A 144,179-nucleotide genomic window follows, 5' to 3' on the forward strand; every position below is an offset into this window, starting at 1 on the left:
AAAGCCTGGGCATTTGGATATTCGTGCAGTGCATTTTAGCACAGAGGATGGCAATTTGAATGACGGAAGCAGTGAATGCACTGGCGAATTGTGAGGAACTTGAAAGTTGAATACGGAAGTCCAACCCTACGCCCTTATCATGGGAGATATGTTCCAAGACCCCCAGTGGATGCCTGCAGCTGCTGACTGTACCAAACCCTATATATATTATGAGGTTTTTTTTCTATACATACCTATGATAAAGTTTAATTTATAATTAGGCTCAGGACGAGATTAACTACAATAACTAATAATATGATAGAACAATTGTAACAATATGCTGTAATAAAAGTTACACAAATGTAGTCTCTCTCTGTCTGTCTCAAATATCTTATTGTCCTGCACTCACTCTTCTTTTTGTGATTATGTGAGATGATGAAATGACTACACGATGGAATTAAGTGAGGTTAAGGACACAGGCATTGTGACATGGCGTTAGACTATGGACACTCTTTGATCAAAAGGAGGAGCATCTGTCTTTGGACCATGGTTGATCACAGACACCTGAAACATGGAAAGTGAAACTGTGGATAAGGGGGTGTCTACTGGAGAGCAATTGCATTCCAAGCTCTTAAAAACCAACTCAAGAAGGTCCAAATTATTATGGGGGATTGATTCTCAAATCATTCATAGTCTCAAAGGTTTTATAGATTGAGATAGCTCAATATTTCTCACTACCTACATGCAATACATATAACATGTTTTATACAGTGTCTTATTATATAAATCTGTTTACATATGTAGTTTATTTGATTATTTTCCTCAAAAACAAAGTAAGAGTGCTTGTCCTATACTTCTGATCCTTCTAGGAGTGTTTACAAGAAATGGGGATACATAATTTGGTGAACTTACATAAAAATAATCACTTGAGGAAATTTATGAAAAACATTATAAGGTGCTACACTCATAAATCAAATATTTCTTTCCAAAAAGATTCCTGCTTGTAGCTTTGGTTACACAGCATAGACTTTTGAAATATTCTTTTTACTTACAACTTGATCTCAAAATATTTTACCAAGATAAAAGGATGATGTCACTGTTATAAAATTTGAAGTCATTTAAAAATTATTCATGGTTCTTGCATTAGATAGTGACAACTTCTCCTGGTAAGTGTATTACTTTCTGATCAATTAGGTCTGCATATACCTGCAAACTCTGGAGAGAATATTGGTCCCATTAAATCTGTCTTGCATCTATTTATGTTAAAGAAGTGGTACAAAAGTACATATTGAAAATTATACATTCACATACATGGAGATAAGACATTAGCTGAAGTTCTGATACATTAATATTATTGAACTAAATTACTGCCTTTTTGTACATGAAAATTCAAGTGAATAATTTCTATTGTTCTTATTGTTCAAGGCTTATTACCATATTACAGCAAAATGCAAAACAAAAGAAAAAATACATTGGCTTAATACATTTATGTGGAACATATGGGATAAAGTAATCTTTAAAAAGCACGGCCTGCATCATTAGATTAAGAATGAATATAAGGAAGGGGTTTGCTTTGAGATTTGACTACTGCTGTGTTGACGAAGATTATTGTGGCTCCTACAATTGTGTGCTTGGTAGTTGATAGAAACACTAATGCCTTTAAGGGTTGAAACACAATTAATAAATCTGTGATTGATTTTCAAATCGCTCAGTATCAGAACCACATGGAGTTGATTTTGTATGTTTTTTTTAATAGAAACCATAAGATTATTCTTTTGTGCCTTGGCTAGTTATATTTTAGTTGTGCAGAAATTATAGTGCTTCCTACTACGTTGAATTCATCCCAAGATTAATTACACATGTATTAAATGTTGTTATATATGTGGTTATATGTTATGTTATAAACTGGCTTCTATAATGTTTCTTTTGCAAAACTGGAATATCAGTGTTTTTTAAATCTTTGAGTTCTTTACTGAAAAGTTCTTTACACTTGCCTGTTATCTCCACAGTAAGCATAGTTATTTTACAAGCCACATCTATTAATTCTACTCTCTGGAGAACCAGGACACCTATTTTTGCTTAATATGTTTGTGTTGGTCTCCAATCAGATGTCATGTCTTCTCACGTCCCTAGGTATCTTTGATTGTGGGTTGAGCATTTTAGTGGAAACATTATTATTTTAGAAATAAATGTCAAGGTGCTGGATGATGGAATATTCTTCCAGAGAACTGGAAGAATATTTTTAACCTCCTTTAGGGACCTCAGGATATTAGAAATATACGATTAACCTAATCCAATACCAGGGCATGAGAATTTTCTGGACCACTGCTGTTCTCAGAGTGGTGCTATAGTCTACGTAAAGGCTTGTTTACTTCCATTTGTCTCTACGCTTAAGATACAGGCCTTTAATGGCTCAGTTTTAAGTACAGGTCATTTGAAGTGCTGCAGAGTTAGACGCTCTGTGCCCCAACTCCTGCCCTTCTACTTCCACACGTGTGAACATTTCCTGCTCATTCTCTCGGCTCTTTGTCTACTTGTAATACTGTGCAGTATGGTCATGAATGCTTGGCTCATCTCACTGATATCCAATGTATGTCACATCTTAGCCTTGTAGTTTTTTTACTGCGTAATTGCCTATTTGATTCTTGTAGGAACCTACATCTACTTGACTTCCTGCATTCCCTATTTTCTTTGTTTTGAATCAAGATTTCTTTCAATTACTTTATTCACTATTACTGTAATCTAACCGGGAGTCTCCCACTCTGCCATCTTCTCTAGGGCATTTACTTATTTTTTGCCAGTAGGAAAGGCTGTTGGGACTGTGAATCTCTTGAACTTAAAACCATTTCTACAATTTTATTATAAAAGTTCTTAAAAGTTCTTATCACAAGAAAAAAAAAACGTAAAAAATCAGTTCCCTGATTCATTCACGATGCTGTGTGAAATTTCATGATGATGAATAAGGTATTTAATAAATATACGGATGGTGGTGTTGGCAGAATGAAGGCAGGTAGAGAATGCAGTCATAAATTAAGAATAAGTGTCTATTTTACTGTGGAAAAATTACTACTGCTGCCATGATGGAAGAATTCCAATGTAATCAATCTTAATTTGCTATCAGTTGGCTGTGCTTTCCCTCCAGAAAATGATGCCATATCAAGGAATCAACTGTATTCTCTGTGGTTAACATAGTGGGTATGTGGTAGTAATGTTAGCCAAATCAACCTTGGTAAGACAAACACTGTGCAACCATTTTATCCCTGCTGCCCTGGCCCCTCAGTGAGAACCAGGCCAGTTGGGAAAGGAGGCAGACTGACCTCTATTGAATGGGTCGTTTTTGTCTACCTGATCCCTGAGAGCCTGATCTGTAGAAGATGCATCTTGAGGGTCAATCTCACGGTAGCTACAGTTTTGACACACAGTTCTTATACTGGGCATCAGCCGTGTATCCTGTACTCATTCCTCCCTTGTTGCTCCTTCCAAGTCTGTGACCTTAAGCTAAGCCATTAGCCAAAATGTCCATGCAGCTCCAAAATTTTAGTTCTCTTGTCTTCCAGGCAAAGAAGACAAACAGATTTGTTGTTCAGGTCTCTCCACTAGGAGTATTTCTTTACTCATTGTGATTCAGGGACAACCCTTTGAGGGGCTGTGTGAGCAACCAGTGTCATTTTAGGCTGAGTGAGCATATTATTATTATTATTGTATGTATGTATGTATTTACTTATTTAATTTATTTATTTTTTAAATTTACATCCAAGTTAGTTAGCATATAGTGCAACAATGATTTCAGAAGTAGATTCCTTAATGCCCTTACCCATTTAGCCCATTCCCCCTCCCACAACCCTTCTAGTAACCCTCTATTTGTTCTCCATATTTAAAAGTCTCTTATGTTTTGTCCCCCTCCCTGTTTTTATATTATTTTTGCTTCCCTTCCCTTATGCTCATCACTTTAGTCTCTTAAAGTCCTCATATGAGTGAAGTCATATGATATTTATCCTTTTCTGACTAATTACACCTAGCATAAAACCCTCTAGTTCCATCCACATAGTTGCAAATGGTAAGATTTCATTCTTTTTGATTACCGAGTAATGCTCCACTGTATATATATCCCACGTCTTCTTTATCCATTCATCCATCGATGGACATTTGAGCTCTTTCCATACTTTGGCTATTGTCGATAGTGCTACAATAAACATTTGGATGCATGTGTTTCTTCAAAAGAGCATACCTGTACCCCTTGGATAATACCTAGTAGTGCAATTCCTGGGTCATAGGGTAGTTCTATTTTTATGTTTTGAGGAACCTCCATACTGTTTTACAGAGTGGCTGCATCAGTTTGCATTCCCACCCACAGTGCAAAAGAGATCCTCTTTCTCCACATCCTCGCCAACATCTGTTGTTGCTTGAGGTGTTAATGTTAGCCATTATTACAGATGTAAGGTGATATCTCATTGTGGTTTTGGTTTGTATTTCTCTGATGACAAGTGATGTTGAGCATTTTTTCATGTGTCTATTCACCATCTGGATGTCTTCCTTGGAGAAGTGTCTCTTCATGTCTTTTGTCCATTTCTTCACTGGATTATTTGTTTTTTGAGTGTTGAGTTTGATAAGTTCTTTATAGATTTTGGATACTAACTCTTTACCTAATATGTCATTTGTGAATATCTTCTCCCATTTTGTCAGTTGTCTTTTAGTTTTGCTGATTGTTTCCTTCTCTGTGCAGAAGCTTTTTATTTTGATGAGGTTCCAGTAATTAGTTTTGCTTTTGTTTCCCTTGCCTCTGGAGATGTGTTGAGTAAGAGATTGCTGTGGCCAAGGTCAAAGAGGTTTGTGTCTGCTTTCTCCTTGAGGATTTTGATGGCTTCCTGTCTTACATTTAGATCTTTCATCCATCTTGAGTTTATTTTTGTGTATGGTGTAAGAAAGTGGTCCAGGTTCATTCTTCTGCATGTTGCTGTCCAGTGTTCCCAGCACCACGTGCTGAAGAGACTGTCTTTGTTCCATTGGATATTCTTTCCTGCTTTGTCAAAGATTAGTTGGCCCTACGTTTGTGGGTCCCTTTCTGGGTTCTCTATTCTGTTCCACTGATCTGAGTGTCTGTTCTTATGGCAGTACCATACTGTCTGGATGATTACAGCTTTGTAGTATAGCTTGAAGTCTGGGATTGTGATGCCTCCTGCTTTGGTTTTCTTTTTCAAGATCTCTTTGGCTATTCGGGGTCTTTTCTGGTTCCATACAAATTTTAGGATTATTTGTTCTAGCTCTGTGAAGAATGCTGGTGTTACATTGATAGGGATTGCATTGAATATGTAGATTGCTTTGGGTAGTATCAACATTTTAACAATATTTGTTCTTCCTATCTAAGAGCATGGAATCTTTTTCCATTTTTTTGAGACTTCTTCAATTTCTTTCATAAGCTTTCTATAGGTTTCAGTGTAAAGATATTTTACCTCTTTGGTTACATTTATTCCTAGGTATTTTATCTTTTTTTGTGGAACTGTGAATGAAAGCATTTCTTTGATTTCTCTTTCTGTTGCTTCATTGTTGGTGTATAGGAATGCAACCGATTTCTGTGCATTGATTTTGTATCCTGCAACTTTGCTGAATTCATGAATCAATTCTAGCAGTTTTTTTTTGGTGGAATATTTTGGGTTTTCAATATGGAGTATCATGTCATCTGTGAAGAGTGAAAGTTTGACCTCCTCCTGGCCGATTTGGATGCCTTTTATTTCTTTGTGTTGTCTGATTGCAGAGGCTAAGACTTCCAATACTATGTTGAATAAGAGTGGCCAGAATGGCCATCCCTGTCTTGTTCCTGACCTTAGGGGGAAAGCTCTCAGTTTTTCCCCATTGAAGATGATATTAGCGTTGGGTCGTTCATATATGGCTTTTATGATCTGGAGGTATGCTCTTTCTATCCCTACTTTCTTGAGGGTTTTTATCAAGAAAGGATACTGTGTTTTGTCATATGTTTTCTCTGCATCTATTGAGAGGATCATGTGGTTCTTGTCCTTTCTTTTATTGATGTGATGAATCACGTTAATTGTTTTGCGGACATTGAACCAGCCCTGCATCTCAGGTATAAATCCCGCTTAGTCATGGTGAATAATTGTTTTTAATGTATTGTTGGATCTGGTTGACTAATAATCTTGTTGAGGATTTTTGCATCCATGTTCATCAGGGAAATTGGTCTATAGTTCTCCTTTTTAGTGTGGTCTCTGTTTGGTTTTGGAATCAAGGTAATGCTGGCTTCATAGAAAGGATTTGGAAGTTTTCCTTCCATTTCTGGTTTTTGGAACAGTTTCAAGAGAATAAGTGTTAACTCTTCTTTAAATGTTTGGTAGAATTCCGCTGGAAAGCCATCTGGCCCTGGACTCTTGTTTTTTGGCAGATTTTTGATTACTAATTTGATTTCCTTACTGGTTATGGGTCTATTCAAATTTTCTATTTCCTCCTATTTCAGTTTTGGTTGTGTATATGTTTCTAGGAATTTGTCCATTTCTTCCAGATTACCCATTTTATTGGCATATAATTGCTCATAATATTCTCTTATTATTGTTTTTATTTCTGTTGTGTTGGTTGTGATCTCTCCTCTTTCATTCTTGATTTTATTGATCTGGGTCCTTTGCTTTTTCTTTTTGATCAAACTGGCTAGTGGTTTATCAATTTTGTTAATTCTTTCAAAGAACCAGCTTCTGGTTTCATTGATCTGTTCTACTGTTTTTTTTGGTTTTGATAGCATTAATTTCTGCTCTAATCTTTGTTATTTCTTGTCTTCAGCTGGTTTGGGGTTCTATTTGCTGTTCTTTTTCTACATCCTTAAGGCATAAGGTCAGGTTGTGTATCTGAGATCTTTTTTCCTTCTTTAGGAAGGCCTGGATTACTATATACTTTCCCGTTATGACCGCCTTTGCTGTGTCCCAGAGGTTTTGGATTGTGGTGTTATCATGTTCATTGACTTCCATATACTTTTTAATTTCCTCTTTAACTGCTTGGTTAGCCCATTCATTCTTTAATAGGATGTTCTTCAGTCTCCAAGTTTTTGTTACCTTTCCAAATTTTTCCTTGTGGTTAATTTCGAGTTTTCTAGCGTTGCGATCTGAAAATATGCATGGTATGATCTCGATCTTTTTATACTTACTTAGGGCTGATTTGTGTCCCAGTATATGGTTTATTCTGGAGAACGTTCCATGTGCACTGGGGAAGAATGTATATTCTTCTGCTTTAGAATGAGATGTTCTGAATGTATCTGTTAAGTCCATCTGGTCCAGTGTGTCATTCAAAGCCATTGTTTCCTTGTTGATTTTTGATTAGATGATCTGTCCATTGCTGTGAGTGGAGTGTTGAAGTCTCCTACTATTATGGTATTGCTATCAATGAGTTTCTTTATGATTGTGATGAATTGACTTATATATTTGGGTGCTCTCATGCCGAAGTCCAGCTCCAGCAGGTCCAGGGGTTCCCAAAGGATGAACGGTGTTGGCGAAAAAGTGAAAATAAAATAAAACAAAAATAAAAATGGACGCAAACAACAGCAGTGTGTTGAGCTGGCCGCTTTACTGTGGCAAACGTGGCATTATATTTGCTAGCGATTTCCTTATAGCGTGCGTCATCTAAGTTTTCTGGCATTACCCAATTCTAAAATTGTTCTGTTGTGTAATCACCCATTAAAGAATAACATGATTGTTTCCTTGTAACGTTCCCCCCTGCCCTTTGCTTATTGATTAATTTCTTTCATTGTTTTTATTATGTATCTACCTTTATCTATAATCTATAAAGCATTTGCTTTGCTGTTTTCATGAAAGGTCACTTATCTCTCAACACCTTAAGTGGAACAGTTACAGGGACATGACCTCTTAGTTGTTTCCCTGAACCATTCATGGTTTTGAAGAACAGAAGTGTTCACCTTGGTCTGAGGTTCTAGGAGGGGGCCAAGAGGGCCTTAGAAACCCACACCTTGTATATTCTCAGAGAGACAATGCACCTAGGAACTAATGAACCATTCTGTCCCTTAACCGACTAGGTTCAATCATCATCTGGAATGCCTCCTGGGGGCCAAGTGGGCCTAGGAGTTGGAGTAACCTGTGCCCATAGATACACTCCTTAGTTACCTGAGTGGGGCTTTCAAATCCATTTGTTCCTTCCTTGACTGGGAAATGTATGAGGCTATCCTTCCTTTAGGTAGAAGAGTCTTTATAGGGGGTGGCAAGGGCTAAATCTAGGGCCGCACAGTTTCCTTGCGGAACCTTATTTCTTTTCCCAATGGTTCTTTTCGTAGGGGGCCTGTCGAGGGCAATTCCCCAACAGACAATTCCCCAGGTACTTTTGTTAAGGCCAAATTACATAAAAGCGGCAGTACAAGAAGCTTCACTGTCGGGGGGCCACCCTGCAGTCCCGATCCGTCCACTGTCTGGGCCCTGCCATCAGGCTGGTTGGATAGCTCGGCTTCCGGCACTCTCATGTTTGGCACGTAAATGTTTACAACTGTTAGGTCTTCTTGGTCTATAGACCCCTTGATGACGATATAACGCCCTTCTGCCTCTCTTGATACAGTCTTTATTTTAAAGTCTAGATTGTCTGATATAAGTATGGCTACTCTGGCCTTCTTTTATTGATCATTAGCATGATAGATGGTTCTCCATCCCCTGATTTTCAATCTGAAGGTGTCTTTAGGTCTAAAGTGGGTCTCTTGTAACCAGCATATAGATGGATCTTTTTTTCTTATCCATTCTGTTACCCTATGTGTTTTGATTGTTGCATTTAGTCCATTGACGTTTAGAGTGAGTACTGAAAGATATGAATTTATTGCCATTATGATGCTTGTAGAGTTGGAGTTTCTGGCGATGTTCTCTGGTCCTTTTTAGTCTTTGTTGCTTTTGGTATTATCTATCTATCTATCTATCTATCTATCCATATTTTTTCATCTTTTCTCCTCTCAGAGAGTCCCCTTTAAAATTTCTTGCAGGGCTCGTTTAGTGGTCACAAACTCCTTTAATTTTTGTTTGTCTGGGAAACTTTTTTATCTCTCCTTCTATTTTGAATGACAGCCTTGCTGGATAAAGAATTCTTGGCTGCGTATTTTTCTGATTCAGCACACTGAATATATCCCACCATTCCTTTCTGGCCTGCCAGGTTTCTGTGGATAGGTCTGCTGCCAACCTGATCTGTCTTTGCTTGTATGTTAGGGACTTTTTTTTCCCTTGCTGCTTTCATGATTCTCTCCTTGTCTGAGTATTTTGTGAATTTGACTGTGATATGCCTTTTTGATGGCCGGTTTTTGTTGAATCTAATGGGGGTCCTCTGCGCTTCCTGGATTTTGATGTCTGTGTCTTTACCCAGGTTAGGAAAGTTTTTTGCTATGATTTGCTCACATAAGCCTTCTACCCCAATTTCTCTTTCTTCCTCTTCCGGGACCTGTATGATTCTGATGTTGTTCCTTTATGAGTCACTGATTTCTCTAATTCTTAAATCGTGCTCTTTTGCCTCAATCTCCCTCTTTTTTGTTGCTTCATTATTCTCTATAAGTTTGTCCACTATATCACTGATTCTCTGTTCTGCCTCATCCATCCTTTCCGCCGCTGTATCCCTCCATGATTGCAGCTCAGTTATAGCATTTTTTATTTCATTCTGGCTATTTTTTTACTTCTTTTATCTCTGCAGAAAGGGATTCTAATCTATTTTTGACTCCAGCTAGTATTCTTATTATCATGATTCTAAATTCTGGTTCAGACATCTTGCTTGTATCTGTGTTGGTTACATCCCTGGCTGTCGTTTCTTCATGCTCTTTCTTTTGGGGTGAACTCCTTCATTTTTGTCATTTTGAAGGGAGAAAAGGAATTAATCAGGTAGAAAAATTGAAATTAAAAAAATTGAAATAAAAAAATAAAATTAAAAATTAAAAAAAAAACAAACACACAAATCGAATAGATGATGCTAGATCCTAGGTGTGTTTGGTCTGGGTGTTGAAAGTGGTTTGACAGATTAGAGAAAAAAAAGGGAGAGAAAAAAAAGGAAATCATTTGAGAATTTGAAAAAATGAATACACTGAAGTAGACTAAAGTGAGATGATGGGGGTAAAATAGAATTTGAAAAAATATACACAAAAGTAAAGAATATAGTAGAAAAAAATTAAAGGAAAATATTTTTAATAAAAATTAAAAATAAATATGAATTTTTTTCTTTCTGTATTCACGAAAAAAGAAAATAAACGAAAAAGAGAAAAAAGATTTAACAAAAGAAAAAGAAAGGAAATCGTTTGAAAATTTGAAAAAGTGAATACACTGTAGTAGACTAAAATAAAATGATGGAAGTAAAATAGAATTTGAAAAAATTTACATAAAAGCAAAAATATAGTAAAAAAAATTAAAGATATTTCTAATAGAAATTGAAAGTAAAAATGAAGTTTTTCTCTTTCTGCATTCAAGAAAAAGAAGAGAAACGAAAAAGAGAAAAAAGAAAAAAAAAGGAAATTGTTTGAAAATTTGAAAAGGTGAATACACTAAAGTAGACGAAAATAAAATGATGGAAGTAAAATAGAATTTGAAAAAATTTACACAAAAGTAAAAAATATAGTAAAAATTGAAGAAAAATATTTTTAATAAAAATTGAAAATAAAAATGAATTTTTTCTCTTTCTGTAATCAAGAAAAAGAAAAGGAGTGCAAAAGAGAAAAAGAAAAAAAAAGAAAGAAAATTGGATAGATGGACCTAACAGATTGAAGTAGGACTGAAATTACTTTGTTTTCCCCTAGAAGTCAGTCTATGTAGCGCTTTACAGTCCATAAACAGGCCAGCGGTGAGACTTGTGTTCTTGAAGAGCAAAGTTGGCCCAGTTGAGCGGGCTCAGTGTAATGGCTCTGCTCTCCACTAGATGGCGCTGCTAGCCTGCTGGGGTGGATTGTTGCAGAGCTTGTAGGTACTTATGCGCATGCGCGGGAGCAGTGCCCCTGCCTGCACGCAGCTACCCAGTCTGTTCTCCTGGGTCAGCAATCATGCACCCGTCCTCTTGTCTTCAGCTCTCGTCCACTCCCCGCTTTTCCACTCTCCGTGACCAGGCCCCAGGCAGTACCTCTCTTCCGAGATTTGTCTCAGATGTGGCTGTTTTCCCCGGCCCCTTACTTCCGAAGGACTGCGGCTTTGCCCTATTCCGCCCCTCTGCGAGAGGGTCTCACCGAGCAATGGCTGAATGAGCATTGGTCGAATGTCGGCTGCACCCAGGAACAAACACCCCCTGAACCCTGCTGCTGCTGGTGCCCCGAGACTGTGGCCAGGTGCCAGCCCATCCCAGAAAATGTTCGCGAGACAGTGTAGCAGCAGCATCTCAGGGATTATGGAAAATCCCAACACACACCTGGCACCAGGCTTCACCCTCTATGACCTTGTTCCAGCACCAGCGAATGTGGCCATTTTCTGGGGTCTGCTGGGACCAGGTGGCTTCAACAGTCTACCAAATGTCCTTCCAGAAGTAGAACCGCTTTTCCCCATGTGGTCCGAGAACCTCCCGGACCCCACTCTGTTCCTGGGGATTCGCCCTTCCCACCAGAGCACCTCCAGGTATGGAGCTGTGGAGTTGCAGCTTTGCACTCCCATTGTTCACAGTCTTAATGGAATTTAAACCCTCTCCTTTCTCCTTTTTCCCTTTTTAGTTTAGTCCCTGTGGCTGTTTCCAATTTTCCACTTTCTCTCCAGCTGCTTTTGGGGAAGAGTGCTTTTCCCATATTCTCCCTGCCTCCCCAGTCTCTGTCCTCTCTCTGCCCACAAAAGCCATTCCCTATCCTCCACGGCTTCTTGCTCCCCAAATTCACCTCTCTGCGTCAGTACCTGCTGAATTCTGTGGTTCAGGTTGTGCAGGTTGTTGTGCTAATCCTCCTAACAGTTTTCTAGGTGTGTAGGATGATTTAGTGTTGGTCTGACTGTATTTCATGTACTTGAGACACACAGAAACTTCCATGCTGTTCCGCCATCTTGACTCCTCCTCTATATGTCTTTTCTGATAGGCAGGTCAGATCACAAGGTCACTGAGTGACCCGGTCAAGCATTCTGCATCTTGTGTGCACCATTAAGCCAGAAACTGTCATCAAAGGTGAATCTTTATTGGTAGAAGAGAGCCTGCTTTCCTCAAATTGCAGTGTTTGTCATATCAGATCTTCCAGAGGCTCCACATGCCAACCATATTGGCACTTGGAGCATCACCAATCTGGTTCCTAGAGCTCAAGTGGCTTAGTTGTTTGCAGTGTCCTCAACTTGCTCTTGTTCTTGGCCAACAGATTCTTGGTAGCCTTATGGTTTCTTTGGTAAATGGGTCATATTAGTCCACTATGCTGTGTTAGATAACTTTCACAGTCCAGAAAGTTGTGTCTCTTTCTTAGAGCTGAAAATTGCAAAACACTCGTTTTTATCATTTGTTTCTGTCCTTGGAGAGACAATTTCAACCTACTGCAGATAAGGAGACTCAAAGAACCTTCACTAAGTTGGTTGTCCTTTGATTTCCATTTATTTTACCTCTCCGGTAAGAGCATTACTTGTTAAATAGCATAAGATAGTCATTACTTGCAGATCAGCAGACCTAATCAATCTGCGACCAATCTGACAAAATAGTGCCCTGTCCAAACTGATACCAAGATGGTCAAGGTTAGTCCATCACAGTGATGAGGATGACTTAATGCTCAGGCAAGACTGAGTACTTACTTCTATTCTAATCAAGTGAAAAGTAAGGTACATCTTTCTTGCTTGGTAGAAACAACACATTTTTCAAATAGATAGCTTTATCTCAGGTACCAGAGGTTGTGTTAGTTTGCACCTGCAAAGATAAAACATCGGAACAATTAGAGTCCTCACCTGGTTGCCTAATGACATTACACTGTCATTCTTGAAGATACATTTGCCTTAAACAAAGGCTAACAGGAAATTAAGTAGAGATACAATAAAAATCTTCACTGGTTTTTTGAGTCTTTGGTTGTTGCTTTTCATTTGAAATTCCCTGAGAAACGTGGTTTTGACATTCAGTTGACCCCTGATAGAGAGAGGACGTTCCACTGGTCCTACTGAGCCTCTGAACCATAGTCAAACGTTCTTTAGTTGGAGGATGATGTTGGGGTTCTGAAAGTTGTATAAGAAAAGTGTCTTTCCTCAGTGGTGGCAGGTCCTCTGTCCTGACTCCAGTCTTTTAAGTGAGCAAATGATGCAGGAGCATGAGGAAGAGATTTCAGGGAGTGTGAAATCCTTTTTGTGTGTGGGACTCCCAGGCAACCTTCTCAACTGATATGCTCACCACACTCAGCCTTTGCAGTTTTAGCTGATTTCTTCTTGCCCACCTCTATGGCAGCCACCTCTTCTCCTGCTGCTCTATCGAAGGGAGACTTTCTTCGAGTGCCTCTTCTTTTAGGGACTTATTACTCTTTGGTATTCAATTGCCTTAGTTACGTTATGACCTTCAACTATCCAATGAGTTAAAGGAAAGCTAAACTTTTGCAGATTATCTCCCCCCCCCCCTTTTAGATGTTAGGATGCCATGACTTTGCTGCCTTCTGCTAACAGTAACACTTTTCACGCAGGAAGTCAAAGGATAATAAAACCATTGGAAAAGTCTGAGAAGTGAAAAACATTAGGGGAGCCCACGGGTTGTAGGAAAGCCACTCTTCACTGGTCTTGAGTGTGATTGCACTACAGTAGAGCAGTCTCAACAGGGCATCCCAAATGCACAGGGTAATCCCAACTCAACACCTTGCGGACACCCATGCACCTGCCTGCAGCTGCAACTTGAGAATGATTGCTTCCACTTTCCTAAAGCCACAGATTCCTGGTGGTATCTGTCCACAACCTTCCTGGCAAGAGAGATTTGCAAGTCAAGTGTTCAGGATTGATGCCTCATACGCAGCAGAGTGTAGGATGGTGTGAAATATGCTGAGTATCAACAAATAATATCAGGCACATCTCAACCCATTAAATTGTCATTTCCAGCATAAGCAAATGATTAAATCTCTGAATATGTATGTATATAACTGATCTTTTGAATAAATGTTACAGGTTTTAATCCCTAAATTATATTTAGAGTGTACTGTAATGGCCCTGCAAATATCAGAGGATAAACTGTTTTTGTTTTATTTTAAAAGTGCCAAATGAAAATGCCAAAGGAAACTCACACTAAGCAATTTTTAAAACTACCCTTTGCTTGGCAGGAGTCATACTACTATATGGAATTCTATACCTTATTACGTGAGGAGATGATGTGTTTTCAATAAAATAATTATCTACACGACAAAATGCTTTATGCAAACCTGATAGTTTTTTTTTGCTAGATTCTGTGGGTACCATACTGTGAGTTTATAGCAAGCTTTCTCTTTTGTTCTTCACAGCCCATGCTATGAAGTCCAGTACCCTTCGTATCAATGTGCTCTAAATTCTTGAAAATGCAACTGTGGATGACCATGACTCAGCACTACAAATGAAGTAATTACTGAAGAATGCCATGACATGGATGTCAAAAAACATTAAACTGAGTGAAAGAAGCCAGGCCTAACAGGGTATGTACCGTATGATTTTATTCGCATTAAATTCAAGAAAAGCCTCATACAGTCTACCCTGACAGAAAACAGGTGAGCGCTGCCTGGGACTAGGGCTGGAGGAGGATCGACTGGGAAGGTGCAGGAAGGAATTTTTGAAGTGATGGAAATATTCTGTATCTTGATTTGGGTGGTGTTCCCATCAGTGTATACCTTTATCAAGACTTACTGAAATGCGCTCTTTCATGGAAGCCCTTTATATCAATTATATTTCAATGAAGTGTGTTAAAATAAACAAATAAAGGAAACCAACAGCCGAAAGAACTATCAGAGTCACATAGGGTGGCAAAGGCAGTTTCCTGGAGGAGGGGACTTAAAGACGCTAAAAGGTCAAAGTCATCAGTGATAGGAGACAAGGTTTTTCAGGAAAAACCTGTGGTAGGAAATGCTCCTAAGTGAAAAGTTGACCTGGATGATTGCTGTCCTCAAATCTTCTAGAAGAAGCAAACAGCTTTTTCCTTTGAGACTCAGAGCAATGAAGGAGGAAGAAGAGTCAGGTGGAAAGAGTTCTTTCCCCTTCTCGGTAACTATTTTCCCCACAGCCTGCGGGGCAGGTGGGCTGGAGCGGAGCACAGGTTTTCTGAGTCAAGTGCGGTGGGGCTCCTCCCAGGGTTCCTCCATCTCCTGCAGCATCGGGGGTGAGGCTTCGCGTGCAGCAGGGATGACACGTGGCTCTGGTCACTGAGGACACCCAGGGATGTGTCAAACGAGGTGGCATGTATCACGTGCCTACCGCAGTGGTTGGCATATGGAAAGCGTTACACAAACGTATGTATGGATTTCTGACTGTGACCATAAAAGCAAGCTCTTTAGTTCCATCCTTCTTAATCGCTGTTCTCTCTCACTCATGTTTTGTGAGAAGATACACAAATCAAATAGGCCCTGCTACGCCTCCATCTCAGCTACTGTTCGGAGTCACCAGAAGGTCTCCGTGTCCTGTCTTTCTTGTGTAAGCCCCCAGCTGATTTCAAGCAGACATGTCCCGCTAAGTGTAACTTCGAGATGGTAGGCTTAACAATGGCCCCTAAAGACGTCTGCTCCCCAATCCCAGAATCTGTGAATACACTGCACCCTAAAAAGAAGCTGGCCAGGGTGATCAAGTTAAGGATCTTCAGATGGGGAGATTAGCCTAGATTGTCCAGGTGGCTCAAATAACCCTGGGTACTTATAAAAGGGAGGGACTTACAAAAGGGCCCAGAGCACTAGTAGGTATCTTGGTGGTGGAATTAGGAGTTTCGGGTGCTTTAAAGGCAGGGTTATCAGCCAAGATGTGCAGGCAGCCTCTAGACACTGAGAAACACGGGAAGGGAATTCTTCCCTGCCATGCACCTTGACATGAGACTTTTGGCGGTAAGTTAACTCATTTTTGGTTGTCTTAAGAGACTGCGTTTGTGGAAGTTTGTGGCAGTAGCCATAGGAATCTGCTAGGGGGATGTTGGATGACTCTGGTGAAGATCTACAGATTCTCTGCAGGAGTCCCTAGAGTCGCCTTGAAACTAAGACTATGTTCCTGATCCGATTTCTCCGAGGTGGCTCACTATTAGGACCCTTTATTCTTAGGTTTCTTTGGGATTTGTGACTATTTTGTCCCCTCCGCCCCCCCCCCCCCCACCGTCATCCTAGCCGTAACTTCAGAGGGAAGGGTTTCTTTTTTCTCTATCAGACAACCAGTGGCATGATAACCATATTGCCTTTAGCTATTCATTTTTAAAATACGTGCTGTTGGGTACGAGGGGTCCAGCTGAACCAGGCAACGAATGACCCAGGGCAAACTCATAATTCCTAACAGGAAAAACATCAAGTCTGTGTTTTAAGCACAGCTAGAAACAGGGAACAGATTTTCTTTTTACAATCTCATAAGCGCATTTACAACTTTCAGGCCATCTAGGACTTAAGCAGGAAAAGGTGGGATGGTCTATGTTTAGAAGAGTGAAACTTAAGATTAACACATTCCACTTCATTTTAGAAAGCACAAGTTAATTATAGAAACAACTACCTTGTGGGAAGAACTATTCAGTGTATCTCAGTATACAGATTTTTTGCTGCCTTGCAAAGTACTTGAGAGCTGAATATTTTCCGACTAATGATTTTGAAATGGAAAACCATGCAGGTTCAATCACTTTGGTAATAAGTATTCAATTTGAAAAAGTGCTTTTGTAATGGGTATAATAATAGATGATTTATGGAGAAAAATGCTATATTTGAGAAACCTATTTTTAAGTTGTTTGTAACAATAAAGGGAAGTCTGGAGGAAATATTTTTTTTTTACTTTTTTTAAATTATTTTTTTTATTGGGGCACCTGGGGTGACTCAGTCGGTTAAGTGCCCAACATCAGCTCAGGTCGTGATTTGGTAGTTCACAGTTCGAGCCCCGCCTCAGGCTTTGTGCTGCCGGCTCAGAGCCTGGAGCCTGCTTTGGATTCTGTGTCTCCCTCTCTCTCTGCCCCTCCCCTGCATGTGCTCTGTCTCTCTCACTCTCAAAATAAATGATAAAATATTTAAAAAAATATCTATTTATATTATTTACGTTCAAGTTACTTAACATACAGTGTAATAATGATTTTAGGAATAGAATTTACTGATTCATCACTTATATATAACACCCAGTGCTCATCCCAGTAAGTGCCATCCTCAATGCCCATTAACTCTCTCCACGCCCCACCAGCAACCCTCAGTTTGTTCTGTGTTTAAGAGTTTCTTATGGTTTGTCTCACTGTTACCTTATTTTTGCATCCTTTCCCTATGTTCATCTGCTTTCAGTTCCACATATGAGTGAAATCATAGAATATCTTTCTCTAGCTAACTTATTTTGCTTAGCATAATACCCTCTAGTTCCATCCACATAGTTGCAAATGGCAAGATTTCATTCTTTTTGATTGCCAAGTAATACTCCATTGTGTGTATGTATGTGTGTGTGTATATATATCTGTATCCATTTACCCATTGATGGACATTTGGGCTCTTTCCATACTTGGGCTACTATTGATAGTGATGCTATATATATATATATATATATATATATATATATATATATATACACACATATGTATGTACACGTTATATGTATATGTATATGTATATACATATATATATTTTACTTTTATTTATTTTTGAGAGACAGTGAGACAAAGGGAGAGTAGGGGAGAGGCAAAGAGAGAAGAGGCACAGAAGCTGAAGCAGGCTCCAGGTTTTGAGCTGTCAGCACAGAGCCCAACATGGGACTCAAACTCACAAACCGTGAGATCATGACCTGAGCCGAAGTCGGATACTCAACAGACTGAGCCAACCAGGTGCCCCTCGATAGTGCTGCTATAAACATTTGGGTGCACGTGCCCCTTCAAAATAGTACTCCTGTATCCTTTGGATAAATACCTAGTAGTGTAATTGCTCGTTCATAGGGTACTTGTATTTTCATTTTTTTGAGAAACTTCCATACTGTTTTCCAGAATGGCTACACCAGTCGGCATTCCCACCAGCAGTGAAAAGTATTGCTCTTTCTCTGCATCCTCACTGTCTTTTGCTGCCAGGGTTGTTAATTTTAGCCCTTGTGACCTGTGTGAGGTGGGATCTCCTTGTGGTTTTGATTTGTATTTCCCTGATGATGAGTGGTGTTGAGCATTTTTTCATGTGTCGGCCATCTGGATGTCTTCTTTGGAGAAGTGTTTCTTCATGTCTTTTGCCCATTTCTTCACTGGATTATTTGTTTTTGGGGGGTTGAGTTTGATAAGTACTTCATAGATTTTTGGATACTAAACCTTTATCTGATAGGTTGTTTGCAAATATCTTCTCCCATTCTGTCAGTTGACTTTTTGTTTTGCTGATTGTTTCCTTGGCTGTGCAGAAGGTTTTTATTTTGACAAGGTCCCAGGAGTTCATTTCTGCTTTTGTTTCCCTTGCCTCCAGAGACGTGTTGAGTAAGAAATTGCTGGGGGCAAGATCAAAGAGGTTTTTGCGTGCTTTCTCCTCGAGGATTTTGATGGCTTCCTGTCTTACATGGAGGTCTTTCATCCGTTTTGAGTTTATTTTTGTTTGTGGTGTAAGAAAGTGGTCCAGGTTCGTTCTTGTGCATGTCACTGTCTAGTGTTCCCAACACCATTTGCTGAAGAGACTGCCTTTTTTTCTATTGGAAATGATTATCTGATTGGTCCAAGATTAGTTGGTTATATGTTTGTGTGTCCATTTTTGGGTTCTCTATTCTGTTCCATTGATCTGTGTGTCTGTTTCTGTGCCAGTACCACACTGTTTGGGTGATTACAGTTTTGTATAGAGCTTGAAGTCTGGAATTGTGATGCTTCCAGCTTTGGTTTTCTTTTTCAGGATTGCTGTGGCTATTCAGGGTCTTTTCTCATTCCATACAAACTTTAGGATTGTTTCTTCTAGCTCTGTGAAGAATGATGTTGTTACTTCAATAGGGGGTGCATTGAATATGTCGATTGCTTTGGGTAGTATCAATATCTTAAGATATTCTTCTAATCCATTAGCATAGAATGTTTTTCCAGTTTTTCGGTGTTGTCTTCAATTTCTTTCATAAGGTTTCTGTAGTTTTCAGTGTAATAGATTCTTCACCTCTTTGGTTAGATTTATTCCTAGGTGTTTTAGGGGATTTGGTGCAACTATAAATGGGACCGATTCCTTGATTTCTTTTTCTGTCACTTCATTATTGGTGTAAAGAAATGTAACCAATTTATGTACGTTGGTCTTTTTATACCCTGCAAACCTGGCTGAATTCATATATCCATTCTAGCAGTTTTCCGGTAGAGTTTTTGGGTTTTCCACCTACAGTATCCTTTCATCTGGGAAGAGTGAGAGTTGAATTCCTACTTAGTGATTTGGATGCCTTTTATTTCTCTGTGTTGTCTGGTTGCTGAGGTTAGGATTTCCAATGTAGGATATCCCTACTTTCTTGAGGGTTTTTATCAAGAAAGGATGCTGTATTTTGTCAAATGCTTTCTCTGCATGTATTGAGAGGATCATGTGATTCTTATTCTTTCTTGTATTAATGTGATGTATCACATTGATTTGCAGCAACTGAGCCAGTCCTGCTTCGCAGAAATAAATCTCACTTGATTGTGGTGAATAATTCTTTTAATATATTACTGCATCCAGTTGGCTAGTGTCTTGTTCTGAATTACTGCATCCAGGTTCATAAGGGAAATTAGTGTGTAGTTTTCCTTTTAATGGGGTCTTTGGTTTTAGAATCCAGGTAATGCTGGCCTCATAGAATGAGTTTGGAAGTTTTCCTTCCATTTCTATCTTTTTGGAACAGTTTTAGAATAGTAGGTGTTAACTCTTCTCTAAATGTTTGATAGAATTCCCTTGGAAAGCCTTCTGGCCCTGGACTCTCGGTTTTGGGGGATTTTTTTTTAATACTGATTCACTTTGTTTACTGGATATGAGTCTGTTCAAATTATCTATTTCTTCCTGTTCCAGTTTTGGTAGTCTCTATGTTTCTAGGAATTTGTCCATTTCTTCCAGATGGCCCAATTTGTTGGCATATAGTTGCTTATAATTTCTCATTGTTTATATTTGTGCAGGGCTGGTTGTGATTTTTCCTTTTCAATTCATGATTTTACTTATTTGTGTTCTTTACTTTTTTATAAGGCTATGGATTTATCAATTGTGGTAATTTTTTCAAAGAACCAGCTTCTAGTTTCGTTGATCTGGTCTGTGTGGCTCCTCCCCCTCCCCCATAGCATTGCTTTCTGCTATAATCTTTATTTCCAGTCTTCTGCTGGTATTGGATTTTATTTGCTGTTCTTTTTCCAGCTCTTAACCTTACACCTTAAAGTTATGTATCTGAGACCTTTCTTCCTTCTTTAGGAAGACCTGGATGGCTATATGCTTCGCTCTGAGGACTGCCTTTGCTGCATCCCAGAGGTTTTGGGTTGTGGTGTTATCACTGTTACCATTTTAATTGGCTTCCATGTACTTTTTAACTTCTTCATTAACTTCTTGGTTGGCCCATTCATTCTTGAGTAGGATGTTCTTTAGTCTCCAAGTATTTACCTTTCCACATTTTGTGTGTGTGTGTGGTTGATTTTGAGTTTCATAGTGTTTGGTCTGAAAATATGCATGGTATGATCTTGATCTTTTTGTACTTGTTGAGAGCTGATTTGTGTCCCAGAAAGTGATGTGTTCTGGAGAATGTTCCATGTGCACTCCAGAAGAATGTGTATTGTACTGCGTTAGGATGAAATGTTCTGAATATATTTAAGTCCATAGTGTGTCATTCCAAGTTACTGTTTCCTTGTTGATTTTCTGCTTAGATCATCTGTCCATTGCTGTAAATAGGATGTTGAAATCACCTACGATTATGGTATTAGTATCAATGAGTTTCTTTATGTTGTGATTGATTTATATATTTGGGTGATTTCACTTTTGGAGCATAAATGTTCACAATTGTGAGGTCTTCTTGGTGAATACACCCCTTAATTATGATATGATGACCTTCTTCATCTCTTATTAGTCTTTAAGGTCTAGATATAAGACCTGATATTGCCTGATACAAGTATGGCTACTCTGGCTTTCTTTTGGCCACCAATAGCATGATAGATGGTTCTCCATCCCCTTATTTTCAATCTAAAGGTGTCTTTAGGTCTAAAATGGGTCTCTTGTAAACATATTGATGGCTCTTGTTTCTGTATCCATTCTGGTACCTTATGTCTTTTGATTGGAGCATTTAGTCCATTGATCTTTAGAGTGAGTACTGAAGGATAGGAATTGATTGCCATTACATTGTAGAGTTGAAATTTCTGGTGGTGTTCTCTGGTCCTTTCTAGTTTTTGTTGCTTTTGGTCTTTTGTTTCTTGGTTTTGTTTTGTTTGTCTTTTTCCCATCAGGGGAGTCCCCCTTAAAATTTCTTGCAGGGCTGGTTTAGTGGTCACAAACTCCTTTAATTTTTGTTTGTCTGGGAAACTTTCTCTTTGTCCTTCTATTTTGAATGACAGCCTTGCTGGATAATGTTCTTGGCTGCATATTCTTCCAATTCAGCACTTTGAATATATCCTGCCACTCCTTTCTGGCCTGTCAAGTTTCTGTGGATAGGTCTGCTGCGAACCTGATCTGTCCTCCCTTCAAGGTTAAGGTCTTTTTTCCCCTTGATCCTTTCTTAAGGATCTGTGTGTTTTGTGAATTCTGTGTATTTTGTGAATTTGACTATGGTATGCCTTGGTAATGGTAAATTGTTGTTGAATCTATTGGAAGTTTTTTGTACTTCGTGGATTTTGATGTCTCTGCCCTTCCCCAGGATAGGAAAGTTTTCCACTGTAATTTGCTTAAATAACTCTTTGGCCTCTTTTATCTCCTACATCTTCTGGGACTCCTATGATTTGGATGCTACTCCTTTTTAATAAATCACTGAGTTCTTGAAGTCTTGTATCATGCTCTTGTGTCTTTTGCTTCCTTATTTTTCTGCTTTATTTTCTACAATTTTGTCTTCTGTCTTGCTGATTTGCTGCTCAGCTTTGTCTGTTTTTGCCCCCATGGCATCCATTCAAGATTCAATCTTGGTTATAGCCTTTTTAATTGGATTTTGACTAGATTTTACTTTTTTAATCTCGGCAGAAGGGATTTTGTGCTTTTTTCAAACTCCAGTATTCTCTTTATCATGGTTCTAAATTCTAGTTGAGACATCTTGATGTTATATGTGTTGATGAAGCCCCTGGGTGTAATTTCTTTCTGTTCTTTCTTTTGGGGTGAATTCCTTCTTTTTGTCCTTTTTGGAGGAGGAAAAAATAATAAAATAATTAAAATTAAAACATTCAAAACAAAACAAAAAATCAAATAAAGGAAGCTAGATCCTAGTTGTGTTTTGGTTTCTTTGTTGAGAGAAGCTTGATGGCATAGAGAAAATAGGGAAAGAAAGAGAAATCAAGGTAAGAAAAAATTTAAAAACTAAAAAAATGTATAGAATAAAATGAAATTGAAATAGGATAAAAATAAAAATAAAACACAGGATTTTTTTAATTTTTTAAATTAATTTTACTATTTAAAAAAATTAAACTTTATCTTTTTGCCGAGTTTTGTGGCTCAAGTTATGCAGATTGTTAATCCTCAGATCAATTTCCTAGGTGTGCGAAGTGTTCTGGTGCTGATCTAGCTACGTTTCAGGAATGAGACAAGCTGTGAGTTTCCATGCTGCTCCACCATCATGAACCCATCCCCTTGGGAAACAATAATTTGTAACATGGATCTGTTTTCAAGTACATGGAGACAGAAATTCTTTAAAGTACTTCTTTCCAGGCACTATGAATTTGGAACTGTTTCCTGAAGAAGATTCTTTAGGGTGAAGTAGCAGTGGAAGGATAGAAGGAATTGATTAACTTGTAGATGTATGTAAAATCACATAAGTTCTGTGTTTTTGGTGGATGGGGCTACGAGGCTTGAAAATACAGACTCAGTATCCATGTGGGATAGTTTCTCAACCTGGGGAGTTATAAATCTGACCCTGATATTACCAGAAACGGACTTAATTTTGGTATTTGGCCTGAGTATGTGTTTTTAAAGCTTCCTTTTATTTTTTTTTTCCCCTCTCTCCAGGTGGTTGTATACTCATCCTAGCTTGCCTACTGCCCTCTGTTTCTTACTGAGATCTGTATAAACTGCTAGCATCCATCCTTAGACTAGACTGTGTCCCCCTCAACTTAAAACACATGGTTTTGGCTGGCTGACCTTGGGATATGTGATTTTTCAATGTGAACTTACTTTCTCCATGAAAGAGGAGCAATGGCCTAGCCTAGGCCTGGCACATGGACTAGTTGCCTCCGTGTATGCTCAAAACATCCGAGATTCCTTCCACCGATTTTATTCTGCCTCCCCCACCCCCACATGGTTCCCTAAATATTTGAACAACTCCGATCCATTTAGTGGGTGGGTAGGAGTGTGGAAGGTTAGTAGCTCTTACTTAGAGAAATCTTTATCTCAAAATTCTTGTTACATATGTTTAGTTGGCCCTTTTTTACAGTGGTCTATAACTTGTACCAATATCAGCTGTTGAGAAAGCATCTTAACTCTATGAGCTGCGAAGGAAAAGAAAAGCAAAACACATAGTACAGATGTGTAGACATTAAAAGTTACTTACTTTCATTGAAAGTACTTTTTCCTTTTTAAATTTTACGACCTTATTTAAAGTGCCAATTCAGTAATCTAATGTAAGCATTGTTAATTTCTAAATGTTAATTTCTAATCTCTAATTCTAAGGAATTAATGAATTTGCAGTTATTTTATCTGTCTTACAGGGTATGGCCTGGGATTTACTAATCCAAAAGTTGATGGTGATACAAGGAAATACACTTGATGGTTTTGTCTGATCTTTTCCTGGATTAGCCCCTTTTCTTACAAAGCAAATAAAACGTGCCTGTGATTTCTTAGAGATTTCAGAAGCCAATGTTCCCTTGTAGTAAAACTGCTGAGGCTGTTTCTCCCCTCCAGGATATTCTGAAATGGTGAGGGCTAGGACCAACCAGTGTTTTCTAAGCTTGAAAGTTGGTTCTCCTACTTTCAAGTTTCTCCCAAACTATATAAATAACCTATGCAATGATAACACAAGTAGTTGTGATGGGGTGTAGGGGGGAAGAATTCTCAGAGGAGCAGAAAATGAGGAATTCTTGAAGAGTGAAAGCTGTAAGATGATACTGAAGAGTGAAATGGTAGCATGTTACAGATGCTGAGAGCTTACAGGGGAGAAATTGCCAAATGATGGCAGACACACAGAGGGAGATCTATGCCTGGAGGTCATAGATCCTAGAAGCAGAAGAGGCCTTAGGAGCACCTGACAGGGAGATGAACTCAGGCACTGCCGAGGGACCAGCCTGGCTGCTTGGTACTTGAGCATTCCCTTCATTGCTGTGAGCCAGGGCACAGAGCTGGGCATCTAAGAAAAAGGGGGAGGCATTTTTTTTTATTTTTTTAAAAAAATTTATTCATTTTTGAGAGACAGGGAGAAACTGAGTGGGGTAGGGGCAGACAGAGAGGGAGACACAAAATCTGAAGCAGGCTCCAGGTTCTGAGCTGTCAGTACAGAGCCTGACGTGGGGCTTGAACCCACAAACTGGGAGATCATGACCTGAGCTGAAGTTGGATGCTTAACCGACTGAGCCACCCAGGTGCCCCAAGGGGGAGCCATTTTGAACAGGGAGACAGAACAATTCCCTGAGCAGCAGACAATGTGAAGCTCAGGAGACTAGGACTTGAAGCACCTTGCTTGGCACTTAGTAGGTGTAGTCAAAGAAAGGGAAGCATATACATCTATGATATGATACAAATGTTTATTTTTGAGAAAGAGCATGTGATCCAGGGGCAGAGAGAGAGAAAGAGGGAGATGGCAAAAAGCCCACTATGGAGCTTGAATGCATGAATTATTAGATCATGACCTTAGCCAAAGTTGGATGCTCAAATGACTGAGCCACCCAGGGGCCTGCAGAGGGAAGCATATTTAAGGAGGCTGCTCCCTATCTTAAGGTTGATTGCATAAAGAGAAATAGTCTTTATGTGATCATTTTCTGGGAGAAAATAGGTAAATGGATAGAACAGGCAAAATGTGTGTGTGAACATAAAATTGATGCCAGTCAGTATGAAAAAAAAAAAAAAAGGAACCTTTCAAAGTTAGGTAAAGTATCTGCATAGGAATTTGTTGAGAGGGAAACAAAAATGGTCAGTATATATGGAATGGTCTTCAACCTAGCTGTATGTTTCGAAACTGCTATTTGCAGAAACTCAAGAAAACAATGAGATGGAGTTTATTGGCAAAAACCTAAGACTGACAGAAGTGGTGAGGGTGAGGGGAAAATGGACTGCCCTATTATGGGTGGAGATGAAAATTATTGTGGGCACTTTACAGGAAAAATGGGCAATATCTGATAAAATACATATAACAGGATTCAGCTACTTTAGTTCTATATGTAAATCTAACAAAATGACATGTAGAAGGATGTTTATTGCATCAATGTTGATAAATAGCAAATGAAGAAGAAAAATTGAGTAAGAAACACAGTAGAGACACCACACAATCCTAAATCAGAATACTGTTCAGATAAAAGAATTCATTAAATCTACTTTTATCAATATATATTGAACAAGATCTAAACTCTTAAAACAAGGAGCAGTTGAACATGCTATCATAATTAAGTAAAACAGGACAAGATAGGAATGGCTACAGGTATGTGCAAAAATATGCCTACATTGCCCCTAAATGTTGAGAAATTGCCTGTTTGCCTTAGTAACAAAACTTAGAAGTCACCTGTACTTCGGGTATTCATCTTTTTTGTTGGTGTTGTAGTCCATGCCGAAAGGCCTTATTCTCACCTCTGTTGAAAGCCTTCTGCCAGTGTCTGTGACCTTCATCTTGTCTGGTGCATGGACACTTTGAATCCTTGACTCTCCTGAGTTTTCACTAGCAGTTAACAGGAACCACGCCTCCTCTGAAGTTAATAATATTACTTGTTTTGCAAGATCCTGTATTTACTTTTACAGAAACCTCCATTTTCTTTCTTTGCTTTCTTAAAGTGCTTTAACAACTCCCTTTAAAATTAAATGCTCTAGCGGTCTACTGCAGGTTTCTAACTTACATGGATATAGCATATAACTTGGGGATAAACAGAAATCCCAAGTTGTGAGGCTCTTAACCTATATGTGAAGTGCTATATAATTGAAGATGATGTATATTCATTCTAAACTTAGAGAAAACAATGGTAACGAAACCAAATCTAGCTGATAAACCCACAGGGGAGACCAAATGAAATTTTAAACATACTTACTCTCACAGGAGGTGGAAAACAGCACTTCAGGAGGAGAAATGATAAGGAGGAACATTTTTTAAAGTATTCAGTTGCCAATAGGTTAAATACTAACTACACATGCTCAAAATATGCTTGAAAATAGATAATCTGGTAGAAATATAAAGGAGAACTAAAATCCCTGGTTAGAATTTGTATACTTTGCTTTATTAAAGACACAGATAGGAAGAACCCCATCAAACAACTCAACTTACATAACATTTATGGACTAATATGCCAAACAGAAAACCCTATTCTAAAATTCCCAGAGAATATCAAGATAGGTAATATTCTGAAGCATATGATAGGTCTTGAATTTTTAAAGGATTGAAGAAGGAAAAAGTTCCTTGACCATTTTGGAAGTAGAGATCAATAATAGGACACTTAATCCCCAAACATTAGATAATGACATGGTACACTTCTAAAGGATTCATTGGTCATAAATGTAATGAAAAACGGCCTTTAAAAATATTTGGAAGTTCATGGGGTGCCTGGGTGGCTCTGTCACTTGAGTGTCCGACTTCAGCTTAGGTCATGATCTCACGGTATGTGAGTTTGAGCCCCCTGTTGGGCTCTGTGCTGACAGTTCAGAGCCTGGAGCCTGCTTCAGATTCTGTGTCTCCCCTGCTCAAGCTCTGTCTCTCCCTCTCTCTCAAAAATAAATAAACAGAAAAAAAATTTTTTAAAATGTTTTGGAGTTCAAAACTCCAAATGTAGATTTATAATCTACACATTTTGGGACTCTCTGAAGAAAGACCTTGGACTTTGTATTTCACATCTTGCTGGAGAGGGGTTAAATATCCATCTCAAGTATATAGCAGTTGATCTTAGATTTCTACGTGAGTGGAAGTTTTCAAAGCTTGACTTACATATTTTAGTGGCACATTTCAGCAAGTGGCAGAATCTGATGGGGACATTTAAGAAGAAAGTATTGTTGCCAAAGGCTAGGTTAACCCTTTTATTTTTTTAAGTTTATTGATTTTGAAAGAGAGAGAACATGCCCATGTGTGAGCACAAGCAGGGGAGGGACAGAGCAAAGAGGGGAGAATCCGAACAGTCTCCATACCATCAGTGCAGAGCCTGACATGGGGATCAAGCTCGGGAATGGTGACGTCATGACTTGAGCCGAGATCAAGTGTCAAACACTTAACCGATTGAGCCACCCGAGTGCCTTGAACCTCTTTATTTTTTTAATGTGCAGGCTTCCTGTGAACTTGACCTGCTAAGTGCTTAAAGCAAGTAAAAAGATGAGTTCTGAAGACTTCCAGTACAATGGGTATAATCTTTGTTTTGAGGTGTCCTTGACATCTAAGGCAGAGATACCAGATTTATAGTAATAATTTATTCCCTGTGTGGTCACATCTCTTTTTAGCTTCTTGTTTGCTCTTGACTAAGTCTCATTATCCGTTTATTTTAGAGTAAGACACGTGCTGTATCATTGAGAACTTGCCATTTTGCCCTCTCTGAATTCAGCCATCACCAGTATCCGTTGATAGCTTTGTGTATGACTTATGGCGATTTTCTGACTTTACCATCATCCTATGTGTAACTGCTCCTAGCTCGATGCAATCGTTGCCTATAATAGACTTTTTCTATACATTTAGGTGTGTGATTGGACTTGCCATAATCTTCCTCCGCAGGAGGTTTAGTTGGGAACATCTGGCAGTGATGGCTCCCAAGTGGCAATATTACTTGCTGTGGACTGTGTAGTAGAAGGGGTGGAGATTATTAGCCTTCATTGAAAAAGAATGCGAGTGAGTCCGTTTCCCTTCACTTGTGGTGGTGAACGTGTTTCGAGGAGAGAGTAGATTCTACTTTCTCAGGAGGAGGCCTTTAGTGCCAACAGATCAATTTATCCTCGACTGATTAGTCAAGATGATTTATTTTGGCAATTGGAAAGGGAATCCCAGTATGTAGGGTGTCTTCTAGCATATTCAGAGAACTTCATTTTTAAAAAATTTTTATTTAGGGGCACCCGGTTGGCTCAGTCAGTTGAGGGTCCGACTTCAGCTCAGGTCATGATCTCGTGGTTCATGAGTTCGAGCCCCATGTCTGGCTCTCTGCTGACAGCTCAGAGCCTGGGGCCTGCTTCGGATTCTGTGTCTCCCTCTCTCTCTGCTCCTAACCCATTCACATTCTGTTTCTGTCTCTCTCAAAAACAAATAAGCATTAAAAAAATTAAAAATAAGTAAAATTTTTATTTAAGTCCAAGTTAGTTAACCTACAATGTAATAATGATTTCAGGAATAGAATTTAGTGATTCATCACTTACATATCACACCCAGTGCTCAACCCAACAAGTGCCTTCCTTAACGCTCATTGCCCATTTAGCCCCTCCCTTCTATCTAACACCCTTGCAGCAACCCTCAGTTTATTCTCTGTATTTAAGATTTTCTTAAGGTTTGAATCCCTGTTTTTATCTTATTTTTGCTTCCCTTCCTCCTATTCATCTGGTTTGTTTATTAAATTCTACATGTGAGTAAAATCATAAAATACTTGTCTTTCTCTGACTTACTTCACTTAGAATAATACACTCTAGTTCCATCCACATTGTTGCAGATGGCAAGATTTCCATTATTTTTGGTTGCTGAGTGCTATTTCATTGTTTATACATGCCACATCTTCTTTATCCATTCATCAGTCAATGGGCGTTAGGGCTCTTTTCATATTGTGACTATTGTCGATAGCACTGCTATAAACATTGGGGTGCATGTGCCCTTTCCATCAGCAATTTTGTGTTTTTAGGGTAAATACCTAGTAATACAATTGCTGGGTCATAGGGTAGTTCCATTTTTAACTTTTGAGGAACCTCTATATTGTTTTCCATAGTGGTTGCACCAGTTTGCATTCCCATCTGTAGTGCAAAAGGGAGAACTGTGCTTTTTTTTTTTTTATTGTATGATACTTGTTTATATCTAGACCTTATGGTTTATATTTTATTGAAGTGCATAAAATGATACAAGCATCATAACACATTTATAATCACCGGTATATATAATAACCCCTCTTTGGTCTTTGGACAGATTGTTTAACTTCTGCAAAGACACAATAAATTTCAGATGAAAATAGATTTGTAAATAGATTTGTAAATAGATTTGGATTTGGATTAAGGGATTGCAGTTTGATTTTGCTATAGGTATTACTAGTATAGCTTTGGATAGTAAGCTTGATTTCTTTAAAATTCAAAATTCTTACTTTCAAATTTCCATGTAAGATTCAGTCTTCTAGATTCTCTTAGATCCAAATAACGTTTTTTTTCAGATTCACTTAATTTAAATAATATATGTACATATTTGCAGGATTTATGACTTACGTGAAACTTTTGTAAAGTACTCATGTCTTATTTTCACATTAGTATAAAAACCATCACAAGTACATTATTCTCAGTAACCTCTTTTTTGCTCCAGATTATATTGCTTTCCCACTTTCTTCATGGTCATTTGATGAACACTTTAGAATACTTCCAAAGACAGTTTTATTTTACTTTGAATTTGAAGATCAAACACAGTAGTAATAAGTCTCAAACATTTACATAAACCCCTTCAAATGTAGAGATTTGCTTATTTCTGGTGTTTAGCACCAAATGAAACAGAAAATAATAGGTTTATTTTATTTAGTCTGACTTTATGTACTTAGTATGGCTATCCTCATTTCCACGTCTTCATACTGTTGATCTTTAATACGTGCAATATTTTAATTAACATCCTAGACAGTGGCCTATGAACCTTAGATTTTGTTAGGAGGTTTTGTCAGTTTTTACAAAAATAATGTTGGAATTGGGATTTCATCACATTTATAGATGAATTTTGGTAGGACTGACTGACATACTATCATTGAATCATCTGACTCATAAAAAATGGTATAAGTCTCCTTTGGGTATTCTTAAATTTTGGCAGTGTTTTATATTTCTCAGTGCACAGACCTTACACAACTGAGATTCATGCCTAAGAAATTCATATTTTTGAAGCTACTGTAAATACTACCTAATCTCAATTCCCAATTGTTCATTGCTATGATGTGCAAATTCAACTTTTTATTGATCACATTTCTTGCCACCTTACTAATCCACTCAGTACTTATGGTAGCTTTTTTGTAGATTGGGTCAGATCTTCAACTTTGACACATGTGACACGTGGCTTCTGACATGTATGAGAAATGTGTGAATAAACCTAGAAGTAGTAAAACTATCCCCTCTTCTCTGTTTTATTGTACTGGCTAAAATGCCCAGTTCGATATTATATTAAAGGGTAAGAGAAATTGGTCTTTTTCCTGATCTTAGAAAAATCTCACCATTAATTATATTAGTTGTAGATGTCCTTGGTTATGTAGAACAAGTTTTCTTTTATTTCCACCTTGACGAAAAGTTTTATCAGGAATTAATTTTAGGTTTGGTCAAATACTTTTTCTGAGTTCAGTAAGTTTATTCTATAATTTTGCTTAGTTTGTTAATAAGGTTAAGAGTATTGATGAAGGTTCAAATGTAAAACAAAATTTGTGTTCCTGTTGATGTCTATTTTAAATATACTTATCTTTTTGTGTGATAACTTTTCTTTCAGAATTGATATGTCTGTGCTCCACAAAGAGTACTAGTCTGCAGCTTTCTTTATATAATGTCTAGTTTTGACCTCATAGAATGTATTGAGAAGCATTCCATAACCCTTGATTTGTGGGAAAGTTTTTCAAATTGCAAACTCATTTTCTATAATAAATACAGAGCTGTTTGAGTTAAGTCTTTGTCTTAGAAGGAATTTGTCTTTATCCTATCACTGGAGTTGTTGAATATTTTTGGCAGAAAATTGATCATGATCTTCTCAAAATCCTCTTTGTATTTGTAGAATAAGACTAGTAGTTATGTACTCTTTTATTTGAAATATAGTTTAAGCCCTATCTACCCAGTTTTTTCCCCTGGCCATTCTGACTAGAGTCTAATTGGGTTTTTTTTTTCTCTAAGAGCCAGTTTTAGTAAACATGGATTTTTTTACTCTCCATTATCTCTTTCTCTATTTATGTGTGCTGAAATACTATTTTTCCTTATTTTGGGTTTAATTTGTTTTTTTCTAGTTGCTGAAAATGGAACATGAGGTCACAAATTGGACTTTTCTAATATAATTTCATGCTCTAAATTTCTGCCTTTCTATGGCTTAGTAGCAGTCTATTCATAAATTTTGTGCTTTTATTTATATTCAGTTTAAAATACTTTGTAATTTCCTTTTCGATGTTTGCATTGACCACATGTTATTTCAAAGTGTTGCTTAATTTCCAACTAAGGATTTTGCAGAGATCTTTGTTAATGATTTGTAATTCTTTTGTGGGCGGAGACTATAGTTTGTATGAATCGAATCCTTAGAAATTTCTTGAGACTTGTGGTATGGTCTATCTTAGTCAATGTTCCCATGTGCACTTGAAAAGAATGTGTATTCTGCTGAGGAGAGTGTTCTAAAATTGTCAGTTGGGTTGATTTGGTTGATAGTGTTATTGAAGTGTTCCATACAATTATGTTTGTTGATCAATTATTGGTTGAGTAAATCAGTCTTCAACTATAGTTATGGAAATGTCTATTTCTCCTTGTCATTTTATCAGTTTTTGCTTTGTGTGTTTTGAAGATTTGTTAATTATGTAAAGTTTAGGATTTTTATGTCTTTTATGAATTGATCTCTTTATGAAAAGTTGTATTCTTGAATCTACTTTGCCGACTATTATGGTTCCAGCAGATTTATCTTAATTCGTTTAAAATGGTCTGTCATGGCCATCTTTATGCTCCTTATCTACTTGGCTCTTAATACTGAAGGTGTATTTCTTTTAAGCAACCTAAAGACTTGCCTTTTTATCTAACAATCTCTATCTTTTAATTACATTTAATGTTATGTGGTTTGTTTTAAGTCACATTTGAAGTTAACGGTGTAGTTTAGGACCGGCCATCTTTAGCATGGATGAAGGCATATTTAAATTCCCATACATTGTTAAAAATTGAAAATGAGAATTTGTAACAAAACTGAACATAGAAATAAACATAGCTATCTTCCTATATTTGTCTTTATACAAGTAGAATATATAAGTAACTGTAAGTGACTAATATTTAATGAGAGGCTATAAATTTCAATCTTCCACTTTCAAGGAGGATGCTTAGTTTAAATATCTAAATACTTAAATATCTAAAACTTGAAGGGGGAAAATATCCAACTTTTAAAGATACTATTACGTGCCCTGCATGAGGCTAATTCAATAAATACTTATTAAATTGCACTGCTTGTGTTGTCTTGAATATCCAATCCAATACTTGTTGGCCTGTTTCCATATTCGTTTACTAGATTCCTCAGGTTATGCTTAAGCTTCTGGTCTCTTAGAAAGTTTTGTGCCCACAGCATAGTGTGATGTGGTCAGATAAGTCACATGCAGATACAGAAAATACTTTAGTCACATTCCCAATGTTGTCTAATCCCATGTGCCGCACTTTACATGGCTTGCACCCTTGAATTAAAGCAATATGACTTTCTCACTCTTTTCTGTTAACTCTGTGAGAAATCTCTTTGCCTGTTGTCAAAAGGACGTAAGAGATTTGATAAAGGTTAAATTGTAGTTAAAAAAAAAAACCTGATAATGAATCCAGTGAGAACTTTGGTATCTTGACCATTATTTGATACTTTATAACTAAGTGATTAATGCATATTATGCATAGGATATCTGAGAAATTGAAATGTTAAAATGATTAATACACAATATCAAATATAACAGCTGTGATTTTCATATACTTCACTCAATTATTAGTAATTAGAGAAGATAAATTTAACTTAGAAGGCTAGTATAATAGTTGCCTGCATTGTGTAGATAAGGTCCTGACAGGATCTATTTTGGTTCAACTGGCAGTTAAAACTATTTTGAATCACTTAAGTGATTCTTAGTGTCTCTTAGAATGACAGTTTTCTTAAAAACCTAAAATATTGGGTAACTTGTCTATAATATCCAGAGATGTATTAAGTTGTTAAAAAAATTAGATCATAGGACATTTTCAGAGGAAAGTGGTAATAGCTGTGAAGTCCTTGTTATTGAGACATATAATTATGTTTCTGACAAAAAGATGATAGTTTCTTAATAATTGTGTCAGTACACAGAAGTGTATTTAGTGAGGAATATAGAAGTGATTATCTGCCTGTGATGCCCTAATATGATGTTCTGACAACAATTATTAGAAACACTACTCTGGATAGAAGTGTCAGATACGACATTCACTAATCTGGAGAATGGCGACTTTAGCCATGGCAGGTGACCGTTTTACAGGGTGTGTGTTGATGACTAGTCATGTTCCAACAATAAGTAGCCCTGAAATCTCAGCACTTGGAACAGCAGCTTCTCACTTATTTTTTTATGAGTGATTATATGCTGAGAAACCATGTCCTAGGGTTGTTCGGGAATGCAGTTTGCAAAGATGAGAGAGTGCATGTCACAAACTCAAGCCACATTAAGGCTTCATCCACAACTCAATGCAACTGTGATAGGGGCAGGGTGAGAGATAGGCGTCTTGGAGAAGGAAAAATAGGACAACAGCCATAGGACTGTATTAAAGGAGAAATTCAAACTGTGCTCCTAAACTTTGCCAGTAAGTATGGAAAGCCAGAGATTTTGATAGAAACGCTATCAATAGCAGATGATTCCAAACAATCTCGGAGAAGCTTCTGGGCACCATATTGATATTGGCATATTTTAGATCTCATGCTTAGTACAGAGAACCAAATGGGGTTGAAATTAATGTGGTGATTTAATTTCCCAGGTATTTGGAAAAGCAGTTTCAAAATCACAATGCCATCAGCACAGTATCTTGTTTCTTCTAGTTTTTCTTACAGAAGAATGTACATGTATAGCCATCTTTAGAAAAATAGACCCACACGTGAACAATAGATATGGTATATACTGGTCATTTAATGCTGACATGCCTGCATCGAGAGGTGTGGTCTATGTTCCCTGCCCCCAAACCTGGATGGGCTTCTGTGATTCCTGTGACCAATGGAATGTAACAGAGTGACGATGTGTGGCTTCTGGGGCCTTGCATTAAGTGGCAGTATGGCTTCTACCTGGCTATGTTTTCCCTGGAAGGCTTGCCCTTGGAACAGAAAGACCGCTTCTAGTAATATTCTGGCTGAGAAACTCAGCTAGTCCCCCACCTGATCATCAGCATCTATGATAAGACATGTGAGTAAGCTTCCAGATGTTTCCAGACTTGGATTTGAGTTTCTACCTATGTTCCAGCACCATGCAACAGCAATTAAATAGTCTCATAGGTCTTTTGTGAAATCATGATGAAGGGAAATGGAGAGATAATAATTACTATTTATAGCCTCTAAGTTCTGGGGTAACTGGTTGCACAGCAGTGGACTGATGGTTCTCTGTGACTCTTGTGGTAAGTTTGGGTTGAAAATGGTGTCTGTCTCTTCATGCCACCACTGCCCTTGTCCCCCAGCCCACACAAATTCAGCCCTGAGTACAACAATTGCTACAAGTATGGTTCCTCCAACGGTGAAGGAGAAATGCTAGACTTTGGGTCCCATCCATCTGTAATTTCATAACAAAATTTGATATATTTTTTTTTTGCTTAGATTGCTCATGGTTAAAATAAAACGGATTAAATTCTCACATGATGTGAAGCTATCATTTTATTATTAGAATGCATTACAAAAGGTTAAACATTGAATTGTTAGTGCCATCTTGTTAAGATTCTGAAACCCCCACTTTTAATAGGTTAGTGCTTAGAGTAGATATTTGGACTTGTTGAAATATTTTTTTTTTCTCTAAAATGTTCTGGGCAATTGAAAGGAGTGTATTTCTAAAGAAAGACAGTGAACGGTTAAATGAAGCTGTGCTCATACTGTCGTTTAACAAGATCTAGATCTAGAATCTACAGGTAATTTTCATTTAAAAAGTTAACAACATAACCCTGTCCTCAGTCAACTGAATATAGTATTTCTGCTATTTTGTGCATTCTTTGCATCAGTCTCTAGAGAAAATGCCAAATCCCTTATACATAGGTAACAAATTGAGAAAAATTTTACATTAATGACATGGGATTCACAGGTAATGTCATATCAGTGACAGCGATTTATGATCTTACTTTCCAATCAGTTATGCTTCTAGAGATAATAAGTGTTGAAACTCCAGCATTATTTTTAAACCAGAGTTTGGAAGGAAATATTTAACCTCAAGAGTTTTTGTCAGGATCAATAGAGTAAAACCGTGGGAAGTGCTGTGTAAATGAAAAAATTCGGTGATACGGATTCGTTATCTTCTCCAGATGGTTATACTGTAAAGGTCTTTCAGCAGCATACCCTGCAATACCTATTCTAATACAGCATGGTCAAAATTAAAAAGAAACTACCCATGCTAAACTTTGGCACAACCTAACTTTTTAAATAGGGCTAACAATAAAGACCTTTCCAGTGATCTGGACAGGTGAGCTCTCCTCCGTTCTATCTCCTCTGATCCCTCTTTCCCCATTAGGATGCACCCTGGTGAACCAAAGTGTGAGTGTTTTGGTTTGAGACTCAACCTATCAATGGTGGTGGGGTGCAACCCATGTTGCAAACACTCTGCTCCACGTATTTTTATAACACTAAATATTTATAACTAGGATAGCCTGCCTAGGACCCTCAATACTGAAAATATTAAGCCAATTCTACCTTGTCTGTGAAGTCTTCTCTTGTTTTACCACCATCCAGTTCATTTCAATTTGAAGAAAGCTATGTCTAACTCAATTCCAATGTTACAGAATTGTGTGCCTAGGTCTTTTACAGCTGTGGGATGATTCCCTCTGTATTGGTTTCTGAATGTATCAAGGGCAGAGACGAGGTCTCCTGGTAATGACATTCCCTGTTACAGGACTTGGCAAATAGAAACTCAAACTCAGTTCGAATTGAACCTTGAGTAAGAAGGATATTGGCAGTTTTATGGCAACAAGAACAAAGATTCAAAAATACCTCAAGGCACCGTTTTATTTTTCTGATTTTTATGTAAATCCCAACTAGTTAACCTACAGTGCAATATTAATTTCAGATGTAGAATTTAGTGATTCATCACTTACATACAACACCTGGTACTCATCACAAGGGCACTGCCTTCCTTAATCCCCATCACCATTTCACCCATCACTTCTGTCCAATGCCCCTCTGGTAAGCATCAGTTTTTTCTATAGCGTTAAGAGTCTGTTTCCTGGTTTGCCCTCCCCCCCACCCACCATGTTCATTTTTTGTTTGTTAAATTCCAAATATGAGTGAAATTGTATACAGTATTTGTATTTCTCTGACTTATTTAAAAATTTTTTTTTTTCGGGGCGCCTGGGTGGCGCAGTCGGTTAAGCGTCCGACTTCAGCCAGGTCACCATCTCGCGGTCCGTGAGTTCGAGCCCCGCGTCGGGCTCTGGGCTGTTTCCGATTCTGTGTCTCTCTCTCTCTCTGCCCCTCCAGGCTCCAAGCCATCAGCCCAGAGCCCGACGCGGGGCTCGAACTCACGGACCGCGAGATCGTGACCTGGCTGAAGTCGGACGCTTAACCGACTGCGCCACCCAGGCGCCCGTCTCTGACTTATTTAATACTCCGTAACTCTGTGCACATCATTTCAAGTGGCAAGATTTCATTATTTTTGACAGCTGAGTGATACTCCATTGTATGTATATGTATACACACGTGTAATATGTGTATAAAAAATATATAATGTGTGTTATATTTCTTATTCATCAGTTGATGGACATTAGGGCTCTCTCCATAATTTGGCTATTGTTGATAATGCTGCCATAAACATAAGGGTGCAGGTATGCCTTCAAATTAGCATTTTTGTTGTATCTTTTGGGTAAATATATAGTAGGGCCATTGGTGGATCATAGCATAGTTTTACTTTTAGTTTTTTGAGAAACTCCATCCTGTTTTCCAGAGTGCAGCTGCACCAGTTTGCATTCTCACCAACAGTGTAAGAGGGTTCTTCTTTCTTAACATTCTGGCCAACACCGATTATTTGCTGTGTTGTTAATTTTAGCCTTTCTGACAGGTGTGAGGTGATAGCTCATTGTGGTTTTGATGTGTTTCTCCCTGATGATGAGTGATGTTGAGCATCTTTTCATGTGTCTGTTAGCCATCTGCATTTCCTCTTTGGAAAACTGTTTGTTCATGTCTTCTGCCCATTTTTTTTAACTGGATTGTTTTTTGGGTGTTGAGTTTGATAAGGTCTTCATATATTTTGAATATTATTCATTTATCAGATATGTCATTGGAAATTATCCTCTCCCATTCTGTAGGCTGCCTTTTAGTTTTGTTGGTTGGTTCCTTTGCTGTGCAGAAGCTTTTAATTTTGATGAAGTCCAAATAGTGTATTTTTGCTTTTTTCTTTTTGTCAAGGCATGATTTTGTAGTCATAAGCTTGGAGAGGAGGAGGGAGGAGGTAGATGGGTAACCAGTACATGATGCTAGAGAGGCAGAATGGGGTCTTTAAATTCAACTTAGAATTTAATTGCATCTAAGAGAATTTCCCTGAGCACAGTAGGCCTATCTCTGTCCTCTGAACTTTTCCTCCACTAGAAATTGCCTATCTAATCTGTTCTGTGAACTCTTAAGTTTTTCAAACTGTCCAATACAAATTTTCATAGATAACCTGGTATTATAATACAGCTCATTATCCCCGCTGAAAAGTTGATTGTTTAAGGTGCACTATGTATATTTCTCAGGTATCTGGTCCCAGAAATTCTTAGGATTCTGGTTTATCATAGGGGATACTCAACCACTAGCATATAAATGAAGACATAAGGCAAATGTTACTGGACAGACTTCTTCAAAACTGGCTTTATAAAGATCAGACACCAAGAGAAGACAATGGTATATATGTTACATGCTGAACATTTTTTTTCTCATTTCTCGGAATATTATTATAAGTGAGATTATTAATAGTTAACTGTGTGTGTAAAACTAACACTGGTAAGGAAATAATGCCCTATTTTTTGTACTGTGAAGACTAAAGTAACAGTCTTTAGATGTTTGCTTTTATGAGATTTTTTTTCTTTTCGATTTAGCCAGTTGCTTTCAAGTCCTAGACATTCTAAACTTCTGGATACAAAATTAGTGATGTTTTAAAATACAAGCTGTTAGACCATGACTTAGTACAGTCATTATTTTCCAAAACTACAAAACAGAATCACTAGACTTGAGAGTTGAGAGCATGGACATAGTCTACATCTTTCTGTCCCAGAGTCTAGCATGTTCACACAGAATATGCACTCTTTTGGAACATAACTGAGACATATATAAGAATTAATATGAAAAATACATGTCAACATGTGTATAGTTAGGCACACCATCTTAGATCTATTGAAGGATGTTCACATTATAGTAAAAAGAAAATACTTGCTGAAAGGAAATAAATGGAAAAAAACAAATTAGATTGCTATTATGTGAAAGATACTATGGAAGATAATGAGAAATAGAAAATTCTTCATAAATGTTGACTTTAAAGAGAAAATTACTTACATGTAGGAGAAGTTAAATAACTAAGGATACATATCAGTTCAACATATTAATGAGTTAGCTAGTATCATAATATATTTAGCCATCATCCTCTTGACCTCTGTAATACCACCCCTGTTTCCTGGGGAATGGGTATTTTCTTCTACATTGATCTCTTTTCTTCACCATCTACAGCTAAGTAACTGGCAGCTGATCTTGGCTAATCAAATGTTTCTACTGGGACCTGAGGCCTAACTGTTAGGAGATTACGATGCTCACAATTGATACATACTACTAAAGTGCCCACAGAAGATGGTGCGATGGCCCCAGCTACAGATAGCTGCATGTTCATATCGAGTCCAAGTATGGTCATTAAGCTGTGGTTCCTTTGAGTGATCTTCTATCCATCCAATAACTGCTGCAATCAAAGTTAGGCAAAGTTGTTCATTTTATCCTTTGCTTCCCTAGAGTGTTTTGTGGTCTTTCAAAAAAATCCCACTTACACCCATTTCGTTATTTGTAATAAGTGTTAAAGATCAGAGGAAAAGGACATTGCTCTTAGCTGGAGTGCTCTGGAGAAAACTTTCCCAAAGAAGAAATGTTTGATGTGGGGGTTGAAGGATGGATAGAAATGAATTACCCTCAATGAAGAATATTCAGTGATAGGGAAGCATGGTACCAAATATTGGAAGCTGATGAATGTACTATATTGGGGGGAAGTGAGTTGAAATGAATCATTTTATGTTGTAAATATAAGAGTGGTAAACTAGATTCAGAATATATTAAAATATGGATGCTGGTTTTAAGAATTTAGGCTTTCAAAAATAATATATACATTGTACATAAAACATTCATAGATGCTAAGTCCTGGTTAGACTGCAAAAGGAAGTAGAGTCCTACTTTAGAAAAAAAAAAACTGTTAGTCTAATTACAGATTAACAACAAGAATTACTCACTTTTGGCCTTTACCTTGCATCTGAGTTTAGTTTGAAATTAGGAATAATTAAACCCCAAAAATACTTAGAATGTAAAAAAAAATGGTATTACAAATCTATGAATCCTGAATATATACATCAGGAAACAAATCATGTATTTTTATTGTAAGATACAGAATAGCCAACAAGAGAACTAAGAATATTTTAACAGTAATTTGGGGGGACCCCTTAATAAGATTTTTAAAAAGTGAAAACTAAGGCAAAGTTACAAAGTGGCAGAATCTATGTAGAGATAGATTTTTGATAATTAAAAGAAATTAAAGTAGAATTTCTGATCATAAAAAAGCAGAAGGAAAATGTATCATTCACAATTAGATCTGTATTGACATATAATCCATATAATTCAGGAATCAAAGTTAGATTGGTTCTAAAACAACTACTGTGATTCCTATGTTAATTAAAATAACAAGTTAAATTACAGAGCAGCATTTTATTGTTACTGCTGATGAAAAGTAAACGTTGCAATCAATTGTCTAAATGTAATTTTGGCACTATGGTTTTGGTGAAACATCTGGAATTCGATAGATACTTTTTAAAAGTTTATTTATTTTGAGAGAGAGAGAGAATGTGGGGTAGGGGCAGAGATTGAAAATCCCAAGCAGTGTATGCACTCTCAGCAGGGAGCTCGATGTGAGGCTTCAACTCATAGGACCATGAGGTCATGACTTGAGCTGAAATCAAGAGTCCAACACTTAACTGACTGAGCCACCCAGGCATCCGACTAGAAACTTATTTTCATTATCTCTCCACAGTTTCACTCAGTAGATATTCACACTTTTCCTTTTATTTAGATAGTTTATTCCGTAGTTATTTCTTTATAACATTTCATCTACCAACTACTCTGGTTTCGCAGAATAAGAAAATAAAGAAGGGCACATCAGTGTAGGGGACCATAAATACTTGGGCTGTCCAAAAGGATAGCCATTAGCCATATGTTGCTACTGATCTCTTGCGATGTGGTTATTTTTTTAAGTTTATTTTTTGAGAGAGTAAGTGGGAGAGGGGCAGAGAGAGAGAGAGAAAGAATGACAGAAGATCTGAAGTGGGCTCCACACTGACAGCAGAGTCCACCCTGGGGCTCGAACTCAGGAACTGTGAGATCATGACCTGAGCCGAAGGCAGACTCTTAACTGACAGAGTCACCCAGGTGTTCCTAAGTGTGGTTAGCTTGAATTCATATGTGCTTTAAGTAAAAAATACCCATTGACTTTTGAAGACTTGGTAGGAAAAATACATTTTATATATGTTCACCATATAACCTATATGGCTGACAAAATAAATTAGAAAATTTCACTTCTTTTTACTATTTAATGTGGATACCAGAAATTTAAAACACTACTTGGGGCGTGCATTATGTATCTTAAAAGATTGATCTAGAGCTTGAAGTGGTGAAATTTGAACTAGGGAGAGAAAATCTCTCTTCCAGATTTTCTGATGAAACACCCTACAGACTAACTCTGTAAGCAAATTGGTTAATTGTAACCAATGATTGTGATAGCTTCTGGCAAACTTGTCTCTAATTGCTTTTGATGGCTGTTTAGCTAAGGCTTGGCAATGCATTGTGGGTGGCTCAGAGAAAATTGGGTAATGGCTACTGTACCAAGGACTTACAGGCTCCCCCTCCATCTTGACCCAATGGGGAGATTTGTTTGAATGGGCATTGGTACTCCATAGTGTCTGCCCGGCATCTGTGGAACCCACACAGAAAGGCAGACAAGAGCCTGCCTTCACTCCTGAGATCAAGCGAATAATGGATCCATGTACTTGCTCTCAGCATTTTCTGGCTTTTGATTAAAAATTCCGCTCTTAAGATAAAAACAGAGGGAGGTAAACCATAAGAGACTCTTAAATATGGAGAACAAATTGAGGATTGCTGGAAGGAGAGTGTAAGGGGGATGGGATAAATGGGTGATGGGCATTAAGAGGGCACTTGTTGGGATGAGCACTGGGTGTCATATGTAAGAGATGAATCACGGGGTTCTACTGAAGACAAGACTAACTTGTCTATCTAATTTGAATTTAAGTTAAACAAGTCTTTTTCAGTGACCAGTTTGTTTTAATTCAAACACCTCGATTGTGTTTTTTACTGCAGAGCATCAGTGTTTCTTGTTTGTTTGTTTTAAGCTATCTTAAGTATGTTTTCTCAAGGGAGGGCCTAAGATTTCCCATGTCACTGTATGTATAGAAAACACTGTTTTTTTTTTTTTTTTAAGGCGTTTGACTTCGCAAGTATCACTAATCAAATTTACTAGATTGTCTTCTAATATGCTGTGCCTGTCATCTTTCTTAGTAATTCTCTTACACCCCGCAGTGAAAATGACCCATTGTACAATCTGTTGATGGCATTCATTGAATTAGTTAGGCTTATAATCTTACATACTGGAAAGTATAATAATCAAGAAGATGTTATTTAACATGCAGGATTTCCATCTGCTGTAAATTGGTAATAATTGGGTACTTCAGTCCAGTATAAGAGCATGGGTCCTGTTGCCTGCACATCTAAAATCTAAGCAATGTATTTGTAAGCTCCTCAGTTGTTTTGCCTTACAATTAAACATTTTCCAAAAGACTATTTAAAGAACAAGCCTATATATCTTGACTGTTTTAACTTTGAGTCAGCTTTTGGTCACTTTGTTCAGCCTAAACAACCACATAATATAAAATCTGATAAGGTGGAGGTCCTTTCTTTGCATGGAGCCATTTTAATGGAAATTCGCCCATATTGGGATGAGTAACTTGGAGTCGCTCAACTGTTGAAGAAACCAAGCAGTGTGCATAAGTGAGAAACATGCAAGTTTTAGGAAGATCTAATGTGCCATTAAATATAAAATAAGAAATAAAGAAAAATACTTCAACAAATGATCGTGACATTTTGTGCCAAAGCTATGATATTCCTAAATCCATTGGAGACTCTTCCACTGTTACTGATTTTAGAAGAGAAAATGTCATCTTGTCAATTAACTTTATTGTTTCATCTTTCCCATTATTTCTTAGGTTACAAAAAAAGGATTATGGGTAGTCTACTTTGTTGCACAGCTGATTGAGAAAGGCAATACGATAAAATCATTTTGTAAAGCTCTTAATGAACTACAAGAAGTCAAACAATTGTTGTAATGCCAATGACAAGTCCCAGATGTACTTACTTGATAAGGTTTTTTTTTAAGCATTCTTTTTTTGTTTGTTTTTTAAATTTTTTTTTAACGTTTATTTATTTTTGAGATGGAGAGACAGAGCATAAACGGGGGAAGGTCAGAGAGAGGGAGACAGAATCTGAAACAGGCTCCAGGCTCTGAGCTGTCAGCACAGAGCCTGACGCGGGGCTCGAACTCACGGACCACGAGATCGTGACCTGAGCCGAAGTGGGCTGCTTAACCAACTGAGCCACCCAGGCGCCCCTTGATAAGGTTTTTTTTAATGTGGAAAATTAAAAATTTTTATCCTAAATCCTACATCTTCAATATTTATTTATTGATGGCAAAAACTTGAAGTACAAGATGAGAAATCTATGAAAACTTCCAATTTTAATTAGGTCTGGTCCAAAGACTCCAGAAATCCAATGTAATAATATCGGGCAACCTCAAGGTTTTTGTTCCTAGAACATGACCCCTTCTTTTCTGGCACATTCTTTTCCTTCATTTTGATTCCTCCTAGTAGAAGCAACCTATCAATGTAATACTGCAATGACAAATTGCCAAGACATGCTTTAGTGTATTTCCTGTGCTAGTTAATTCTCATAACAGCCTTATGAAATAGATGTGATATTTATCTCATCTTCTCAGATGAGGAAAACAGGCTGACTAAATTGTCCATATTACATAAGCAGCAAGTGGGGAGGTGAAACCTTGGGATCTGAACTGAGCCAACATAACTTTGTAGTTGGAACTGCCATCCAGTCTGGCTGCTCCCTTCCCTGCATTTTCATGGGTAACTCTTAAATTTCTTTCTCATGCCCCTCACCCCTTGCCCTCCAGAATTCTGCAGAAACTATATAACTTTCAAATTCCTATTTTTATTTTCATCGACTTAGCCTCATTTTTCTTGACTTCATTTTGACATCTGATACAGTGAGACCAGCCATAAAAATGCCTCCTCCTTGATTTTTGTAGCAACCTATTGTGCTAGTCTTTCCTTAATATTTCTTTTATTTCTCATTAACTGGTTTCAACTACAGTATTTCTTCAGTTTTATCTTTAATCCTCGTTCTTGGTCATCTTAGTGGCTACAACTCTTGTTGCTATGATAATGCGTATTATTACTATTTTTTTTTTAATTCTGAGTCTTGAATTCTCCCTCGGTAACTGTTGTAATATTGTGAATTGTCAAATGCTTACTTTCCCTGCAGCATTCATTCATCCACTCTATCCATGCCAAGGCTTACCTAAAATCACAGTCTGAAAATAAGTAAGGCAGTGGTTTCAGCACTTGGTTACTAGATGAGAAGGTCTCAAATGACATTTCATGTTATCGCTGCCTTCTAAAAATAAGAGCAACAAAAAGGGCAAACATATACCCTTTTGTCTATGTACTTGTCTAGATTTCTAGGCAATTTTACATTTTACATTTTACATTTTGCCTATCTTAATTTTACATTTTGCCTATCACTCCTTCTCCCCATTCCTCCCTCCCCCCCTTACGTTCTTGGGCCTCTCTCACCCACTCATGCTCTGTTTCCCTCCCTCCTCTGTATTTTGCTCTCACTGTAAGAGGTAGATCTACTGCCCATAATTTCATCCCCCTCTTGTTCATGGTTTGCAGCAAGCACTCCTGTTAACTGTCCAAGTGTTACTAAATTGTGATGCAAAAAGGAAAACCAATATCCTAGGCTAGGTGGACTCCATCCTATCCCCTACCCATTTACCTTCCTCTCCTTTTAATTATTGAGTTGTTGGGCACAGTTTTTTTTAACCCTTATTGTAACACTGCGTCTTATCGTACTAACTTGCATGGACACAATTATTTTTCTTCCCTATTCCCTGTATGATGCAACCATGCTAAGCACACAATAGACATTGAAATAAACACTTACTTTGATGGATTTTCTTGGTCATAGAATAAAGACTCAAACTTCTCAGACAATTAAATGGTGACTTAGCTCCTCTTGTATGTGACACAACAGAAATTCTTGTGTAAGGTACCTGTTACTACATTGTTACATGAAAAGTCCTAAAGGTACTTGAACTAATTCTAATGAAAGGGATAATTTTCTAAAAATTAACAATGAATGACTAGAAATGTGCACAGACTAGAGAACATGTCTATATACAATGTTTGTTTCTCCATACAGGTGAATTTGCCCATTGAACCAAGCTTTTACGAAGGTCACTACTTGAGATTTTTTGTTTGCTTGTGACTTTTACTACCCATTATTTACCATATAATAAACACGCTGCCTCATTGTATCAGGTCTCTTACCTTCATGTACTTTCGATTGGTACCAGGGGCTTATTCTTACATAGCTACGGTGACTTATTCATAATTCATGTAACTGTTATTTATGTCTTCTTAGACTAAGTTGTATTTCCTTTTGTCTTTAGGAAGATAATTTAAGACAAAGATGTAGCTTTACGTTTTTCTCCAAATGCCCTGTGCATATACCATGGTCCATCCAAAGATGGTTTTCATTGTACAAGTGCATTTACTGAATAAAACCATAGCCTGACAGTGAAAGAGTGTTTTTACCATGTGCAAGAGGCCATTTGTCAAAACTGACCTTTTATGTGAAACAGCTACAATTATTAGTTGATCCAAGTGTCAAAGCCCTGTCGTAAGATAACGGAGTCCGCTAGGAAATTTTTTCTCATTTGATAATAGGTTTCAGAAAGAGTTATAGATGGATCTGATGTTTCTGTCTAAAGTTGAAAACTTAGCCTGAAATGTGCCCAGAACAATTTAGAGGACCACCTTTTGCTGAACTGAGTTATGTATCACAATTTTGGTTTCCTTAGATTGTTCATAAAATCATAATAACTCTGAGCAGTATCTTATTGTCATTTAGCTTTTAATGCTAGCACAAGCAAGGAACAACAAAGGCTTTATAAAGTAAACGAAATTCCCTATAGGGTACATTATAGGATTTATATATATATATCAGTAGTAGATGACATTAGAAGCTTTTTATCAAAAAACGGAAGTTATCTAGCATAAATACTTTATTGATGACAATGTAAAATTGATTACAAAATGAAGTGTCATTGTTTTGTAGAGAAAATATAAAAGATCGAAATACAATCTAGGAAGCATGAGAAGTATAAAACCCGTTAGGAAAGCTGCACTAGGAAAACTTTGGGATTAACAGGATAAGTTTCTCAATGCAAAAGACTATAGACCTGCTTCTACATGTGAACACAATACTCAGGTTAAATGTAGAAGGTGTGCCAAAGTTGTTAGCGCTTGCGATTTTATGGAGCGATTTAAAACATAATCGTATTTTGTAAATAGAAATGTTAAAATACCACAGAAACGTTTTTGATTGAAAATAGCAAGTATAAAAATAACACACTCTCCTGCAACAGATAGGATGGTAGGAAAATGAGGAGCTGAAGAAAAGAGATTTTTAGAAGGCAAAGAAAGGTATTTAACATTAAAATCATGGAGTGTGCTACGCCTGAAGCCTGCTTGCATGATAAAAACATCCTGGCAAGGAACTAATGTGCCTTGTAATAGCTAGAGCAGCCTTAAGTTAACCATATGGAGAGCTAAAAATAAGCTTCTTGTTAAATCCATCTTTGGTGGTGGAGATGTCACCTTGAAGGATAGGAAAGCAGAGACATGAACTTTACAGAAGAAACCTATGTTAATCGTGGTTTGTCTACCACGTGCTATGGAAATTAACAAATTGGAACAAAACAGACACGAATATTTGTATATGTCAGAAATATCTTGATCTAGTCTTCCTTCAAGGTTTTCATTATTCTTGAGAATATGCTCCCACGCCCTTGCTCCCCACCTGGGCACGTGCATGCACAGATATGTGCGTTGTTCTGAATGGTACTCTAGAACCATGAAAGTTAGGCAAAGTGAGAACTGATCTTATTAATTAAGGGGAAAAGTTAAGATTTTCCCATGATCTTTATCAACTTTGATCTAAAGAAGAAATCCTCCAGTACTGTTACTTATAAATGGGCAAGAAAATGATGAGTAGCAAAACATCTTTTTAGTTCACTGTAACTTGACCCATTGAAAAAACGGAGCATTAATGGTTTTTGTTTCTGGTTCTGTTCTTATTTTAGCTACCAAACTAAAATGAAAACTGAATGTTACTCTGATGGTGACCTTCGTCTCTTCACACAGAGGAGTTGGTGAAATCTTAGGTGAGTGTGGGGCGGAGAAATCTCAGGTCCCAGTGCCTGCCTCCTTTTCTGGGTCCTACTTATGTTTCCTGTGTATCCTCCATCTGGCTGACTCAGAGTCAGCATTGCCATTGGAAGGGAATATTTGGTTGCTGCATTTAAGGTTGTATGGGACAGCTGACTCTTTGGCAAGGACCTTTCTGAAGGGTACTTGTGTTTTCTATGCCTACACTAACTGTCAGGCTTATTTCTCAGTTGGAATCAGTTTTCAACATTTCATCCTTTGTGCCTCCAATATTGTGGAACACTACTGAATTCCTCGAGTATGACTATTTTATCCACTTGTCTTCCTTGGGGACGTCATCATCTTTTCCTCATTTTTGTCCCTAAATTCACCTTCACTACATTTCTCTGGCTCTATATCAAGAGTCTCTGAACCAACAGCCATGACAATTTCCCACAGCCAACTTGTTCTGGATCTCCACTTAGATTTCATTCTAACTCGCAGCGTTCCTATGTGTTTCTTGACTGTACTTCCCTCTTTATCAGCCTCTTCCTCTTGGAATTGTCCACTTGTGTAGAACTGTTACTTAGGGTTATCACTGGGAGACAAAGAGAGAACACGACTACAAGATATCCTGTCTGAAAACTGAATAAAAGAAGCATGGTGATGGATTGCTAGCAAACGTTGAACTAGTTGGGATAGGGCACTGACCTTCATGAACATCTCTAATTTACATCAGGATTTGTAGATTGGAGGGCTAGCTGCTAAGTGGGTACTTAATGAAATTACTCATCATTACTATGGGAATGTGGGAACTGAAACTTGAAATGTTGTTAGGTGCTGGTGTTATTTAACCAAAACCCTTGGAAATGAAACCAAGCACGTGAGAGCCAAGCCAAGCAAAGACAGCCTGTGTGTATGTGTTTTGTGTATACAATTTTGAATGCTGTGTTGTACTGATTGGTGTTTTTGCTATTGTTGTAAGCCTGAAATGTGCTCTCTCAGGCTATGACCTAAAGGTGAGCGTAATTGTCCTAAGAGGTAACTAGAGTCACTGCTGAAGCAAATTTTGAAATCTCAACGCTGCCTAAGGTATTAGATGATTTTTAGGACTTGCTGTTTTATAGCAGCCTGAAAGTAATTTATGCTTTCATTCTGAAGAATACCTTTCAACGGAGGGGGCTGAATGTTAGGTTTTGGGTTTTGGGACATGAAAGAGATGTTTGAGCCTGATGTTAATGAAAGCCTCACAGTATTTATTTGAGACACAGTTGACATAGAACACTAGAGAAGTTTAAGGTGTACAATGTATTGTTTTGATATATTCATACACTGTGATATGATACTACCATAGCATTAGCTAATTCCTCTGTCACCTCACATAATAATTTCTTTGTTGTGGTGAAAAAAATGAAGTCTCTTAGCAACTTGGAGGTTTATAATACAGTGTTGTTGATGGCAAATACCATGCTGAGTGTTAAATCCCCAGAACTTCTTCATTTACTGGTTGGAAGCTGTACCTTTAAACATCTCCAGTCCCCCCCGAGCCCCTTGTCACCACCTTTGGACTCTGAGTTGGACCTAAAAAGCCTATAACTTTATATTTAAATGACCATATGAATACAGTATAAATGCACCCTGATAGGATTTAGGAACTGTTTTTTCTTAATACTTAAATTGTTTGAGCCATTCCTTCTCTTTTTAGAAACAAAAGGAAGAGATTGTAGGTTTCTTATTCCCTGAAAGTTTCTCTTCTCCAGCACATGCCACTTAATATCCTTGAACTTGAGAGCTACAGGAGAGGATGGACTTTGCTTTCCCCTCCCAGATGAGAAAATGAGGAATGAGCCAAAATGGAAACAAATAGAAGTGGAATCAAATTTTTCAGTGACCCAGTACAGTTCAAATATTTGCATGATGTTTACAATGAAGAAAATATGCTTCTATCTCTGTCGTTGGACTTAATCTCCTAACAATACCCCTCTGAAGTTGGATAATAGGAATTAAGTTGACTATACTAATAGAAAACAGACCGAGGGTTCCAGGGTCTTTATGAGTTGACACAGCTCCTGGTAAGAGCCCTCATCTCGTCATCATGGTGCCTGGGCTCTTTTACCTACGTGCTGCTGTTGTGTGGAAATGGAAACCACTTCCACACTTCTGTAGACCCTCATTTACGGAAACCAGTAAATTCATGTTTCGAGTGACTTTCCCTACAGGAGTCCCTGGCAATCTTGATGTCTTGTGATAGATTTGCAGGTATTACAAAATACTGCGTGCTAGAACTGTTAATTCGGGGCCAAGCAGAAAGCTTTCTATTGCCCCATACAGAAGGAAGTCTGGTGAAGTGATATACTCTGGGAGGGTGGACCGTGTTGCTGGTAAATCATTTGCATTGCTGGTAGACAAAGTCCACGGAGTCACAGAGCCTTGCTCTCCTGAGCTTCCCTTAAATTCTGCTGCTGTCTGTCCTGTATGAAGATGACTTCGTTTAGAGGGTTGCCTTTTCTAAAGGGAATCTAAACCTTTCACGCCAGCATGCATTATGTCACACAGACCTATTCTTAATTTCTTCTGCCAAAATGTTACATAGACGAAGTTAAAGACAGATTAATACAAATACATGAGTGTATAAAGGAGTTAAAGTGTTGAGAAACTTTTAAGGAAAATATCCCTTCTTATTTCAAGATGTTGAGTTCTCTGTCCGCGCTTGGTATGCAAAGCAGCCATCCTAAAATAGGATGCTTACTACAGAAATGATGGTGACATTTTCAAAACAGTCATAACTAGTATGTAACAATACACCTGTGATTTCTCTAGTGCATCTTTCATGCTCAACTTCGCTATATACAGGATTTAAAGATGACTAAAGTTTTCATGCAGGAAATTGTATGTCCACAGCAAATTTGACATGAAAGATGAATCAAACATGCCTTTGGAAAAAAAAAAACCTTTGAAACTTCTCTGTCAAAAAAAAACCCCCAGTAAATACAGTAAGAGTGGTAAATTTAATAAGTTTGGTAATTTTGAATTTAAGGCAAACACTTAAAGGTATATTTCTGGGATTGAAACACTGACATTGAGGATGCTACTGATGTAATGCCTTCGATAGATGTTTTTCTCCATAACATACAGTCAACAATCAACTTTCCCTTTGTTCTTCATGGTTATAAAAGGCCAAATAATTACTCCTGTAAATAGTAATCAATGTTGAATAATTCCATTAGAATTTGTATGTTTCAATGTTTGTCAAACATAATTTTATGAAACATTATGAATTGTCTGTTGAAATTCATTTAAATTTCTGAAATTTAAGCTCAGAGAATCCTAATTTATGAAATAGTCCAGTGGGATAATAGACATTTAACAGCCAGAGATTATACTTGGAGTTATCTGTATGTAACAAGCAATTCATTCAAGGTGAAGATTGTTAAACGCACGGGGTTCACATTTCCTAGAGGCTCACATTAAATCCATCCAACAGTCTAATAACCTTGCCACCACCTTCCTCCTAGAAAAGTGACACATACATTTGTAAGGTTAAATAAAAAATATAATGGGAAAACCAAAAAAGGAAGAATGGTTATGAATCAAAGGAACATATCATAGATCTTCCCTTCAGTGACAATTTAAACCTTTGTATAATGATCACATCAAGAACAGTATCTGTTCTTGTGAGTTGTCTATATATTGGGCCTGCCATTTAAGTTCAATGTGAAAAACTGAAGTAATGGTTTTACATATGAGAAAGGATTTAATAAATGAGAATGTTTTGAGTCATGATCTTTGGAAACGTTGCTTTTGACTATTCCTGCCACCATAGTCTCTTTGACATATGCAGACACGTGAAATATGCTGTGAGTAAAAGTTGGTAAGATATTTTTGGTAATCTACAGTCACAATTCAAACGAAAAATAGATATTTCTAATGTCTTCCTGTTGTTTCATTTCTTAAAAATTGGAGTTTACATACAGTGAATTACACAAATATCAATTTTCACATGTTTTCAAATCTAGAAATAATTGACACAGAGTGAAGTCTTCATATTTTAAGAACATAGTCAGATGAGTTTTGTCAAACGTGTATACACCTCCTTATTTCACATCCTGGTCAAAACACAGGCTATTTTCACATTGCTCATTCAGGACTGTCTTTGTTCCTCCAAGAAGCAACCATTGTTGGGCTTTATAGCACCATAGATGAGTTTTGTCTGTGAGAACATCCATATAAAATGACTCATACAGTAGGTGCTCTTTTGTGATTGGCTTCAGTTGCTCAGCATAAAGGTTTTGTGAATTAAATCTGTTTTACACCTATTAATACATGTATTAAACATGTATTACACATGTTCTCTTATACATATTCTTCTTCCACTGTATGAATACATACGATTTATGTATTCACATGTCTCTATTTAGTCATGTACAGTTTAATCACTGTGTAGGTTAGTATATGTACTCAGCAGTGCCAACATCACAGGCAAAGTTTTCTATCTCCTTTATTTTTGTAATTCTCTAAAATCAAAACTAGTTAAAATTCAACTTAGGACTTAAACAGATGTGTAAATACACTTATGCATGGTTACTAAATTAAAGATTAGAACACAAACAGATGAGTAATTATCCTTGGTGAGTTTTGAAAAAAAAATTCTGAAGGTAATTTTATTCTCTCCTAAAATTCCTTGACTCCCACAGACACCCCTCTGTTGTATCCTGGCTCTGTGCCTGGGCTTAAACATTTCTTGAGATTTCAGTAGAACTGTTCCTGTATCTCTTTGCATTGAACGTTTAAATAGGTCTTTGTTTTCTGTCCTTTCATAAATTGGTACATAATGATTCAATTTTTCTGTTTTGAATCATTGTTTACATTTGCAGAGGGATACAATTGGTTTCATCTTAGTTACCCCCTAGGGAAAACAATCGTTTATGGTAGTTTTGATTCTGTTGGTCTGTGTTCCGTGTGTTTGGTAGACGTGTCTGGATTTCCAGGTGTTTTATGTCGATACTGGCTTAGAGTCCCTGATACTTTCTGCAGTCTGTGTTTTTCACGTTCACTGCTGTCTGACCCCCCTGTCTGAGCCCTAATAGGGAGAGTTGACTTGGATGCACTGAAGTCTTCATTCTGAGAACTGGTTAAAAGTGGTGTCCCCCATTAGAATTAGCAGACGTATAAGTTGACTTACTTCCTACTATGTCAAGCGTTATGACTGAACTAGTTCTATGTAGATGGCAGTCAGTAGTAACAGTGATTCATAGAGAACCTGAAAAAGTTTAATGAGATGAAGTATATTCATGGGGAGTCGGTACCTATTACATAAGTAGCAAAGCTGTCCTATCAGGGGGTTACGTTTCCAGGGCAGCAGGATCTAGAACCACAGAAAGAGGGGAGAATGTTTTTGGCACTTAGCAGTATTGCACTCTTCCCACATGGAGTAAGAGAGCCAAGGATGACAAATAATTCTCTTCTTAATGGTGTTTAGAGCTTTTGCCTGTATTATTACTTTTATATCTCTTCACATATCAGCTTATTCAGCTTCTAAGACATTGCCTCATGCATCAATTCCTTCTTCAAGTAATTATTAAACTCCACAGATGATTTTGCTTAATTGTGTCTTGTAATTTCAGGAGAACCTTATTTCTTATTGGCATATTTCTCTAAATATATAGAAAAGACCTACAGTCTATTACGTGAGTACAGCCAAAAAGAGCATATCAAAAGAACTTAGTGAACACCGTGATAATATTTATGGTTTTAAATACAAACAGGTTTAATGGAATGTGAGTTGGCAGTTAAAATACAGTGTCAATAAAGGGAATTTTATTGAGCGGTGTAATGAGGATTGGTGTTTTGACCTAAGTGTTTAATGACTTTCTTAATTTAGAGGGAAAATGAAGTCTCTTCTTAATATTTGAGGTGTAAAGGTATGCAATGCTATTAGAGGAGTATAAGGGTGAAATTGCTTTTAAAACTAAAAGAAAAAAACCCTGCCAATATTAATCGTGAAGGTTCTAAAGTAGTTTGGCAAGGAGAAAGGGGAAAATAAAAAAAAAATTGCAGAGATGAAAACTATACTTCTATGAGCCTTGAGATGTGAAGAATCACCTACCTAAAATATTGGAATATTTTTTAGCCACAACTGTCTAGTTGTTAGGAATGAATAGTTAGGAGGTAGACTGCTGGGTGGTTTATCCTTGCTACCATTGGGCATGGTATTGGATACATTCATTTCCTATCCCTATATGATAATTTGCTCATTTAGAAAGTGGGGTGATAACTTTATTTCATAGAGGTCCTATGAAAATTACATAGGGGAACATAGGTGTGAAATATCAGCGATTACAATACTGTGCGCTCACAGAATGTTAGCCAGTATTCCCTTCGTCATTACTGTGTGTAAGTCACTGTGGGGAGTCTGAAATTGAAAACAGTATAACAAGAATGAAAAGCACCCCTCACTCCCAGAAAGGGAAATTAGCTTGTTTACAAGTGATACGAGGTAGTAGACGCAAGGAAATCAGTAGTGGTGGAGGTCTGACCCTCGTGCTTGACTGTTACACAAACTTAGAGGTGATTGAAAGCTCTCGGATTACAAGTTGATGCATTTATTTCCAGTCTGGATACTTGATATTGCCTGAAGCAGTTGTTTTTGTGAATCATAATTTTCATTAAATCAAACCTTAATTAAAAAGTTTCTGCCTGGAGACACTGCCTCCGAAACACTGCGCAAGGCTCAGTAGAACTGTTTGCCTGTTTGCGACAATATTAAATGTCAGGCTGAAAAATGTCAGCTCAGCAGATGGATAATTGTATACTTTAAGACTTTTAATGGACAGATGTATTTCAGTATAAAATTTAATCTGTTAATTAAACCCCAGCTCTTTCAGGAATAATCTTATTTACATATGCTAATGTGCGCACATAATACCCACGTATCCAGTATGAATTCAATAATACTAGTATTATAAATCAGTATATATGAATCATTTTTAATGTCTAGCAAGTTTATATAAAATGTAGGTCTCTGGGTTGCATCTCGGAGAGTGAGTCTGAGTTTGTGGCGGTGTGCTTGAGACTTCACTCCAAGTAGGAGTAATGAAACAGAAACATGATGGAAAGACAATATATTGTCCGTGTCATTGCTGCAGAGTTGAATTCTGCAGGGACATCGGAGAAATACACACAAGCCTTCCCAGATGGGTCTGTGGGCTGCAGCCTTAAACACCAGCTCCCATCCTTGGTTGGCTGTGGATTGCCTGGTACTTTGACCACCCCTCGCTTCTGTAATGCACTAGCTTAGGGCCAGAGGGACTTGGAAAGGCCATTGAGGTGGAATGCTGTCAGTGTAAGGGTCAATTTGCATGAAATTGCCTGATCTGGCATCTCTGAAATTAGAGCTGGGCCAAGGAAATAAGGGAGGGGCAACGGAAGCATCTTCTGTGTTGTGTTTGCCCTTTGTGCTGCTCAGATCCATCTTTTCGGTCACCAGCTCTGCATGGTGGTAATCAGCGAGAGGTTCATAAAAAGATTACTTAGATCTAGTAAGTGGAACAAATCTGAGTGCCCACTGCTGCCTCTGGTTCAGGGGCTATAGTTAATACTGACCTTCCTTTTCCATCATCCATGTTAGGTTTCCCTCATTCTTGGCCAACATTTCACCCTGCTAATGGCAGTGGAGGGGCAGGGTTTCATCTCTGGAGGGCTCAGTCTCTTATCAGGGCTGAGTGCTATCATCTCCCATTCACTTGGGTCAATAGGCACGGAGCTACCAAGAGATGCCCAGGAACTTACCACGTTTCAGATTACTTGCCCCAGTAGGTAGTAACAGTTCGAAACACTCACAACACTCCAGTCAATTACTACCACCAGTGAAATCGGTGCTGATGACAGGCAAATTGCTCAGTCAGGAGTGAGCATACGCACAGCCTTGGTGAGAAGGAGCCTGTGCTGTTGTGTGCCTGCATAGTCTCTGTCCTAGCCCATCATGTAAGTATTGGGGTGGCTGGGGACAGAAGGTGTCTCAAAGTGCCAAATGATCTTGTTAACTAGGATGCTGACTGAATACCTCCTCTGTGGAAGATCTTTTCTGGCAGACATTGACCTGAGACACAAATAACCTCACATTTCATAGTTCACCCCAAATGCCTATTTGCATAATTCCCCAAGTCTCCTTGTTTCCCATATTAATCTTGATCTCTTGAGAACCATGATCACAGAGCCAAGACCTTTGTCCCTGCCTAGGACTTCATGTACAAACTTATCTCAGACTAATTTACCCTCACTACAAAGAGCTTAGTGCATATAGCATTAAACCTTCACAACTACCTTTAACACCACCTCTAAATAGCTCTGTAGTAGCGACATATGAGCGACATGTGCTTACAGCACACTCAATCACATTAAGCTATGTTTGAAGCAGATCTGGGTTTTTCTTCCTTTTATGTGCTGTTTACAAGGAGCCTCTTCAATGCTAGAGGTTGAGAAAGAGGGGTTGCTCCAAGAGTTAGGAGGCCTGGAGGCTCTCTGAATCTGAGACCCAAAGCTTAGTTGAGACACTTGGATCCACTTGGGCTTGATTACCGGCATACCATTTCCATTACACGGAGGATTTGTGCTAACTGATCTTAAGGCTTGGAGATAATGAGGGTACTTACCTCGTGATGGACAGCTCTGACTTGGTTGGACTGAATGTTCCATGGTCAGATATCCACTGACCACGGGCCCAGTGGCCTATTGGGAACTACTTGCCACAGGTTTATTTCTCTGCTGCAAATTACACGGCATTTCTCCAGAATCTGAGGGGTCTATACAGTGACTCTCCTATGGTGGCTCACCAGGCACTTCTCAGTGCATCTTTGGCTACTACTAGTAGATAATTAAAGTTGCGTTGGCTTCCCCATGTCCTGCAGCTCGAATGCTAGGGATTTTGGAGCATAATCTAGACCTGACCACAACTCTTGCTCTGGGCCCCACTTGAAACCAAGTGTTTTGAGCATCCCTTTTGCACATCCAATAAATGAGTCCATAGTATTTGCAAGAGCGACATAGGCTGCTTTTAAAATCTTAAGGGGCCCATCACGTTCTGGAACTTTTATTTTGTAGTAAGGGATTCATGCTCTACCAACTTTTTATGTTGGGGTTGCTATCATAAAATGTCCTGGACTGCTGAGCCCCTGAAAACTTAAATATTTAAGGGCTCTGAGTATTTGTAGGTCTTCATTACCACTTTCTAGAGCATTTGACACTATACCCTGGTCTAATTACCATATACTGAGTCTGTGTTTTGTGTAATAAGATCTCAAGTCCTCAGACCGTATGTTTTGAACAGTTAACGTTAATACTGAGGCAAGACTGGATGTGTACTGCTTCCATTTCCATGGAGAAATGATCTGCTCTTTGAGGACTGAAGAGACTGTATACATCAGGTCAATAACCACATACTGAGTTCCAGAGCTTGTGTTAGTTGATTTCAGCAAATGTATCACTTGCAGTGTAACAGCTGGGATAAGGATTTCCACTTGGTTAAGTTTCTGTAGTTCTCTCTCATCCTCTACCTCCCATCTGGCTGATTAAGGGAACAGTAGAGTAAAATCAAAAACAATATATTGGAGGGTTTCTGGGTGGCTCAGTTGGTTAAGTGTCTGACTTCGGTTCAGGTCGTGATCTCACCGTTAGTGAATTTGAGCCACACATTGGGCTCTTTACTGACAGCTCAAAGCCTGGAGCCTGCTTTGGATTCTTTGACCCTTCTCTCTGTGCCCTCTCCCACTTGCACTCGTCTCTCTCTCTCAAAGATAAATAAACATTTAAAAAACACTAAACAGAACCCCAATATGTTGGTAATAACAATACATATATGATTTAAGTCTGAGGATGTTGTTAAGCTTTTCATAACCACCTAGGATGCAGTATTGCTCCTGGTTTACTAATCAGTCACTGAACAAGAGTGGCAGTTTCCAGGGCTTCTACTGGGTCCTTCTTGCCATGTTGACAATCATTCTTAACCATATTTGGTTGTGGGCCATTGTTTCTCCTTATTGCCTACAAGAATGCTGTGCAATTGTGCAGATTGCTACTAGCCTTCAAGGTTGGAGGGGTATCAATGGTTTTTCACAAGGTCAGTCTGGGGAATCAGCTTTTTGTTGAGTGAGAATGGATACTGGAAGGAACATGGAATCAGGAATAAAAGGGCTAGCTCTAATCTGGACTGAGTTATTTCTTGGCATATGGCACTGAGCAAGTTAGCTTCCTTTAGCTTGTTGTCTTGATAAAACGGACTACTGTCTACCTTGGTGGCTGTTAAGAAAATGGGAGGAGATTTTGTGCACTTACCAGATTGTGTACTGCCCACCATAGAGTAGGTACTTTGCAAATGATTGCTTTCCTTCCTTGTCCAATGCCATCCAGTCTTGGAAGACTTGGCCATTGATATGCCTGTAGGCTTAATCTGATATAGGAGGGTTCCACATGTAAATCTGAGCTCCCGTGGATACCAGTCCAAAGACACTACTTGCAAGTTTTATGTTAGTAAAGTTTCTTAACACCACCTTTTTGGACTCCATGACTATAACCTAAGGCTCTGTTGTATGTACATTTATGGCCTTCAGCTGTCCTCTCTCACTTTGTCTAGCTCAACTGTACAAAAAGTAAACTTTTTTCCAGGAGCAGAGTGTTCAGTGTACCTCTTTCCAAAAGTATTGGAGATGATAGTGTCTCACGAGAAGAATGTGAACTTGGCACCCTTTATAGATACTGCACCAGGGCACAAGTGTCACATAGGACTGCCAATGAGAGCTTGCACAAAAACAGTCAATAAACTTGCATATACTGGGAAGTTAGTCTGATTAGACTTAAATTATGCTTAAAGATGTCTCTGTTTTCAATCTAAGATGGACTTAGGAGCCATAGTGTGGATGGAAGCACAAGCTGTAAGATTTATTTTGTGCTGTGTTTGCAGACCAAGATCACCGTTACATTGAGGTTGTGTGTTTTTGTCTTATGAGGAGTATACAGTTAGAACTTCCCATACCAGGTCCCCTCTTGGTGTGACCACTTGTCTTGGCAGTTGGCTCTATATTGTGTAGATTTAGTTCTTAAAGTGAAGCGATTGAAGTATTCCTTATTTATTCATGTAGATCTTATTTAGTGGATCAAAGAGGACTTGGGGACGATTTATGTGTTGCTAGGCAGACAGAGAACCTTGGAAGTCAGCGCTGTTGCTTACATTTTGCTGTTTGGTAATTAAAATGACTGTCATTGCTTATCATGTTGCCTTTGAATTATGTTGCTTTAATCTCTACAACTACTTTTAGCTTTATTGTTAATTTCTTTGCTTCTCATTCTCATCTCTGGTCGTATCAACATTTAACATGGACATACTGTCCATGATTAAGCTGTGTGTTTTTCGTTTCGGTATAGAAAGTGACCTTATTATGAACACATTGTGTATCTACTTTTATTGTACATATAAATCCACATCTGTGAACATACTCTGCTTAACGCCTATGGCAGAACTTACAGCTTAATATTTTTTTTATTTTAAGCAAAGATTATCATTAACTCTTAGGTCTTTCTGCATTGATGATCATTTATTTTTTTCTTAAAATTGTGTTCATCTGTTTTCTTCATGCCTGTAGAATTACATACTGAGTTGAAATACTATATGCTATTCACCATACCCATATACCTCAAAGCTCCTTTCCTCTTTTTAAAAAATTTTTTTAAATGTATGTTTATTTTTGAGAGAGAGAGACAGAGCACAAGTGGGGGAGGGGCGGCAGACAGAGAGGGAGACAGAGAATCCAAAGCAGGCTCCAGGCTCTGAGCGGTCAGCACAGAGCCCAATGCGGGGCTCAAACCTACTAACCATGAGCTCATGACCTGAGCCGAAGTCAGATGCTTAACTGACTGAGCCACCCAAGCATCCATTTTTGGTTCTTCTTCTTCTTCTTTTTTTTTTTTTTTTTTTTTTTTAATTTTTTAAATCTTTATTTACTTTTGAGAGAGAGAAAGAGTGCGAGCGGGGTAGGAACAGAGAGAGAGAGAGAGAGAGAGAGAGAGGGAGGGAGGGAGGGAGGGAGGGAGGGAGGGAGGGGAGACACAGAATCTGAAGCAAGCCCCAGGCTCCGAGCTGTCAGCCCAGAGCCCAACTTGGGGCTTGGGCCCACTAAACTAGAGCTCATGACCAGAGGTGAAGTCAGATGCTTAACCTCCTAAGCCACCCAGGGGCGCCCCTCCTTTCCTCTTCTTAATGGACTCCAGTCAGTGTCTTGGTACTAAAAGCCTTTCATTACTTACTTGACTCTGGCCTTTTTATACTTTATTTGCTCAGTCAGTTTTATAGTCTAGTTGCTCTTTTTTTGTCAAGCGGCTTATAACATACTCTTCCAAGTACAATAGTTCACCAACTAAAATGTCTCTAACTTCAGTTCATAATGACTTTCCCCTATGATATATTTCTCATAAATTCCTTTTTGGAATAGCTAATAGAAATATGCATTGAACATAAATGCTTTTTTTTTTTTTTTTTTTTGCTAAATCAACAGGGACTGAAGCATGCCCCCTACCAATCTTACTATTGCCAGTTGAGCTATCCAAAAAGTGGTATTTGCGAACAATGGCTGTGACAGAAATTTGAGGAATAGAACATCTTTTTAAAACCATATTTGACAGCATGGATACCTTTTCTCTTTTCCCACAGCAGCTAGGGCACCGCTCATTAATACGTGTTCCAAAACCTATGGTGAGGTTTTAACACGAGGTGAAATGTAGATGCTCTGTCAGCGTGAGCCAGCCTAGAGGAGATAGATACGCCTTGACCTGGTGTCCTCCTTGCTGTGAAGACTTCTGGGGAATCAGCCAGTTGCGCAGTTTGTGTAGAAGTTAGCTTGGCTCAGTATTTGGCATAGCTCGAGAAAAAATTATTAATTCAGAATGTATATACTAAATGTATTCTCTGTGCTAGGTTCTAGGTCCATATGAGTAAAACCCATCAGGTGTTTATACCAACGATGTGCTGCATTCTAGGAGTTCGCGGACGCTCTTATCCAATGTAGTTTTAAAAGATGCTTATTGCTATCACTGTGCCTTACCTTGAAAATGACTCGCACGTGGCTGTCGACTACTTGATAGTACATGTGAAGGCTTTCTTTTTATCATATGGCTACTGGGAAAAGCTCAAGCATTCAAGAGGAATGTTGACTTACCGGTTAGGTTGAGCTTCCATCACGAAAGTGTCCCATGTCAATTATGGAACGCTTAGTTACCCTGCTAATTTGGCTTCACTTTAGCTCCTTCTAGGCTGCTTAGCTGTCCTGGAGTTACTCCCCTCCGTACAGTCATTACCTTACTGAGTTATGCCGCACAAAGCTCAATGTTATCAGTGGATTGGCTACACTACCCAAACTAAAGGGGTTCATTTTATTCCCTACGTTCTTATGCCATGTCTGGTTGTTGAGAAAAATTCCGATGAGTCAGCTCGGAAAGTATCATACATGGCATTGCTCAGTATACGTACTTTGAGAAAGCTTCTTGTATTGACCAAATTCTAACACTATTTGAATGTAAGTACTCCGAGGTTTTTGAATGTTGTCCAACGGGAGATTGGTAAGCTGCCTTTTGATGGTGCCTGGGTTGACATACGGAGACGGCAGTCTAAGGAAGACAGAGGCATGAAGCACAATCATCTCTTTATAGCCATCATTGTCTTCATGGCAAAAACGTTTGGACTAGATTTGTAAGTAGAATGCCAGAACAGTTACAGCTCTGGGATTTTCCAAATGCAAAAGGATTTTCTTCACAGGAGGTAGAGTAGGAAGGTAAAGGTGGAGAATGGAGGAGGTGAGAGACTTGATCTACATAGGTACCATCTGAACAAATCTGGTCCTCTCAGATTCAAATACTGTTAGGGAAATAGAACTGAATTGTCCATTTCTCTGCACTGATGATTCTAATGTGGATGAAATCCCTTATCTTCACAATTTAAACATGTGTATTTCATTGAAATGTTCCAATGTATTAATGTTCGTCTTTCTTCTTAGAAAGTGTACCTCTATGCTTGTAATTAACTAGCTGGCAAACACCTGCTGAACCACGTCACATCTTTTAAGATCGTGAGCGTTTTTTTTTTTCACCTACAAATTTTTTTTCCGTATAATGTAGTTCACATGCATCAAATTTGGGGGTTCTGTTCATTTAGATTTCAGACTTGCCTTAATGATAAAGAGCTAGAGCCGCCTACTGGGTGTTTAGGACTTTTTTGTGTGTCAAGGTCAATTTAAAAAGTTTCTGTTTCCTTCTTTGGAGCCGAAATACATTAGTCATTGCTAAATATTTTGTATAGCCATGAAAAAATTCAATGCCCCATCTGCAGGAGACTTAGAAAAATGAATAGTGTCAGTTGACTTAATGAAGAATTTAATAAAAACTTCCTACTTTCTCATGCAGGTTATTCCAGCTTTATTTTAAACATAGTCTTAAAAGCGAAATAATTTTGTAACAAATTCAAGTAGTTGCTTAATATAATCCATAGTCCGACCTTGACAATGATATTCAATATGTGAAACATTAGTAACTGTTGAGTGTTTATTTTGCTTCAGTGAATATTGTTTTCTCAAGCTTTTTCATCAGAAGATAAACTTTCTTGTTTATGTGAGACTTGAAACATTAACATTGTCCCAAATTTTTAAGTGCTTTATCTTTAGTCAATTTTATGGGACCAATGTTGCCCAGCACTACTGCTGAATGCTTCTTAAATGCACTGATAAAGTTCCATAATTCTTTGAGGCAGGAGACATGCTTGCCCTTGATAGCTTTACACAGAAATACTTGGAGGGCTTGACACTTGAAGTCAGAATCATTCCCAACCTTTTACATTTGACTAGAATCCGTCAAATGGACACAGACTCTTAAAATGAAAAATGCTTCCTCCTTTCTCCCATTCTGTGACAGATGCACATTTCCTTTTAAAATAAAGTTGAACAACTAACTGAACAGATCTTAGAAAAGCTGCATCAATTTCTTCCACTATTCTTCATTGTTGGCTCAATGGAGTGCAATAAATCAGAGGGAGGTTAAAAATCGTGAAAAACGTTCAGTCAGCAAGGACTTATTGAAAGCCTTCAATGTAAAGAATACTGTACTTGTCATCGTAGGGATAAAAGATAAAGGCGTGACTCTGGTCATAGAGACCTGGAGGATGGATGATTGAGTATTGCAGCAAGACATTTCTTGCTATATAAGCAATATTTAGTCTCTATACTTCCAAGTTGGGTTGCATAAAAATAAATTGAAGATCCTTTCCCTTTGGATAACATCACATATCTGATTCTCCGTTTGGGTTTCCAGAAGTACGATCAGTCTGTTAACAGGTTTTCTATCTTTCCATTCTGCCTATGATATTATATGCAAATTCCTCTTTCTAATTTGAAATTTCAATAGAATAAAACTTCAATTTATATTTTTAATGTTAAATTTTGTTATTCGAAATTACTACTAATGACTACTACTAGTGACTGAAGATTCCATTTATTCACTGTCTACTTTGTTCTAGATTGTATGGTAAGAGATGAAAGAAACCTACAGATAGCCCTTGGTCTGCATGGCACCGTGTTAGCTAAAACTCTGGCTTTAGGGAACTATGTTCTCCTTTTGCAATTTACACTTGATTTCAAGTGTTTGCTTTACAGAAGATTCACAAAGAGTACAGAATTCCCACATACCCCTCCTAGATTGTCCTATTAAAACTCCGAAGCTGAAACTCAGAGGATACTTTGAACAAGGCTGCTCGGTGTTACGGGGATACCACTGGTTTTTCCACAAACGTCCTTTTCCTGTTCTAAGATCCAATTCGAGATACTACACTGCCTTGAGTCTTCATGTCTCCTTAGTCTCTTCCAATCTATGAGAGTTTCTTGGCCTTTTCTTGTCTTGCATGACCTTGACACTTGTGAAGGCTGATGGTTCGTTACTTTGGTTTAGCATCTCTTGACGTGGGTTTGTCTGATGTTTCTTACGATTAACCTGGTGCTACAGATTTTGTAGAAGAATACCACTGAGGTATTCTTAACCCATTAATGTGATTTACTTTGGGTCATGCTCACCTTTCCTACTTGGTTAAGGAAGTGTCTGCTAGGATTCTCCTGTGTAAAGTTACCATTTTTTCCTTTATATACTGTCATCGCTAGAAGGAAGTAGATAAGTCCAGCCCATGCTTGAGAGGGTCGTGGTGGTTAAACTTCACCTCTCAAAGCAAGGAGCATCAAAGACTTGGGGACATATGTTAAAATTATCACAACAATATTTTAGTGATATGTGTGTTAAAATTTGACCATATTTTAGCATTTGTCTGTGTACTTTGCCTGCATAAGTTATAACTGTGTTGTTGATAGAAACAGTGATGCTCTCATAGTGACAAGAAAACAAGATCTTGGTTTTCAATACCATTCTACAATGAAAGGAACCATGTTCTTTGAAGGAATAACTGATTCTTATGTTGCAGCAGGAAATACACAAAAATGAACCTCAAGCATGATGATAATAATTGAGTAAATAGAAGAAAGGGGATAAACATTTCTTACAGAAGATTTCTAGCTACTAAATGTAGAAACACTGAGTGAAAATCAATGACTTACAGCTTAATAATTGTAATCAAATTTAATATCTGACAAAATGTTTCATATAATTTTATCCAATTTATGAATCATTTTGCATAATGCTTTTAGAAATTGATCCAAATGTTTTTATGCCATAATACTATATTTTATAATAAAATTAACATTGTTAAAAATTTGAAAGCCATCCATAATTTTTAAAAAAATTTTATTTAGTTTATTATTTTTTTTTAATTTCCATTCAAGTTAGTTAGTGCAACAATGATTTCAGGAGTAGATTCCTTAATGCCCCTTATCCATTTAGCCCATCCCCCCTCCCACAACCCTTCCAGTAACCCTCTGTTTGTTCTCCATATTTAAGAGTCTCTTCTGTTTTGTCCCCCTCCCTGTTTTTATATTATTTTCATTTCCCTTCCCTTATGTTCATCTGTTTTGTATCTTAAAGTCCTCATATGAGTGAGGTCATATGACATTTGTCTTTCTCTAATTTTGTTTGCATAATACCCTCTAGTTTCATCCACATAGTTGTCAAGATGTCATTCTTTGTGGTTGCTGAGTAATACTCCATTGTGTATATATACCACATCTTTATCCATTCATCCATCGATGGACATTGGGGCTCTTCCCATACTTGGGCTATTGTCGATAGTGCTGCTATAAACATTGGGGTGTGAGTCCCCCTTTGAAAGAGCATACCTGTATCCCTTGGATAAATACCTAGTAGTGCAATTGCTGGGTTGTAGGGTAGCTCGATTTTAAATTTTTTGAGAAGCCCCCATACTGTTTTCCAGAGTGGCTGCACCAGTTTGCATTCCCACCAGCAGTACAAAAGAGCTCCTTTCTATCCACATCCTCTCCTAGATCTGTTGTTGCCTTAGTTGTTAATGTTAGCCATTCTGACAGGTGTGAGGTGGTATCTCATTGTGGGAAAACCATACATAATTTTAAGAAAAGCAGTCAGGCTACAAATGTATCTCTTTTGCTTCTAGTAAGTATATTCAATATTTTTATTTGCACTTTTTTTTGGCGAGCATTCATGTACTTAGGCATCTTATATACAAGATTTGAATATTACTCGCAGATGCTGTTCTCCTTGATTTTTATCATTTTCTTACAAGCCCTATTTTTTCTAGTATTAAGTATTTTTGAAAGCAGGGTCTTAATGACAAGATTCTATATTATTTAGGAGGTCCACATACATTTATCTAAAGAATCACTTTTAGAAATTTTGCCTAATAGTAGAATATCCTTATATATAAGTCTTTGCCTACACATCATTATAGTTCAGGTAAGCTTTTAGCAGGATTAACAGTTCAAAAATATAAATGTTTAAAGCTTTTCCTATGCACAAACACATTAATTTTTTTCAATATATGAAGTTTATTGTCAGATTGGTTTCCATACAACCCCCAGTGCTCATCCCAAAAGGTGCCCTCCTCAATACCCATCACCCACCCTCCCCTCCCTCCCACCCCCCATCAACCCTCAGTTTGTTCTCAGTTTTTAAGAGTCTCTTATGCTTTGGCTCTCTTCCACTCTAACCTCTTTTTCTTTTTTTTTTTCCTTCCCCTCCCCCATGGGTTTCTGTGAAGTTTCTCAGGATCCACATAAGAGTGAAAACATATGGTATCTGTCTTTCTCTGTATGGCTTATTTCACTTAGCATAACACTCTCCATTTCCATCCACGGTGCTATGAAGGGCCATATTTCATTCTTTCTCATTGCCACCTAGTACTCCATTGTGTATATAAACCACAATTTCTTTATCCATTCATCAGTTGATGGACATTTAGGCTCTTTCCATAATTTGGCTATTGTTGAGAGTGCTGCTATAAACATTGGGGTACAAGTGCCCCTCTGCATCACTACTCCTGTATCCCTTGGGTAAATTCCTAGCAGTGCTATTGCTGGGTCATAGGGTAGGTCTATTTTTAATTTTCTGAGGAACCTCCACACTGTTTTCCAGAGTGGCTGCACCAATTTGCATTCCCACCAACAGTGCAAGAGGGTTCCCGTTTCTCCACATCCTCGCCAGCATCTATAGTCTCCTGATTTGTTCATTTTGGCCACTCTGACTGGGGTGAGGTGACATCTGAGTGTGGTTTTGATTTGTATTTCCCTGATGAGGAGCGACGTTGAGCATCTTGTCATGTGCCTGTCGTCCATCTGGATGTCTTCTTTAGAGAAGTGTCTATTCATGTTTTCTGCCCATTTCTTCACTGGGTTAGTTGTTTTTCGGGTGTGGAGTTTGGTGAGCTCTTTATAGATTTTGGATAGTAGCCCTTTGTCTGATATGTCATTTGCAAATATCTTTTCCCATTCCGTTGGTTGCCTTTAGTTTTGTTGATTGTTTGCTTTGCAGTGCAGACGCTTTTTATCTTCATGAAGTCCCAATAGTTCATTTTTGCTTTTAATTCCCTTGCCTTTGGGGATGTGTCAAGTAAGAAATTGCTACGGCTGAGGTCAGAGAGGTCTTTCCTGCTTTCTCCTCTAGGGTTTTGATGGTTTCCTGTCTCACATTCAGATCCTTTATCCATTTTGAGTTTATTTTTGTGAATGGTGTGAGAAAGTAGTCTAGTGTCAATCTTCTGCATGTTGCTGTCCAGTTCTCCCAGCACCATTTGTTAAAGAGACGGTCTTTTTTCCATTGGATATTCTTTCCTGCTTTGTCAAAGATTAGTTGGCCATATGTTTGTGGGTCTAGTTCTGGGGTTTCTATTCATAGACCATTCACAGACCATTGGTCTATGTGTCTGTTTTTGTGCCAATACCATGCTGTCTTGATGATGACAGCTTTGTAGTAGAGGCTAAAGTCTGGGATTGTGATGCCTCCTGCTTTGGTCTTCTTCTTCAAAATTACTTTGGCTATTTGGGGCCTTTTGTGGTTCCATATGAATTTTAGGATTGCTTGTTCTACAAACACATTAATTTTTAAAACTGTCATAAAATACAGTATAATGTAACTATTGTAATACTGGGGATGCTTAAATAATTCCAGGCATTTTACAATGTCACCAATGCTAAATGTGTCTTTACCCAAACTACTAAATCTCAAGTGTCTTAAACCACTAATAAATATTGCTAGGTTGATTTCCAGTGTAGATTGCACCTGAGCTAATTCCCACCATCAATGATTATTTGTTTTATGTATCATTGTTAATGCTAACTATAATCATTTTGTTTAAATCCTTGCCAATTTTATGTGTATAAAAGTATAATTTAAGACTTGTCTTTAATTTTTAGTAAGTTTTAACATGTAAGATTGAATAGAATAATGAAGATGAGGTTATATCCTGAATCCATATGAACCCTATCTCATAGTCGAGCACATATAATCCAATGGTGAATAGTTACTAGATACATTATTTCAACATCACATGAAAAAGGGGCCATTGAAAAATTTTTAATGGAAGTCGATTTTACTTATCCTCCTTTACTACGGTAAGGTAGACACAAATTGTTTATATTTAGTTCCTATGTGAAGAAATATGCTTATTCTGATGCCAGACCAAGGAAACTAGAAAAAACAAAATAGAATTATCTTGAAATCGACTGCAAAAACTAACCTGAAAAATAGATCCTACAAGAGATTTGAGAATGTTTAAAATCTTTGCATACACTGTAGTTCAAGATGTTCTGTTTTCATAAAATTCTAATTATTTTATGGACAAATACTAGAGAAGCATCAAGAATAGTATTCTTAAAGCAGATAATGAAAATTCAAACTAATTTTGTCATTTTAACCCAATCCCAATAGTAAATGTAATATGATTTCAATAAAGAGGTTTAAGTAGCTTTTGAAGTATGATCTATCTGTACATCAGTAATTTGTTGGTGGCTTATAGGTATTTAAGTTGAAATGTCAGTGCTATAATGTCACGGTCATTAACCTGTTTAAGTTAGCAGATCTCTATAATCTAATAAAATACATCCTTGGATATGTCCTATTACCTTGTTTGCCAAGAAAAAAAAAAACATTAAAATAAAATCTTTATTGTCGAAACACCTGAAGAGGCCAGAAGGGACTTGAACTTCTTTCACCGAAGTGCAAGAAAATGCAAAAATTGAGGCAGAATGCACATTTTCATTATGTTAATTTCTTTTATCAGCAAAAGTAGAAAAACTATCCATCTGTTGAATTAAAAAACATGTTTGCCAAGCACTTTATCCCTTTTAATTTTAATCCTTGTGTATTTTAAGAGAAATGAAACCCATATGTTGGCTATTTTTACTTTTAGATTCTACCAAGGTTAGGCAAGTTTACTGAAGTTGATTGTATATCCCCTTAATCTGTGTTTTATCAGTTTAAGATGAAATCTTTTAGGTAAAGAGGTGGGAAGATAGACCCTTGAATAGTTAAATGGATTCTGTCTTTTAATCACTTAGTCTTCTAATCCTTTATTCATTGAAAAATGAGTATAGCCAGACTACATCACAGAAATCTTGATAGAAGCTTCAGTCCTAGTGTCTGCCATCATGTTGCTCATACTCTGGTCAAGGAGCTAAAGTGACCACTGCCCTGCTAATCCCATTAAGAAAACAAACAACTGGGAAGGGTTGTCTTTCCTTAATGAAATGTAAATAAAAGGGTAGTCGAAATCCTCAGAATCAGCAAAGGCATCTTCTGAATTCTAGTTTAGAAGCTTGCCTGGGTAACAGTCCTGGAAGTCTCTCCTACCTGTGAAGAGAGACACGTCCAAGCAAAGTGAAGACTGAAACCCGTTCCATGTATCCTGAATGAATAATTGGATTGATTTGGGGGTATTTTTGTGAAATAGTCATGTCAGCTAACACTTCTGTGGATTTTCTCCATGGCAGGCACTACTGTTTTAATCTATAACATGACATTTTGTCCACACAGTACCTCACTGAAGTAGTCGGTCTTGTTTTACAAAGACTTGAGGCAGGTTTGACAGAGTCGACTTAAATCCTGCATCGTGACTCCAGAGTCCAGACTCAGAACCTCTGCGTTCCGTCACCGCTCAGGAGAGTGACAGACCGTTAATGAGGATAAACTGGAAACCCAAACTGGTAGGCATACACACTGGTTCACACTCCCTTTCTCCTGAAACAAAACTGCCATATCCTGGAAATAGGTGGGAAAAAATTTCAGTTTTAGTCACTATAGCTGTTGGCTGAGAGCTGCTACTTTGACCAAATAAAATATATGGTCACGGCCGTTAAATACAAGACCCACAAAGGGCCGCTCTTACCTCTACAATGTACAGCACTTGACCCGTGGTGTTAGCATACCATGTGTTGCCTACCGCTATGCTTTTCCACTGCTCATCAACATGGTTGACTGGGCTCTGCATTCTATGACAGGACGACAAAGAACATGACTGATGACCATGAAAAGGGCATGCAGACAGGAGTTAGGTTGTTTTAAAGCAAAAACGTAATAAACTAAAAGAAAAATCAAAATTTCTTGGGTTGACAAATGACATTCCTATGACATCATTGAATGTCTGCTTGGTTTCCTGTTGTGTAGACAGTGTGAGGAAATGAAAAATGTTGTAGTGGAATAAAAAGAAAGGTAGAATTGATACGGAAAATGAAGTCTTTCAGAGTGCGTACAGGTAGAGTATAATCATGCAAACTCTAACCTTCAAATAAAGAAATCCTAGGAAAAATTTAACACAGGCAGTATTGAGTATATTAACAAAATTATTAGAGAAACAAATGTTAGGGGCGCCTGTGTGGCTCAGTCGGTTAAGCATCCGACTTCAGCTCAGGTCATAATCTCTCGGTTCATGGATTTGAGCCCCGTGTAGGGCTCTGTGCTGACATTTCAGAGCCTGGAGCCTGCTTCAGATTCTGTGTCTCCCTCTCTCTCTCTCTCCCCCTCCCCCACTTGGGCTCGGTCTCTGTCTCTCAAAAAAAAAAAAAAAAGAAATGTCAGATTGGGTTACCTTTTTGGTAACTTAAAATTGCAGAAAACAATATCTATTTTAAAAGGGAAAAGAGAATGCGGCAAGAATTCTCCATAACTAAGCTATTACCCGTGTGCAAAAGCAGCCTGAAAATATTCTTGTAAGTGGAGGAGCTCAGAAAATATATCAGTTGCTAAGGAAAGAACTAAGACAATAGAAAATTTAATGATCAAAATATTTATTTTGAAACATAAATAGAACCTTATTTAAAACACATTTTGAATGGAATGGTTGAGCAGAGATGTAAAATGTGCCCATTTTTCATTTTAAAAGTAAAAATGATAAATATGTGAATATAACTATGCATGTTAAATTTACGCTTCTGTAAAACATTCTCATAAAATTAAAGGCATGATATGTACCCTGGAAATAACTGGAAATGATCAACACAAAACCAAGCACAGTTAATTGTGATCACAACATATAAAACAAAGGATGAGCCAAGTGAGAAAGCATAAAACACCATAAGCGTGAAACGAGGGAGCAGAAAACGGACTTCTCTTAGAAGAACACATTTTAATACTTCACATTAGTGTTCTGAAAGCTACGTTCAACTATAGTAAAAAATGAAACCCAGATACCTCAGAAGCAGAATCACTTAAAAAAAAAATTAGAGATTAGGCAACGATTTATTAAGGAATGAAAGTAAAGCCAGATAGTAGTTTCAGACAGCTGTGAATTCAAAGGAAAGGTATTACATGGTTAAGAGTGTTTTTCTGTGCTTGGAGTGAATCTCAAGCTAAAGTGGTCATGAATCTGAAAGTGTGCAGTAAACAGAATCACAATATGGACAAGGAAGTGTTAACTTTGTAATCTGAAAACAGAAGTTAAAAAAGACATAGAAGGGAAACAGAAAATCCACTTAATATATAGGAACAATCTGTTAAAAAACCACTGGAATGAGACCCTTTAGTGTATCTTTTTTTGACAGAAGAACCAAAAATGAGGAAAATTTGTTAGATTGCTAGTGTTGGCTGCCTGGTCAGTATGCCTTTTCCCTTTATTTTTGATAATGGACTTCATGCCATTATTTTGTTATGAATAAAGCCAACCAAAGTACTGTATTTTTCAACCTACCTTGCACTTGGGATGAACCGAGGACTAGGTTCTCACCAGTGAGGGTACCTGTGAAACTTATTCTGTATCCCTTCTGGATCTCTTTCAAGGTAGTGTTCTGAGAGGATGTGTCGAGGGAGCTGGCTCAGGCAGAAAGCTGGGCCTTTTTTGGGGTGCCTGGGTGGCTCAGTTGGTTGGGTGTCCGACTTCGACTCAGGTCATGATCTCACAATTTGTGAGTTCAAGCCCTGTGTGGGCTCTGTGCTGACAGCTCAGAGCCTGGAGCCTGCTTCAGATTCTGGATCTCCCTCTCTCTCTCTCTCTCTCTCTCTCTCTCTCTCTCTCTCTCTCTCTGCCCCTCCCCCACTCATGCTGTCTCTCTCTGCCTCTCAAAAATAAATAAACATTAAAAGAAAATTAAAAAAAAACAAGCTGTGCCTCTTCTGTCTTACCCTCTCAGCCATCAGGAACACAGATGTGCAGCTGGATTCTCTGTCCATCTTAGGTCAGGAAGAAATCTTGAGAAAGCCATGCACTAGAGTAACAGAAAAAATGAAGAAATTTGGGTTGCTGATGACCATGAACTTCCATTTTGGACTGGATTTCATACCTTCAGAATTTTTTTTTTTTTATGTGAGAGAACTCTCATTTGAAATCTGTATTTGGAATTTCCAGTTTAATGCAATAAAGTACAATTTCTAACTGAGACCCATAAGGAATTTTAGTTCATATAACTAATGTTGGATCCATTTTTTATTTTATTTTATTTTTGAGAGAGACCGTGCAAGTGGGGAAAGGACAGAGACAGAGGGAGACACAGAATCTCTGAGCTGTCAGTACAGAGCCCAACATGGGGCTCGAACTCAGGGATGGTGAGATCATGACCAGAGCCAAAGTCAGATGCCTAACCCACTAAGCCACCCCGGCGCCCCTTTTCTCTTTTTTCCATTTTCTTTTTTTTAATCCATTTTTTTTACCATACAAAAAGGCTACATTTTTGACAGCATGCATAGTTTTCTTATTGAGATGTAACTTATGTCTTATTAGTTTCAGTTGTATAGCATAATGATTTGATATATGTATGTATGGCAGAAACAATCACTACAATAAATTTGTTTAAAATCCATCACCCAGTTAAACATATTTTCTTGTGACAAGAACTTCTAAGATCTACTTTTAGCAACTCAAATATACAATTCAGTATTCCTAACTACAGTCACCATGCTTTAGTTAACATCCCCAGGATGTTCTTTAAAGCGGAAGTTGGTACATTTTGGTCACTTTTACTCATCATGCCAACCTCCCAGCCCTGCCTCTGACAACCACTAATCTGTTCTTGGTGTCTATGAGTTTTTTTTTTTTTTTTAATTCCACATATATGTGAGATCATTCAGTATTTGTTTTTCTTTGCTGGATTTCATTTATCATAATGTCCTCAAGATCCATCCATGTTGTCACAAAAGACAGGATTTCCTTTTTTTATGGCTAAATGATATTGATTGTATACAAACACAATTCATTTGGCCATTCATTCATCACGGGCCACTTTGTTTCCATACCTTGGCTACTATAAAAAATGCTGCAGACAACATGGTTCTGCCCATATCTCTTTGACTTAATGTTTTCATATTCTTCAGATAAACACCCAGAAGTGTGATTGCTGGGTCACATGCTAGTTCTATCTTTAATTTTTTGAGGAATCTCCATATTATTTTCCATAATGGCTGTACAAGTTTACATTCCCAACAGTGGACAAGGGTTCTCTTGTCTCCACATTCTCACCAACACTTTTTTTTTTTGTCTTTTTTGATGATAGAAATTCTAACAGATACATGTAGTGATGCTTCATCATGTTATATTTTCCTGATTAGTGATGTTGAGCATCTTTTGATGTACCTTTTGTTGATGTTCCAACATCTTTTGATGTTGGCCAATTGTATATGGTCTTTGGAGACATGCCTCCCTGCATCCTCTGCCCATTTTTGAATTGGATTGTCTTTTTTGCTGCTGAGTTGTACGGTTTATGTATTTTGGATGTTAACTCTTTATCAGACAGGATTTGCAAATACAGTCTTGCATTTGGCAGGCTGCCTTTTTGTGGACAGTTTCCTTTGCTGTGCAGACGTTTTTAGTTTGATACAGTTCCACTTGTTTGTTTTTGCTTTCCTTGCCTTTGCTTTTGGTGTCAGACCTAAAAAATCACCACTAAGACTGATGTCAAAGAGTTTACTCCCTATGTTTTCTTCTAAGGTTTTAGGACTTGCATTCAAGTTTTCAATCTGTTTTGAACTCATTTTTGTGTATGGTGTAAGAATGTGATTTACTTGGTTTCTTCGGCATATGGCTGTCCGATTTCCCCAACACCATTTATTGAAGGGACTGTTCTTTCCCCATTCTATGTTCTTGCCTCCTTTGTCGTAAATTGACTATGTATGGATTTGTTTCTGGACTGTCTGTTGTGCTCCATTGATCAGGTGTCCATTTTCATGCTAATACCATACTGTTCTGATAATTACAGCTTTGTAATATAGTTTGAAGTCAAGGGGTGTGATGGCTCCAGCTTTGTTCTTTCTTCTCAAGAGGGGTTTGGCAGTTTGAAGTCTTCTGAGGTTCCATACAAATTTTAAGATTATTTGTTTTACGAAAAATGCCATTGGAATTTGGTAGGGATTGCACTGAATCTGTAGATTGCCTTGGGTGGTGTGCACATTTTAACAACATGAATTCTTCTGATCTGTGAAAATGGACTATCTTTGCATACATCTGTGTCATCTTTATTGTTTTTCATCAGAGTCCTAGACTTTTCAGTGTACAGGTCTTTAGCTCCCTTGGTACAATTTCTTTCTAGGTATTTTGTTGTTTTTGATGCATTTGTAAATGGACTTTTTCAATTCTCTTCTGGATAGTTTGTTGTTAATGTATAGACACACAGCTGTTTTTTTGTGTATTGATTTTGTACACTGCAACTTTATTAATGGTAACAGTTACTTGGATATTTTAGGGTTTTCTGTGTATGGTATCATGTATAGAATAATGCAACCTGCAAATAGTGACAGTTTTACTTCTTCTTTCCAATCTGGATGCCTTTTATTTTTGTTGACTAAATGCTCTAGCTAGGACTTCCAATACTTTGTTCAATGAAAGTGGTAAGAGTGGACATGCTTGTCTTCTTCCTGATCTGCAGGGAAAAGCTCTCAACTTTTCACTGTTAGGTAAGATGTAGCTATGTCTTTATTGTATATGCTTTTTATTTTAGTGAGGCATGTTCCCTCTATGCCTCCTTTATTGATAGTTGTTATCATAAATGAGTGTCGAAAAGCTTTCTTAATTAATCTGTACTTGAGTATAATTTTGAACTTGTAGAAGGGAGAAAACGAACACAGTGCAATTCTGACTAATACCTATAAACCAGTAATGCATGCTTAAACAAAGTTTTAAAAAGTTGCCACTATTTAGCCAAAGACATGGCAAAAATGAAAATGCTGCATTAAAATAATCATGAGTCAGAAAAGGGGAAATCACATCTGTAGTCATGTTTACAAGCACTTTGGATCAAGAGCCTTTATCTTGACAGCCAGGGGTGGGGCAGGGTGGGAGGGACAGTGATTCAAGACCCTCTGTTGTCATGATAACCTGGGAATGGGTCAGCATCACCTGCAATTACATGCATTGGGCCATGTTCTTAAGGTGATACAGAGTGTGAGGCATAGGAATTCTACTTCTGGTTATTTTCTATAGGGGAATAAATCAGGATGCAGGCTAAGATTTGTGCAGCAAAGAAAATTTATTTGGAGATGTTTTTCGAACTTAAAACACAGGAAATAGCCAAAAGCATCATAATTAAATTCTGAAAGATTATTAACCCAACATAATGAACAACTTTATTTGCCTTTAATATTATAAATATTAAATACATGAGAATTTATATAGACTATAATAACTGAAAAATAACATGGCAAAAAAGGATGAACAAAAATATTAGGGGTAACTTGTCTTTAGTGGAAAAATAGGTGATTCTTAGTCCTTATATGATTTTGTTTGCTGCTTGTTTTCTGTGGGCATGAATTGTTTTTAGTTTCCTAGGAAAATTAGAATTTTTGACATAGACCCATGTAGAAGCCAAAAATGAAAATAAGATACATGAACATGTTTGGTAAAACACAAAGTATTATATGAATACAAGGTCGTAATTCAGGGAATTGATTCTTTGAACTAATTTTCTTCTTAACTGTATGCTATTAAACCTATGTTCTCATAATTAGAGAATTGTTTTGCTGTATTTGCTCGGTGTGTTCAGAGGGAACACATCGTTCCATATGCAGTTGCCTGTGATCTGAGAAAGGTGTTTCATACAAGGCTTGAAAGTCCATTCTCCTATTTGTAAGGAAAATGTGTACAACCTGCAGAAATTTGGCAGTGTCCTGTTAGGGGTAAAAAGAACCAGACTGATGAAATAACCCATGTCCAAAGGCAATTGAAATTTTCAGCTGAACTGTGCTCAAGCAGAAACCCCACTCCATCTTCTAAAAAAACAAACAAACAAAAAAAGGCTGTGGCTCTAATATTGGGCCTAAATTTTTCCTATAAAATTTCCCTAAAATCACTCAAGTACTGGAAAACTTATTGAGAACAATCTAAATGAGTGGTTTCCTTGTTTGGGAAAACATTGTGGAAGAGACGCAGTTGATGTGAGTTTAATGGACTTGCCTTATCAAGGAAGCAGGTGTGGGATATGAGGCCGTTAGATTCCTGTGAGCTGAACTGAAACAGAACTTGCAGTTTTGTCTGTAAATCAGTTTGACTTAAAATACTAGAGGCTCTGCTGCTGGAAGATGGGGTATTCCAATTGCAAAAGAGGAGAGCCATGGTGTAAGATTTTGCGACCAACATGCATTTGGGGTAGTATTTGCAGCTACTCTCTAAAGGGTTTCTTTCTCTAATATTTTCAGTTATTTTGGTACCTCTCCCATTTGGGCTTCGGCATGTGAGTATCTGGTAGCTTGTGGGAGGTTTGCTATAATAGAGTTAAAAATAATAGGACCAAAATTGTGGGTTTCTGAATTCCACGGGCTCAGGTATAAGAAGAAAAGGAATGAATATACTGTTAGATACTTCCCCGTTCTCGCATCAGAAAACATTGCTGGACAAGGTTGAGGTGGGAATCAGGAGAATCAGACAAAATACAAAACAACGTATTCTCATGGGTCTCATTTGTAGGATTTGAGGGGAAATTCGATACTGGGGAATTGGAGACCCGAGGTGACCTGTGAACCCAGTTTTGGGTTAGTCTTGGAAAGTGAGGAGAGCCCACTTTGCTGGCAAAAGCTGATGAGCAGAGGCTAGGAGGGGCTGCATGTTATTCTGGGGCAGAGGGGACTGAAACAGCCTCAGAGTGTTTGCTTTAATGTCATGGAAATTCATCTGAATTGCTCTTTTTATCCCCAAAGTAGCCCAGAATTGCCTGAAACATAGAGCACTTTGGAAGGTCACAAGGTTGAGAATGACAGACCATCATCTCTGCAATGCAGGAGATAGATACCGAAGTCCATACAAATGGATACATCTCACTAGCTACCACTGTGGTCCTACAAGGACTGAGACCTGTCTCTGCAGTGGACAGATCACTGGACCCCCTAGAGGTCATCTTTAATTAAAGAAAAATAGGGGCACTTGGGTGGCTCATTTGGTCAAGCATCTGAATCTAGGTTTCAGCTCAGGGCATGGTCTCACGGTTCATGAGTTTGAGCCCCACCATTGGACTCTGCACTGACAGCGCGGAGCCTTCTTGGGATTCTCTCTCTCTCCCACTGGCCCTCTTCCTCCTCTCATGCGTGCACACACACACACACACACTCTCTCTCTCAAATAAATAAACTAAACTTAATTAATTAAAAAAATAAAATGGCATTACTTAGTTGAATTAGTGGGTTGAGACTTGTAACTTATAACTGCAATGTATGATTCACCAATATCCAGGTAAATAGAGCTCCTGACAGCCTATAATTCTGACTCTATTTCTAAATCTTGTTCCAATATTATTTTTCTAGATTGATAGGTAACCATAAGATAGATCCATAAGAAAGAAGTCATGAAAGTATTGAAATAGACTATAGTGAAACGGTTTAATACAAATAAAAGGATTTGACATAAAAGCAAAGTTTTCACAGTATAAAAAGTTTAGAAAGGGGCACCTGGGTGGCGCAGTCGGTTAAGCGCCCGACTTCAGCCAGGTCACGATCTCGCGGTCTGTGAGTTCCAGCCCCGTGTCGGGCTCTGGGCTGATGGCTCAGAGCCTGGAGCCTGTTTCCGATTCTGTATTGCCTTCTCTCTCTGCCCCTCCCCCGTTCGTGCTCTGTCTCTCTCTGTCCCAAAAATAAATAAAAACGTTGAAAAAAAATTAAAAAAAAAAGTTTAGAAAGAAACAGGCTAGCAAAATTACAAAGTATTACAGTACCATTAAATACACACACAAGAGATTATAAATTAATAGAATTCATAATCTCCTTGACTGATGTAATTCTATACAAGTATAAGGATTTCCCTTTTACATCCATTCCCTGGGTCATGCCTATTCTAATTTGGCCTCCCACGTATTTCTCCATAATTCCCTTTTTCTTTTTTTTTTTTTTGTTCAATGTTTATTTACTATTTTTGAGAGAGTGCGTGTATGCACTGGGGAGTGGCAGAGAGAGAGAGAGAGAGAGAGACAGACAGACAGACAGACACAGAAGATTTGAAGTGGGCTCTGTGCTGACAGCAGAGAGCCAGATGTGGGGCTCGAAATCATGAACCATGAGACCATGATCTGAGCCAACGTCAGACGTGCAACCAATTGAGCCACCCTCGTGTCCTCATAATTCCCTTTTCATCCCTTCTGCACCTGTAAGTCCTTGTGAAACACCTACTGTGTTCAGACATGGTGCTAAATGATGGGGAGGCAACGTGTATGTGCTTCCCGATCTGGGTGAAACTGCAGTGCAGTGTGTTGGGGGTTTTGTTGGAGAAGCACAAGGTGCTGTACCAGAGGGCTCTACCATAACCTGTGGTTGCAGTGAAGTACTCCCTACAGAAGATGACGCTGGCGGGAGTTCAGTGGGCGAAGGGGTCACTGCCGTGAGGATGGAAATGACCTAAGCGTGTGGAATAGCATTTGTTTAGTGCCTGAGAACAAAATCCAAACCTGACCAGTGCTGTGGAGCCGACACAGTGAGAGGGAAAATACCACGAGGAAGATAGTGGAAACGGTAGGGCAGCTGGGGACGGGATCTAGGTAAGGATTTGTCCTAACGGCACAGGAAAGCCATTAGAGCCTTGGGATTGACATGATCAGATGTATACACTTAAAAGAAGATTCCACCTGTTGCAAAGAGAATAGAAGAGGAGGAAAGAGGATGAGACGAGACAGGCCAGGTGAACACAAGTCAGTTAAGCTACCACAGGTGAGGGATAAGTGATTTGGATGAATGTGACTCTCTACACACACATATGTGGAGACACAGTATACATGTAAATACGTACAAAATGCTTATATATGTATATTCAGTTAGTTTTGAGTACTGAAAGAACAGTTAAAAATGGCCACATGTTAAACACCATTTTTCAGAAAATGGGAATACCTTTTTTTTTTTGTTTCCAGTTAATCTAACAGCATAGACAGGAAACACTGTCTTGGGAAATCATGTGTTCCAAGATGCTCATTCAGGTTCCTAGATGGGAGAGAAGTTGGAATTCCTACTTAGTAGTTGACAGGCTGTGATTTTAGTGAAGAGACTATTCCTAAGTGTCTTGGGTGACTGCTGAAGCGTCAGCAAGAGGTTGCCTGTTCACTCATAGAAATGGCACATTTCTTTGTCTTTTTTTTGTATACAGTTATTTTTTTAAGGTTCTACCGCCATAGTATCAGCTTTTGCTATTAATTGCCGCCTTTAACCAAGACCACTAACTGTTTCCTCCAGATATAGAAAATCGGAAACAGAAAAGCAAGAACTAGCTACTTTTGTCTACTAGTAACATTCGATCTCTTTCTGGAAAGAAATTACCTTTTAACATTTAATTTAGGTGAACACCTGCTTTTGTCATTTTATTATCTGAACTAAAGGGATGTTAGTTTCCCTTACCAGCTACAACAATAGAAGGGATTCAGGAAATTCAAATTAATTAGACTTTGAGTGTGCTTAAAAACAACATTATCTCTTCCCTCCCTGACTGTCTTGGATATATTTTTTCATGACATTTCTTGCAAGCGTAGTACACTGCATGAAATCTTGAGTGATGTGGAAACGGTCTGTCACTGTGTCAAGACCTTCAGTGTCCATGTAGAAACGTGCCCATCACGAATTTGCAGGTGGAAGAATTGACCGCATAATCTGCCTCAGTGCTGGGTGGCCGAGGAGAAGCTGAACTGTTACAGGAGCTGTGAGTACAGAATAAGTGCTGGGCTCATTATGGAAATTAGCAGACTAGAAGTAATTATCTTTTGAGATGAGAGTAGTTGACTGGCAAAAAAAAAAAATTAAACTGAATATATTGCTGAAAATACGTCACACCTCTGGTTAGATGAAGGTAAAGAAAAGGCAAATAGTACTTTGGGATAACTCACAAAAAGGTTTGCAGGTGCTCTGTTGCTGTCGTAGAAGAACAGCAAAACCATTATAGTCCAGGCTGTGTCCTTAATCTATAATCTGCATATAATAAGGCTAAATTGAATAAAAATCATAGGATGATGGTTAACATCCTTTTGCTGACAGGACTGGTGGAGGAAAAACTATGCATGTCCACAGTTTGGTAATAACTGATGCTTAGGAACATTAAAATCAGAGACCCGCATCGGTCAGTGATGTGTATATAGCATCCTCAGAAAGCCTTGTGATAGACCCTGAGGAGGTGCTTATGTTATTCTCTCCATCCAAGGAGACCTTGGGAGCCACATGCCATTTGATGTTTCCCTGACGTTTAAAAATCTACATTTTGAAGGATCCTCAGAACGAGTTGAATGAAAATACGTATTAACATTATGTATATAACTGTATTTTCTGTCACCTGTATACCCACTTATATAAAATGATTGACAAATATTTAGAAGATCCAAATACTCGAAAGAGTACACTTTTGAAATTACCTTGATCTGTGTTTGCGTCCACTGAGTGTGCTCATGTGAGTCATTTTCAGAATTCTGTGCTTTTGCTGCTTCTCCCTGAGAGCAAGTTCAGTGGCTGGCCAGATTCCTAGATCCTGTGCTTTTTAGTTGACCCCACAGCAGAGACAACTTGACCCTTCCCTGGCTTTCATGCAACATTTCTATACCTTAGCGTTCACCTCCATTTTCATGGAACCAATCTTGAGTATAGGTTATTTTGTTAAGGAACTGGATTTTTCTTGGTTTAAATATTTCAACATTTAAATATTTCTATTCTGAATGTCAGCTTACAGTTGAGTTCCTTGAAATGGTCATGTCTCCATAGTCTAAATGACATCCCGGGTCAATCCTCCAATTCTCCAAATACTAGCATCTTTGATATCAGTTCTGCGGTATAATATCTTTAAAATTGGCATCATCTCTCTGTGTGACCAGACCTTCAGCTCTCTATAAGGGTGTTAAATTCCGTCAATTAAGAACCTGCTTCATGGTGAATCCTGGGTGACTCAGTCGGTTAAGCTCTGTTAAATCCAAGTCTTGATTTCCACTCAGGTCATGTTCTCATGGTTTGTGAGATTGAGCCCTGCATCGAGCTCTGTGCTGATAGTGCAGAGCTTGCTTGGGATTCTCTCTCTCCCTTTCTCTCTGCCCCTTCCCCCCTCCTCTCTCAAAATAAATATTTTTTAAAAAGGAACCAACTTTGTGCTATTTGCACATTTTTTTAAAGCTCCACAAATCTCAATACTCCTAGACATTTCTATTACTATTTCTTGCTATTAGCTAGTAAGCTATGTTACCAGCTGGGAGTGAAAGCAAACAGTGTCCTTCCCAGAACAACTCCTGGAAAACTCCGCTGATGACTCTAACTTGATGTTCTGCATGGTGACCCACAGGGTGACATATTTCAAGCAGTGTAGTTGTAACCTGGTAGGGCCACCGTCTACCTGGTTCCCAAGGGCCTGGAGCAAATAACCTTATTGGAATGTATTTGCAGGGTTTGTTTGTAGGGTTCATATATTAAGCTGCTCAAACTTTGGGTTTGTCCTTGTAATACAATTTTTCAAATGTTCGTGGAAAAGAATATTAAATGTTGTTACTCATCCCAGTCCCCCATCACCAACAATAATCTATAGGGTGGGAGAAACTTTAGAGGAGATGGAAATGTTTGTGGCCTTCATGATAGTGATGGTTTCACAGGTGTATATGTATGTACCCCAAGTTCATGAAGTTGTACACACTAAAGATGTCGATCATACCTTAAAGTGGCTTAAGGACTGGGAAATTTCTATCGTGTCTGCAGATTGTGTCTTGAAGGACAACACCGATAGAGGAGGAGTAGCTTGGTAAGTGAACTAAGAGAGAGGTGGATTCCAGACAGAAGAAACAACGAACATTAGGGCCTTTACAGCAAAATGAGAGTATGGTGTGCTTAGAGCTGAATTATTTCCAAATTACTCACTTTCCCATTATCCTCTACATCTCTCTCATGGCTTTCTCCATGTCTCCTTTTATTAGAATTAATCTTGTATATATCCATTATCTTCCTAAATTTAGGAACTCCTTGTAAGAACATTTTTTTTTATTTTATCTTGTATGTTATCTAACTTGGTAACTTGTATAAAACAGCTGTCCAGTAAGCACTTCTAAATATCGGTTGTCTAGAGTTAAAGGATTTATCAGTTTTATTTTCCCTGAATATTTCACTCCTTTATTTCAAACCTCCTGATTCAGATACATACTTCCAGGGTTGAAAAAAAAAAAAAGCCCCACAAAACTAACTCAGAGAAAGGCACACAAGCCTTACATGTGCGTTGTGTAAACAAAGTGACTTAAAGCCATATTTTTTCTAAAAAGACACATTTGGAAGTTTGAGCCACTATAAACATTGGTTTAAAATATCCTTGAAGTCCTTAAAAACGCTTATAACATTAACAGCTCTCTGTGATATGCATAAATACACACATTAGTAAAATATCACAGGTTAGAGTCCTTACAAAGGCTTAAAGCGTAACTGTTCACACAGCAGTACGCATAAATACACACATTAGGAAAATATCACAGGATACAATTGTTAAAAACTGCTTATAACGTTAACAGGTCTTGCTGTGAAGTGCAGGTAATAACAAAATTACCTAATCAAGGAAAGTCTCCATGCCCAAGACCTAAGCTTCACCACAAATAATGTTGCAATCTGCAGCAATAGATGTATTCCGAGAATTCACTGGTGCCCTGGATGCTTATGCTCTTTTTTTCAACTAAATTTAGGCATCTCCTGACCTGAAATCAATCTAAATTACATGTCTGTTTTTGCTACAAAATCCTTTAATTCTGGAGTATGCTATTGTTCTTGCCTCCATAGTGTGTATTTCTGGTATCCCTTAATGGTTTTAAAGGAGCTAAATTTATTTTCCGTTAAATTTTTTTTTCTTTCTTATGAAGGCTTTTCTATCAAATGGAAATGCATATGTGTGTAAATGCCCCTGTTGTTTATGTTGGCAAAGAAGGACTTGGTGGTGATTGTATTTATCCTGGGCATATGGGAGTTGACAAACCAGGAACTAAAATTTATCAAATCTTGAATCAGTGTGCACAGGTTTGTAAAACTCTAGACTCAAAGGGGATTACGTTTGGACCGTCCTTCAAGGCCTTAGAACTAGCCATCAAATTGCAAAGACATCTATAGTGCAAGCAGTATGGCTTGTCTTCTGTAGGAATCTACCAGTAGGTCGTGTGTTTTAACTGCTTTGAAGTGGCCTCTAGCCAGGAATCCTCCACACTTAGGTTCCTCTGCTGTGTAGTTGGTATTTCTCTTAATAAAGGGTCGTGGTTTTCTTCTTCCATTCCTCTTTATGATGTAAATATTTCTGTGAAGCTTGTTTATTAAAATCTAGGGTAAGTTCTAATAATCTCACTTGTCTCTAGGACAAGAGGGACTAGCATCCTATAATAGGAAAAGTTGGATGTAAAGTATCAGAACTAGAATTGGGAAACCATTGAAAATGTTTTCAATCTGTGATGGGTGAAAACCAGATGACCTGCTACCGGGAGAAGGGCATTGTGGTCTAGTCTTAGCAGAGGTAATGGAGGAAAATTGGGACAGATTGGAGTGTCTCCTATCACCGAATCATGTTGATACCCTAAGAACTTGGCGTGATGGTATTAGGACAGGGGACCTTTGTAGGGTGATGAGCTCTGTCCTCATGAACTGAATCAATGCCCTTGTGAAAGTGGTCAGAAAAACTTGCTTGTTATCCCCCTTCACTATGTGAGGTCACAGCAAGATGACACAGCTTGTGAACCAGGGAGGTAGGTTTTTACCAGACACTGAATCTACCAACATTTGATCTTGCATTCCTGGTCCCAAGACTGTGAGAAATAAATTTGTGGCTTACAAGCGACTCAGTTGATGGTGCTTTATTCAGCGGTCTGAAGGAACCAAGACACGTCAACCATCAGGAATTCCTGATGGCTACTTGTTAATGAAGAAAAAATTCAAAACTTACCATGATTCAAACTAAGTTCAACCCTTGGGTTCACAACTTGGCCCTGTGTTGTAAGATTTACCTCCAATACCTGCCTTCCATTTAGTTCCCAATCCCTGAAAGCTGAGCAAATTTCTAGGCACATTTTTTGAAACTTCCTTTCTGGACATGCACTTTCTCTTGCTAGGAATGTCCTGCTTTTTTACAAGGTGAACTCCCCTCCAGCCCTTCTCCAGATGACCAGATCGTTAGACGTTGCAATTTTGTGTGCAGGTGTTACTAGGTACAGTTAGACTTAAAGACCCTTGAGGAAAGTGACTGTCCCTTATAGAAACCCAGTATGTAACTTGAACAAAGTATTGAAGGGACTAACATGCTTGTGATCACATTACTCTAGAGAAATGAGCTTGATACATATTTAAGAACATCTTTCTTCTTTGTACGAGGTACATCCAATTTAATAGAAATAGTCTCCTTTGTTTCCTCTTCTTTAGTGGATCTGGATCGTAATTCTTCATGTGTGTACTCTTCAAATTAAACAAGTGCTGATAAGTATGAGTGGAACTGAATGGCAAGTGAAAAATTTGAAATGATTAAATGATGGGAGGATATTTTCTTTTTGGGACTTTGTGTAAAAGATCGGGTTTTAGGGTAATATTTTCATTCCTATTTCTAAATACTATTTATGTTAGCACACATTTTCCTTTGTGATTTCAATAATGCCCCATGAAATGAGATAACAATGATTAGATTTTATTAGAAATTTGGAGATCAAGCTATAGAAAAAGCTGATGATATTACAGGACTTTGTTGAAGCCTTAATCTAGAGTTTTTTGTGCAGGAGCCGTTAGTAATGGAGTTTGGCTGCCTTGTTAAGAGTCATTATTATTGTTAATATTTTCATTATTTGCTGGGTAACCATATTTCCCATGTGTCTTTGTCACAGTCTGCTTTTATTCTGTAGAAAAGATGAAGCTCATTATTTGATTGCAGCATACTTAAGATTTATCAGAAAGCCTGTACTGTGTGACCAGAATAGGTAGCTTTTTCCATGACCTCAAAGCTTCTATTTTGTGATGATTATGTGAATAATGTCCTTCAATACTTGTTTTGTTAATACACCCAGTGTACCCAACTTGGTTTGTGTATAGGCATAAGTAGCTTTGTTCTTCCCTGTGCGATGGTAGTGTAGTAGTAATACAGATTTCATGATTGCCCTGGAGCCTGTGAATACAGAGTAATAATATCTGTGTCAACCCCACTCAAAGGCTGAAAATGGTGGTAGTGGTGGTTGGAAAGGAACAGAAGGGAGTAGGAGAGACTGAGAGGAAAATGGGGAATTGATTGTGAGAATCCTCTTAGTAAAGAAGCCCACTGATTTACTCAACAAACACCTAATTCCTTCCTGTTGCTGAAACAGTTCATGAATTTGGGGTAAATGACACAAAAATAACGGTTGGACTATTGTTTTTTGCCCTCAAGAACATTTTCTGCTGGATGACGGACTAACCGCATGTTATGACATCACAGAGAGGGATTTGGAAACTTTCTTATATAAATATCAATACAGTTAACATCATAAATACTTTGCATCCCAGCGTTTTCCTTAAGGAGCTTATTAATCATAGTCACTATTGATGATTCTTCATAAAATAAAGATTCCTCATATTTGGAAACTCAGGTCCATAGCATCTTGCCCTCAACATGTTTGTCTTCATTTTTGTGTTACATCTACAACTGATGCAATTTCTGTCTTACCAGTCTAAGTGACTCAACTCTGTAGCTTGGTCATCCCAGCACTTCTCAGTCTCCGATCTGTTTGCCTTACAAACTAAACTTTGATTTCGACTTCTCAATTCGGACTTCCCCCAACCCTAGCATCTTTTCTTTGCATGAAATCCTAGAAACAACATTTTCATTCTGGTTTGGTTTTCAGGTAGGTTCTAGATAATGATTTTAAACAAGAAGACTTAATTGCTTTTCTAGTTGCCTCAATAAAAATCATATTCAGCATTATGTATGACATACAAAATCTTTCTCATTCTTGCCCCAATCCATCTTTCCAAATTTGTTTGTTTTTCTTCAGAAACATGAAATAATATAAGCATTTTCCAACATACCCTTCCATATTTAGTGCTGTCAATTCTTGGTGGTGGTGGTAATATTCTGTGAAGTTGGTGTGAATACTGAATTAGCAAATACTCAACCATTGGCTCCTGAGGGTCGTACGGGGTTGGGTTCCTGCAAGCCTGTGGTCACTCTATTTTTACCTGATTTGTATGTACCTTGTTTTAGGTGTTTCTCTTTGAAGGTATCTTGTGTAATATGTGGTTGATTCATTAACATTAAATTGAGAAGCAACATCACTATAACACATGCCTGAACAAAGCTTATCTCATAATGTATGCTTTCTGTAATGCACATCAATATTCTTGAGCTTAGAAACATCGGACAGCCCTTCAGCACTCTATCTGGGGTAATTTCATTTACTTAAAATTTTGTCTAATGTTTATTTATTTATTTATTTATTTATTTATTTTTATATATGAAATTAATTGACAAATTGGTTTCCATACAACACCCAGTGCTCATCCCAAAAGGTGCCCTCCTCAATACCCATCACCCACCCTCTCCTCTCTCCCACCCCCCATCAACCCTCAGTTTGTTCTCAGTTTTTAAGAGTCTCTTATGCTTTGGCTCTCTCCCACTCTAACCTCTTTTTTTTTTTCCTTCCCCTCTCCCATGGGTTCCTGTTAAGTTTCTCAGGATCCACATAAGAGTGAAGCCATATTGTATCTGTCTTTCTCTGTATGGCTTATTTCACTTAGCATCACACTCTCCAGTTCCATCCACGTTGCTACAAAAGGCCATCTTTCATTTTTTTCTCATTGCCACGTAGTATTCCATTGTGTATATAAACCATAATTTCTTTATCCATTCATCAGTTGATGGACATTTAGGCTCTTTCCATAATTTGGCTATTGTTGAGAGTGCTGCTATGAACATTGGGGTACAAGTGGCCCTATGCATCAGTACTCCTGTATCCCTTGGATAAATTCCTAGCAGTGCTATTGCTGGGTCATAGGGTAGGTCTATTTTTAATTTTCTGAGGAACCTCCACACTGTTTTCCAGAGTGGCTGCACCAGTTTGCATTCCCACCAACAGTGCAAGAGGGTTCCCGTTTCTCCACATCCTCGCCAGCATCTATAGTCTCCTGATTTTTTCATTTTGGCCACTCTGACTGGCGTGAGGTGATACCTGAGTGTGGTTTTGATTTGTATTTCCCTGATAAGGAGTGACGCTGAACATCTTTTCATGTGCCTGTTGGCCATCCGGATGTCTTCTTTAGAGAAGTGTCTATTCATGTTTTCTGCCCATTTCTTCACTGGGTTATTTGTTTTTCGGGTGTGGAGTTTGGTGAGCTCTTTATAGATTTTGGATACTAGCCCTTTGTCCGATATGTCATTTGCGAATATCTTTTCCCATTCCGTTGGTTGCCTTTTAGTTTTGTTGGTTGTTTCCTTTGCTGTGCAGAAGCTTTTTATCTTCATAAGGTCCCAGTCATTCACTTTTGCTTTTAATTCCCTTGCCTTTGGGGATGTGTCCAGTAAGAGATTGCTACAGCTGAGGTCAGAGAGGTCTTTTCCTGCTTTCTCCTCTAAGGTTTTGATGGTTTCCTGTCTCACATTCAGGTCCTTTATCCATTTTGAGTTTATTTTTGTGAATGGTGTGAGAAAGTGGTCTAGTTTCATCCTTCTGCATGTTGCTGTCCAGTTCTCCCAGCACCATTTGTTAAAGAGACTGTCTTTTTTCCATTGGATGTTCTTTCCTGCTTTGTCAAAGATGAGTTGGCCATACGTTTGTGGGTCTAGTTCTGGGGTTTCTATTCTATTCCATTGGTCTATGTGTCTGTTTTTGTGCCAATACCATGCTGTCTTGATGATGACAGCTTTGTAGTAGAGGCTAAAGTCTGGGATTGTGATGCCTCCTGCTTTGGTCTTCTTCTTCAAAATTCCTTTGGCTATTCGGGGCCTTTTGTGGTTCCATATGAATTTTAGGATTGCTTGTTCTAGTTTCGAGAAGAATGCTGGTGCAATTTTGATTGGGATTGCATTGAATGTGTAGATAGGTTTGGGTAGTATTGACATTTTGGCAATATTTATTTTTCCAATCCATGAGCAGGGAATGTCTTTCCATTTCTTTAAATCTTCTTCAATTTCCTTCATAAGTTTTCTATAGTTTTCAGCATACAGATCCTTTACATCTTTGGTTAGATTTATTCCTAGGTATTTTTTGCTTCTTGGTGCAATTGTGAATGGGATCAGTTTCTTTATTTGTCTTTCTGTTGCTTCATTGTTAGTGTATAAGAATGCAACTGATTTCTGTACATTGATTTTGTATCCTGCAACTTTGCTGAATTCCTGTATCCGTTCTAGCAGACTTTTGGTGGAGTCTATCGGATTTTCCATGTATAATATCATGTCATCTGCAAAAAGCGAAAGCTTGACTTCATCTTTGCCAATTTTCATGCCTTTGATTTCCTTTTGTTGTCTGATTGCTGATGCTAGAACTTCCAGCACTATGTTAAACAGCAGCAGTGAGAGTGGGCATCCTTGTCGTGTTCCTGATCTCAGGGAAAAAGCTCTCAGTTTTTCCCCGTTGAGGATGATGTTAGCTATGGGCTTTTCATAAATGGCTTTTATGATCTTTAAGTATGTTCCTTCTATCCCGACTTTCTCAAGGGTTTTTATTAAGAAAGGGTGCTGGATTTTGTCAAAGGCCTTTTCTGCATCGATTGACAGGATCATATGGTTCTTCTCTTTTTTTTTTTGTTAATGTGATGTATCACGTTGATTGATTTGCGAATGTTGAACCAGCCTTGCATCCCAGGAATGAATCCCACTTGATCATGGTGAATAATTCTTTTTATATGCCGTTGAATTCGATTTGCTAGTATCTTATTGAGAATTTTTGCATCCATTTTCATCAGGGATATTGGCCTGTAGTTCTCTTTTTTTACTGGGTCTCTGTCTGGTTTAGGAATCAAAGTAATACTGGCTTCATAGAATGAGTCTGGAAGTTTTCCTTCCCTTTCTATTTCTTGGAATAGCTTGAGAAGGATAGGTATTATCTCTGCTTTAAACGTCTGGTAGAACTCCCCTGGGAAGCCATCTGGTCCTGGACTCTTATTTGTTGGGAGATTTTTGATAACCGATTCAATTTCTTCGCTGGTTATGGGTCTGTTCAAGCTTTCTATTTCCTCCTGATTGAGTTTTGGAAGAGTGTGGGTGTTCAGGAATTTGTCCATTTCTTCCAGGTTGTCCAATTTGTTGGCATATAATTTTTCATAGTATTCCCTGATAATTGTTTGTATCTCTGAGGGATTGGTTGTAATAATTCCATTTTCATTCATGATTTTATCTGTTTGGGTCATCTCCCTTTTCTTTTTGAGAAGCCTGGCTAGAGGTTTGTCAATTTTGTTTATTTTTTCAAAAAACCAACTCTTGCTTTCATTGATATGCTCTACAGTTTTCTTAGATTCTATATTGTTTATTTCTGCTCTGATCTTTATTATTTCTCTTCTTCTGCTGGGTTTAGGCTGCCTTTGCTGTTCTGCTTCTAGTTCCTTTAGGTGTGCTGTTAGATTTTGTATTTGGGGTTTTTCTTGTTTCTTGAGATAGGCCTGGATTTCAATGTATTTTCCTCTCAGGACTGCCTTCGCTGCGTCCCAAAGCATTTGGATTGTTGTATTTTCATTTTCGTTTGTTTCCATGTATTTTTTAATTTCTTCTCTAATTGCCTGGTTGACCCACTCATTCGTTAGTGGGGTGTTCTTTAACCTCCATGCTTTTGGAGGTTTTCCAGACTTTTTTCTGTGGTTGATTTCAAGCTTCATAGCATTGTGGTCTGAAAGTATGCATGGTATAATTTCAATTCTTGTAAACTTATGAAGGGCTGTTTTGTGACCCAGTATATGATCTATCTTGGAGAATGATCCATGTGCACTCGAGAAGAAAGTATATTCTGTTGCTTTGGGATGTAGAGTTCTAAATATATCTGTCAAGTCCATCTGATCCAATGTCTCATTCAGGGCCCTTGTTTCTTTATTGACCGTGTGTCTAGATGATCTATCCATTTCTGTAAGTGGGGTGTTAAAGTCCCCTGCAATTACCACATTCTTATCAATAAGGTTGCTTATGTTTATGAGTAATTGTTTTATATATTTGGGGGCTCCGGTATTCGGCGCATAGACATTTATAATTGTTAGCTCTTCCTGATGGATAGACCCTGTAACTATTATATAATGTCCTTCTTCATCTCTTGTTACAGCCTTTAATTTAAAGTCTAGTTTGTCTGATATAAGTATGGCTACTCCAGCTTTCTTTTGGCTTCCAGTAGCATGATAGATAGTTCTCCATCCCCTCACTCTCAATCTAAAGGTGTCCTCAGGTCTAAAATGAGTCTCTTGTAGACAGCAAATAGATGGGTCTTGTTTTTTTATCCATTCTGATACCCTATGTCTTTTGGTTGGCGCATTTAGTCCATTTACATTCAGTGTTGTTATAGAAAGATATGTGTTTATAGTTACTGTGATTTCTGTAGGTTTCATGTGTGTAGCGATGTCCCTGGTACTTTGTCTCACAGGGTCCCCCTTAGGATCTCTTGTAGGGCTGGTTTAGTGGTGACAAATTCCTTCAGTTTTTGTTTGTTTGGGAAGACCTTTATCTCTCCTTCTATTCTAAATGACAGACTTGCTGGATAAAGGATTCTCGGCTGCATATTTTTTCTGTCTAGCACCCTGAAAATCTTGTGCCAATTCTTTCTGGCCTGTCAAGTTTCCGTAGAGAGATCAGTCACGAGTCTTATAGGTCTCCCTTTATATGTGAGGGCACGTTTACCCCTTGCTGCTTTCAGAATTTTCTCTTTATCCTTGTATTTTGCCAGTTTCACTATGATATGTCGTGCAGAAGATCGATTCAAGTTACGTCTGAAGGGAGTTCTCTGTGCCTCTTGGATTTCAATGCCTTTTTCCTTCCCCAGTTCAGGGAAGTTCTCAGCTATTATTTCTTCAAGTACCCCTTCAGCACCTTTCCCTCTCTCTTCCTCCTCTGGGATACCAATTATGCGTATATTATTTCTTTTTAGTGTATCACTTAGTTCTCTAATTTTCCCCTCATACTCCTGGATTTTTTTATCTCTCTTTTTCTCAGCTTCCTCTTTTTCCATAACTTTCTTTTTTTTTATTTATTTTTTTTTATTTAAAAAAAAATTTTTTTTCCAACGTTTATTTATTTTTGGGAGAGAGAGACATAGCATGAACGGGCGAGGGGCAGAGAGAGAGGGAGACACAGAAACGGAAACAGGCTCCAGGCTCTGAGCCATCAGCCCAGAGCCCGACGCGGGGCTCGAACTCACGGACCGCGAGATCGTGACCTGGCTGAAGTCGGACGCTCAACCGACTGCGCCACCCAGGCGCCCCCATAACTTTATCTTCTAGTTCACCTATTCTCTCCTCTGCCTCTTCAAGCTGAGCCGTGGTGGTTTCCATTTTGTTATGCATTTCGTTTAAAGCGTTTTTCAGCTCCTCGTGACTTTTCCTTAGTCCCTTGATCTCTGTAGCAAGAGATTCTCTGCTGTCCTGTATACTGTTTTCAAGCCCAGCGATTAATTTTATGATTATTATTCTAAATTCACTTTCTGTTATATTATTTAAATCCTTTTTGATCAGTTCATTAGCTCATGTTATTTCCTGGAGATTCTTCTGAGGGGAATTCTTCCGCTTGGTCATTTTGGATAGTCCCTGGCGTGGTGAGGACCTGCAGGGCACTTCCCCTGTGCTGTGGTGTATAACTGGAGTTGGTGGGCGGGGCCGCAGTCAGACCTGATGTCTGCCCCCAGCCCACCGCTGGGGCCAGAGTCAGACTGGTGTGTGCCTTCTCTTCCCCTCTCCTAGGGGCGGGATTCACTGTGGGGTGGTGTGGCCCGTCTGGGCTACTTGCACACTGCCAGGCTTGTGATGCTGGGGATCTGGCGTATTAGCTGGGGTGGGTAGGCAAGGTGCACAGGGGCAAGAGGGGCAGTCTTAGATGGCTTCTCCTTAGGTGATCCACTTCAGGAGGGGCCCTGTGGCAGCGGGAGGGAGTCAGATCCGCTGCTGGAGGTTTGGCTCCGCAGAAGCACAGAGTTGGGTGTTTGCACGGAGCGAGCAAGTTCCCTGGCAGGAACTGGTTCTCTCTGGGATTTTGGCTGGGGGATGGCAGGGGAGATGGCGCTGGCGAGCGCCTTTGTTCCCCACCAAACTGAGCTCTGTCGTCAGGGGGCTCAGCAGCTCTCCCTCCCTTTGTCCTCCAGCCTTCCCGCTTTCCGAGCAGAGCTGTTCACTTATGACCTCCCAGACGCTAAGTCTCGCTTGTTGTGGGAACACAGTCCGTCAGGCCCCTCCGCTTTTGCCAGCCAGACTCGGGGGCTTTGCTTGGCCGGCGAGCCGCCCCTCCCCCCCGGCCCCCTCCTGCCAGTCCGTGGAGCGCGCACCGCCTTGCCGCCCTTCCTACCCTCTTCCGTGAGCCTCTCGTCTGCGTTTGGCTCCGGCGACTCCCTTCTGCTAATCCTCTGGCGGTTTTCTGGGTTATTTAGGCAGGTGTAGGTGGAATCTAAGTGATCAGCAGGACGCGCGGTGAGCCCAGCGTCCTCCTAAGTCGCCATGTTGCCTGTTTTTATATTTTGAAAGACACTCTGTTTTTCTGTTCTGAAATAGGACTCTTCACTTCCCTCTCTGACCCTCTTAGATCTCTTAATAGAAGCAAACAAGCTATAATGTAATTTTTCTTACTTCTGCCAGAACCGCACCCTCCCCTAAATTCCTAGCTGCAGAGCAGTAACAAAACCCCTTGGAAGTGGAAAAGACCGCATCCTACCCTAACGTTTATTTATTTTTGAGAGACCAAGAGACAGAGTCGAGTGGGGGAGGGGCAGGGAGAGATTGGGAGACACAGAATCCAAAGCAGGCTGCAGGCTCTGAGCTGTCAGCACAGAGCTGGATGCAGGGCTCAAACCCATGAACCATGAGATCATGACCTGAGCTGAAGTCCAATGCTTAACCAACTGAGCCTCACAGGTGCTCCATGCTTGGGGTAATTTTAAATGGAAAAACCACCAACACAGACCACAACAGTGAAAAGTGTGATACTAGGAATGTCTCTGTGAAAAGGACACTTGTGGGCACTATGAAAACTGAAACAAGAAGGCAGAGTGCACCTTGTTTGACCTCCACTGGTGTTGGTTTCAAACCTGAAGAGCTTCCCAGGTATAATCTGAAACTGTCTTCCCAACTCGGAGGGCAGGGAGAAATGGAAAAAAGAGGTCTCTGAAGTTGGCATGTGGTGGCTTTAAGAAGGAAGGGCACACACATGTGACTCTTATTTTGGGTGGAAGCATGACAAGTAGATACCCGTCCCCACCATGCCCTTCATCAAGTCTTCAGTCTTAACACCACATTGCTATTGCAAAGCCAGGTCTTTGGGCCAGCCTCTGGGAGTAGGGAAAGGCTCTTGAAGCCCATATTCCAAGGACGGGGGGGGGGTGGGGGGAGGGAATGAGGAGCCTCTGAGTGTCAGGGTCCAGCTCATGGGTCTACTGGTGGCCATGTCCTCTTGATGACCTCCCCCAACAGCTGGGAATGAACGTGTCTGGCAATTCAAATGTTTCACCACTCTGCACATGTCTGTGAACAACTGTAAAAGAACCACTGGTACTAATTTGGGGGTTTCAAATAATTTTCTCAAGTTGGTTCATTTACAAAATACCAAATCAACAAATGAGAATGGACTATATTCTTTCTAGGTGAGGTATAAGTAAAAATTTGGAAATGGACGAAAAATGTTATTTTTGGCAGAGATTTTAGAATTCTTTCCCTTGGGAGTATGCAAACATTCTTATGTTAAGGGTAAAGATAATGGCCCACATATATTGTATTCTTACCTACCAGGGTCTGTACCCACTGTTTCATGTATGTTAATTCATTTAAGCCTAACCCCAATCATGAGTTGGGGAAGAAAAGTCCCACCCTACTGGATTAGGTCAGTACCTGCACAGGGAAGATCAAATAACTGGCTCGCCAAGCAGCTGCCATAAAGGTGAATGGAAGTAGAATGTACGATCACAATATGATCACCAGGAAATCTGTCAGATCAGATTCAATCGCAGCGTCCCACAGTGTGTATCAAGAACAGACAGGTACAAAGAACCTGTCAACAAAACCACACAGAATCTCAGGTTTTAAACTCCAGACTTATGACTAGACCCTTGAACGTGACAAAAATATGATCTCCTTCGCAAAAGAACCACCTGCTCTGAGCTTTTAAGAAAGGATTGCTCCCATGAAGTCTATGTTATATACACGCTGCATCTCAACTTACAAGAAAATGAGGCAATCTTTTGTAGGATTCTTTTGGTCTCTGACCTTCACGTTTTCCTGTTACTTTCTTAGAAGCTCCATGTGGTGTGAAGTCCTTTTTCATGGGGTGGGAATGAGTGAAATGTGAGGCATTTATCTACCTGAAACAACATGGGTACAAAACTTTTGATGATATCTTGACTCGAATTCTCCTGAGAAATGTTAAGCTCAGGCCCAGGCTGTGTCCTTCCGCCAGGAGCCCAGGAAAACTAATTACATGGATTACCAATGCTTTGAAGGTGTGACCTTTTAAAAGACAACTCCAGGTAGAATATTTTATAAAAAAAATATTTTTCTTATTGTTTCAAAGTAGAATACATATATCGAATACATGTAGTTAGCTAATCAAGAACATTTCATCTAGAAACTTTTTTTTTTTTACTTCTATAGTATAGGCTAACTTTTTTTTGACCTCAGAGGTGTAATAGTTTCCTATCTTCAAACTCCCACTCAGATCATCCAGAGCATTTATTTCCAACGCTGGATTTTATCTTCACACCATTGCTGCTTCCCTTAAAGGGAGTCATTATACTCTTGACATGATTTTATCAGGTGCTCTGCTGTAAACCACCTGATTTCATTAACAAATCTATGAAAATAGGGGTGAGGAGGGCAATTCTCTTAATTAGCAAGTTGCTTTTCCACCGCAAAAGAATGGAACTAACTCGAAAGCAAATTTAAATTAATAGCTCTAAGTAGGTTAGCTCTAAAATGCTTAGAATAAAAGGGGGAAAGAACGAAATAGTGCAAAAATGAGTGGCTATCTTCCTCAAAGGAAGGTTTGTATCTGTCTGTCACATGGAGTGAAGCTCTTCCAGGGTAGCAAAATATTTAATCCATATAAAAGTGGGGTCTTAAAGAGGTAAAAACAAATCCAACCATGACCCTTTCTACAACTTTGATTTCATCCCTTAGTCTCCGAAGTTTTCCCCACCTTCTCTGTCATCCTATGCAGAGTTTCTAAAAAAGAAACCTTCCAACCATGCTTCACAACATTAGTGTCTCCCAATTGTTAACATCTTACTATCTTCTTTGTCTTCATTCAGTGGCTGTGATGCTTTGTTTGACCCTTTTTTATGGTTTTGTTTAGTTTACCCCTTTTTTCCCCAATCTCAAAAATAACTGCTTTAGTAACTGTAAAATCAAACAAATTCAGAATACATGTGAATTATAACAGCTGATTCACTCACGTGTTCACCAGTAAATATTTAAGGATGCCTAGTCGACTTCTGAGACTGTTAATTTCCCATTGGCTGCTAATAAGGAGACAAAAATAGGCTTCCTGTCTAGTGGAGGACACATACCTAAGGAGACAATCACACAAAGAAGAGTGTCAATACAAATGGAAACAACTGCCCTGATGGTTACATTAGCATAGAAAGCAAAGGAAAACCCCTGGGGTCAGGAATGGTTTCCTTGAGGAGGTAACCCTTAAAATCTAAGCTCAGGGAGGTGTGATGTGGTAACCAGTCTGGCGGCCTGTCCTAAAAGAAACCTATTAAAAGACCCACAGAAGGAATGAATGAGAGGGTCTGAGGAAGGGAGAGATGACCAGGAGGCTCAAGGGAGTCTGGCAGAAGTTGGGGCTAATGGAGTTGAGGCAGCCCCAGGCCATTAGCACCTGTGAGCCCCTGCCTTAGGTGCCCTCCTGCCATGCAAAGCCACAGAGCTTGAAGAAGAGTAGATGGAGGGAGTGAATGACTGGACCACAGCTGCTCTTTGAAAGTCTGTTGTGACACAAAACCACTTGATTTTTTTTAGAAAATTAGTAAATAAAAGAATTACTAGCTATTGAATGTAAGAATATTTTTTCTATTTTTGATCTCATGAATACATCTCATTATATCTTTCCATCTTGATTTGGTTCTTAAACATTACTTGCTGTCATTTTTGAACTGTATTGTTCAATGACTTTTACATGTAGCGCAAATAATTTAAGTGGATTGTATCCCCTAGATATAGGATAAATCGTAATTATCTGATCCAAAAGAATTATTTTTGGACCCTAAATTATTTCTTCTTTATAGATGGTATAACAGTTTCCCAAGAGGTTTGTGAGTCACAGGTTAGGGCATCACTGCCTTAGTGCCTCCGGTAGTGTGTTGGTTCATCAGTTCTTTGGGAGCTTTGCAGGTATAATTAGAAACCAGCCCATATACGGGGAGGGCAGAAAGAGACCAAAGAAAGAGGCAGACCACTCTTGGTTGGTAGGTGAGGGGTTTGATAAGCAGGGGAACTTATGCACCAGGCTTGTCTTAGGTGGCCACAAGATGAATGCATCCCCACACCTGCCCACCTGCCAAACCTTAATGTTTATAGAGAAGTTTTAACTGGGTTCAGTCACTTCTCCAGGCTCTGTCCTTGCAGCAACCTCTGGGAGCAGGAAAGGTAAATGGAGGCGCAGAGGAAAGGTGAGGAGCCTCCGAGTGCCTCACTCTGGCTCTTGGGTCAGCGGTGGTCTGCGTCCTCTCATTGACCTCGCCCGACAGCTTTTCCTTTGTTTCTATACAATTTGATTGTATCCCTTCTTTCTTTCTTCAGCTAACTTGCTGTGTGGGGCTTGATCATTCTTCCTATGATATGGCAGTTTTCTGAGTCTGTAATTGTTCCTTATGAATTTTTCCACTCAGAAGTCCTTACTCTATCTTGGCCCTCTCCCCTGACAAAATGGACTCCTCTATTTTCTTATTTTTTTTTAATTTTTTTTAACATTTATTTATTTTTGAGACAGAGAGAGACAGAGCATGAACGGGGGAGGGTCAGAGAGAGAGGGAGACACAGAATCTGAAACAGGCTCCAGGCTCTGAGTGGTCAGCACAGAGCCCGACGCGGGGCTCGAACTCACGGACCGTGAGATCATGACCTGAGCCGAAGTTGGACGCTTAACCGACTGAGCCACCCAGACGCCCCGGGACTCCTCTATTTTCGCATGATTTGCCTTGTTGAATAACCTACAGATCAGAGTTCAACACTGGCACATATATTTTGAAAAATGACACACTGAAGATATTCCTTATAGCAAAAAAAGTAGTGTGACACCTTCTCAATAAATGTAGAGTTGATCTCAAGCCATTTGGGTTTGTGATGCCTGGTGTAGTTTGTATTAATATACCCTTGGATCTCTCTAGAATAACGCTTTGCTTTATATCATCCGCAAGCAAAAAGCCATAAACTGGGTTTTATCCCCAACCTGTTCTTGCCATGATTATTTTCATATATTTTAGTCATAGACCCAAGACTGTATTCCATGTATAATCCATATATTAGATAACTAATCACTTGCTTATTAAAAATTGAAAATTAAATGGTTAGCCCTGTGCAGGGTGCTGGGGTTACAAAAGAGAACAAATATGGCCCTTGGCCTCGGAGTGCTGTCTGTGCTGTAGGCGAGAATTGCATATAAACAACTACTCACTACAGCATGACAAATCCCTTAGAGAGGTTGTCCAAAATGCCACTAGAGTATGGAATTAAAGCTATTTGAAAGACTGTGAATTAGAAAATGACTTTAATTTTGTTAATTAGGCAGGGCATTACCTATCGTTATGTACTTCCAGGAATAATCTGGCCATGGTCTGACCAAAGTTTTATAAAACGGATAATGGTTTACATTTCTCGAGGCTCACAGTAGTTAATGATAATTTTTATTGTACCATTGTGCTTTAACACTCTTTTTCAGGTCTGAATGAATCCCTAGGTTTCCTGAAAATACCCCATGGCTTACACATAGTGTTCTGGAATGAATCCTGCCCGTAGCCCCAGTACTTGGTGCCTCATCATTGGCCTTGTTGTATTCAATAATGACAAGAGATGACGAATGTGAGGATTTTTTTTTCCCCACTGTGTCACATCACTTAAAGCCTGATTAGGCGTCCTTATCAAAACATGTACTGATAAGACAGCTGTGCTCTTCTTTTGTTTTACCAAACCTAGCAAGTATTTTATTTGCAATAAAGAGACTGAAGGGCCATCAAAGTTGTGTGGAGCCATCTGCTTCTGAAATTAGTTTCATACAGGGAGTTTAATCCTCAGTAATTGTCATCTACTTATGATCCTGGAGATGCATTGTGTTTAAGTCTATAGTTGAGTTAACTACACACATCTAATTCCACTCTATCACCTTACATCAAGTGTGTGAGCACCATTTTCCAAATGGCAAAGACACGGCAATAACCCAGGACTTATGCATGGTAATGAATCATATCACAGGGCTCAGCCTGTCTAAAAACGTACTAAGAACTCTCCGTGCCTGCTAAGAAGCATATGGAGAAACATGACATATGATTCCGTTTATAAAAGCGCAACTTAAAAATTTAATGTAGTTAAGAGCAGGTGGGAATTCTGTAAGTAATGAGTATGACTTGATTTTGTCAACATCTCAATGGGGACAGAGTCATGATTTACCACTGCTTAATTTTCCTCAGTTTTGGGGATGGTAGGAGACCCATTAGTCATATTTCACTCATTTGTGTGTTCCGAGGCATCTTTACTGATTTTTCACAAAATAGGTACAATTTTTTTGTGCAAAGTTGAATACAGGAGTGTTAAAACCAAATATGTTCTGGGATATTTAAAGAAGCTTAAATTCATTCGAGCTAAGGGGCAGTAAACTGGGAAGACACCCTCCTCACACCCCCCTCCTCCGTGGGGCTCTATCTTTGGCTCAATAGGGTCTTTGGTCATATGATCTATCTATAATCTATCAGATGCCTACTAAGTTGTCTGGCTTCCCCCCACTCCATCTGTCTTAGGGCTGAGGTGCTAATGCTTTCCTCACTAACTTGAAAGCATTGACACATTTTAATGTGCTCTGACCCACACAATGAGCAAAGTTTCTGGTTCACTAACAGAATTGAATCTTGCCACATTGTCTAAATAGACCACTATTAAATATGAACCTTTATTCCCTTGGGTTTCATCGTAAAGGAAAAAAAAAAAAAAACAACCTGGAGTACAATGAAACATTTCTTGTATTTTTGAAAGAAAAAATACATTGTTTTATCGACTTACCTATTTTTGGGCCTTGGATTGCTTCTGTGGTTTGGCTGTTAGAGCTAACGCTGCAATAAACACGGAAGTGCATGTGGTTTTTGAATTAGTGTTTTTGTTTTCTACGGTAAATACTCAGTAGTGACGTTAGTGGATTGTATAGTAATTGTATTTTTAATTTTTTGAGGACCCGCCATACCGTTTTCCACAGTGGCTGGACCAGTGTTCATTATCACCAGTCTTACATGAGATGTCCTTTTTTTTCACGCCAACACTTGTTTTTGTCTTTTTTATCTCAGTCATGCTGGCAGGAGTGAGGGCATGACTTGTGGTTTTGATGTGCCTTTCCCTGATGAGTAGTGATGTTGAACATCTTTTTATGTGCCTCTTGGCCTTCTGTATATTTTCCCTGGAAAAAGTGTCCAGTCAGGTCTTCTGCCTATTTTCAGTTGGATTTATTTTTTTTCTTTTTTTGTTTTTGTTTTTTTGGTGTTGAATGGTATAAGTTCTTTATATATCTCGGATATTAACCCCTTACTGGATGTGTTATTTGCAAGTATCTCCTGCCATTCGGTAGATTGCCTTTTGCTTTGTTGTTGGGTTCCTTTGTTGTGCAGAAAGTTTAATATTTTGAGGTATTTCCCAATAGTTTAATTTTGTTTTTGTGTTCCTTGCCAGAGGAGACCTATCTTTAAAGATATTTCTACAGCTTATGTCAATGAAATTACTGCCTATGCTTTCTTCGAGGAATTTTATTGTTTCAGTTCATATACACATACCCATACACATCGTATGTGTACATATATACACATACACGCGTATGCATACACACATGTGTAGATATACACATGTGCACACCCCCACATTCAAAATACATGTAAAAAACATACAAATACATGCATGTATAGATATACATATATACACATATGCACACATACCCATACATACACACATATATATTCATACCCATATACACACATTCATGTATATATGTGTATATATACATACAAACACATAGTCTCTCTTGCTCTCTCTCAATGGAATATTAGCCATAAAACAGAATGAGGTATAGCATCTGCAACAACATGGATGAACCTGAAGGGTATAATGCTAAGTGAAATAAGTCAGAGAAAGACAAATACCACATGAATTCACTCAACAAACAAAGGGAAACAAACAAACAAACAAAGGGAAAAAAGAGGCAAACAGAAACCTGGACTCTTAAATACAGAAAACAAGCTGACAGTTGCCAGAGGATAGTAGGTGGGGGATGGGTGAAATAGATAAAAAGGATTAAAAGTCCCCTTTTCTGAGTAACGTAGAATTGATGAATCATTATATTGTATACCTGAAACTGATATATAACACTGTTAATTATACTTCAATTAACAGATTTTAAGAGTTGGTACTTAGGTTGAACTTAGAAACTATGAAAAAAGCATGTTTTCAGAAATGTATGCCTTACTTTGACTTTTGACTTTTCTTCAGTTATAAATAAGTCATACTTAGCATAGTCCCTTTTCACAAAAAGAAAATGTATGACGCTTAAAGTTTTTAAAAATATTGTTTTATACAGGAGAGAAAGCTAAAATCTGTAAGTTGAAAGGAGATATTTGTAATATTTGTATTACTTTATAATATTGAACTTTTTCTTTCCAAACAAGTATTGTATTACTTTATAATATGGAACTTTTTATTTCCAAACAAGTACGTTTGCCATCCTAGGATATTCATTTGCTCACATACTGTGTATTCTACGTATATTTACATTGAGAACAAAAAAAATCAATAACATATAAACTAATAAACATCCTTTGAAAACTAATAAAATACCCTTCAGAATGCTAGTAAATTTCATATTCAGTTTAACTTACTGACCTCCTTTATAATACTTTTCAAAACATTAAATACTTCCCAATAAGTTCGATGGCCAGCCCATTTTTTTATAATGTAGTTATCATGAATGTCCATTGATTCATTATTTCAATTCACTCAAATAATATTAATTAATTGATATACATCGGAAGTGGTCATATCTATGACCAAATCAGACATGATTTGCTCCCCTTGAGGTAGATTAGATTGTACTTTAGGGGAGAAGATGGACAGTAAACCACAAATAAATATCTAAGTATAAGTTGTGATAAGTACCACGAAAGAAAGAGATCCATCACTAACCAAATGAAAATGAATTGAGTTCTGTAGGCCTGAGGAAAAGACTCTCCAGGTGGACAGTTACAGGCTGGGATCTATGTTCTGATGCTTGAGGTTTGGGCTTATTCAATGCTGACGGAAGAAAACTATAGCCAATACAGAACATAATCCTCTTTACATAGAGAAAAGAGTCCTTGTCTAGGAGCACCATAATGTACTTTGTGAAATAAATCATCTTTTCTGGTTACAATAGAGATAAGAACATTATTATATCGTGGACGATGCAGTGTTCACTTTACAGTATTTTTACTCCACTTAAAATGCTTTATGATGTAATTTTTAATCACCAGATAAAGTTCTATTTATTTTGATAATTCTGCATAATTCCTTCAAGTAACTGGAGACAAAAAGTTAACTCCTATTTCACACATTTAGGGGGTTAAAAGCATGCGGTATAAAATTGTATGTTTCAAATACAATGTGATATACACACTTGGATTAACCTGTCATTGCCTTCTTTGGTTTTCTGGCTTAGAAAACATGATTACTTTAAAAAAAAAAAAGTGAGTACAGTATTAGAGTACATTTAAATATATACTGATAAAAATGTGTGCTGACAAGATAAAATGTCTTCTATACTGAATAGATATCATTGGTATATGATTCTTTTGATTGTCACTATGCTTCTCAGAGGTAAATATTAAATAAGGATTTAGGGGCTTTCTGTGGTAGATTCTTAGTAAATTCAGGCATTTCTTCTACAGTGTTTCTCTGAACATAGTTGTAACGAACAGATGAAAGTGTAAATGTACTCATATTCTTATTTTTTAAGATCATGTTATTTGAAATTATTCATGGTAAAATTTATTCTCTAAACAAATATAGTGATCTTATTAGTAATGCATAAAAGCATAGTAGATATTGACTTTAGAAATATTGGAAATATATTCAAGAGCCCAGAGTTAAACAGTTACAGGCAAGCTGGAAAGATGTTAAATCTAATATGCTTCTTTCTCACTTAATTTGAATACACATACAGATTTTCTGTCGTATTTACTCCAACGTGTTATGCTTCACGAGTGGGAATTGATAGCCTAGAATTGAGAGTACTGATCCCATTTTGAGATAAACATGCAGGACCAGGTGTCTGAATTTCCTCTGTTTATAATCAAATTGTCGTCTAAGACACGAGAGCGCTCGCACTGTGCTATTTCCACACATCACACCCATAATGCCGAATGTCCTAATGACTCCACATTTCATCTCCGTGAGGACGTCTCAACTTCAAGAGAATCAACCCGTTCTGCCTTGATGCTCCTGCGGAGACTAAAAATAGGTTGAAAAGGAATGAAGTATGTCGTAGGCAGCTACAGAAACCTCTCTTGGGGAGATGAACTTTTCCGGTTCCTAGTTAAATGAGAGAGTAAAGAAAACCATTCGTATGAGCTCATCCAACTCCAAACTCAATATCAATATTAAGTCAGTGAAATGGACTAATAATACTTAGACCTGTTAGGATTTTACTAGTCCTTTGCTGTAATAATTTTATACGTTATGCTGATAGCAAACTATAAATGCATTTGCATTACCGAGAGAAAAAGTAAAGATGATAGGACAGACTTCATTATTGAAACCAATGTTGCGCTTTTCCTTAAATAGTACATGTTTGATTGCTCTTTGGGGAAAATGAAAAACGATCGTAAATAGGTTGGCCAGGTTCAAGAACTGCTTGACCACATGATTATTTCCCTAGGACTTTCCTTATTCTTGAAAAAAAATTTTTTGTTTTTTTCGTAAAGTAGAAGAAAAACATCATGGAGAATAGGAGAAATGAAGAAGCAGAAATAATTAAACTCTAACCCAAAGATGAGGAGTCACGGCTCCAGAGGACTCCAGTCTGTGGCTGAATTTCCCCTTGAGTCACCGAGCTGGAGGGTGTCAGCTGCTAAGTCAGCTTTAGTATAGGGTAGCAGTTAATTCACAATTGATTTTTTTTCCCTCAATAGAAAACTGCATTCTCTTTATGTACAATTGTATCGTAAGGAGAGTTAAGTTTAGACAGTTTGAACAAAAGGTAATTTCCAATTATGGGTACCTTTGGGTCCATGGAGTTTGTTCCTTTTTATATGATTATTTGGAAATCATAGAGTCCTACTTCCTCCTGGTGAATTGCAAATAATGTTCTGCAAGGCTGATACTGTAATTGAAGAAAAAAATGGTCAGATAATCCTATCATTCTTCATATATTTGACCGAAGCCAAACTTATAAAAAATAATTCTGTGGGGAATGATGAAACAACATGACAAAAAGTCCCACAAAAACTACTTCCTTTGTGATATCCACTGTTAATATTTTTATGGACCTTTTAAGTTTATCTAAGGGTTTTAATGCAACAGCTTTGTTATTAAGGATCTATCTGTATTTTGCACAGTATCGTACATTTCAGTCTTGATCACAATGGGAACAATAAAGTAACAGACCGCAATGCATTAGCATCATAAAGAAAATGTAATAAATGACTTTATAACTGTAGTAAAAGTTACATGAGCACCAGCAGCTGTATCAGAGATGTCGCTACGGCAGCTCTTTATGACCTAATGGCACTCAGTGGGCTGATAATATTATGTGTGTGTGTGTGTGTGTGTGTAATGCCAGCAGTTTCCAAGGCCTAGGTTTCAATTCGATAAATAATTGAAAGCACTTTTAGGCTTTTCCATAAAATGTTTCATAAGAGATCAGACCCTCCCTCCCTGTAGTGGAAAATTAAATAGTTTTCACGGGAGTATTTGATGATGAAATTCTAACTACTAACAGTGGGGAAAGGGGTCTTTTTAAACCTAGTAGATGAAAATAAAGAATGCTGCCAAGAGTTTGCACTCTCTTGAGTTTGAGCAGCCATTTCTTAGACTGACATTGTCCTCCTCTGCTTGGTTTCTGGCTTCTAGATTTGAAGACTGCCTGAGTTACGATGGTTGGAAATAAATGTGGAGAGTACAGCATAGTCGTGGAGACCTATGGTTATCTATGTAAGGAATCCAAAGGAGGACAGCGCAGCCGTGAGTGAATACTCCGAAAAGGACGGAACAGAGCGTCCTGTGTGGTAAATGTGCAATTCACCATGGATTCTTTATGCTGTTAAAAAAAGGGGGGGGGGCGGAGGATGATGTTCCCATCTCATTCACAGAACAGATGAGATGTGAAATGAATGCTCTGAGTGGATGAAAATTTCATAAAATGCACAATCTGGGAGATTGGCATTTTATTTAAATAGGGAAAACAGAAGATTATAATTTCCCCCCCAGGAGAAATTTTAATGGTAATTTCTGCTACCACATGTGACTTTTTTCTGTTTTAAGAGCAATGCATACCCACCCTTTGCTTGTTCCTTAAATGCCTTCCTCTTGACTTTTATTGGGTGGTTCAGAGCCTAAAGGGAATTAATGTTCCACCACCTCAGTTGAAGTGGGGTTACTAATCAATTATCACAAACATTGGCTGTCAGTTTACTCCGTATGGCACATGTTTTTAAATATACAACGTTTGTAGGCTGTCATCTAGACGTGATATGAAAAGATGGAAAGTTAGATCATATAGTGGAATCCCTCTCCTGTCTGAAACTGTCTCTTGAGAATGATTTAGCAGAAAACTGCAAAAACTCAACTAAAAAACATAATTAAAAAAACCTGTTTCAAACGGTGGTTAGATGATTAGATGCTGAAATGTTACCTCCTCACTTGGGAGACAAAAAGAGTTGACACTGATCTGTCAACACTGATCTGGGTGCAAATTTATACCTTCTTAAGGAGCAAAATCACATGTCTCAAGTAGAAAACTTCTGTCCCCCCTTTTTTTCTGCCCTTTGTTTATAATAGCTTATTTGCTCTGATAGCATATATAGGATGGGAAACAGAAAGCTGTTACTCCTTGTCATCAGAATGAAACATGTAAATGACAGAGAAGTATCCTCATCTTAAGACACCTTAGTAAAAAGAGGAAGAAGGCTAGGAATGTATTTGATGGTCTCACTGTCTGCCTCAGTTAACGAAAAAGTCATGACTCCAGATTTGAATATTAGCTCTGCCAGTCAGTGGCCGTGATTTATTTACACAAGGGGTGATGGCAGTTTCCGTAGCTGGACAAAGCGGTCTTATGTCCCACCCTGGCTAAAACACCTACTCTCCACAGCCGTGTGAAGGCTTGGAGGGGCCAGTAAATCGGTGTACTTTTTAACGTACCACATTTATTTTTTATTCATTATTTTTATTAAAAAATTTTTTTAACGTGTATTTATTATTGAGAGAGAGACCTAACATGATCATGGGAGGAGCAGAGAAATGGGGAGACACAGGATCTGAAGCAGGCTTCAGGCTCTGAGCTATCTGCGCAGAGCCCGACGTGGAACCCGAACTCACAAATCGCGAGATCATGACCTGAGCTGAAGTCAGACGCTTAACCAACTGAGCCACCCGGGCACCCCTTAAAGTACCACATTTAGAACCAACGGAGAAATGGAAATGGAAGTCAGATAGAAAAAAAAATCACGTTCGTTATTTGGTAATGTTAGGTTGGGTGTAGGGCAACAGAGGGCTGCCTAATACAGATCATCAAACGAAAGAGACTTTCTCAAGTAGCCAGAGACTGTGTTGCATCCACCCAAGCTTCGTCTGGGGTGGCAGATCCTGCGGCAAAACCAAAAGCAGGGGAGGGCACAGAATCAGGCTTCTCTTGCAAAACAAGGTGGAGAAAAAATTGAACCACACGTGTTCAAGTCCTCTAAATTCACCCAAATGTACCTCCATTTCTTCTTGGGAGAGGAGTGTCAAGACAGGGAGAGATACACGTGGACCTTCCTCTTTGTTCCAGAGATGGACTGAGTTCCTCCAACTTGATGGTTCTTGGCTGTCGTTTGTGGTCTTAAACCGTGGTCAGCCACGGGGTACCACTCTCCTCATGAGAGGACACAGCTGGACCCTAAATGTCAGCCTGTTCCCACTTAGGTGAGGCAGCTCTGTCCACTCCAGCCATCTCTCCTGTGGGTCTTCCTGATACCAGAAGGATGTGCTGCTGATCTTGTTATGAGATCCTGCAAGGAGTCATAATGGTTCATAATGATCTCCAAGCCCTCTCTGCACCCTCGACTGAGAATTGACTGCACATGTTGTGTCTCATTGTCTAATACGCTCATCACATCTGCGGCACGATAAAATGGAGTATGAAAGTCATGCATGTTAAAGTTGAAAGATCACAGAAATGAATGATCAGAATCACCTTTTAAGCTGGAATCACACCCTCCCCGATTCCAACGTTGTATTCTGCTTAGTCTTATCCTGAAGGGTTCATCTGGGGACTTGTCCTGCAGCCCAACGCTGGCCTGAATATCAGCGAAGTGATATTCGTTTAGAATTCAGAAGATGAGGTCAACGCTAAATAACTCTCCATGTTCAATTAAAAAAAATTTTTTTAAATACTTGTTTATTTTTGAGAGAGACAAAATGTGAGGGGGCGAGGCGCAGAGAGCGAGGGAGACACGGAATCTGAGCTGTCAGCACAGAGCCTGCCGCAGGGCTCAAACTCATGAACTGTGAGATCCTGACCGAGGACAAGCCAGAGCCACCCAGGCACCCCATCCACCCTCCATTTTAAGGAGGACAAGGAGTTAATAGAAAACAGTAACCCTACCAGTCCCCCAAGGGCAAGAGTTAGAAAACAAAATGAATTACCACAAGTAAAATGACCTCCCCAAAGCCTCCTGCTGAGTGAGGATGGCTGAGAGCCTCCGCAGCCTCAGTTATTGAAAAGGGGACAAGGGCACCTGTTGGGATGAGCACTGGGTGTTGTATGGAAACCAATTTGACAATAAATTTCATATTTAAAAAAGAGGCGGGGATGAAGGGAAACCATTTTGGCTAGAATACGGGTCAGTCTGTAGCATGTGTCCAGAGCCGATGAAGTAAGAACTCAGTCAAATAACTCCTCACCTAATGTTTGCTTTTCATATCCTAGATTTATTATATTTGGAAGAAAATGAATCTATTCCACGTGGTCTCTTTTCTCAGGGACTGGTATTTGAGACACTGCTGTGATCTTGCAAAGTTGATAAATTTGAAATGCTGGCCGCCCCAAACCTGCGTCTTACCGCACACTCCCTCTCATGGAGCACATTTAAACCTCTGAATCTGCATTTCCTCGCCGAGGCTTGGTTGCTGGATCTCCTCGCTATGACAGCTGACGCCGTTGCTTCTTCCTGGGGAGTTAGAGTTCGCACAAACCTAACTTTTAAAGAAAGGTGTCTCCATGTCCATATATTGATGTCAACTGCCACATCCTCATCACTAGACTCCCAAACTGCCAGTGACTTCTCTGAGACTAAACTACCTGTGTCACAACTTGCATTGCAATCTTGCCTTAGGAGTTTTCTCTGCTGTTCCATCACTACTTTCCACAAACTTCCATGAATCTGCTTCTGAACTTGATCCACCTCCGTGCCTGCTCTGTAGGGGCTTCATAAGACTCCTGGGTTGGATGCTCCTTTTCTATTCCCTTTCCTTTTTTAAATTTTTTTCCTGGAACAGTAACATTGTTTACAACATTATGTTTTGTGGAGATACCTCCATACTCCTGGTCTCAAAATCAGTGAGTTCCAAGCCTGCTAAAACCATTCACCCTTCATACACCTCAATTGTCTATGCATCCGAGACATGGATAACCCCATGGACTGAGCTGCTCCCCGACACCCCAATACAACCAGGGCTGGGCGATTCTTTTCCCTGCATGGTTCCACTTTCATAGTTCTTACTCTGTTTTGCATGCTGTTAGAGGCCTTATTCCTTAAATTTCTCAGGATGTTCTCACAGGGCACAGGCAAAAATACCATGTCCACTTTTAACTGTTATGCTACTTTGTAGTAGCATATGTTTTTAGGGTTTTTCTTTTTAATATTGGCGTTTATAGCTTTTGAAAAGCCCTTCAGGTCTAGTAAACGTACCTCTCTTGCCTTGGTCTAATATCAACATATTCCCATCCGTTTTTATTGTATCTGTGCCTGTATACGTAAAGTTCGTAGACTGTGTGCCGCGTGTCAGTGGGTCTGCCCATTTTCAGCATTGATTTGGTAGTGTTGTTCTACTGGTCCCAATTTACCTCAAGTTTCATGTATCTTCACTTGTGCGTGGTAGTTTCACTGGATATAGAATATTATTCAGACCGGTTTTTACTTCTTTCTGTTTGTTTGGTTTTGGGGTTTGGATGGTGTTTGCTGCTCAGCACATGAAGGATTTGGTTCCTTGCTTTTGGCTAGACTGTTCTTAGATGAGAAGGCAGCCATCCTTTTACTTATTACATTAAATACATTGTCTGTCTTATTTTGCTTATAAAATAGGAGCTTATTTTTCATTTTTAGCAATGTAGTTGCGAACTGTCTTCATTTGCTTTTATTTTTACTTATTCTTGGGGAGTCATCTATGATTCTTAAATATGTGATTGATATGAAGGTAAGTTTTATCATTCTTCTCAAACGTATTTTCTGCCCAGTCTTTCACTGCTGTAACTCGAGGACTACAAACATATGCGTGTTAGATGATAATTCTCACAGATAGAGATACTCCATTAAATTTTTTCAGTCTCTGTCTGTGATTAACTTAAGGTAACTTATGTTGAATTGTTACCAAGTTAATTCAGCCTTCATTCTGCAATATCTAATTTGTTGACATTCATTCAATAAATTTTTATATTTTTATATTTCCATACATCCATTCTTCTTATATATTTCAAAATAAAATATGGAAGATCTGTCTACTCATTTATACCCATCTTTTTCTGTAAACTCATTAAAATATCTGTAGTGTTTTTAAGTTCTTGTCCACTAATGCTAATTATTTGGTCATCTGAAGTTTTGCTTCTATTGACTGTTTTTCTCCTAATTATGGGACATTGTCCAGCTTGTCTCTACATATCTTAATGTTTTGTATTCTATTTTGCATATAATAGTACAGTAGGAATTTTTTGTTTTTGTCTCATTTTGTTACTTTCCCAGAGTACATTATTTTTAGTGTATGCTGTCTGGTATTTACAGTGAGTAGAGTAGTTCAATTTATGTCTTTAATCAGACTGAGTTCACTGGTGACATCTCAGCATGGTTTTGGTGTACATTTCCCTGATGAGTGATATTGAGCATATTTCCATGATCAACATGGTACCTCTTGTCCATCTACATGTAGTCTGTGGAAAAAATACCTGTTCAGGTCCTCTTCCCGTTCATAAATCAGTTTGTGTTTTTGTTTTGAGTTGGAAGAGTTCTTTATATATTTTGGGTATTAACCCTTTATGAGATACATGATTTACAAATATTTCCTCCCTTTACTGGGTTACCTTTTTCTTGAGGGTTGCCTTTGTGCAAAAGTTTGTTAGTGTGATCTATTCACATGTTTAAATATTTACCTTCTTTGACCTTGCCTTTGGAGTCAGATCCAAAAATATATACATAGCTCAGACTGATGTCGAGGAGCTTACCACTTCTATTTTCTTCTGGAAGTTTTATGGTTTTAGGTCTTCCGTGCAAATCTTGACTCCATTTTGAATTAATATGGGTATATGGTATTGGATAGTGGTCCAGTTTAATTTTTTTTTCATGTAGCCGTCCAGTTTTCCAATCCCATTTATTGAAGAGACTGTCCTTTTTTCCATTGTATATTCTTGAGTCTTTTGTTGTAAATTAATTGACCGCATGTGCCTGGGTTTCTTTGTGTGCTCTGTCTTTTGTTGCATTGATTCGTATGTCTGTTTTTATGCCAATACCATGAAGTTTTGATTACTACCATTTTGTTGTATTAGCTTGAAACCAGGGAGCATGATACCTCTATCTTTGTTCTTCTTTCTGAGGATGGCTTTGGCTCTCTGGGGTCTTTTATTAACTCATACAAGTTTTATAATTCTTTCTTGGAGTTTTATGAAAAATGCCACAGGGATTTTGTAGGATTGCACTGAATTTGTAGATTGTTTTGAGTAGTAAGGACATTTTAACAGTGTTGATCGTTCATTCCCTAAGCACACTACCTTCTCATCTATTTGTGTTTTCTTCAGTTTCTTTAATCTCTGTCATACAGTTTTTAGTGTACAGGTCTTTCACCTCCTTGGTTAATTTATCCCTAAGTATTTTATACTTGCTGATACAATTGTAAACAATCCTGTTTTCTTAATTTTTCTTCTGATAGTTTGTTATTAGCATATAGAAACACAACCAATTTCTACATATTAATTTTATATCCTGAAACTTTAATTTATTTACTTAAGAGGTTTTTGATGGAGGTTTTAGGCTTTTCTCTATATAATATATGATCTGGAAATAGTGAAGGTTTTATTTCTTCCTTTCCAATTTGGATGCCCTTTATTTCCTGCCTAATTGCTGGCCCAGGACATCCAGTATTCAACTGAATAAGAGTAATTAGAGTGGGCATCCTTGTCTCGTTCCTGGTCTTAGAGGAAAAGGTTTCAGCATTTCACTGTTGAGTATGATACCATTTGGGGGTTTGTCACAATTGTCACATGATTTTTATATGTGGCTACTTCCCTTTTTACACTTTGAGAGTTTTAATCATAAACGGGTGTTTAGTTTTTTCAAGTGCTTCTTCTAAATCTATTGAGATAATCATGTTTTTATCTTGTTAATGTGGTACATCCCATTGATTTGTGGAAGTTGAACCATCCCCTCGTTACTGGAACAAATCCTCCTTCATTATAGTGTACAATCTTCTAAATATATGTTTGAATTCATTTTGCTACTATTATGTTGAGGATTTTTGCATCTGTAGTCATCAAGGATATTGGCTTCTAATATTTTGTATGTGATGTGTTTGGTTTTGGTTGGAGATTGCTGTCCTCATAAAATGAGTTTGGAAGAGCTCCTCCCTTTTCAGTCTTTTGGAATAGTTTGAAAAGGAAAGATATTAAATCATTTTCAAGTTGTCATATAATTCTCCAGTAAAGCTATTACTGATTCAACCTCCTTACTAGTAATTGGTCTGTTCATATGTTCAATTTTTTCATGATTCAGTCTTGGATGATTGTGTTTCCAAGAATTTATTTCTTCCTGTCCGAATTGTTGGCATAGAATTGTTCATAGTAGTCTCTTATCCTTAGTATTTCATCAAATGTAAACTCTTCCAGTTTTTATTTTATTTGAATTCCCTTTTTTGCCTTGTTAAGTCTAAAAATTTGTCACTTTAGTTTATCTTTTCAAAAAATAAGCTAAGTTTTACTCATCATTTCTATTGTCTTTTTAGTTTCTAGTTCATTTTTTTCCATTATGATCTTTACTATTCCCTTCCTTCTACTGACTTTGGGTTTGGGTTTTTCTGAATTCCTTTAGGTTTAATTAGATAGCTGGAGAGTTTTCTTGATTCTTGAGGTAAGCCTGTATTGCCATGAACTTCCCTACTAGAACTGCTTTTGCTGCATATGGTATGTCACATTTATGTTTTCATTCATCTCTAGATATTTTTTATTTCTTGTGGCATGCTGGTTAATCTCCACTTTTTTATGTGTTTTTTATAATTTTATTCATGTAGTTGATTGCTAGCTTCATACTGTTGTGATCAGAAAAGATGTATGATGTATTAATTTTTTTTTATTGAGATTTGTTTTGTGGACTAACATGTGATCTATCCTGTGGAAAGTTCCTTATCTATGTGGAAAGTATGTGTAACTTGTTGATTTTGGATGGAATTGTCTGTATGTATCTATTTAAGTTCATCTGGCTTAATGTTATTTATGGCTGATGTTATCTTATTGATTGTCTGAATGACTTACTATTAATGTTACTGTGTGTTAAAGTCTACTATTATTGAATTGTTGTTGATTTCTCCCTGTATATCTGTTAATATTTGATTTATACATTTGGTACTCTTAGGCTGGATGCATATATTTTTATGTGTTACATTTTCTTGCTGGATTGACCCCTTTTATCACTATGTAATGTCACTGTCTTTCATTATAGTCTTTATTTTAAAGTCTTTTTTGTCTTACTTGGGTATAGCTATACCAGGTTTGTTTTTGTTTCCATTTGCAAGCAAAGTCTTTCAGTCTGTGAGTGTTTTTACTTATGAAATGAATCTCTTGTAGGAAGCATATAGATTATTATTGGTTTTATTACATTTAGCCACAGTCTTGAATGAAGAACTTACTCTCTCTAAATAAACATTACAAAAAGGGTGTCTGGGTGGCTCAGTCAGTAAGTGTCTGACTCTTGACTTTGCCTCAGGTCATGATCTCCTGGTTTGTGAGGTCAAGCCCCACATTGGGCTCAGTGCTGACAGTGTGGAGCCTGCTTAGGATTCTCTCTCTCCCTCTCTCTCTATCCCTCCCCCACTTGTGTTTTCTCTCTCTCTCTCTCTCTCTCTCTCTCTCTCTGTCTCTGTCTCTTTCTCTCTGTTTTTGTAGCTGGTATTTGTTTCTTCTTTTTCCTCTGGGTTGGTAACTTTCTTTGGCTTATGTTTAGATTCTTTTCTCATTTTCTTCTGTGCATTTGTTAGAAGTTTTTTCACTGTAGTTTCCATAAAGTTCACAGATATCACTCTATGTTTATTATGGTTTATCTTAAGTTGATAGCCACATTAATTTGAACACCTTCTATAACTTTACATTTTTACTCCCCTTCAGGGATTCCTGCTGTCAGATTTTCTTTAAGGTATTCCTTAACTAACTGTTGTAGTTTTAATTTTTATTACTTTTGTCTTTGATCATCAGATTAGCTTTATAAATGATTGATCCACTGCCTTCACTACATATTTGTCTTTTCTAGTGGGATTTTTATTCTTCTATGTTTTCTTGTTATTCATGCCATTTCTAATTAGCTTAAATAACACCCTTTAACATTTTTTGTAAGGCTTATTTAGTGGTTATGAACTCTTTTGGCTTTGCTTGTCTGGAAAACCCTATTTTTTTCTTCTGATCACGTCGCTGGGGAGAATGTCTAGGTCATGGGTTTTTTTCTTTCAGCACTTGGAATGTGTCTTGTGCTCCCTTCTGACTTGGAACGTTTCTGCTAAAAAATCTACTCATAGCCTTACTGGGTTTTCCTTGTATGTGACAAGTTGTTTTTCTCTGCTACTTAAGATTCCTTTTATCCTTAACTTTTGTCATTTCAATTATAATATGTCTTGGTGGATGTCTTTGTGTTCATCTTAATTGGACCTCCCTGGGCTTCCTTGACTTTGGATGACTGCTTCCTTCCTCAGATTAGGACATTATTCAGTCATTATTTTTAACCTAAGTTTTCTATTCCTTTCTCTTTTCCTTCTAAGATCCAAATAATATGGATATTATTCCACTTAATGTTATCCTATAGGTCCCTTAGGGTATCTGCATTTTTAATTTTTTTTCTTTTTTGCTGCTCTGAGTTTCACTGTCTTTTCTTCCAGGTTGCTGATCGTTTTTCTGTTTTATCCAGTCTGCTGTTGAACATCTCTAGTGTATTTTGCCTTCCAGTTACTATATTCTTTAGCTCTCTGACTTCTGTTTATCTTTTCTGTGCCATTGAAATTTTCACTGTGTTTATCAATTCTTCCCCTAACTTTTGTGAGCATCTTTATGGCCATTATTTGGAACCCTTCATCAGGTAGAATGTTTCTCTCCATTTCATCAAGGTCTTTTTCTGAGGTTTTGTCTTGTTCTTTTGTTTGGAACATATTCCCTTGTGTCTTCATTTTGCCTGATTGTCTGTGTTTGTTTCTATGTATTAGGTGACACAGCTGCCTTTACCAGTCTTGAAGGAGTGGCCTTATGTAGGAGATGCCCTGTGTGGCTCAGAAGCTAATCCCTTCCCCAACTCCACCACCACAGTCAGCTATTTAAGTGGCTTCCCCTGTGTGAACCTTATGTGCCTGATGGCTATGGCTGGTGGGTGCAGGACCTGTCCAGTGGTGCTGGAAAGTTAGAAGAAGATTGCCAAAATGGTTTCCACCAGAATTTCTGTTCTTAGAAAAAGTCCCAACAGATTCTTGTTCTTCACTGGTGGCTTTTAGATGAATAAGTGGGTCTCCTTCACATATGGCCTAGTTGCTTTTCAAATTATAGCTCTTGCTCTGAATTCTGAGATAAATGTCTGTGCCCAAGCCTTTAAAGAGTGGGTTCTCTGTTACCTGTAGTTCTGTGGTTCTCCTGGATGTAGTCTCTGTCAATTTTGGGGACCAATACCAAAGCCAACCATTGTGGGGACTCCTCTCTGGTTTGATACCCAAGAATTGTTGTATATAATGCAGAGAGCAAACCCTTCACTCCTCTGAGAAAAATTCCATGTTTTTGACATTGCTTCTGATTGTGAGTCACCATATCTTGAGTGGGTTTTTTGGTAAGAGCCTGTCTGTGCCTTGTGTACTCAGTCTTGATAGGTCTTTTATCATTTGTTATGGAGGTGCTGATTATCTCTTTTTTTAGGACTTTTCCAGTGGAAATTATTCCATATATAGCTGTAGATTTTTTGTACATTGGAGGAGGTGAGTTAGGGTTTTTCCTATGCCACCATTTTGAACCAACTCCCTGTATAGTTTTTCTTAATGTGAACAGTTAAACTAAAACTTGACTATTTTTCTGTAGCTTCAGTAGAATGGAAATAGCTAGTGCTTATTAAAGCTGGCCTATTGGTGACTTGTTAAAGTGCATCTGGATCTTAACTCCTCTCCAAGCAGGCCTAAGTTTTACCTAATAATGTTATCATTTGTATTTTAAAGATATGGAAAATAACATAGGATGTCTTAATAATTTGCCCAAGGTCACAGTTCAAAATGACAGAACTGGCATTTAAACTGAGGCTATCTCTCTCCAGAGACTATCATTTAAAGAGCTTGACTGTCCTTCCAGGATTTACCCACAAGACTGAAAAACACCATAAAATAAGCAGGCATTGTTATTAATCTGTTTTTTAAGGGGAGATCCTTTAATGACACTAAAATGTTTATTTATTTTTTACATTTATTTATTTTTGAGAGACAGAGTGAGACAGAGCATGAGCGGGGAAGAGGCAGAGAGAGAAAGAGACCCTGAATCTGAAACAGGCTCCAGGCTCTAAGCAAGTGTTCAGCACAAAGCCTTACACGGATCTCAAACCCATGAATCGTGAGATCATGACCTGAGCTGAGGTCATACACTTAACCAATTGAGCCACCCAGGCACCCCAAAACTAAAATGTTTATTTGTATTTAGATGTAATCTTTCTGAAGGTTCAGTTCGTAATAAAGTTTTGTCCAAGAATTTCAAGATAAACTGTGTAGCGTAAAACCAGCTTGTACTTGGGTTACCAAAGGCCACCTCTTGTTAGTTGTTAAAATCTTTATTCCTGCTTACGTAAAATAGCCATTCACCTGTAAAAACACAGGCTTTTACCTTGGACAAGGTGACCACCTTTTTCATTGACTCGAAGTTGAAATGTTTGTTGTTAAACATCATCCTTATGGTGACCAATCCTGGACCCCCTCAAGGTCTCTCCCTTATTTTGATCCCCACTTTCATTCATGGGTACTGAAGGGTCTCAGACCACGCCTAAGATGTGTGGGTTTGATGCCCATATTTCCTACTCAAATTTGGATCAACTAAGAAATGGACAAGGATCCAACAGATTACCATATTACAGTTAAAGTCTGGGTTGAAAGATGATCCTTAGGTGTTTAGAATTAATGGGTTTCCTAGTTTTTAGTTATGGTAATACAGGGAATTGCCCTCCGGTGTCAGGAAGGCCTGGAAAATGACGGGCCTCCTTTACCCAGTCCTGTATTTAAAGGCTGGCTCTGAAAAGCTTGCACAAAATAGCAGTGTGGAGTGGGTGCTTCTTTAGCAGGATCATGCCAAATAAAGAGAGGAAAAGATAGATTACATAAGTAACTCTTCCTTTCATAAGAAAAGAATTAAGGTCAGGAAGAGTAGATATGTTATTCTGAAGGGAGCTTCTCCACCTAAAACCAGTAAGAGTTTGAGTTAAGCATAATTCACAATAATCTTATTATGTCTGCTTCACATTTGGCCTTCATGATTCTTTATAAATGTTCTTTCAGAAAAGCTTTGAAAAGGTATATTCATTTATTCTACTGGTAGAATCCAAGTATACAGTTAGAACACTTACATAAAATACATATGTGGAATTTTGTCTTATTTAGGAACTTAGGAAATTTTTGGTTTTGTTTGAAGTCTTACTTACTTATTTTGAAAGAGAGAGAGACATAGAGAGAGAGAACGAATCAGAAGGAAAGGGACAGAGAGAGAGAGAGAGCAGGACAGAGGATCCCAAGCAGGCTCTGTGCTGACAGTAGAGAGCTCAATGTGGGGCTTGAACTCACAAACTGTGAGATCATGAAATGAGCTAAAGTTGGATGCTTAACCAACTGAGCCACCCAGGAGCCCCAGCAGAACAGTTTTGTTTTTGTTTTTAAATTCTTAAAATACTATTTTTTTTATTCCTACTTTGATTTAAATTTGACTTCAGAGATTTTAAGCAAAATCACTAAGCACTGAATTTTATGCTATTTGTGGACTCCCTAATGTGAATACTTGGAATTTATATATATCCTCAGATTACAAGTCCCTCCTTTCTCCAATTATTTCCTTTTAGGAAAGAATAAAAAAATTCACATTAGGCTTAATGTCTGAAAATGTTAATCTTCTTAGATTTATTTAAATTTTAAAAGAAGTGATTCACAGAAAAATGGCATTAATTTGGAATTTTCAGGCATCAACCAATGAATGAGAATGGGTTCTTCTTTAAAAATTTTTTTTTTTAGGGTAATTGACACACAATGTTATGTTCATTTCAGGTATACAACATCATGATTCAAAATTTCCATACATGATGTTATGCTTCCCACAAGTGTAGCTACCATCTGTCAGTATACAACACTATTACAATATCATTAATTATGTTATCTATGCTGTACCTTTCATGATGTGACTTAGACATTCCATAAGTGGAAGCCTGTCTCCTACTCTCCTTCACCCCTTTGACCCATTCCACCTCTCCCCCACCCTCTGGCAACCATGCTAACATATGGAAACAAACTGAGTGTCCATTGATATATAAATGGAGAAAGAAGATGTGTGTGTGAGATATGAAATGGAATGTCATGCAGCCATAAAAAGAATGAGACTTTAGTCTTCTTGATCTCATTTAAAGCTGAGTTATCTCCTCCGCCCTCTTACTGCTTTTCTTGGCCCTCAGATAATACCAATTTAAGAAAAGTCATAGAAGCGTTGCTCTTTTAACTCAGAAGTCCAAAGTTTAGGTCTTAGAAAACTTTTTATGGAGTATTACTTGGGTCACTATTAGCAGATTAGACTATTAATGAAATAGTGTATTAAATTTCAAGACATCACATAATTTGATGCAATAATCTAATATATAGCAAATCCTATTTAATTTTCTGAAGCTATAATTCAAGGTATAAAAAGATAAAAAGAGTGACTGCACTACTTACTACTTTTTTAAAATTTTTATAGATGGTTACAGTAAGAACTCTCTGGATGAACAGGGTTTTATTTTGGTTGCTATATTTTAAATATTTTGTAAAAAATAATTGTGGTAGGATTGTCTCTCTCTCTCTGGCTCTCTCTCTTTATGTGATTTTCCAGGGATAATGTCTTGTTGGGTTGTAGCTAAGTTTTTTGTTTTGTTTTTGTTTTGTTTTTGACAGATCAATATGGATTTCTCTTTATGGAAAATAATGTGTAACATAAGTTGACATCTCTCCTTTATAACCTCAGAAATATAGATCTACACATGTTAATTACAAATTCCAGTAAGCTATGGTGTTTAAGCAAATGTACTGTGTGTGTGTGTGTGTGTATGTGTGTGCGCATACGTGTGTGTGTTTATGGATCCATTACACGGACTTTGTTTGATTTTACCTATTTAAACCTACATATGTTCTTGCATTGTTAGCATCTATAAACTCCCTTCCACCTTTTTGAAAGACCTATGTGTACAAATGAAGTGAAACAACAAAATAAGGCAAACAATAGAAAAACTTAATTTCTCAAATTTCTGTATTTACAAAATTTCAACTTGTGAGTTCTTGATTAGATAATGAACTTAGTATCACAATTTATAATGATAACTACATGGAGAATCAATTCATTTTTTCCCTACTAAATCTTGAGACTCTCAGATTTAAATGAATGTCTCTCAGAGATTATTATATGAAACCCTTCAAATGATTCTTTGTCCTTGGATTAAAGGCCTATCTGATTTTATGAATATGCAATAAGTATGATGTAGAAAAATAGTATACTTTCTCTCTGAAAATCTGTGCTTTACCCTACAGCTTATTTCAAAAACTAAAAAAATTTCCATATCTCAAACGAGTTTTTATTTCCTACATATGTGGTAATATGCTTTTAGATTTTTTAGTAATTTTTGCCATTTTTTTAAATAGATGCTCTGGATAAATTCATGTGATCCTTGTTGTGACATCAGTTCAATTTTTAAGGCCTCCAGTACTGACTTTGACATTTCTTAAGACACTACATAGATATGTACAGGAACTCCTTCTCTGAGCTTTTGAATAAAGTTGGAGAGACTTTCTCCAGACACGAAGCCTATACCTCGTCCTTGCCCTGTGGCACCCATAGCTTTTAAAACAGCACTTCCATTGCTTTGTTTCCTAGAAACCTGAACTAAAATAAAATTGTAAAATATTTCTACATAATTCAGAGGTAATTATTTTGAGCATAATGAACTAAAAAACATGAACATATTGGATTCTGTGATTCCTTGACCTGAACTTATGTTTAAGTTCATGGAACAAAATGTGTAGTTGAAATATTTTTATAACAAGAACATAAAAGGCATCATCCCTTGTTTGTTTCTTACTTAAAAGATTAAGGAAGGTGGAGGTGTGGAAAAGTTTGCATTTTTAGAATTATTTCTTTAGAACAAGAGACATAATTTATATTCTTGTTTCCTTTTTGTTTCTGAATTTTCATGTAACCTATAGAGCTTTGTAAACTATGGCTTGAGAAACCTTTGTTCATCACAAAATCTGTTAGGCTGGCAGAATATTTTAAAAATGAAACAAATAGAGTAGAATAGAAAAAGATATAGTACAAAATATAGAAACACATTACACATAGAATAAATGGCAAACAACTCAGTTATGTGTGTTGATGCAAACTTACGCATAAATGATTATGTTCTGAGAAAACATATTTCTTCATATGTAATAGAACAAGAGTTGGCTAGTGATTTACTACATAATGACACATCATTATATTATATACTCAACCAGTAATTGAATGTCTTCAGAGGATATTGATCTACATATTAGCAATATCAGGATTATATTTCCATAGCATCAGAAATGCATCTAGTTTTATATATCATTTCAATCATGTTCTTAGCTCTAACCTTAAGCTGAAATCTTAAATATTTCAGATTTAAAAACTAGCCAGGTTAGATCTCTAAATCTTGCTACGTGACATTCTCGCAGAATGGCTGGAGTAAGCCCCAAGTTTGTGCCAATGCTCCTTTGAAAAGTATTGATTGAAAATATTCTCTATTCCAGGTACTATTTTAGATACTGAGGATACAGCTGTAAATAAATCTTCTTTATTGAATTTATATTCTAGTAAAGAAGACAGATAATAAATAACAGCCACAAAACTAATTTTGATTAAAAAATATATAGTAATAAAAACAATAAAGGTAATATATAAATACACTAAGCAAGGTAATAAAAATAAGGGCAGTAACCATGGCAAGTATTTTATCTTTTTATTATTAAAATATTTATAAATTCCAGTATAATTAACATATGTTGTTATATTAGTTTTAAGTATACAATATAGTGTTTCAATAATTCCGTACATTGCTCTGTGCTCATGGGAAGCATTTTAGATGGGATACTCTCTGAATGTTCCTCTAAAGAGATGACATTAAGGTGAAAATACAGTATCAGACACAACAAACCATACATGGAAATATCAAGGTTGAAGTGAGGTTGGTATATTTAGGGGTCAGTGCAAAATCCAGTGTGGTTGAACTAATGGGAATGAGAACAGATTTATTACATTATACAGATAAAAATGTAGACAGAACCCAGAGCAAGTACGGTTTGCTCTAATTTGATAAGAAGTTTGGATATTGTTTTGCAAACTAAAAGATTTTGGAGACTTGGAATGTGATAGTAATGCTGTCTGCATAGTCAAGAGATCGTGTTGACTATGAAGAACAGATCACAGGAGGGTGAGAGTTGGAACAGGAAGACTACTAAGGAATCTATATATACGGCCCAAGAGTGAGTAGGAAATGCTTTATATTAAGGTGAGAAAATGCCAGACAGAAGCTTTAGATGTCAGAAAAAGTGCTCATGTTTGACACCTATTGTGTGGTTGGAGCTAACAGTACTGCTCGATTTGGGATGATAGAGGATAGAAGACAAGGATATTTCCTATATACCTTGACCTGATTAAATGGTAGTGCAATTTATTAAAATGGAGGAGAGAGTTTCTATTTTTTAATAATACTTGGTGAAGAAAAGACATGGAGTCAAGAGTTCTATTTTAAACTTGGGAAGTTGGAGATGTTTGTTACACTTGCAAGTAGAGATGTCAACTAGACAGTTTCATAGAACAGTAGGGATGAGTTCAAACTTTGGAGTCAAGGCTATATGCATCGGATCATTTGGTTCCTAGGTTTCAAACTTTTCTTTCTGAATTATTCATCCAGAACTTCTTAAACTAGCCTTTCCTAGTATCTTAACCTACGGCAAAGGCACAAAAGTGACTTTTTGATTAATTCTACCATAATTTCTTATTAATTTGTCCACTCATTCATTTGTGCATCAAATATGTATTGAAATGATATTTTTAAATGTAGGACTCAAAGAGATAAACTGAAAATGAGAGGATAGAGAGAAAATTACAAAGCTCTAAACCCCAGAGGACTCTGACATTTGAAGGTCCAAAATGGGGGAAGAGTCAACACAAAAGATTGAAAAGGATAAGCCAGTGTTGTAGGCAGAAAAGTGGAGAGTGGAGAAAATATTTCAAGAAGGCATGGTGATTAATTGTGTCAGATGATTGTATGTTAGCGGTCCCTGCAGAGGTTCACAAGATCAATTTCAGTGGAATAGTCCTGATTGGGGTGAGGTGTAGAGAGGGGAGGCTGTAGAGATTGCTAGTATAGACACATTTTTAAAGGAGTGTTATTCTTAATGCGAATGAAATCAGGCTTTGGCCAGCATCTTTAGAAAAATAGGAGGCCAAGGATTTTTTTAAATGGGAGATTTAATATTTCTTTATCTCATTATTAACGTTTTCCTTTTCTGCCTCAGTGTTCCCATTGGCATTGAATACCTGTATTAAAATCAGCTAGCGTGACTCCTTGAGTTTCTCCAATCACTTTTGGCTGTATGGCACAAAGTAGAGTTGAATGCTGCTAGATGAGAATAAAAGGGGGAGAGAAGCAGAAAAGAGTGGAGGCTGCATGTTAGAGAATAATTGTAATGTTCAGCACACCATGAAATCTGAGTAATTAAGACCTGAAGTAATTTCAAGAGGGAAGTATAGACAATGTAAAGGAGAGATAGAGTTAATGCTAGTAAAATTGTCAGAGTAAAACTGGGAAGTTGGGTTCCTATAACAAACGAGCTGAAAAATGCGAGAGGCACTCATTTAAGAGTTACATGGCTGAATTATTAATGCTAAAAATGGTCTTGTTGATAAAGATGTCAACAGGATGTTTAGTGACTGAATCAAGACTGACAGAAAGAGAAAATCTCTGGAGCAGACTTAGAGGAGCTTAAAGGCCAGAGTGTTGGGAGATTCTTCGAGATGTGGACACCACCAGGAATCCTGAAAGAAAGAGTGCTGGAAGCATGGTGGTGATCTTCATGCTCACACATTTGCTGAGTGAAGATCTTTCAGTTACTGCATCAGACCAGGTTGATTTGGTTCCACGTGGCAAGGGCACAATTCTCCTTTCCTTTCTTCCTGTCTGTCATTTGAAGATAAGAGGGGAAAACGGTCTGTAAATACAAGAAGAAATGAGGAAACCATTCTACCACTAGGTCTTTCAATGAGTGAAATTTGGAAGAGAAACCAGAGAAGTAGACACCAAAAACCAGTCATCAAATAAAATGACTTCTGAACTAGTGGCCCCAGGGAAATCCACTTGGACTGATTTTTTTCCCTGCTTTTACAGGTCTAATTAAAAAAATTTTAAGATAGTTAAGTGCCTATCATGGTGAGTTGATACAAATTGTGAAAGGATTCCCACCATCTAGTTATTATCAAAATCCATCACCTGTCTCTTTCTTTTTGTGAGAACGTTTAAATTATTAGCAAATTTCAATTATATACTTAGCAACTATAGTCACAATATTTTCCATTAGACCCTCAGATCTGATTCATCTTACAGCTGAAGGTTGTACATTTTTACCAGAGTATCTCCATTGCCCCCACCCTCCGACCCATGGAAACCACTTTTCTACTATTTCTACGAATTAAAAAAAAATTCCATGTATAAATGATACCATGGAGTATTTTGATTTTGCTCATTTCACTTAGAATAATGCTCTGAAGCTCCTTCAATCTTGGAGTAACTGGTAGGATTTCTTTCTTTTTCATGGGTGACTAAAAGTCCACTGTAGTGTGCGTGTGCATTATGTATGTGTGTTCATATATGTATATAGAGAGACTATGTGTGTGTGCATGCACACTTTATCAATTCATCCATTGATGAACACTTTGTTGTTTCCGTATGGTGGCTATTGTGAATAATGCTGCAACGAACATGGGAATATAGATCTGTCCTAGAGATTTTATTTTTGTTTCCTTGGAATGTATACCCAGAAGTAAAATCATTGGACCACATGGTAGTTATTATTTAATTTTTTGAGGAGCCCACATATTATTTTCCATTGTGGCTGGACCAGCGTACGTTACCAACAGCAATGTACAAGTGTCCCTTTCTCCATTGCCAATATTTGTTACCTTTTCTCATTTTGGTGACAGACGTCCTAAAAGGTATAAGGTGATAACAGACTGTGATTTGTATTTGTATTTCCCTGATGGTGAGTGATGTTGAGCATCTTTTCATGTACCTGTTAGTCATTTGTCCATTTTAGGGGGAAAATGTCCATTCATTACCACTGCTCATTTTAATCAGATTTGTTTTCTTGCTACTGAATTTTTAGGAGTGTTTGTTTGTTTTTACAATGTATAAGATACACGGTTTTCAAATATATATATATTTTACCATTCTGTAACTTGCCTTCTCTTTTTTCCTTTCTTTTTTTTTAAAGTTAATTTATAGTTAGTTAACATACAGTGTAATTTAGTTTTAGGTGTACAATTTAGTGATTTAACACTTAAATACAATGCCTGGTACTCACTACAACAAGTGCACTCCTTAATCCCCATCACCTATTTAACCCATCTCCCCACCCACCTCCCCTCTGGTAACCATCAGTGTGTTCTCTATGGTTAGTCTCTTTCTTGGTTTGCCCTTCCCCGTCCCCCCACCCCATGTTCATTTCTTTAGTTTTTTAAATTCCATATATGAGTGAAATCATATGGTATTTGTCTTTCTCTGACTAATTTTGCTTAGCGTAATATGCTTTAGCTCCATGTCATTGCAGATGGCAATATTTCATTCTTTTTGATGGCTGAGTATATACACACATACATACCCACACACCACATCTTCTATATGCGTTCATCAGTCAGTGGACATTTGGGCACTTTCCATAATTTGGCTATTGCTGATAAGGCTGTATAAATGTCAGAGTGTATTTTTGCATACTTTGAATCAATACCTAGTAGTGCAATTGTTGGGTGGTAGCATCATTCTGTTTTTAACTTTGCGAGAAACCTCCATCCTATTTTCCAGACTGGCTGAATCAGTTTGTATTTGCACCAACAGGGGAAGAGTTTTCCTCATCCTTGCCAACACTTAACTGTTTTTTGTGTTACTAATTTTACCCGTTCTGACTGGTGTGAGGTGATATCTCATTGTAGTTTTAATTTGTATTTCCATGATGATGAGTGATGTGAGGCATCTTTTCATGTGTCTATTGGCTATCTGGATATCTTCTTTGGAAAAATGTCCATTCATGTGTTCTCATTTTTGACTAGATAATTTCTGTTTTGGATGTTGAATTTAACAACTTGTCTATAGATTTTGGATACTAACTCTTCATCAGATACATCATTAGTAAACATCTCCCATTCTGTAGGTTGCCTTTTAGTTTTCTTCACTGTTTCCTTCACTTTGCAGAAATTTTTTATTTTGATGAAGTCCCAATAGTTGATTTTTGTTTTTGTTTCCCTTGCTTCAGGAGACATACCTAGTAAAAAGTTGCTAGGGCTGATTCCAAAAAGGTGATTGACTGTGTTTTCCACTAGGATTTTAATGGTTTCCTGTTTCGTATTTAGGTCTTTGATCCATTTTGAAATTGTTTTTGTGTATGGTTTATGAAAGTGGTCCAGTTTCATTCTTTTTCAAGTTGCTGTCCATTTCTCCCAACACCATTTGTGGAGGAGACTCTTTTTCCCATTAGATATTCTTCCAGTTTTGTTTAAGATTAGCTGACCATATAGTCAATTCTGTAGGTTGCCTTTTCATTTTGTTGATGATATCCATTGCTGTGCGGAAGGTGTTCAGTTTGATTTGGTCCTACTTTTTAAGTTTTTGTCTTTGCTTTTGGTGTCCTATACAAAAAAATCAAAACAAAAAAAACCCAGAACAACAACAACAAAAAAACCAAGACCAATGTCAAGGAGCTAAACCCCCATGTTTTCTTGAGTTCTATGTTTATGTCTTAAATTCATGTCTTTAATCCATTTTGAGTTTTCAGTTGTGGTGTTAAGATAGATACATAGTTTCATTCTTTCGCATGGGGCTGTCCAGTTATCCCAACACTATCCAACAGACTATCCTTTCCCCATGTATATTCTTGGCTTTGTCATAAATTACTTGACAATATATGCCTGGGTTTATTTCTGGGGTCTCCATTCTGTTCTATTGATTGTGTGTCCATTTTTATGCCAATAACATATCGTTTGATTACCATAGCTTTGTAATATAATTTGAAATAAAAAATACATGATGTCTCTAGCTTTGTTTTTCTTAAGATTGCTTTGGATATTTGTGGTCTTTTGTGATTCTATTCAAACTTTAGGATTGTTGATTCTATTTGAAAAGTGACATTGGAATTTTGATAAAGATTACAATGAATCTGTAGGCTCTTCTGGGTATTATGGACATTTTAACAATATTCTCAGAATCCATGCAGGTGTAGTATCTTTCCATTTATTTGTGTTTTCATTTCTTTCAATATGTTTTATAGTGTTCATTGTACAGATTTTGTTCACTCCTGGGTTAAAGTTATTTCCAGTTACTTTTGATGCAGTTCTAGATGGGATATTTTCTATATTTCTCTTCTTGGAATTTGTTGTTAGTATATGGAAACACAACTGTTTTTGGGTATTTTGTATCCTGAAAATTTACTGAATTTGTTTGTCCTAAAAGTTTTTTGTAGAGCTCTTAGGATTTTTCTATTTATAATATCATGTCATCTGCAAATAAAAAGTTTCCTTCTTCATATTTGGATGCCATTTTTCACGACTGATTACTCTGGCTAGGACTTCAAGTACCATGTTGAATAAAAGTGATGAGATAGAAAATATTTGTCTTATTCCTAATCTTAAAGGAAATCTTTCAAAGTTTCACTATAAAGTATGATGTTAGCTTTGAGCTTGTTGTATATGGCCTTTATTTTGTTGAGGTGCATTCTTGCTATACTATTTGTTACTTTTATCTTGAATGAATGTTGAATTTGGTTAAATGCTTTTTCTGTATCTATTGAGATGATTACATGATTTTTATTCTTCATTTTGTTAATGTGGTATATCACATTGTTATGCAAATGTTGAGCCACCCTTGTATCCTTGGAATAAATCTCAATTGACAATGTGTATGATCCTGTTAAAATATTGTTGAACTTGATTTGCTAATAACTTGTTGAGGATTTGCCTCCATGTTAATCAAAGATAGTGGCTTATGATTTTCTGTGTGTGTGTGTGTGTGTGTGTGTGTGTGTGTGTGCACGTGTTGTCTGGCTTTGGTATATGGTAATGTTAACCTCATAAAGTGATTTTGAAAGTTTTCCTTTCTCTTTCTCTCTTTCTTTTTCTCTCTCTTAGCAAAATTTGAGAAGAATTAGTATTAGTTTTCCTTCAAATGTTTTGTAGAATTCACCAGAGAAGTGGTCTGGTCCTGAAATTCTTTTTTTGGTGAGGTTTTGATTGCTGATTTAATCTCTTAACTAATAGTTAGTCTTTTCATATTTTCTATTTCCTTATGGGTCAGTCTTAGTACCTTGTGTGTTTGTAATAATTTATCCATATCTAGGTTTTCTAATTTGGTGGTAAATAATAATAGTAGTCTCTTAAGAATCTTTATAATTGTGTGGTGTCAGTTTTAAGGTCTCCTCTTTTCTAATTTTAAATACTTTATTTTTTTACTTGATGAATCTGGCTAAATGTTTATTTTGTTTATTGTTAATAAAAACAAAACTCCATTGGAGCACCTGGGTGGTTCAGTCAATTAAATGTCTGGCTCTTGATTTTGGCTCAAGGCATGCTCCCATGGTTCCTGAGATGGAGCTCTGAGTGGGGCTCTGTGCCTCTCTCTCTGCCTCTCCCCACCCCAAATAAATAATTATTTAAAAAAGTAATATAAAATCTTAGAAAACTCCAGCTTTTAGTTTCATTCATCTTTTCTTTCCAGTCTTAATTGGGTTTATTTCCATTCTAATCTTTTCTCCTACAGTTCCTCTGTTTAATCTAGGTCGTTGAGGGGTCAAGGTAAGTTGTTTGAGATATTTATTTTTGCTTAACATAGGCTATTAACTTTTGTCTTAGAATTGCTTTTTCTGTAGCCCATAGGACTTGGTATGTTGTATTTCCCATTTCATTGCTTCAGGTTATTATTTGTTGATTTCTTCATTGACTTACAGGTGTTCAGGAGCGTGTTGTTTAATCTCTGCATATTGGCACATTTTTCGGTGGTTTCCACATAATTATTTTCTAGTTTCATGCCATTGTGGCCAGAAAAGATGCTTTATATGATTCCAGTCCTTTTAAATTTAAGACATGTTTTGTGACCTGACGTATAATCTATCCTGGAAAATGTTTCATGTGCATTTGAGAAGAATATGTATTCTATTGCTTTTCTATTATATTTTCTATGTATTCTATTGCTTTTCTTCTGTGCAATAGAAGAATATGTATTCTATTGCTTTTGGTTCTCTATATATCTAAGTCCTTCTGGTTTAACTTGTCACTTAAGAAGGATGTTTCCTTATTGATTTTCTCCCTGGATGATCTATCAATTGATGAAAGTGGTGTATAAAAGTTCCTTACTCACAGTGTATTGCTGTCTATTTTTCCCTTTCTACCTGTTATATTTGTTTTATACATTGAGGTGCTCCTATGTTGTGTTGCATCAATATTTACAAGTGTTAAAACCTCTCAATTGGCCCGTTTATCATTATATATGACCTTTGTCTCTTATTATGATCTTTGGCTTAAACTCTAGTTTGTCTGATACAGTATAACTTCTCCTGCTTTCCTGTTTTCTTTTGTTTGTTTACATAAAGTATTTTTCATGATTTCACTTACATTCCATATGTACTTATAGCTGAAGTGAATCTTCTGTAGGTAGCATATGTTCGGGTCTTGTTTTGTTTTAATCCACTCAGGCACTCTGTGTTTCTATGTTTTAATTTTTAAATTTGAATACAGTTGACATAAAATGTTGTGTTAGTTTCCACCGTACAACCTAGTGATTTAACATCTCTATACATTATGCCAAGCTCACTACAAGTGTAGCTACCATCTGCCACCATATAACATGATTATGATATAATTGACTATATTCCCTATGATTTACTTTTTATTTATGATGTATTCATTCCATTACTGGAAGTCTGCATCTCTCTCTCTCCTTCACCAATTTTGCCTGTCCCTCTAACCCCCTTTCCTCTAGCAGCCATCAGTTTGTTCTTTGTATTTGTGGTCTGATTCAGCTCTTTGTTTTTTCATTTATTTTGGTTTTTAGATTCCGCATGTGAATGATATCATATGGTATTTGTCTTTCTCAGTCTGCCTTATTTCACTTAGCATAATACCTCTAGGTCCATTCATGTTGTGACAAATGGCAAGGTCTCATCCCTTTTTATGACTTCATAATATTTCATTGTATATATATGTGTACATGTATGTATATACAAACACATACCACATCTTCTTTACCATGCCCTTGATGTACACTTTGCTTCTATATATTGCCTGTTTTTCTAATGTTTATTTTTGAGAGAGGCAGAGTGCAACCAGGGGAGGGTCAGAGAAAGAAAGGAAGATAGAGAATGTGAACCAGGCTCAAGGCTCTGAGCTGTCAGCACAGAGCCCAGTGGTGGGGCCCAAACTCACAGATCATGAGATCATGACATGGGCTCAAGTTGGATGCATAACCAACCGAGCCACCCAGGCACCCCTTTATCTTGTCTATTTTAAATAATACTACAATAGGTGTAGGGGCGTATATATCTTTTTGAATTAGTGTTGTCATTTTCTGTGGGTAAAAACCCTATATTGGAATTATTGGAGCATACAGTGTTTTTTATTAATAGTTTGAGGAACCTCCATACTGTTTTCTGCAGTGACCACACCAATTTACATTCACACCATCAGTGCACAGAATTTCTTTTTTTCTGCATCCTGGCTAGTACTTGTACTTGTCTTTTTGACGGGTGTGGAGTGATCTCTCTTTATGGTTTGGATTTGAACTTGATGATTAGTGATGTTCAGCATCTTTTCATGTGTCTGTTGGCCATTTACATTTTGTTTTCTTGGGACAAATGCCTATTCAGGTCTTCTGCCCATTTTTTAAATCAGATGGTTTTCTTGGCATTTAATGTTTTTTTTTCTTAATGTATTTTGGATATTAATCCCTTATCAGATATGTTACTTGTAAATACCTTCTCCCCTTCAGTAGGTCTGTGAAAAAGTTTATTTTAGTATAGTCGCAGTTGTGTATTTTTGCTTTTGTTTCTCTTCCTTAAGAGACACTTAAAAAAAAAACTATGGCTAGTATTGAAGAAATTACTGCCTATATTTTTTCCCCTAGAATCTTGATGGTTTCAAGACTTAAATTAAGGTCTTTAATCCAATTTGAATTTATTTTTGTGTTTGGTGTAGAAAGTAGTCCAGTTTTGTTCTTTTGCATGTAGCTATCCAGTTTTTCCCATCACCATTTATGGAAGAGACTGCCTTTTCCCCATTGCGATGTCTTACCTTGTCATAGATTAATTGGCCATATAAGCATGGGTTTATTTCCTGGGCTTTCTATTCTGTTCCATTGATCTATGTGTCTAATTTAGTGCCAGTTACTAGAATTATACAATTACACAACTTTGTGGTATATCTTGATATCTGGAGTGTGGTACCTCAGTTTTCTTCTTCTTTCTCAAGGTTGCTTTGGCTATTTGGTGCTTACATACAAATTTTGGATTTACTCTAGCTTTGTAACAAATGGTTTTAGTGTTTTGATAGGGATTGTATTGCATCTATAGATGGCTTTGAGTAGTATGGATATTTTAACAATATTCTTCCAATCCATGAGACTGAAAATATCTTTGCTTTTGCTAGTATTATCTCCAGTAACTTTCATCATTGTTTTGTAGTTTTCAGAGTATAGGTCTTTCACCTCCTTAGTTTATTTCTATGAATTTTATTCTTTTTGGTGCAATAGTTAATGGAATTATTCTCTTAATTTCTCATCTCCATTATTGTGCAGAAATGCTATTGATTTCTGGGGTTAAATTTTATATCTTGAAACTTTACTCAATTCATTTGTTATTTCCAGTAGGTTTTTTGGTGGAGTCTTTAGGGTTTTCTATGTATAGTATCATGTCATTTGCAAATAATAACAATTTCACCTCTTCCTTACCAATATGGATCCCTCTCATTTCTTTTTCTGGTCTGATTGCCATGGCTAGGACTTCCAGGACTGTGTGAATAAAAGCGGTGAGAGTGGATATCCTTGTGTTATTACTGATCTTAGGGGAAGAGGTTTCATGTTTTTACCCTTGAGTATGATGTCAGCTATGAGTTTTTCATATTTGACCTTTATTAGTTAGAAGTAGTTTCCCGTTAAAACCACTTTTAGAGTTTTTATCATGAATGGATATTGAATTTTGTTACATGATTTTTCTGTATCTAATGAGATGATCATATGTTACTTACCCTTCATTTTGTTGATGTGGTGTATCATATTGATTGTGGGTATTGAACCATTGTTGCATCCCCAAAATAGATCCCACTAGATTGTGGTGAATGATCCTTTTAATGTATTGTTGAATTTGGTTTGTTCATATTGTGTTGAGGGTTTTTGCATCTATGTTCATCACGGCTATTGCCCTGTAGTTCTCTTTAAGTGTAGTGTCTTTATCTGATTTTGGTATCACGATATTGCTCGTCTCGAAGAATGTATTTGGGAGCTTTCATTCCCCTTCTATCTTTTTTGAATATTTTGAGGAAAGTAGGCATTACCTCTTTTTTAAAGGTTCAGTAGAATTCTCTTGTGCATCCATCTGGTTTTAGACTTTTGTTTTTTTTGTTTTTTTTGTTTTTTTGTTTTTTTGTTTTGTTTTTTGTAACTTGTTGATTACTGATTTAATTTTGCTAGTTACTGGTCTGTCCATGTTTTCTATTTCTTACAGATTCAGTTTTGGAATATTGCTTATAGGAAATTAGCCATTTCTTCTAGGTTGTCCAATTTATTGTCATACAATTTTTCATAATATCCTCTTATAATCCTTTGTATTTCTGTGGTGTCAGTTATTTCTCTTTCATCTGATTTTACTCAGTCCATTCTCTATTTTTCTTGAGGAGTCTGGCTAAGTGTCCGTTTTATTTATATTTTCAAAGAACCCTCTCTTGGTTTCATTGATATTTATAATTTTTTGTCTCTATGTCATTTATTTCTCCTGTACTCTGATCTTTATTATTTTCCTCCTCATCTTGGGCTTTGTTTTTCCTATTCCTTTCAGTATAAGGTTAGTTTGTTTGAGCTTTTTCTTGTTTATTGAAGTAGGCTTATATTGATGCATAATTCCCTCATTGAATGGTTTTTGCTGCTAGGTCCTAAAGATGTTGGACCGTTCTATTCTCATTTGTCTCCATATATTTTTTTGATATATTTTGATTTCCTCTTTGACTCATTGGTTGTTTGTTAGTATGTTGTTTAGTCTCCATGTTTGTATTTTTTCCAGTGTTTTTCTTGTGATTAATTTCTAGTTTTCATTCTGTTGTGGTTAGAAAAGATACATGGTATGATAATAATCTTCTTAAATTTACTGAGACTTGTTTTGTGGCCAATCATGTGATCTATTCTGGAGAATGTTCCGTGTGTACTTGAAAAGAATGCATATTCTGTTGTTGTTAGATGGAAGGCTCTGTATATATTTATTATGTCTATCTAGTCTGATGTATCATTCAAAGACTCTTTCCTTAATGATTTTCTGTTTGTTTGACGTATCCATTGATGTAAGTGGTGTGTTAGGTCCCCAGTATTATTGTATTACTTTTTCCCTTTATGTCTGTTAATATTTGCTTTATGTATTTATGTGCTCTCATATTGGGTGCATAGATAATTACAATTGCTATATCCTCTTTTTGGACTGATCTTTTCATTATTATTTAATGGCTTTCATTGTGTCTTGTTACAGATTTGTTTTGAAGTCTTTTGTTTTAATATTGCTACCCTGTTTTTGTTTTTGTCCTTTTTTTCCCTTTTATTTGCATGGTAAATATTTTTCTGTCCCTTCACTTTCAGTCTGTTTCTGTGTTTAGGCCTGAGGTGAGTTTTTTGTAGACAGCATGTGCTGAGGTCTTGTTATTTTTTTTATCCATCTCACAACTCTGTGTTGTGATTAGAGAATTCAGGCATTTAAAATAATTATTGATAGGTTTGTACTTATTCCTAATTTCTTACTGTTTTCTTGTGTTTTTGTGTTTGTGCTCTGTTCCAATTTCCTCTTGCTTTTTGTCTTTGTGATTGATGAGTTTCTGTAATGTTATGTATGGCCCCATTTAATTTTTGTGTATCTCTTTCAGGTTTGGTTGAGGTTGTGGTTACCAGAAGATTGATATAAAATATCCTAAGTATATAACAGTCTATGTTAAGTTGATGGTCAGTTAAGTTCAAACACGTTGTAGGGGTACCAGGGTGGCTTAGCTGGTTAAGCATCAGACTCTTGGATTCAGCTCAGGTTGTGATCTCATGGTTGGTAAGATCAAACCCTGCATCAGGCTCTTCGCTGACAGCAGGCATGGAGCCTGCTTGGGATTCTCTCCTCCTCTCTCTGCCATTCCCTTACTCTGTCTCTCTCAAAATAAATAAATAAATAAACTTTTTTTTGAAAAAAAAATCAAACACATTGTAAAAACATCTTTTTAAAAATTCATGTTTTATGTATATGGTATCATATATATATCATGTCTTTTAGTTACACTTTTCTTATGTCTTATTATGGCCTTATTTTTTCCACTCAAAGAAGTCCTTAGCATTTTTTGTAAGGCTGGTTTAGTGGTGATAAACTCCTTTAACTTTTGTCTGAGAAACCCTTTATCTCTCTTGGATTTGTGAATGATAACCTTGTCAGGTAGAGTACTGTTGGTTGTAGGATTTTTTTTTTTCCCTTCATCACTTTGAATATATCCTGCTACTCCATTCTGATCTTCAAAGTTCTGCTGAAAACTCAGCTGATAGACTTAGGGAGTTGTCCTGTGTATAATATTTGCATCTCTCCTGCTGCTTTTATTTTTTAATTTTTTTAACGTTTATTTATTTTTGAGACAGAGAGAAACAGAGCATGAACGGGGGAGGGTCAGAGAGAGAGGGAGACACAGAATCCGAAGCAGCTCCAGGCTTTGAGCTGTAAGCCCAGAGCCCAACGCGGGGCTTGAACTCACAGACCTTGAGATCGTGACCTGAGTTGAATTCGGACGCTTAACCGACTGAGCCACCCAGGCGCCCCTCTCCTGCTGCTTTTAAAATAGCTCGTGCCCTGCTTCCGGTGAGCTCAAGCCCTGTTCTGGGCTCCACACTCCCCCCTCTCTGTCTGCACTTTGTGGGTTTCTCTCTGTCCCTTGCTCACTTGTGCTCTCATAGATAAATAAAGAAAAAAGAAAAGAAAGAAAAAGCAGAAAGAAAGAAAGAAAGAAAGAAAGAAAGAAAGAAAGAAAGAAAGAAAGAAGTAAATAAGTAAATAAAAATAAAATTCACACACGTGTGTGTGTGTGTATGATTTTTCAAAGGTTTTTCTTTTTTGCTGTTGAGGACGGGTGCTTTCCATTATCCTGTGTTCCAGATTGCTGATATGTTCTACATCTACTAATCTGTTGATTGCCTCTAGCATAGTTTTCATGTTAGTTATTCATCAGCTGTGATTGCTTCTTTTTATATTTTCTGTTTCCTTATGAAGGTCTCAATGGGTTATTCCACTCTTTGCTCCAGCCTAGTGAGTATCTTGAAATCATTACTTAAAAATTTTTTCTTTTTGTTTCTCTGAGTGGATTCTTCTGTCCTGTCTTTGAGTTCACTAATAGTTTCTTTTGCTTGATGTGGGCTGCTATTAAACCTGTCTATTGAATTTTTCAGTTTAATTAGTGTATCCTTCATCTATCTGGTTTGTTTGATACTTTATTTGTTTTTCCCCACCCTTTTCTTTGTATATTTTTTGCTTTTTCTTTTCAACACTTTGGAAAAAGTGCTCTTAGTTCAAAGATGAAATAAAAACAGACCTTGAGGTGGAATTTGCTGTGGGTGATTCTTTGCCAGTCCCTAGCTTAGAATAATGGCTAGCGCATGGTAAATAATATATTATATCCTGAGACACTTATCTTTCTCTCCTATTTTATGCAACTTCTGTTCTTTATTTCTAAAAGGTATGAAATTGATCACCATTAAAATACTTTTGTATACTAGTAAACTATATTAATATACCAATAATAGTATACTAATAAGGCTTTATTCCACAAATCATACTTAGAAATGTTAATGATGTATAAACATAAATGACATATCATCAACTTACTAGTACAGAGCCTGCTTGGGATTGTCTGTCTCCCTCTGTCTCTGTCCCTCCCCTGCTCATGCTCTCTCTCTTTCTAAGAAAATAATAAATAAATAAACATTTCAAAAATGGGAAAAAAATCTTTAGTCTCCTTATTAAACTTGTACCTATGACTTTTCTGAAATTTATTTTGCTTGTTTCTAACATTCATTAGGTTTAGTAGGATATTTGAAAATTTGTATTCCACACTTCAAAGTCTGGACAACTTGTCCACCTCATGACATTTTTTAGTATCTTCATTATTTTGAATATTTGTGAAAGAATATTTCCAAATTTTTACAAGCAAAAAGTAGATTCTCCTTATATCCAAGAGATTCTGATTACAAAGAAAACAGCACTTTATCTTTTTAATTTTACTAATTTGTACTAATGGCTATTTGCATAGACAATATTCATTTTGTCAAAAAAAGTTCATATGTAAAATAATACGTAACATCAACTTGAAATACTTGCCCAAGAAGCTTACATTTTATGTGTATCATTTTCCTCATAAAATGGAATCAGATTAAGTAATCTCTGTTTTTCTTCAGTATCTAAATTTTTCCTTTCCTTCAATAATTTCTCAGTTATTTTTGGGGTTAGCCATTATCCATTACTCATAATTGAACATTTATGCTGGTAAATCCTAAGGTATATTTTAGAGTGTTCAATATCTTTTATGCCATGTTTCCTTAGGAGAATCTAATATAATCTCTAGTCCCTTTATTTTTTTTTTAATTTTTTTTAACGTTTATTTATTTTTGAGACAGAGAGAGACAGAACATGAACGGGGGAGGGGCAGAGAGAGAGGGAGACACAGAACCGGAAACGGGCTCCAGGCTCTGAGCCATCAGCCCAGAGCCCGATGCGGGCTCGAACTCACGCGAGATCGTGACCTGAGCTGAAGTCTGACGCTTAACCAACTGAGCCACCCAGGCGCCCCGTCTCTAGTCCCTTTCAAGTGAGTAAGTTTCCATGTGAATGGCCTTTAACACAATTGCAGCAGGTTTGTAAGTGCTTAAGAATTCTATCCACATACTACTTTAGGGCTCAAGTTTAATGGCACCCTTCCTTAAGACTACATCTCTAAAACACTGTTTGTAGCTTTCCTAAAAATTTGGTATAACTAAATCCATTTCTCAGCAGGCCTCCATTCAACATAACTTTGCCAGTGAATGAATCTTCGATTTAGTCTGAATGTCATGGTCAGACATTGCATCAAACTATTCACAGTACTTCAATTTTTCTTCCATTCAGATCCTGCACAATTTCTATCAAACCTGGATGCTATTCATAGTCAAGTTTCCTTATTAACATGTATGGCTTGCCAAACATGGCTGGAAAACGTAGTCAAAAGTTCATAATTGAGTTTGTTATAATATCTGGATCCTCCCAGATGATTAGCAAATCTTCATTTTCATTGCCACATATTAATACATTTGTTGTCCACAAGTGTTTCCAGTCCACTGAATGATTTTTATACTTGAGAAGTTATTAGTTCCTGGGAATAAAAAGAGAAGAGAGATGCCACCTTACTCCCACTGTATGAATATTCTAATTGGGGATGCAGTTGGGAGGAGACAAAAAATAAAGCCTTCATAAGAAAGCAACTGGAATAGTCCATCCAGTTCTTTAGGAGAGCTTTACTGAGGGCTTACTGTGTGCCAGTTTTCTTCTAGGGTTCCACAGACCCACTAATAGGGTAAACAAAAATGCTCTCCCTATTGGGGCTCATATTCATTGTAGAGAGGAACAAGGTGGATCTCACCAGAAAGCAAGGTTTTATTTTAGGTGAAAACAAAGTGGAGTTCTGATGACACATAATCCCAGTCGTGGACAATTGGGCAAGGACACCATGTTCTAAGCACACCTAGAAGCTAATGAAAAGACTCTGAGTATAGTCATAAGCTTGGTGGATTTTGGAGTTCTGTTTGGCTGAACCAGGTAGGCAAGCTGTATACAGGATGAGATCAATGGAAAGGGGAAGCAGGATCTCCCAGAGCTTTGTGAAGCAGGGTACAGAGTTTGGTTTTTATTCTAAGTCATGGACAATCTACTGGAAAATCTAAACAGGCTATTGATGTTAGTGGTTTTAAGATTTAAGAAGATTCATGTGACGTGTACAGAATAGAAATGATTCCTAGGTATGTGACCGCATACTTCATTTGTAAAAGAGAATAGTGTTAGTACTAAGATGATTTAGAAAAATGAATTCATGTGTATAAAAGTGTCATAAACAGTCTATTACACAAATTAAGTGCTACATAGATTATGTATTAACTAATTGTAAGAAGTCTAGTGAGAGAGAAAACACATAGGAGGTCCAGACAAAAGATCATGGATGTAAAAGCAATTAAGTGGATAAAGGTTTTTTTTTTGTTTGTTTGTTTTGGCATGGAGTGAGGGAATATTGGTAGCTTTGAGTGAAGATTATACGATGGGTGTGGTAGGGAGTGATGGAAAGTCAAGGATCCTGAGGTTTTGTTCTTTTATTTAAATTGCTGTGGTATGCTGGTACCATTGAAAAGTTGAGGAATACTGGGAAAAGAAATAATTTGAGAGTTTTGTGTGGTGGTATATTTACTTTCTTTTCTGAGTATATTCATTTTCAGAGCTGTATTGGATGGCATTGCAAAGATGTCAAATATGAAGTTAAATTTACTAGTGTCAAGTTCTGGAAAATGGTCAAGAAAAAGCTCTCAACTTTATTGTGGTCATTTTTATGTTCACATTTAGAGGCCCAGCAGAAATATAAGAACCAGTGGAGATTGTGAAGGCAGGTAGTAAGATCAGAGAAAAACCCTTTCCTGAGAGCTATGTGAAGAAAGCAGTATTCCAAGAGGGTGGAGTGTTGAACAGCATTGAATGCAACTGAGAGGTCAAAGAACAGAGAAGGGACTATTAGATTTGGAAGAAAGGAAATCATTTATGATCTTGACAAAATGGTCTCAGTTATGCTGTGGTGAGAGGAGCTTGATTGACACGGACTGTGGGGCAAATTTGAGTTAAGAAATTGGAGATAGTAATGATAAGCGACATTTTTTTTGGTGAAATTAAAACAAGACAGGCTTATATTTATTTAAATAAACATTAAGCATTAAAAAAACAAAAAAAAATGTCTCTAATGTATGGCCACGTCTTCACAGTGCAGTAGTGAACAGAAAAATAAAACTTGGCCTAGGGAAAAGAAAATATCACTGTTTATATTAATTTATGCAGTTTGGAGGTTGACATAAGGCACTGTAGCTAGTGATAATAATAATGCTCATCCTTTTCATAGTACTGTGCGACAGTCTGCAGTTGGTGTTTGACTTTAACCAGGTACCATGGAGACTTCTGTTTCACTTTGCTGAAACTATGGAGCTTTTTTCTTTAAAATGTTTTTTCATGGACTGCAGGGAGTGATTTAAGCCATTAGAAGGCAAATATTCAAGTTCTGCCTCATTGTGTACATTCGTCCATTCCTCTGTCACTGTTGATTCTGGACAGGGCGTTGCTGTCACTATCCATCTTCAGTCCCATTCATGTCCCTTGGATCTAATTTGGTGCAGTGAACTTTCACATCAGTGAAGGAAATGTCTCAGTATTACTGTTAAATTGGGTAAGCTAAGGTACTTGAATTTCTGTTTCATGAGTGATAAAAAGTCTTTCAAGCAATTAAAAACAAAGCAGGATTATAGGATGGTCAGAATGGCTCATACTGACTACAGTAAGAGCTTTGCACACATAGTCTCATGCACTCCTCACAGCAGTCTTATGAGGTAAACACTCACTTGTCTATTTTATAACTGAGGAAAATAGCACTTAAGGAAGTGAAGAATTTTGCCCTATACCATCCAGTAAATTATTGGCCAATTCTGCCCAGTAAAGAAGCAGAATTGACTGGAATTCTTGACTGTTTGAACATGCAGTCCTCCATCTTGAACATGTTTTCCCTTATCAGGAAATACTTTGTAAGTTTCAGTAGCAAATTTAACATGAAATACATAGAATTTTGTGAGCATAGGCTGTAGTTAGGGAACATCGATGGTTACGGGTTTTACCTGTTTGCTCACATCACACAGTTGTCTCTTTAACTCAGTCTCTAAAAATCTTCTCCACTATAGTGCTAAGTAAATACTTAGCACTTTTGGATTGAAGAAGTAATTTCTTAATCTGAAAATGTATCTATTTTCTTATTTGGTTGACATATATTGGGATAATAACAATAAAAAGAAAAAAAACAAAATTTTCTCTAGTAATGAGAACTCACAAACCATACTCTCAACAACTTACATATGTATCATAGAGCACTGTGAGCTATAGTCAACCTCTTGTACATTACATCCTTAGTATGTATTTCTCTTCTAAGTGGAGGTTTGTAACTTGCAATATATGTAATAATATATTTGATATATAACTTCTTTATCCATTTATCCACCAATGGACATTCAGATTATTTCCATATCTTTGCTATTATAAGTAATGTTCCTATATACATGGGGATGCAGATAAATATTTGAGTTACTGCTTTTTGTTTCCTTCGTATCCATAACTAGAAGTGGAATTGCTGGAATATATGGTAGTTTTATATTTAATTTTCTGTTTTGTTTCTTAAACTCCACATATGAGTGAAATCATTTGGTGTTTGGCTTTCTCTGAATGACTTATTTTGCTTACCATAATAGTCTCTAGCTCCATCCAAGTTGTTGCTAAAGGTGAGATTTCATTCTTTTTTCATGGCTAAGTAATATTCCATTCTGTGTGTATGTGTGTGTATCACTTCTTCTTTATTCATGAGTCAGTGGAAATTTGGGCTCTTTCCATAATTTGGCTTTTATCAATAATGCTGCTAGAAATATCAAGGTGTATTTTGTATCCTTTGGGTAAATACCCAGTAGTGTAATTGCTGGATAAAAGGGTACTTGTATTTTTAACTTTTTGAGGAAGCTCCATACTATTTTCCAGAGTGGCTGTGCCAGTTTGTGTTCCTACCAACAGTACAAGAGGATTCCTCTTTCTCCACATCCTTGCCAACATCTGTTATTTCCTTAAATTTTTCTTAATTTTAGCCATTCTGAAAGGTGTGAGGTAGTAGCTCATCATGATTTTGATTTGTTTTTCCCCGATAATGAGTATGTTGAGCATCTTTTTCTTGTATCTATTAATCATTTGTGTAATCTTTGGAAAATGTCTATTTATGTCTTCTGCCCATTTCTTAACTGGATTATTTGTTTTTTGGGCATTGAGTTTGATAAGTTTGTTATAGATTTTAGACAAACCATTTTGAATTAATTTTTAAAAATTTATTTGAGAGAGGGAGAATGAGGGAGAGAGGGAGGGAGGGAGAGAGGGGCAGAGAGAGAGAGGGAGATAGAGAATCCCAAGCAGGCTCAGCACTGTCAGTGCAGAGCTTGATGCAGGGCTTAAACTCAGAAACCAGAAGATCATGACCTTAGCCAAAACCAAGAGTTGGACACTAAACCAACTAAGCCATCCAGGCACCCTTTGAATTTATTTTTGTGTATAACGTAAGAAAGTGGTCCAATTTCATTCTTCGGCATGTCTCTGTCCAGTTTTCCCATCACCGTTTGTTGAAAAGACTGACTTTATTCCACTGGATATTCTTTCTGCTTTGTCAGAGATGGATTGACCATATAATTGTGAATCCATTTCTAGGTTTTCTCTTCTGGGTTTTCATCCTTGTCACGTCTCTGACCTTAGGGGGAAAGGCTCTGTTTTTTCCCATTAAGGATGACATTAGCTGTGAGTCTTCCATATATCACCTTTATGATGTTTGGAAGATAGTTGCACAGGGGCACATGTACCCCAATGTTTATAGTGGCACTTTCAACAATAGCCAAAGTATGGAAAGAGCCTAAATATCCACCCACTGATGAATGGATAAAGAAGATGTGGTTTATATATACAATGGAATACTACTTGGCAATGAGAAAGAAGGAAATCTGGCCATGTGCAGCAATGTGGATGGAACTGGAGGGGATTATGCTAAGTGAAATAAGTCAGAGAAAGACAGATACGATATGTTTTCACTCATTTGTGGATCTTGAGAAACTTAACAGAAGACCATGGGGAAGGGGAAGGGAAAAAAGAGTTACAGAGCAGGAGGGAAGAAAACCATAAGAAACTCTTAAATACTGAGAACAAACTGAGGGTTGATGGAGGGGGCAGGGAGAGGGGAAAGTGGGTGATGAGCATTGAGGAGGGCCCCTGTTGGGATGAGCACTGGGTGTTCTATGGAAACCAATTTGACACTAAATGATATTAACAAAAAAAAAGAAAAGAAAATTCCCCACTGTTTATATCTGGAAAATGGAAGTTAAATAATGAAAAAGAGATTTGGGATTGATTATTGTATGGTCACCTATCAATGTCTGCCATAGAGTGTCTTTCTTAAACCATACACAAAAAAGACTCAAAATGGATGAAAGACCTAAATGTGAGATAGGAAACCATCAAAATCCTAGAGGAGAACACAGGCAGAAACGTCTGTGACACTGGACAGAGCAACTTCTTACTAGACACCTCTTTGAAAGTGAGGGGAACAAAAGTAAAAATGAGCTATTGGGACTTCATCAAGAGAACAATGAGATCCAGTTGATTCTACATCTTGGTTGTAGCAGTTTTTATTTTGGATGACTCGTGTTTAGGTTTTTTGTCACTGCAGTTAGAGACTCTCTGGTGTCCTCTCTGCCTTTCTCAAGCCCAGTGAGTATCGTTGATTGTTGCTATAAGTCATCTCCCTGATCGAGAACTAAAATCTGTTTCGATTAGCTCTCCGCCTGTGACATTTTCTTGTTCTTTCTTTTGGGATGAATTTCTCCATCTTGGCATGGAGTCAGGCCGTGAGAGTAATGGCTTTATTAAGAAGAGGTCGCATCCTTTTCATGGCCTGGTGCTTCAGGAAGTGTTTCCGGTGAGGGCTCTGTGCATGCACTTGTCTGTGTTGTGACTTGGCTGCTCTTTCCCTCAGATCAGTCTTCGGCAGGTTCTCCTTGCCTGCAGTGGGGAGTGTCTGGACCTTGTCCACACTGTGCCAAGTGTTAACTAGGTTTGCTCTGTTCTGCTTGTTAAAAGAGGCCTGATCCTATTTCCATGAGAGCTGAAACTTTGCAGCACTCTATGGTCAGTAGACTTGGTGGGAGTGCTGGGCGGGGTTGGGGGGTGTTTGTTGCGCTGGTCTTCTAGAAGATGGGCCCGCTGCTCTGGCTCTGTAGCACACTTGCCCTAGTAAAGAAGCAGTTGCAGAGCACAGGAAGGCAGGAATTGGTGTAAGTGGCTCAAGTCTCCCCTGTGGGCTCTGTGCTGCCGACTGAAGTCGGTCATGCTGAGGGGTGGGGAGAAAAATGACACCAGCCCTGCCCTTCATCCCTGGAGAGGAGAGTTCCCACCTGCAGCTCTCCAGGAAGCCCTCACAGAAGAGCAAACAATCTCCCCTCGCACGTCTCCCTCAGATGCTTACTTTTGCCCTCTTTGTGTCCAGCCTGTCTGCCCACCTGGCAGGAGAGTGCACCTGTGTTTTATCTCAGGTATGCCAGTGGAGTTTCAAAACTGCAAACTTTAGGGACCCAGCATGGTCAGGAGCCACACTGGTGCTCTGGAGGAGGGTCTTACGGTGCTGGGGGCTGGTGCAGGTTTGTCCCTGAAGGGGATGTTGAACCGATGTGCTGGCCTTGGAGTTTAGAGTCAAGTGCAGCAAAGGCTGCATCCAGGTTGGTTGCCCATGGTGGGTGTCTCTGCCCCTGTCCTAAGGAATGGGGCAGCGCAGTGGTGCCCATGGGCTCTTTTGTCCCCTTTAGAGGCAATACCACTTCTCCAGATGCACTCCAAGAAGGGAGAAATGTCTCTCCCAGTGTGACTCAGGGGATCCTCAGGTCACGCTGTCTGCCCTGGGGCCTCTTCTCTCCTTCTCCATTGGAGCACCACTGTCCCTTTTTGGGCTGTGCACCTGCCGTAGCTCTTATGTCTAAAACTCCAGGCTTAGGGCTCTGCTGATTGTGAAAACTCAATAAAATCAGACCCTCTACTTTTCCCAGTCATTGCTTTTGGGGAAGTGTTTTCTTGTGCGATCCACTCTGTGCTGTGTGTGTGCTCTCTCTCTGTCCTTCTCCCTCTCTTTCCTTTCTCTGTGATCAGGGCTCCCTCCACTCCAAGGTGCTCATAATCCTTTTCTCTCCCACCCACATCACATCTCTACACCTCTTACCTTCCATCATGTGGCCTCTTCTCTCCCTCTAGCTGTGCAGTTTGTTCTCTCAGTCCTTAGACTGATTTCTGGGGTGTTGAGAATGATGTAATACTTATCTGGCTGTGTGCCAGGGATGAGGCAACCATAGCATAAGATCCTCCTACTCTTCTGCCTTCTTAACTCCCTCTTCGAAACTATTTTTTTTCCTGATAAATGTATAGCTACCTACTTTATTTTGGTCACCATTTTCTTGAAATGTCTTTCCACCTCTTCACTTTCAGTCTATATATGTCTTTATGGCTAAAAGGAGTCTACTGTAGGCATGATAATGATATTGTTAAATCTTTTTTTAATCCACTCAGCCATTCCATGTTTCTTAATTGGAGAATTTAAACCATTGATGTTTTGTAATTGATTTGTAATTATTTACTATTGCCATTTTATTAATTGCTTTTTTATTTAAATGGATACTTTGTTTCTTGTTTTTTACTCTGGTATTTTTGTGTTTTGATGTCTTCAGGTATGAATATGCTTTGACTTACGTTCTTTTGTGTAATTTCTGTAGGATTTTCCTTTGTGGTTACCATTATGCTTACATAAAATATCTTCAGCTTATATAACCATGCTTTAAACTGAGTTCATTTGCTTAAAGAACTTCAATAGAATTTAACTTTATGCTTTCACTGATCTTCTTGCATTTTATGTTATGGATGATAAAATTTGCACGGTTTTTATATAGTTTAACTAGTTACATGTTACTGTAGCTATGGTTGTTTTTACTATGTTCTTTTTCTTCTTAACTTAGAAACTAAAGTCATGAGTTATTCACCACTATTATCAGGTACAGAATGTGTATATGACTCTATATTTACCATTACCAGTGAGATTTACACAAATTTTTCTTGCTTTTATGATATTAATTAGTGTTCTTTCACTTACAAAATAAGAACTCCTGATGAGAATATGCCCCCAGTTCGGCTCTGCAGATGAACACAACCTCTGGTTAAGGTTATTACTCAGGCACTACAGTAATGAACTTGGTCCACCAAGATCTATGTGCAGGTTGTTATGTGCCCCTCCTCCTTCTCTATCATAGTCCCATTCCCAGTGGTTGAACTGCACAGGTTTTCTGCCCTTCCCATGGTGTGAGATCACAGTAGGCGGTGGTTCCTACAAAGTGACCTGCAATGCTACGAGAGCTTGCCTGCCCCTCCTGGGTTTTCCTTTTCCACTGGAAGAACCAGAGTCTCATGGGGAGACAGCTTCAAGTGGTGCTCCGCTGGCCTGGGGGGACGGCAATGAGGTCAAAGTGTAGCTGCTTCTCTTACCTTCTTTTTTTTTCTTTTTTACTTATTTTTTTATTTTTTTCTTATATTTTAATTTACATCCAAGTTAGCATATAATGCAGCATTGATTTCAGGAGTAGATTGCTTAATGCCCCTTACCCATTTAGCCCATGCCCCTTCCCACAACCCTTCCAGCAACCCTCAGTTTGTTCTCCATATTTAAGAGTCTCTTATGTTTTGTCCCCTTCCCTGTTTTTATATTATTTTTGTTTCTCTTCCTTTATGTTCATCTGTTTTGTCTCTTAGAGTCTTCATATGAGTGAAGTCATATGATACTTGTCTTTCTCTTACTGGCTAATTTTACTTAGCATGATACCGTCTAGTTCTACCCACATAGTTGCAAATGGTAAGATTTCATTCTTTTTGATTGCCGAGTAATAATCCATTGTAATTTCACATCTTCTTTATCTATTCATCCTTTGATGGACTTTTGGGCTCTTTTCATACTTTGGCTTTTGTGGATAGCACTGCTATACACATTGGGGTGCATGTGCTCCTTGGAAACAGCATACCTGTATCCCTTGGATAAATACCTAGTAGTGCAATTGCTGGGTGGTAGGGTAGTTCTCTTTTTAATTTTTTGAGGAACTTCCATACTGTTTCCCAGAGT

The 144,179-nt window shown here is 37.8% G+C and overlaps 1 long non-coding RNA gene across 1 annotated transcript; it reads left to right on the forward strand.

Annotated features, from left to right (window-relative positions):
* Positions 1–15,723: 15,723 nt before the first annotated feature.
* Positions 15,724–103,976, forward strand: LOC123384749. Its single transcript, XR_006596247.1, has 3 exons — positions 15,724–15,889; positions 47,005–47,085; positions 103,826–103,976. It is a non-coding gene; the product is annotated as an uncharacterized LOC123384749 (long non-coding RNA).
* Positions 103,977–144,179: the final 40,203 nt, after the last annotated feature.

This window comes from Felis catus, chromosome B1 (genome assembly GCF_018350175.1).
Source record: "Felis catus isolate Fca126 chromosome B1, F.catus_Fca126_mat1.0, whole genome shotgun sequence".
In the NCBI taxonomy this organism is placed as follows: Eukaryota; Metazoa; Chordata; class Mammalia; order Carnivora; family Felidae; genus Felis; species Felis catus.